This window comes from Patiria miniata, unplaced genomic scaffold, assembly GCF_015706575.1.
Source record: "Patiria miniata isolate m_02_andy unplaced genomic scaffold, ASM1570657v1 HiC_scaffold_3, whole genome shotgun sequence".
In the NCBI taxonomy this organism is placed as follows: domain Eukaryota; kingdom Metazoa; phylum Echinodermata; class Asteroidea; order Valvatida; family Asterinidae; genus Patiria; species Patiria miniata.
In genome coordinates this window covers 15,166,030-15,310,208 of record NW_024037069.1, presented here as the reverse complement: position 1 = coordinate 15,310,208, position 144,179 = coordinate 15,166,030, and the positions used below count along the sequence as shown (strand labels likewise).

At 41.9% G+C, this 144,179-nt stretch overlaps 11 protein-coding genes, 1 long non-coding RNA gene and 1 pseudogene across 19 annotated transcripts in view; 5 read left to right on the top strand and 8 right to left on the bottom strand.

Moving 5' to 3' along the window:
• The window catches only part of LOC119737796, a 13,949-nt gene extending 351 nt beyond the window's left edge, over positions 1–13,598 (bottom strand). Inside the window, exons 1-6 of the mRNA XM_038212410.1 lie at positions 13,478–13,598; positions 11,071–11,238; positions 9,612–9,847; positions 8,253–8,364; positions 6,851–7,029; positions 1–4,791 (exon numbers count right to left, since the gene is read on the bottom strand). The exon at positions 1–4,791 is cut by the window's left edge and continues 351 nt beyond it. Coding sequence (XP_038068338.1) covers positions 445–4,791; positions 6,851–7,029; positions 8,253–8,364; positions 9,612–9,847; positions 11,071–11,194 — 4,998 coding nt within the window. The 5' untranslated portion in view covers positions 11,195–11,238; positions 13,478–13,598 and the 3' untranslated portion in view covers positions 1–444. The remainder of the gene's footprint in view (positions 4,792–6,850; positions 7,030–8,252; positions 8,365–9,611; positions 9,848–11,070; positions 11,239–13,477) is intronic.
• Positions 13,599–15,588: 1,990 nt separating this feature from the next.
• LOC119738018 (interleukin-1 receptor-associated kinase 4-like) lies at positions 15,589–28,439 on the top strand. Of its 4 annotated transcripts, none has more exons than XM_038212731.1 (11): positions 15,589–15,674; positions 17,700–17,982; positions 18,845–18,993; positions 19,531–19,759; positions 20,594–20,721; positions 22,119–22,279; positions 23,111–23,178; positions 24,138–24,359; positions 25,232–25,418; positions 25,994–26,215; positions 28,376–28,439. In XM_038212731.1, exons 2-11 carry the CDS (start codon positions 17,798–17,800, stop codon positions 28,400–28,402), a joined length of 1,578 nt encoding a protein of 525 aa, XP_038068659.1. In that variant the 5' UTR covers positions 15,589–15,674; positions 17,700–17,797; the 3' UTR covers positions 28,403–28,439. The 4 variants fall into 4 exon arrangements, with proteins under 4 accessions (XP_038068659.1, XP_038068658.1, XP_038068661.1 ...); XM_038212730.1 differs by having other exon boundaries at positions 15,614–15,802; XM_038212733.1 differs by having other exon boundaries at positions 15,617–15,679.
• A 4,244-nt stretch (positions 28,440–32,683) lies between these two features.
• On the bottom strand, positions 32,684–81,229 carry LOC119737235 (6-phosphofructo-2-kinase/fructose-2,6-bisphosphatase 1-like). 5 transcript variants are annotated; one of them, XM_038211428.1, is made up of 17 exons: positions 80,845–81,229; positions 60,675–60,800; positions 57,973–58,069; positions 57,345–57,408; positions 56,028–56,102; positions 54,244–54,300; positions 52,691–52,812; positions 52,355–52,416; positions 51,656–51,729; positions 50,358–50,576; positions 49,303–49,379; positions 49,125–49,227; positions 48,406–48,447; positions 48,000–48,087; positions 46,775–46,837; positions 45,030–45,094; positions 32,684–33,444 (listed from the first exon to the last, which is right to left on the bottom strand). In XM_038211428.1, exons 1-17 carry the CDS (start codon positions 81,017–81,019, stop codon positions 33,271–33,273), a joined length of 1,683 nt encoding a protein of 560 aa, XP_038067356.1. In that variant the 5' UTR covers positions 81,020–81,229; the 3' UTR covers positions 32,684–33,270. The 5 variants fall into 5 exon arrangements, with proteins under 5 accessions (XP_038067356.1, XP_038067360.1, XP_038067359.1 ...); XM_038211432.1 differs by lacking the exon at positions 80,845–81,229 and adding an exon at positions 67,782–68,404; XM_038211431.1 differs by lacking the exon at positions 80,845–81,229 and adding an exon at positions 63,070–63,181.
• A 5,873-nt stretch (positions 81,230–87,102) lies between these two features.
• Positions 87,103–88,140, top strand: LOC119736500 (5-hydroxytryptamine receptor 1B-like). The gene has a single exon (XM_038210517.1). It carries the CDS (start codon positions 87,103–87,105, stop codon positions 88,138–88,140), a length of 1,038 nt encoding a protein of 345 aa, XP_038066445.1.
• A 1,741-nt stretch (positions 88,141–89,881) lies between these two features.
• Positions 89,882–91,088, top strand: LOC119736499 (gastrin/cholecystokinin type B receptor-like). The gene has a single exon (XM_038210516.1). It carries the CDS (start codon positions 89,882–89,884, stop codon positions 91,025–91,027), a length of 1,146 nt encoding a protein of 381 aa, XP_038066444.1. The 3' UTR covers positions 91,028–91,088.
• A 6,201-nt stretch (positions 91,089–97,289) lies between these two features.
• On the top strand, positions 97,290–97,946 carry LOC119736498. Its single transcript, XM_038210515.1, has one exon. It carries the CDS (start codon positions 97,290–97,292, stop codon positions 97,944–97,946), a length of 657 nt encoding a protein of 218 aa, XP_038066443.1.
• Positions 97,947–116,133: 18,187 nt separating this feature from the next.
• LOC119736497 lies at positions 116,134–116,682 on the bottom strand. Its single transcript, XM_038210514.1, has one exon. It carries the CDS (start codon positions 116,680–116,682, stop codon positions 116,134–116,136), a length of 549 nt encoding a protein of 182 aa, XP_038066442.1.
• A 2,098-nt stretch (positions 116,683–118,780) lies between these two features.
• On the bottom strand, positions 118,781–120,897 carry LOC119736951 (branched-chain-amino-acid aminotransferase-like protein 1). The gene is made up of 2 exons (XM_038210991.1): positions 120,593–120,897; positions 118,781–119,768 (listed from the first exon to the last, which is right to left on the bottom strand). The coding sequence occupies exon 2, from the start codon at positions 119,766–119,768 to the stop codon at positions 118,860–118,862; it is 909 nt and encodes a 302-aa protein (XP_038066919.1). The 5' UTR covers positions 120,593–120,897; the 3' UTR covers positions 118,781–118,859.
• Positions 120,898–121,248: 351 nt separating this feature from the next.
• LOC119736950 (branched-chain-amino-acid aminotransferase-like protein 2) lies at positions 121,249–123,688 on the bottom strand. The gene is made up of 2 exons (XM_038210990.1): positions 123,549–123,688; positions 121,249–123,186 (listed from the first exon to the last, which is right to left on the bottom strand). Exon 2 carries the CDS (start codon positions 123,184–123,186, stop codon positions 122,278–122,280), a length of 909 nt encoding a protein of 302 aa, XP_038066918.1. The 5' UTR covers positions 123,549–123,688; the 3' UTR covers positions 121,249–122,277.
• A 1,523-nt stretch (positions 123,689–125,211) lies between these two features.
• Positions 125,212–125,417, top strand: LOC119738430. Its single transcript, XR_005272451.1, has 2 exons — positions 125,212–125,306; positions 125,349–125,417. It is a non-coding gene; the product is annotated as an uncharacterized LOC119738430 (long non-coding RNA).
• Positions 125,418–126,768: 1,351 nt separating this feature from the next.
• On the bottom strand, positions 126,769–128,503 carry LOC119737090 (annotated as a pseudogene).
• A 2,813-nt stretch (positions 128,504–131,316) lies between these two features.
• On the bottom strand, positions 131,317–133,465 carry LOC119737069 (branched-chain-amino-acid aminotransferase-like protein 2). The gene is made up of 2 exons (XM_038211142.1): positions 133,322–133,465; positions 131,317–132,545 (listed from the first exon to the last, which is right to left on the bottom strand). The coding sequence occupies exon 2, from the start codon at positions 132,543–132,545 to the stop codon at positions 131,643–131,645; it is 903 nt and encodes a 300-aa protein (XP_038067070.1). The 5' UTR covers positions 133,322–133,465; the 3' UTR covers positions 131,317–131,642.
• A 1,777-nt stretch (positions 133,466–135,242) lies between these two features.
• Positions 135,243–139,662, bottom strand: LOC119738870 (branched-chain-amino-acid aminotransferase-like protein 1). The gene is made up of 2 exons (XM_038213845.1): positions 139,221–139,662; positions 135,243–136,829 (listed from the first exon to the last, which is right to left on the bottom strand). Exon 2 carries the CDS (start codon positions 136,827–136,829, stop codon positions 135,921–135,923), a length of 909 nt encoding a protein of 302 aa, XP_038069773.1. The 5' UTR covers positions 139,221–139,662; the 3' UTR covers positions 135,243–135,920.
• Between the last annotated feature and the right edge of the window lie 4,517 nt (positions 139,663–144,179).

Here is a 144,179-nt window from a genome sequence, read left to right as displayed (position 1 = left end):
TTTGTAATCCATTTTTTTGTTTAATTATTTGCAAGTTCTAGAAAGTTTCAAATCCCATCCTACACTACATGAGACAAAATGGAGTTGATCTAAAAAAAAATGTAATAAACTGCTCTTAAAGTTAAACATATTTCAAGAAGTAATTGTTATAGTTGCTATTATAAAATTGCATTTCTGGTGGATTTTTCTTTTAGCTCCAATACATGTAGATCTATTTCAGTTTAGCATCGCAATTTACACAAGATGGGTACATCTGGAATATTCCCAGCTGATATTTATACATGGAAAGCCAAATAAAATCTTTCCAAAACAGAGTCTTCCACTTTTTGTTCCATTCTGTATTGCTAAAAAATGTTGTATTGCTTAAAAAACACAAAGAGTTGACAAAGATGTTATTTGCCTCTGCAGAGCCTGGGGAACTATCACTAAACAACCTACCCAGCTTCATAATGTGGAGGAACGTTTCCTTTTGGAGGAGTAGGTACGTATCGGTGGTTTGGCTTCCCACGGTAGCTGGGGATTCTTGATCGCTGTATATCTGCCGCGGACACCAGGGGTTTGCTTAGGGGACGCCACCTTCGGGTGAATTGCTGAGGGAGACTTCTTGCTTGCAGGAGTGCTACTGTTGGTATGATGGCTGATGACAGTACCCGTACTGCCGCTGCTGCAGTTGTTGTTGAGATCAGCGATGCACTTGCCACAAGGGTTTAGCGACCTGCGCTTGGATCCCGGCTTTGCGAGACTTCCAGCTTTCTTCCCCGGAGCACTGCGGCAGCTGCGATTACTGTGTGGTTGCGATCGCGGTCTGGTCTGCACTGATTTGAAAGCACGAGGTGGCTTCTTTGGTGTTCTGCTGGTTGACGATTTTGCATTACTACTGTGGGCTGCCGCACTCCTCAAACTGTAGCCCATCTTGGTCCCTCTCTCCTCCCCCGACGTCTCACTGCTGGAGCCAGCGACAAAATAGTTGAGAGGGCGGTCGGTATCTCTGAGATTGTATCCATGCGAGGGAGGTGAGGTTGTTTCCTTCACCTTCCCTGTTGAATCAGACTTATTCTTTGCAGACGTTGTGCTGTCTTTCCTCTTCACCTTTGCTGCCAGTTTCGGGGCTTGCGTCTCATCTGTAACACTTGATCTTCCTGCTTCCTGCAGATTTTGTTTGTCCTCTTTTAGGGGCGAAGTAGAGCAGCTCACAGTTGCTTTCCTCTTGGCAGGGTCAGATTTATTCTCGGACATCTGTGTGTTCGGAGTCTCTCTCATCTCCCTAGATTCATCTATTTGAGTCTCTCTGATCTCCCTCGATTCATCTATTTGAGTTTCGCTCCTCTCCTTACATTTTCTAACCTCTTGATGTTGGCCACTTACTTTCTTGTGTGGCCAGGAATACGGCTCCGATGTTTTCCTCTTTCCGCTGACAGACCACCTGGAACTCACATCCTGGACCACCTCAAAGTCACTGCAGTCCGAGTCAGATTGGAATTCCTTGATCCTATCGTTACTGAAATAGGACTCCGATTCTAGAAGTTGATGATTGCTATTGTCTAATTTTCTTTGAGCCAGCAGTTTCACATCATTACTGCTGTCCGGGATACCATAATGACCGGCATTCCTCCATCCCGCAGCTTCAGTCGCGTACCGTTCCGTGTTTGAAATGGCCAACTGCCCATTCTGAAATGTAATCAATCCATCAGGTTTGTGTTCCGGTGACAGCTCCACCCCTGACAGCAAGTCTGCAGGAGCATGTAGAATCGTTGAGTGTATCACCTGGGTTGTGACATCTGGGTTCTCTGAGACACTCGCAGCATCACCGTCTCTGGATGTTTGGCTGCTTAGCTGCAGAGGCAACTTGTGGTCTTCTTTAGCCAAACTTCTCTCTGATGTAGATTCCACTGTGTCTGTGTTTCGCGCAGTCTCTCTATCTGCAGACGACCCAGTAATCTGTCTGTACTCTTGAACAGCAAAAGACAACAACGAATCCAGCAATCGAGTCCTGGACTCATTTTGAAATGGAGTTTCCTTAAAATCAGACTCTGTTCTTGTCGTCTTGTGAACAAGAGATGAGTTCATACTGTCGCTCTCAGCAGCAGACATTGACGTTGCCACATCATATTGGGGATTGAAATCGGTTGCGTTTTCAGATTCAAGGGCTGGTTTCTCTTCGCAAGTTAGATCAACCCTTTTCTCCGTTTTAATGTCCGGACTTATTGTCATAATGCTGCTTCTTGAAGGGCTCTCGTTTGTGAACAAGTCTTGCTGGACCTCATTATGCTGTTCTGATGCATCAAACTTTTGAGGACTGCTGTTTGTTTCTTTATCATTCCTGGAGTGATGAGGATGCAGCACTGCTTCCGTATTTGACCTAGGATGCTGAAGACTGTCACTGGATGTCGTGTCCAACATGAGTGTTTCCGTTCCACAAATTAAGTCGTTGTGCCTGATGTTCACAAAGTGACTGCTTGTCTCTGTTGTCCCTACTTTGGCCTTATGCTCCTGTTTGCCTGCTGGTGGTTTGTTTGATGATCCTTGACCAATTGCATGTTTCATCACTGGGAGAGGATTATCTGAAGGTTGGTTAGAGTCCTGTTGGTTGGTTGAGTTTCCTACAGGTAAACAGTCAGCAGCAATTTGTCGGTTGAAAGACAACTGGTTTAATGTGGCATTGTCTATGGGCTGTGGATCGGTTGACTTGGGGCTATCGGTGGAAGGTCTCAGTGTGGTTACTGCTCCGACAAACGACTGTTGGTTGAACACCGGTCGCTCAGTGGACTGTTCACTGGTTTGAGTTTGGTCAACTTTTGGCGACTGTCCGTCAATCAACTGCTGGTGGTAAGACTGCTGGCTGAATACATTCAGTTGTGTGTGCTGCTGTTTGCTCGACTTACCACGAGGTGTTTGTAGACTGCTTGTCGGAGGGCTGCTGCTTGTGACTTCTGGCGAGTCCTCCCACTCATCTTGACAAGGTCCACTATCAACAACACAGAGGTTTGCTCGGAGTCTGTTGATTGTGCTCTCTAAACTGCAGATCCCTCTTCCTGAGTCTGCTTCGGGATTTCTGATTTCCAGACTGTCAGGGTCCCTGAAGGTGGGAAGACTGGCTCCTGTGATGGAGGAGGAGACTGCTAGTTTGGGGGCCGCCGGCTTTTTCACGTCCTCGTCCTCGGAGAACCACAAACTCAGCTCATTCCAGCCCGATTCGTAGAGGGTTTGGTTTCCATCGCCGGATATCGCTTCGATGGCCGACCACTGCATACCCTCTTCTGTGACGGGATCAGGTGTCACATCAGATCCCACGATACTGCTTGCCTCTGATGGCTGTTTGATGTTCTGGAACCACCTATTGATGTCTTCGGCCAAGTCACTGGGGGGTTCCTCTTCTGTGCTGATGGAGCCGTTTATAGCCGGATTTAGTACTGGTAACTCAGGGTCGATCATATCATCTTTAAGGTCTGCTAGGAAGTTTTGATGTACTTCAAGGTTACTTCCTTCATCTGTTAACCTATCTTCCCTCTCTGGAGACTTTTCAAGGTTATTTTGCTCTTCCAAATAGGACAATTCAGTGTCTAGACTATCCAGGCACCTTTCGATTGTAGGGTCGATGTGTTCTTGGTTGTTGCCATGAAGAACTGCTTCATGTCTGCTCCTGTCAGAATTTTCTGAGCCTTCCTCAACTGGCGTGCCTGTTGTGAGTTGTATGCCATTAAGGCCCTGAGTCACCATGTTATGTTGATACTGATCCTTATCATTCCATTCCTCAACCACGTTCAAGGTTTTCTTTTGTTCCTCAGTGGTGCTCATTTCCTGGCTAACACAGAGTTCCTCGTTGGGTGTCTGTTTGTGCTGGTTGGAAGGAGGGAGGCTATATGCATGGTCCTCTTGCAGCGCTGTCAACAACGCGCCTGGGCTTTCCTCCTGAGTTGATTGGTGGGATTGGTTATTGTTGGCTTTGTCCTCTAAGAGATGGAAATGCCCCAACAGGGTATCTTTGAAGTTACACAGCACCACCGCACACGGATGTACTTCTTCCTGATCAGGTGGTGGCACATCAGAAGCGATGCCAAGCTCGGGGCTTTTCTGACTCTGCGTCTGAGATTCCTTCAGGTCTGGTTCTGCTTGTTGGTTACCCGCATCACTGGTGGTCAGCCAGTGGGGCTGCCAGGACATGTCAAGCGACATCATAGCGGACAGCCATCGCTGTTCCGATTCTGTGCGTAGTCTGGGAAGATCTTGGTCTTGTTCTTCCGAGGAACCTTCCTTGGCCTTTGTCTTTGTAGCAGATTTCATCGGTTCCATCCGCTCGCCTTCTTCCTCATTGACATTCGGAGAGATTTTCTTCACGTACACCTTCAGGGCCATCTCACGATTTGGCAGCTTGACCTGCACGTTCAGCACGCTGCTGTCCCGCAGGTACTTCAGGCACTTCCCACGCAGCTCCCGCCAGTCTACCAAGGGACAGATGGCGTCGGGGAGAAGGCTGTACATGCCGTGCACCAAGACGCAGTTTAGACAGGACGGCATGATGGGCACATCTGGGATCTGGACAGCGACAGACTTGTACACTCTGTCCACTTCAGCGAGCAGTTCCTTGGTGGGGGTGATCGTGAACGCTGTCAGGAGGCACAGCCGCCTCAGGCTCGTGTCTTCCGTCAAGACCTCTGAGAGAAAGCGGCAGAGGGCGGCATTGTTGGTGTCAATGCGACTGGCACTGACCAGGTTGCTCTGTGGGTCCTTGAGAGGCTCCTGGAGGGCCATCAAACACAGATTCAGGCAGATAACCAATGACTGCCTTCCAACCTAAAAATAAAAATAAAAAAATTGTCACTTCATAACGGTGGACTAGTGTAGATATACTGTAACATAAAAAAAGTAAGGGAGCTGTTAGAAAGGCCTTGGTTTCAATATTGAAACAGCAGCTAATTCACAGCAGAAAATAATAACGTGCTGGTGAAAGGCAAACTTTGCCCCCGCCCCCCAAAAAAAACTGAGTAAAACTGCACTGTGACATAGACATGTTCATGCCCAAGCATGAATGGAGATTATTTTATTATTTTAAGTAAATTCTGTCTTAGATGTAAGCATGCCCTTAGGTGTGCCTACTGCTTACATTCAACGTGAAATGGACAAAAATTTGTAAGCAGAAAACCGTCTGCCTAGCACTCCTAGCAGTTTCATGAAAATGGAGCCTAGTAGTAGTACATGTCGCGTACATGAGCAAGGTAAACCTAGCGCCAACATTTGTTATATTTTGTGGATATCACATGTGATTACTGACATTAGCTTGAGTGAAACACACTGCCTGGTTATCATTGTTATTAACCCTAACCTTCCCAAAACCTCCAAAATCCTCTTTGCAAAAAGGAGGATTTTGCAGGATGGAGGCTATATGGCAAAAATGTGTGGCTGATTCGGAGGATGCACTGTGTTATATATATTTATTCATCGCACAGTAAATAGTCGTCTGACATTCAGCAAAGAGTCGTCGGATCTTTACTCGAAAACTTTTTAAAACGTAAACAAAATGGCAGACGTATGATGCAGTTTTAAAGCTAAACAAGGTCCCGGTGGACTATTAGCTACTTCGACATTTTAACTGTAATTCGCTCTTTTCACACTCCGCCATTGGGCATGCAGAGCCTAGATCGCTGGCAACTTTACACAATAAAACTAGCCGGTTCAGTGATCTGAACCCCGACACGGGAATCACTGAACCGGCTATATTTATTGTGTAATGTTGCCAGATCAAGGCTTTGCATGCCCATGGCGTAAGTGTGAAAAGAGCGAATGTTTCCAGGCTTATTCATATTTACTTCTATGCATATTCCATTTACAACTTACAACACATTGTCTGGGTACTATAGTTTCATCTATTTAATTTTTATGTCATAAAACTGGCGAAGAAAAGACGCTTGTTAACTTGCGAAGTGTTTTTAAACCTTGTCAAGAAACTTACGACGCGTTCAACACATGGCAAGTTTTGTGAAATGGATGATATGACGCGTTGCAACTTGCGACGTGTTATGCATCGCAACTCGATTTGTGACGCGTCGCAGCTTTTCGTAAAATCAGGTGCTGGACTTACAGTGTCTGCCCACTGGTTCACGTGCACATGATGCAAAGCAGGTATGATTAAGTTTATCCTGAATGTTCATAAATCTGTATCATCTTCGCATGAGTGTCTTCAAATGTCTTTCCTAACACTTTTTGCAACTTTCACGGGGGATCATTTGTTCATGGAATCAATTTTCAGCCCAAACCCACGAAAACAGGCAGGGATAGTAAACCCTAATCCACTTATTCACCTTTTTGGAAATTTTAAATGTTTGACACTTGCAGGGGTGAGATTGGGGTGAAATGAAAAATTAACGAATATTATCAGCAGAGGATTTTGGGGACCAAAGGACCCCAACGCACAAACATATGGGCTGACCGAAGACCCTAAATATGTATTTGCCTAATACGTGGAGCATTGAATTTGTGGTCTTGTGGGTAATTCTGTTGGTTGTGGGTTCGAGTCCAGCCTGGGGTTATGGTGTGTGTGCCCTTGGGCAAGGCACTTTGTCACTCATTGCTACTCTCCACCCAGGAGTAAATGGGTACCTGTGAGGGCAGAGAAATGGGTACCTGTGAGGGCAGAGATGGTTATTGTGATCGATTTTAGCTGCTTTGCACCGAAATGGCTGCATCGAGCTGTACACTCTCCAGGGAGCTGAGATAGTATTTGGAGTGCTTCAATTGCCCAATGAGCAGGGTAATAATGATGCAGCGCCTTGAGCACCAATACTGGTGGATACCTGCACTTTATAAACACACATTGTATATAGTTTCACCGGGACAACTTTCATCACGTCCTCACCTCGGCATGGATGGACTTGACCAGGTTCAAGATGAATGTTGGTTCGTGGACGATCAGCTTGCCCACTTGCAGCACCTTGGTCTGGAAGGCCTCGTTGTTGCGGCCGCACTGGGCCCGCAGGAGGGACACCCAGAGGGTCGTGACCTTCCGCAGGTCACTCAGAGACACAGTCTTCTCACCTACCAAACAAAAACATACAGGTACAGATTGAATTCCACCTCCGAGTTACAAAACCTAATCACAGCGAATCAAACAACATGAGACCACTGTGAAACAAACTGCACATAGAACCAAAACTATCTGTGACTTATAATTGATATATATATTTTCTGGAAAGTCAGACACAAAAACTGCTAGAATGCAATTTGCTAGAACGAAGTTTGAATTTTCTGTGTGAATAACGATGAGTTTATTTACAAGGCCTCCACATTTCTGTTCGTGTGTTATCGCATGTAAACACCAATGGACGGGAGATTTAAGGTAATATACAACATTTGCTTTTGCTTTAATTTTCAGAAATGGATGGATTTTGGGGTTAGTATTTTGTAGCAAATATTGTTACACTGACTTGTTTAAAGTTTTGTGTTCTTAGATGCTGGAACCCCCCCCCAAAAAAAAAAACCCCCAGAGACTGGTTCCCTGACTAGCTGGCTTGCACCCGTTCATGGATGTGTAACCGATTGCAAACAAAATGTGGACATTTTTTTCCCAACGATGGGCAGCCGACCAGTCATTGGAAATTGAGACAAACATTCCACTTTTCTTGAAAAGACAGCACACCATGATTTCACAGGATGCTTGAGACTACTATTTACTTACAGTTAAGTATTAATTCATAATAATTTGGTAGTTGTGTTTTTTTATGTTTGTATATTACCTTCAACTGAGGATAGCCAACAAAAGAAGTCGACTACAAATTTTAAACAAGGGCTCTATGCAGCGAATGCTAGGTGGTGCACTGTTAGTAACTTACTCACACTGTCAGTTTTTATCGATTAAAGTCCTCTTTGCAAACTGGAGGATTTTGCAGGATTGACACTATATCGCAAAAGTGTGTGGCTGATTTCGGAGGATGCACTGTGTCAAGGTCTTAGGCCGGACCTTGTGTTGTATATGCTCAGCCGTGCATAAATTAATGCCTATACTTGAAATCTTTCGCACTGCTCCAGGATGTCACTGGCTCTACCTCAACATATTGACAGTGATTGCCGGAGGATTTTGCAGGATTGAGGCAGTGGTCACCCCTCCACGGACCACATTCAAGAAATAAAGGATGATTTTGCAGGATTGAGGCTGTATGCTATTTTTACATGGAGGCAGTTGGAGGATTTTGCAGGATTGAGGTTGCATCCTAGCCAAAAGGCCTAGGGGGTTAGGGTCAAAAACTATGGTGCTTACTTACACCATTCCTTGCACAGCAACATCTCTGCAGTAAGCAGGGCAGCCGACAGGTAATACTGACTAAGCGTCTTAGCCACAGGGTACAGCTGCTGCATAGAATCCAGATTCTTAACCTGAGGGGAAACAAAATCAGGCAACAAAACTGTCACCACTGGAAGAAAAAAATCAGGCAACAAAACTCACCACTGGCAAACTCCAGCACCCTCACCTGGGCTGCTGTGTCTGAGCTGGCCAAGCAACACGCCTTAGAGACTGAAGACCTGGGCACAATTTCACAGCGTTGCTAAGCACACGATTTTCTGCTAGCCTTCGTCTATTTCATGGAGACCGTAAGCATAAGCACAGCAAAGGACATGCTTACTTCAGAGGAAAAAGTTGCTTAACTTAGTGGCGTAACAATAGAAATTTCCATGCACGCGCGACCGTTAGCATGTCCACGCTGTGAAATAGTGCTGCTTAAGGTTAGCAAATTTTTCTGCTATGCTAAGCGCAACTTTTCTGCTAACTGTTAAGCAGGGCCGTGAAATCAGGCCCTAACCTCTTAACACACATGTACTAGAGGACAGGCAACGGCCTCGAGTTTCTAACATCTTATTGGTTGCTATGGTTGTGCTGCCTCCCCTTCGCAAGGTGTCCTCAAAAGGTAACCCACAAACAAAGGGATAAAATGAACAAGCTATGAACTTAATCACCATTCTTATGGTTGTATCATACACTAGGGGCTGTCAGTTTTCCATAGATATCTTGGATGCATTCCTCTTGTCCTGCATCACTAAGCTCCAATGTCTTGAAAATGGTACGCGAAAACTCTCTTGGGACAGTTTGGTGTAAAACATTACGAGCATGTCCAGACATAATAGGGCTAGCTCAATGATGGCCATCTCTGTAGGAGAACTGCAACTGCGTATTTTACGCAATCAAGCACGCATTGCGCAGTGTTGAAAATGCTCCAAACACGCGCGCTTGTTGCTCGAAATGTGTTCGAAATACGACGCAGCTGATGCGTGTTATGCAAGTTGACGCTCAAAATGCCGATGCACGTGGCTGGTCTGTAGGAAATGACGTCATTTGAAAGAGACCTATTAAAGTAGCCACTTTGTGATAAATTCTTAGTGATATGTTGTATCGTAAAATCAATTCTTTTCAAATTTTATTTGTATTGAGAAGTTCACAAAATGAGTTTTGTAATGACAAAACACTTCTAATTTCAGTTGATGGTATTTTTTTATAATGTTTAAGAAATACAGCTATTTTGAAGAGTTTAATCAACGTAAGGAAATCTCCGAGAACAATAACCAATTTGTCCCTTTTCCTGGTACAAATCCCTCATTTCTGTCTCAAGATTTTTAAACATTCTTACCTCAGTCCACATCATATCCAGCTTCTCCATATTTGTGAAAAGTATGAGAGCCGTCTCCAGGAACACGGTGTCTTTGCCGAGTTCCGGGTCACGATAGCACTCGCAACTCAGCGACAGGGCCTTCTCAAAGAGGCCCTCCTCCAGGAGGGCCTGTACGTACTGGAATAGATCCACATGATGGTCCTCTGTTGACGAAGAACTTGTGGCACACGTACCCGCAGCTGGAATTTCAGGTTCTACAGCATAAAATGGAAACAGAAATTAGTTTCCTTCTCAGTTGACAGACGATAATCTCCTTCAAAGTTTACAGATACCGCATGAGGTATCAATGACTGAGTCGTAACATTCCTACTGCCTCTCGCCCCTACATTCAAGCAAGTTCTTCTCACACCAAGTTGAAGACTTGACACATGCACTCCTTGTCATATTTGCATAATTGTCGACAGATTAATAATACGGTCAACCGGTCCCTCGACAAGCTTACTTTACCTTCATAATCCTCCTGAATCTTTTTGTGAATCTCTTACCCCCTTCAAATACCCATGTCTGCAGCTCAGCTGTCGTAAATATTTCCATTGAACAAAACTTGATTCTTGTGATAGTGCGCCCTCTAGCGATGACGCGTCATGCACATTCCATGCAGCGATATACAAATTTATTCGCACGTATTGAGCAGTCAGCTTTGCGAATGCTAAGTTCTTTTTCATGGTTTTCATGGCCTGAGTTTTATATTGTTTTGCACATCTGTTTTTGGAGCCATCTTACATAACATTGGGCGTGGGCCACACTAGATAGTTTTAGGGGAAGAGTATTGATTTTTTGACTGTCTGTGACTGTTCTAACAGCAGGAGGGTTAAAGGCATAACTGGTCATTTGCATTTATCCCAAACGTAACATACCAAATTATGATAAAAAAGCTTTACATGGATTAAGGATTGTACTGGTACTAAACGCCCTGTGAAATTATTCCGTCTGGCTTGCTGTCATTTAGAAGAAATCAAGAAATGTAGGTGATTTCCAACAATCAGTCAATTGACTGGCGACTGATTTTTGGAATAAAGAGTGCCAAGGACAAAATAGTTTTTCGTGAACAAAAGGCTGTGCGTGGTTTTTCACTGTTTTCTCAAAAGGTATAATATCCACTGAGCTGAAACTTCAACAGGTTGGGTTCAACATTCATACTTTGGATTTTGAGTGATGTTTTTTATTGGAAATGAACAAAATACATCATTAGCACATGACCTATATGCCTTTTTAATCAACAACCTGAAAGTGGAAAGATGTAGTAAATGCCTCTTAACAATATTTTGGGGCCATCTCTAAGAATAATAGGATAAGTTGTTTGCGGTAGAACCATATGTGGTAAATCTCTTTTGTGAGTAAAGTGTGGTTCTGAAAAAAAAACAAACTGGAGGGAACTCAAGAAACTCTAAGAATAAGCTAGGATGAAGATGCTTACCCAACTCCTGGACGTTACAAGAATCACAAGCTAGCGACAAGGCCTTCCCAGACAGACCATTCCCATGAAGCACCTCAACCCCGTGCTGGAACACACAAGAACTGCCTAGCTGTTGCTGCGACATTGTGAGAGGCCTTCACCATTACACATCTGGAGATGAACCATTATCTAAGGAAAATATTAGCACGGCATTACAAAACAATACATGCCAATGTCATTATGTATAGACTTGCTTGAGTTTTTTTTCTTCAAGAAAACACTGTCTTCAAAAGCCGACTACCTCAGTACCTGCATATCAAGTGACTGAAAATTTGCAATGGAGCCCTCACCGATAAATGGTAAATTTCACTTTTCATCCAGATCGTAAGTAAACCTAGTACCTCAATCTGAAACATCTATCTCTACTTGTATCTCACGTGGCGTATTCAATAATTCTGTGGATGTTTTGGGGGTGAAATCTGGTGTTTTTATTGGCAAAGGGTTGGCTTGCAGGTTATTCCCGACACCATGTCTAACAATCCACTTGGACCCTTCCATCGCCCGACCATGTCCAAATGTTAAAAAAAAGGCAATTCGTAGAGTCTTTGTTACTCGGACTAGCCATAGTCTATATAACATTTGAGCAGATTCGCTGATTAATTATGCAAGACATTGAAGACAACCGTATCTTGACCTCTAGATATTGACCAATCTGCGGGCGCTATCTAGGCCTATATCGGGTCTTCGGTCATTCACCGTTGTCGCGTCATAGACCATTGTAGACATGGATAAAAAAAAGTAGACACAGCAACAAAGGTTGTGGTTTCGCGATTTGTATATTAACTCCATGGTATTATGTTACGCGATACGCGCCCGGCTATTGTTGTATTACAAAACACTGCAATCGAATTGACCAATCACACATTTAGTCCTGATTAATGATTTGGGAATGAAATGACGTCAAGATTTAGTAAAGACAAAGTCGACTCCGATTGGCTGAGGCGCGAGATCGCATAAATCTGCATGCTCTGACATTATCAGACGTTATACAGGAGTTGTGGCTCCGTGGATAACCATGATAACGGGTATACTCAGAGTCAGACCATGGAGGAATAAAAACACTGTGTTTTTATTCCTCCATGGTCAGACGGTGTCAGGTCAACTCGCCCCCTGGCCGACTCGCCCCTTACCAACTCGCCCCCTGACCGACTCGCCCCCTGACCGACTCGCCCCTTACAAGCTCGCCTCCTTGCCGACTCGCCCCCTAGCTGACTCGCCCCCTCGCCTCCTAGCCGACTCGCCCCTTGACCGACTCGCCCCCTGACCGACTCGCCCCCTGGAAAATGATGCACCGTACGGGGACATCGTAAAAAAAAAATAAAGTCAGTGGAGGGGAATACAGAGGGTCCAGCAAATCAGCTTCGTTATCTGAGTTTTGGGATTGAACTATTACGATTGCGCAATTCACAATTTTGTTCTGAAAGTTCCATAACTAAGCCTCTTTTATAACTTTTTCAAAACCGTTCGGTATGTTTGATAACAACACCACTAAACCAAAAAATGAAAAACATTTTTTTGATTTTTCAAATATACATCATTTCTAAAAACATTTTTATGAAACGGAGGACCCAGAGTCGAGATTTACAAGTTATGTCATTGACAAACAGTGAACGCGGGTATACCTGCCGCGCGCGCCGGCACCCACCGGTACCTGCCGCGCGCCGGCAGTCACCGTGAACACTACGCGCACAGGCCCAACGGGCCCTATGCCACGGGCACTCCGCGAAAAATCACGCTGCGCTATATCGGTATTAAAAGCTGTGCTAAGGTGTTTCCAACCCAAATTCTTTATAAAGGATCAATAGTTTTTTGCATTGGTATCGGAAATCTTTCAAACTGGCGTTTGAATAATTTGGCTCCATTAAGTTTCACGTTGTGACCGGGCAATGTGCTCCACTGTCTTTATTTTTATTTCACGATGTCCCCGTACGGTGCTTAATTTTCAAGGGGGCGAGTCGGTCAGGGGGCGAGTCGGTCAGGGGGCGAGTCGGCTAGGACTAGAGGCGAGTTGGCGAAGGGGCGAGTCAGCTAGGGGGCGAGTCAGCCAGGGGGCGAGCTTGTAAGGGTCGAGTCGGTCAGGGGACGAGTCGGTCAGGGGGCGAGTCGGTAGGGGGCGAGTCGGTAAGGGGCGAGTCGGTAAGAGGCGAGTCGGTAAGAGGCGAGTCGGCCAGGGGGCGAGTTGACCTGCAATCGGTCAGACTACCCATGCATGACAAGGAAATCAACCATTGCCAACTCGATCAACTGCAAAACAAACTGAGCTGAGCAGCTGAGGCCAGCCATGCCAGCATCCCTCCTCCGTGCATTCATAAAACACACGAAAAAAACAACCAAAACTCAATTATCAAAACTAGGCTACAGGACCTACCTGATCAGGTAGCTCAAGGTAAAAAATGGGAGTAGCGCAATAGAGAAACAACACGTGAACGTTTGCGTTGAATTGTCACAACATAATTAATACGGCACGTATACTGTGTATGTATGTACGTACGTACACACGTTATGCACGTACGCAACCTCGTCCCCAGTGCTGACTATATTTCCAACAGAGCAGCTAGTAGTGGGCGAGTACTGCTCGAACATCCTGGACACGATGTTGACACGTACGCGCGAAGAAATGTTTAGGGGTGTAATGGTACCCTGCTACAACAGCTATGATTAAGTGCATAAAACGGAGGGGTGCCAGACTATTATGCTGTGTTGAAGTACGGAACGCGCGATGCGTAATTTTTTTTCCTAGGAGGGTTAGGGGCAATGTCATGAATAATTCAGTTTTTCCTTTGAATCATTGCAAGACTTAGGTTCTCGTTCTATTTTCCCCTTAATTTAAAATTATCTCAGTGATAAATTTGGAGAAGAAAAATAGCTGATGAAAATGAGCAGCGACGACGTGGATTCGAACCAGGGATCTTTGTATCCATAGCTCATCTCGCTATCCACTAGGCTACTGTGTGGTAGCTCGACGACAACCGTTCTTTAAAATGCTTTAATGTATTGTAACTAGTTGAGTAACTAACAACAATGCTGTTGATGTCATTGTCCGCTCTCATGGATAAACATGAATTATTCATGACATTGCCCCTAACCCTCCTAGGAATAAAAATTACGCGTCCGATATTATTTTGATATGCTTCTACTTCTACTTCTATGTAGCCTTTAGTCAAGTCCCACGCGCTTACCCGGACACGTGACGCACCCCGGATGCTGACACGTAAAAAGACTAGCACGAGCAGCGAAGCCGCGAGGGCCTTTACCATCTCGTGGAGAACGCTTATGTTTTTCTTTACATTTTGTCTACCCATTTGGTAGACATGCATAATGCATTACCCGTTGTGAATTGACCAATGAAAATGCAGAATTACTAACATAAATCAGCCGTCGTCTGGCGCCAGACAGCACGCGAGCCATATGGCGCGGGTGCTGTTGCTGGTAACCGCAAACCACCGTTAGATGATTGGTTTATATTGCTAGATTTATATTACGTGAATAAATGAATAAGTGATTAGTTCCACGAGATAGTAAAGGCCCTCGCGGCTTTGCCGCTCGCGCTAGTCTTTTTACGTGCCAGCATCCGGGATGCGTTACGTGTCCGGATGGTCCGGGTATAGGCGCGTGGGACTTGACTAAAGGCTAACTTCTATGCTGCTACTCGTTTAAAGCTATAGTCCATCATTTGTAATTAGTGCATTTTGTTCGTTTGAAGCAACAAAAGTGCTCAAAATCTAATGAAGGATACCGAACAACTAACCTGATGAAGTTTCAGCTCAGCTTCAGCTGTATATTCCGAGAAAAACAGCATTCTAGGATCTCAATTTAAAATCAAAAGTTGCTAAATCATGTTTCGAATTGTTTTGAATTGCAGCTTTAGGCGATGTTGCGCACTGATCCAACGAATTATAGCAATGCTTGTACGTGCTGCGCCGAATAACAAAACGAAAAATATAATTTAAATTTCCCTATGGTGCTTCTTAAGAAGCACCGTTGGAAATGCCTTCTTTCGTTGATTTCTTCAAAATGAGAGCTTGCCAGAAAGGATAATTTCGCAGGGAGTTTAGTCCCCTTACTATCTTTCAACCAGTATGTTTTTCAACAATAATTACGCCGGTTACTTTTTTGGATAGCTGCAAATGATGGACGCGGGCTTTAAAGCCTTTTCAGCAACTTAACGAGGACTGTGGTGTGCTGTCTCAAATGGTGGACACTTGTGCAGGGTGCTCTTCCTTGTGTCGCTTCCTTGTCAAACTGCCATTCAACTGAGAAAAAAAATGTGTTTAGTTCCATTCGGTCTCTTTGCCCCTTGAAGTTTTCACTTGAAGTTTAGAGATTAAAATATATAATTTTTCTACAAATATTATTGCTGTTTTTGTTTTAAATTGTCACCTTGCCCAATCATTTTGCACTGCCCAAGATAAGTGAGTGCTCCTTTAAAGCCTAATTAAACATTCAGCCAATGGGGGACCGCTTCAGTGACGTCAGGGTCAAGTGTTAAATGTCGATGTCGCAACACGCGCGCAAACAGGATGCATACAGGAAGTGGTTCAGGGAATCCCCAGCATGTGTGCAACGTACGGTAAAACAGGGTCAGAATCTCAGTGAAGTATGAACATGATGAACGAGTACTGAGTTGCTCTTCAAACTTACATCATTCGTGATGATCTAGTTAGAAGCTGACGCCGTGTGCTTTTCTTTTGAAGTTAGTGGTCGATCTCTGTTTCATGTTTTATGATTGCTTGACTTCGTGGGTTTTGTGTAGCTGGAGTTACAGCCCTAAATTTTATCATTGGGTTGTCATTTACCCAATGATAAAATTTAGGGCTGGGTAACTCCAGCTAGGTTTTGTGTGTGTAGACTTATCTAAGTAAGTTTGTACTGTAGCGTTGGAAGTTTAAAGCCATGCAATGCATGACAAAAATTGATTTATAAGCCAATGACTGCATGATGTGATGTCCGCAGAACTGAAAAAGGTGACCGTGTATAGTATTTAGGCCTACTTAAGAAGGCCTGCACCTCCTAGAAGTAATGTGGTTAATTCCACGTTTAATATTGCAGTTTTGATTTTCCAACAATATATATTGGGGGCCTAACGTAACGTAAATACTCCATAAACCAAGATGGATGGTATAAAGCACAACGGGTGCCTTCTAATTCTAGAACTTAGAAGTAGGATGGTATAGCCCCATAAATTCTGGACTTCCTCCATATTTATTAGAGCCGCACAGGGATGTATACTAAATTTTCTGGCCGGAAAGTTGCGTTGCCTGATTATGGAGTGTATATATTTGACCGAGAACCTGTCCCCAATTGCTTTTGCAGTTGTACCGGCATTGCAATCATGACTGAACATTTACTGTGACAAATCTTCATCCAGCACTCCATTCATGAAAATGTTGAAATGAATGGAGTAATCCTACATGGGTGCATACCTATGTTCCCCAATACCGATGTTCCCCAATACCGATGTTCCCCAATACCGATGTTCCCCAATACCGATGTTCCCCGAAATCCCTACCCTATAACCCTAACCCTAGCCCTAACCCTATCTTTAACCCTAATCCTAAGGATTTCGGGGAACATCGGTAGTGGGGAACATCGGTATTGGGGAACATCGGGTAGACCCCATCCTACGTGCCGTTCTTATTTTTGTTTTAATCAGGTAGACATTACATTGCGTCAGGCTCAAACCACATTTTGGATTCCCGACCAGACGCAAAGCCACAGCCGCAAGCCATAAAGCCATTACTTCCCGTTTAACCGGAAGTGCAATGAGAATTGAACGTAACTTGAAATCGGGAGAATTTTACTACAACCAAACAAATTATGGAAATGTTAATAGAGGTTGAGGGATGCCAAAAACAAAACACGGTATGACAATGTCATGCATCATCAGAAAGGGCGCCCCCTAGCGGCACATCAAAGAAAGTTGAACTTTTTAAAATTTAAGACCATTTGTTGAAATTTTACCAAATTGCCAATAGATACATTCTTTGGACAACTGCAAGGACTTTGCAAGGTTTTAGGATCATGACATCATCAAACCGGAAGTTATAAATGGGGAGAATTTGAAAAACGACAATTTTTTTTCAATTTTTTTTTTAAAATCAAATTCATCATTAAATTTGTATCCAGTGGATCAGGAAACCGCAAGTTATCAGGAAATTGTCCACGCATCCTTGTGTGGTTCGAGCTAAATACGAAGGAATTACAGTATTTGAAACGCACATTTATACAGCTAGTATGATGGTGTTTCGTTCACTTCAGAGAATTAGTTTTATAGAAAAATCAAAAGGAAACTCTCCTCATCACAGATTTTTTGTTGTTCAGACATGTTTAACCTCTTGCCTTTTTGGCATGACCAGTTTTGAAGTAAAAACAGTATCTTGACAGCACGATTTCATCATATATAAACTCACTGCATGGTCACTCATTGCGAGTATAGTGAAACGAAAACATGAAATTGGAGAAATGAAATTACCAAAACTCCAGAGAGAGACTCGCTAGATTGAGCCAGATTTCTCATGTATAGAGTTCGTCGCTTCGCGTGGTCCAACTGCAAACATCTCCTAAATTGTCAAAATTTCCTTTCCCCAAAGGTTCATCAGCACATACTGACTGAGGTAGATTCCAAGCCACTGGAAAATTTGAAAAGACTTTGTGAGAAATCGACGCCAGGCACTGAGTGATCATCGTCATGCCCCTCCGTGCGCCGGTCCAAGGTTCGACACTCCTGCGGCGCTTGCCGTATACCACCTTCGCCAATTTGGCCCGGCTGCTAGACCCACCGAGCAGCACGTACCATGACTGGAGAGGGCTCGCCAGTAGAATCACTCGCAGACCGGGCGATGACCAGCCCAGATATGGACCTCAGGAGATTGCGTAATTTTTTTTTTTGAATCTTCTTTCCTTAAACTTTTAGTTGTTGTCTGAAATTATTTACACATGAGAAAAAATACTGTATTTCTGTAGTTGTTACATCACATATGTAAATTGATTTTAGCATTCATGTCTTGGGAATTGAGTTAAGGACTTGACTCACAAGATCTCTTTTCTTTAAATGATAGCACGAAGGTTTCATTCATTTCACTCTGTGTTTGGTTCTGTACACGTGCGCCTTTTGATTTTTCCCTACTTGCTATTTATGTCAATTCATGAATAAAATTTTTAAAACCCTTCATTTTTGCAACATTAAAGGTGTTGACATTGCAGCTTCATGTAATGTCTGCCCATCTACAGTAATATAGACCCAAAAGGTGTCGGAAAGTAGTACCTGTTATTCACTGAGGCATTTTTGTTGTTAATCAAATCCAAACAAGAAATAATGGTATTATTATAAGCTATATGGACCATAAGCTCAGTACACAAACAAGAGAGGGCGCTGTTTTTAAAACCAATTTCAAGAGCAGAGGACGGGACACACCGCATGCGCGTACTGGTTCGCGCGCATATGGCGCAAAGTACGCACGACTTATCTTATTCTAAATGTGCCAAAGCCACAGCGTCGCGCAAGAGCATCAGGCGTCATGAGCAATGCTTTCAAATATCTCTCCCAGTGGTCTCCCCCAACTCGTTCTTGCACACGGAGCCCATGGACTGTTGTGTATATTAAGGTCCTTAGAAATAGAAATTGAACCCTTATGTTTGTCTGCAATAATTGTCTTCATTTATTGCACAGAGTCTGCTAAATATCACCTCTGCACTGTGAAATATCAGTTGTTATTTACATCTCTATTTTATGTAGGGTTTTTGATCTGGAGTATAGACGCCCAGGTGGTAGTCCTACCATGGTTCTCATCAACGACTGGGGAACAGTCAACGCTACGGTGCAGGATTTAGTGGGTCACCTGATTGACATGGGTCATCTTGCAGCCGCTGAAGCCGTCCTGCCTGGTAAAGACACGCCGACATAATTGTTTTTTTTTTTATATTTATTTTCTAGGAACAAAATCAGAGTTAGAGTCAAGTCAATCACAAGTCGTTAAAATCCACAAGTCATCAAATTCCACAGGTTATCAAAATTTACAAGTCATCAGGTATCTACAGTTAGGCTCAACTTGCGAACACTGAGTACACATTTTAAAATCATTATCTTTATTATTATTATTTATTTCTTGTATTGAAACAAAGGATTGCTCAAAAGTGCCTTGGGCACTGTAGCTCGCAAGCCTGAAGAAACCTGTAGAGAGAAGACAATGAGAAGAAATTACAGTTTCAGAGGTGGGAGGAAAACCCCAGAAGAATAGTCTGGGGAAAACCCACGGAATCAGGCAGGGGCTGAAAACCCAATCCACATATTGGCCCAGGCGGGATTCGAACCCGGGTCACAGCGGTGGAAGGCGAGGAAAGGACCCCTACACCAACCCGACTCCCCGATTTCACTCCAAACGTTAACATTGGTCTACTTGGAACAATTGAAACTCCTTACAGGCATAACAACGGATCCTAACCTCAATGTGTCCTCAACGACGATCAACCAAGATACCTACGAGAGTAGCTCAACTGGCGGGGTGAACGAAGCCTCCAATGCAAACCCGCACAGCAAGCGCAGTGACGCTAGCCTGGATTCCATCCAGGAAGCCAAGAATCTGGCCCAGCGAGCTTCTCAAGCTTCGGAGAATCCTGGAGACTCAGGAGTAGTTTCCTCATCCTCTGAAAGGTAAGGGTTTCTAGGCAACACCCCAACTGGCTAGGTGAGGTGTATCCAGACCTGGATAGTGTGGTCCGTCACAAATGCAGCACAAGTCCATTCACAGATATGGGCCTAATTTGATGGCGCTGCTAAGCACACAATTTTCTGCTAACAGAGCCTATCTGTCTATTTCATGGAGACTGTCAGTAAGTACAGCAAAAGGCACGCTTACCTCAGAGGAAAAAGTCGCTTAATTTAGTGACGTAACAATAGAAATCTCTATGCATGCGCAAAGATTAGCACATCCACGCCCTGAAATAGCGCTTAAGGCTGGCCAATTTTCTGCTATAGTTAGCAACGCCATAAAGTTTGGCCTGCATGGTCATAAGAAAAAGTGGGGTGAACAAAAACAAAGGACTGATTTTAATTTGACACTTTTCATATCGATTTGATTTGATTTAGTACCATTCATCATAATTATGATAATAATATTTCAAATTAACGGAAAAATAAACGTGATGAAAGGCGGAAGCTGGTAGAAAGCCGAAGCTTGAACTTGGCCAATCCCCCGTGAGTGAACAGTTTTAAGTTGGAATTTAACGAGAAAAGAATATTCAAACTTAAATAAAACAGCTGTAAGACTTACATATCTACGAAGTAGCTACATAAATAGATTGATTTAGGACTGGATTATTTGTGAAGACTTGTAATGATTTTAACTGTAACTTTTTGTGATTTAGAATAATTGTCCATCTGTAAAAATGTTTGTGTGCAGTTTCGAAATGCTCATCCTCTGTGACATTTATACAAGCTACCAGCAAATATGAACAGAATGTTAAATCTGTTTGGTTGCTAACCTAGCCCACATGCAGGGGACCAGGGAGAAGTGCATTGTGGGAGCAAAGCCGGTCAAGAAAGCAGTGATTCCGCCGTGTCGACATCTGCTCCCGTAGAGTCCAGCGACTTGCCAGATTTTGAGCCAGATAAAGGTAGGTTATGAGACAGACGCAACTCAGTTTCTAAAATAGCATTTTAGAAAAAATTGAATCCAGTTTGAAGCCAATGGATTTCCACTGTTTTTTAAAAGATGGACCATACAGATATCTTCACCAAGAAACAGAGATGTTTCTTTTTACACTTTTTACAGTGCTAGTTAAAAAGGATGTGTTTGGATGTAAAGATGTATTTCAAATAAAACATATAGCACGCAGAGTCCTATATTCCCTTTCAAGCTACTAATGACTGGAGGAAACATTTGGTTTGGTTTAAAAACAAGCAAACAAACCAAAAGAGTTCGTTCAACTTCTTTAGCCAGTAATGTTTCAAATGAAAATCACAGACTTTGGAAGATAAGTTGTTGTCAAGCTAAGACAAGACAAGTCAGTCACAGGTGGGATAACTATGGGCTCCATGCACAAGTACCCTCACAATGGTAAGGAAGGGAGTGTTGGGGAAGACCGTTTGGAGTGACATTCAAACGCATTGCTGACAATTCCGCCTGACGCTCACGCGAAGACGCTATGGCTTTGTGCACATTCAGAATAAAATAAGTTGTTGCATACTTTGTGCTATACGCGCCCGAACCAGTAAGCACACGCGGTGTGTCCCATCCTTGGGCTCTCAAAGTGGTCAAAATTAGCGCCCTCTCTTGTTGGTGCACGGAGCCAGTACAGATTACAAGTAACAGTAGATAAGTAATAGGAAAAAGGAAGACTTTTGTTGTAGTTAATTTTAATCACTTTGTCATAATAAAGGGAATATGCAACATTTGCTTTTGCTGTAATTTTCAGAAATGGATGGATTTGGGGGTCATTTTTTTATAGCAAAAATTGTCACACGTGTTTAAAGTTTTGAGTTCATAGATGCTAGGAAAAACCAAGAAAACAAAAATGCTGTTCTTGTAGTCTGGTTCCTTGACCCTACTTCAGACGAAACAGAGCAATTTATAGACTTAAGGGAATTATCAGGGAACCAGACTAGCTGGCTTGCAGCCGTTCACGGATGTGTAACTGATTTCAAACAGAATCTGGACGAACTAAATTTGGTAAATTGGGGGCAGTATTTGAAAAAAGTCAGTTTCTTGGCCAAGCATCATTGGAAATTGATACACAAATACCACTTTTTCTTGAAAATGACAGCACACCAGATGCCATGATTTCACAGATGTTTTTAATAGTCTGTCATTCATTTAACGGTCCAGTAAGGTATTTCGTGATAATTTGGAAGCTTTGTTTTTGGATGTTTGCAAATGTTGTATATTACCTTAAACTGACTTAAACTGGATGACTTAGGCCTATACATTGATTCGCGAAAGACTGGGAAGATATGACTACAGCTTTGGTTTTATAAAATGTCAAATCTCGATCCCCATTTTCTTGATCAACAGTAAAAGAGTTCTATTACAACCGCCTGAGTTTCATGACTGACTCATTCAACGATGTACCGTTGAGGCAGGGCGGTAACATGGTGGGTGAAGGTGGATTCGGAACCGTCTACCTCGGTCGATTCAGTGACGGCCATGAGTGCGCTGTGAAAAAGCTCAAACAGGTATTAAAGGCCAACTAAAAAATATAAACTAGTTTCTCGTCTGCATTTTTTGTAAGTAGGAGGATGCAGGCAATTTTTTTTCTACCAATGACAGATCCAAGATGACGGAGGGTATTTTTCAAAGCAGCCACTGCTTTTTCGGCTGATTTAATATTGGCTGATATTATCTCCCGAAACGCCGATGGCACATATGGAACACCATACTTTGTCAATATTCAGGATATACAGACAGACAGACAGACAGGAAAGACAGACCAACCACCAACTGACATGTAGACGCTCCTGCCAGAGCTTAAAAATCCATATAACAATATTATAGCCTTATTTTCTGAGAAAAAATGTACTCATCGTACATAATAGTTCATGCGGTACCCGCTGCTATGTACATCAGATTCGAACCAGCCAACCAATCCCGTTAGCTCGGTCGAGTGGTTAGACGTCTGCACTAGAAAGCAAGAGGTCGTGGGTTCGAGTCCCACCCCAGTGATTTTTTCCATCTTTCACTCGGGAGGTAACACACTGAGTATACAGTGTTTAAACATCGGTGAAGGGCAAAAACCTAATTTGATTTATATCACCCCGACGCAAAATTCCATCTTATAATAATAAAAATGTACTCATGGCAACTGAGGTATTATAACAATTCTCTCATTGATGTTGTTGGCCATAAAAACATGCTTTGAAGAAGTCAATCAGGTTTAATGAGACTGTAAACAAATTCTCTTGATTGACTTGACTTTTTCGCATAGGAGCGCAATCCCTTACCTATAGTGTGTGCCATTTGATCGCTGTTCCTTATAGTCCAGTGTCTTTTTCCTTCCATTTTGACAGAGTGTTTTCCAGTGTTCTGATATTGATGTGCTCAAGCAGTACCAGAATGAGCTGCAGATGCTGAAGAGGTTGGTGAAAGTTTGTTCATGTATTTAAGCATTCACAAGGGTATACAACCTCACATAGATATAGATCTTTCTCAAATGACGTCACTTTCTACAAATTGCCTCGTGCATCGGCATTTTGGGCGTCAAATTTTTGTGACGCGCATCGGCTGCGCCGTATTTCGATGAAATATTTAGCAACACGCACGCGTGTTTAGAACATTTTGCACACTGCACGCACATTCACCTGATGGTGTTGAACACGCAGTTGTAATTTTCCTACGAAGATGGCGTCCTATGAGAGAGATCTATACTGTCGCAAACGTCATAGAATTTTCCTTATGGAGCAGACAGACTTCTGAAGACTGATTGGTGGGGTCTGTTGTGCCTATTGTTACTAACTCTACCTGCTTGCTACCCCACAAGAAACCATGTGTGAGTTCAGATCAAAGATCTTACCTGATCTCTTTTGTTTTCATTGTTCTCAAGTCACAATCTGAATACTGAAATTGATAGAGGTTTGTCGAGAGGTTGGTGAAAATATTGCCTCTTTAAGTATGAACTATTCGGAAAGTTACTGTGATACCATTTCCTGATTTTTAATAATTGTTCTCAAGTTGCTTTCAAAATATCCAAATTGATGCATGGCTGCACCCATGAAAGTGGCTGATCAGGCCAGCATTTATCTCCGGTTTCCCCGGCATGATATAACTGAGAATATTTCTGTTCCCCCTGGAAGGGATGCCAGTCCATCGCAGGTTACTCCCCAGCTATTGCCGGTACACATTTATACTCCTGGGTGGAGAGAGGCAAGTGGGGATAAAGTAGCTTGCCCAAGGACACAATATGGCCAGCAAATGGATTCGAACCCCTCGACCCTCTGATCATGATGAGACATGAACCCTATAGACCACAATCATGATAGCTTCATCTATAATTTTCTAATTCCACAATTTTTCGGCAATTTGTTTCCGACCCCGCAGATTGAAGCATCCCAACCTTGTGGAGCTGTACGGCTTCAGCTTTGACGGTCCCACCCCGTGCCTCATCTTCAATTATCTCCACAACGGTTCCCTCCTGGCTGCCCTGGACAAAGACAGCTCCCTGCACCTACCCTGGGAATCCAGGGTCCTCATAGCCCAGGGGACGGCCCAAGGTCTGTCCTACCTGCACAGTAAAGATGTCGTGCACAGAGATGTCAAAAGGTACACTGATAACATAATATAATATTCCAGTCCTTACTGACAATCTGCATCTGACGTATATCTTCCATATTGCTTAAGAACATGGCATAAAACGGTTAACTTCTTAGGTTCTTGGCCTATGGGTTAGGTTCTCTAAATTCACTTAGAATATGTTTGAACTTGAACTGTTTTTCTCAAAAACTTCAAAACTTGACGTCGAGAAACATGTGGTTAAAGGTAGAGTATATCATGTGCAGCTATCCAAAAAGAAATTAGTGTTGAAAAGCATACTTGATTTAAAGATGGTGATGGCACTGAAATCCCTGGTGAAATTATTCTTTCTGGTATGCTGTCATTTAGACGCATCTTTGGAAATTTCAGTTAGTACCGGTAGTTCGTTTTTAATTCGGCAAAGCCATGAATGGGCGCGTAAGCGTTGACACAACGTACATGCGTGCATGGTTGCTGTTATTCGTCGGTTCAGTGCGTGACATCGTATAGCTGCAATCGGCTGAATGAGAACGTGTTCCGGACGCTGATTCGGGGCGCAATTCAAAGCATGGCCTGGCAACTTTTGAATTGAAATGGAGATCCTAGAATATTGTTTTGTCGGAGTATACAGCATTCACTGAGCTAAAACTTCATCAGGTTAGTTGTTAAACATCCTTCTTTAGATTTTGAGCACTTTTGTTGCTTAAAAAATGCACAAATGACAAATGATGTACTCTACCTTTAAGTGACTCCAGTTCATCGTGTTAAGGCACATCAGGTGAGCACAATTAGAAAGTATTGTGCAGCTTGTACCATATTGCTATGTACCTATACGCGCACACTCATTATCTCTGCTGCACTTTACATTCATATATTTAACCCACCCTCCTTTTGTTCCTCAGTGCCAACGTGCTCCTTGACGCAGACTTGACAGCGAAGGTGGCTGACTTTGGCCTGGTGCGGGCCATACCGGAGGGCAGCAGTAAGACCCACATAACCAGCATGATCATTGGCACCAGCATCTACATGCCTCCAGAGGCGCGGATCGGGGAAGTCTCTCCCAAAGGCGACAGCTTCAGCTTTGGCGTGGTAAGCTCTAGCGGTGTTAATCCTGCAAAATGAAGCCTTCTGAAAGTTCTTGCCAGTCAAAGAATCTACAGTGTTTTTGTTTTTGTTTAAGTCATTTCTTCAGAGACCTTGACCAGGGCCCTGTTTTATGGCTGGCTCTGTCTAAAGACGCATTTTTTGAAATTTCTGTTAGTAATTCGTTTATAATTCAGGGAAGCCATGAATGAGTACGCGCAAGCGTTGACACGATGCGCGCGGTTGCTATTATTCGTCAGTTCAGTGCTTGACATCGCGCAGCTGCAATCAACTGAATGAGAACGTGTCCAGGTCGCTGATTTCGGGTGCAATGCAAAACATGACTCTGCAGCTTTTGAATTGCAGTCGAGATCCTAGAATATTGTCTTCTGTAAATGTACAGCATTCACTAAGCTAAAACTTCATCAGGTTAGTTGTAAAGCACCCTTCTTTAGATTTTGGGCACTTTTGTTGCTTCAAACAAAAAAATGTACAAATGACAAATGATGTGCTCTAGCTTTTAAGGCTCTGATGAGTAAACAACTTAACATTTGTCCTTGACATTTCTTCTTATTCCTTAGGTCCTGCTGGAGCTGATTACAGGACTGGAACCTCTTGACCAGAGCCGGGAAGGCACCGACATCATCTCCTACGTGGAGGTCATCATCGATAAGTGTGGGGACATCTTGAGCATTGTGGACCCAAGGTTGACAAACGCGTACAGCGAAATGTCGGCCAACAAGATGTATGACATCGCAACTGACTGTTTGCTGAAGAAACTGAAGCGACCGCTCCTGGTCGATGTGAGTATGACGAAAGAGTCACGTGACTCAAGACTCACACTCAGAACTCAAGGTCTACTTGAGACGCAGCTGTTTTTAGACTTGGGTTCCAGTGTTGTACACAACCAAACTACACACAGCAAAAAATGAAAGTCCACTTTCAATGGAGGGGTCATTATTTTGAATCTGATCATCTTATGATGACGTCATTTATATAGACCTTTGGGGAATTTTGTTAGCTACATTTTGATAGCCCGTTTGCTACCAAAGAGTGTCCAAGATTGACAACAGTTTATGAAAAATGAAGCAGTTTAAGAAGTTGCAAATTTAAAGATTACACGAGGAGAAATTGCTAAGCGCAAACACACATGCCTGTAATTGGCCCCTATCGACTGCACAGTGCCTGAACAAAGCGCGGGTAATTCAATTTTGTGTGCTCCCATGCATGCAAGCACTGTGCGATAGATATTCCCTGCCATTTGTCTCGGGCAGTGTGACATTGTCACTCAGCAATTTCTACTCGCGTACTCTTTAAATTTGCAACTTTTCAAACTGCATCATATGTCATAAACCGTGGTCAGTGTTGAATAATTTACAAAATCAAAATCAAAATGTAGCTAACAACATTCCCCAAAGGTCTATATATAAAATGACCTTATCATACTATCAGATTTAGTTCCAAAGTTCCAAAGGTGCGACTTAAATACATGAACAATCTGACGTTTTTTAAAGATTGACTATTGCGGTCATTTGGAGCAACTCCAAAGTGTACTCAATGGAAGTCTATCATACAAACTTTGCCGGTCTGAAACCGAAATCTTCCTGGTCAACGCGGGCCCCTTCTAATACTATATTGGTTATCCCATGAGCACAAGTGGAACATGGAATAAAGAAGTGCCCCATCAGTGTCCCACAAGGCCAAAGGCCAAGTGGTATGTGGGGTAATAAAGCCCCACTACCTTTTTCATGTTCTACGAGCTAGAGTGGGATAACAAATTACTCTTCCAGCAAACATGATACACAGTATTGAAGTTGGAATGTGAACATTTTACGCGAACTTTTCAGCATTTATGCTAGTGCTATTGTAACGGCGACCTAAAGCGGCCAACCGTCAGTTGGGGGGATTAACTAATTAATCAAATATACATGGATGCTGATCACAAAATAACCGACAAAGGGACAAGTATATGCAATATCAGAAAATAGATATAATGAGAATTTAATTAGCGCTTCTTCGCTTACAAAATAATTAACCAGGGGAGAGCATGTAAATATGAATGATAGAATTTAAATAGTTACTGACAGAGCAGAGTTCAGATTGGCACCACTACGATACAACACCGTAGTCTACAACCAGGCCATGTAAAACTACTGGGGGCAAGGGGGGTAATATTGGAACATACTCACAAGACTATGCAGACCACTGAACCCTTTGGTGTAATGGTGGTGGTGGTGATGCAAATTAAAGAACACAGCGTCTTGCACAAAAACGAAGGCCAAACTAAACTAGGCTTCCACCTTCAGCCATACATGTACAGGAACTCAGAAAATATGGAACTAAAATGCACACCACCATCCACCACCATGCCCCAGTCGCAAGTCCACGCCCTATTGAGCTTTCAAAGGGGTTTTATAGTGCTGGGTAAAAATATGCATAAGAATTTCAAGATTAGGCATACTAATGCAGTGTGTCTTTCGTACTGGGAGATATTTGCATAAACACTAAGTACAGAGGTATGGGGGCAAGGAACTTATATCCCAGTATTGTGAGGGTAAACAATAAAGACTGCCATGAGAGCTCCATCTGTGGTTTGACTGCAACCCAAATACTATTCTATTGTGGTGTAAAGTAGGTAAAGACTTAAGTTGAACAAAGTAAGCTCTGAAATAGTTTTGTGGCATTAATCTGACTTGAGAACAGATGTAATACATGACTGCTATGGATTACTGTGGCCAAAGCGCTCTCTATTTAGTTTAAAGGTGCAATTGGGACCATAATAAAATCAAATTTTGTTACACTATTACACGTGCTGAAGTGGGAATGGCGCATGCATCTTGGAATAGCGCGATACGCAGAGTGCAGTGTGGACCGTGGTGCATGGGATAATGTATTACAGGTTGTTGCCATGGATCGACCATAATTTCATAATTTAAAGCTTGGAACCTTTTTTTGTTCTACAGGTTTTACCAAGATTGATGGAACTTTGAGATGCATGCACTGACGACTGATTCTGGATTTAAAAAACACAACTAACTGTTGGAGATACAACCAAGCTTGTGAAGATGTGACTTATCAAGATATATTTGTAAATACGAGAAAACTCTATCCTTTATTACCGTTAATGTTATATGTGATATTTTTTTGACGTTGTTTTATTTGAAGCTTTGCTTGCTTACTTAGAACTTATTCTTAATGCCAGGATGTAGCTAAAGGAAAAACAAATTGCAGGGTTCACAAATACATTGCTTAACCAAAGCAGAGAATGAATCTCGGAAAAAATGTTGCAACCTGACGCCACTTTTTTCTTCATATATCATCTCAATGAAGGTCATTCATTGCAAAAATGATGATAAGACACGAATCTGGGACTGAGAAACATTTCCAATTTTGTAAGGAAATACTTTTCTTACTTTTTGTAAGGAAAATTTTCTTGACTCTCCATAGACTTTGTACACAATCGTGGAAATGGCGTCAGGTTGCAACATTTTTTCCTGAATCTCTATTTAGACATGCCAAATGTAATGTTGATTTTTCTTGCTGTGAACACTGCTGTACTGTGAAGTGCAAATGGGTGAGCTAGCATTGCATTCACTGTGTGGACTTGTGAACAAAAGAGGTTGTGTAGGGTCTTGAGACACTGTGGACTTACGCAGGACCACACAGTGAAGTCCACGCTAAGACGCTGTGGCTTTGTGCCACATTTAGAATAAAATTTGTCGTGCGCATTTCAGCTATATGCATGTATGCAGCATGTCCTGTCGACGCAGCTGTCAAAAGTGGTAAAAAAAAGGGCCCTCTTCTGTTGGCGCACGGAGCCCATAGTTATGTGTTTGTATTTACCTAAAGGCATCCCATACAAAATCCATTTCTTTTCTTCTGTGTAGACCTTTATAAAATGAGACCATTATTGTAAGAGATCACAAATTCCAGATTTAAAGCCCAAGTCCATCATTTGCAGCTATCCAAAAAAGTAACCGGCGTAATTATTGTTGAAAAACATACTTGGTTGAAAGATAGTAAGGGAACTAAACTCCCTGTGAAATTATCCTTTCTGGCAAGCTCTCATTTTGAAGAAATCAACGAAAGAAGGCATTTCCAACGGTGCTTCTTAAGAAGCACCGTAGGAAAATTTAAATTAGTTGTTCGTTTTGTTATTCGGCGCAGCGCGCACAAGCATTGGAACGACGCACAGGCGCGCGCGGTTGCTATAATTCGTTGGATCAGTGCGCAACCTCGCGTAAAGCTGCAATTCAAAACAATTCGAAACATGATTTAGCAACTTTTGATTTTAAATTGAGATCCTAGAAACCTGTTTTTCTCGGAATATGAAGCTGAAGCTGAGCTGAAACTTCATCAAGTAAGTTGTTCAGTATCCTTCATTAGATTTTGAACACTTTAGTTGCTTCAAACGAACAAAATGCACTAATTACAAATGATGGACTATAGCTTTAAAAAAATATCATTTTTTAAATCCTGGTCCGGAAAAATCCGACCAAATCTCAACCCTGAACTAGTGAATAATAGAATTTGGACCAGCCCCCCCCCCCACCAATTAAAAAACAATTGTTGGATTGAGTCATAATTTGATTATGTCTTTACTTTGTATGACTGTAAATATGTACATACAAGTAGTCAGAGAATTGAAACATTTTGATTATCTTGTCTTTTTCCCGATTTTGCTTGGTGATCTTTTTCAAATGTAAGGCGTTAATATGCAAAGGCATGAATTATGGAGAGAAATTATTTGTAAAACATCAAAAAAGAAAAGAATTTAAAAATGTAAAAGTTTAGATTGATAGCTGCAACTCATGCTTTAAAACATTACAAAAGGCAAGTGCTGAAATAAGTTAAGATGCAAAAAATGATGGCATTTTGCCTGGTTTGAATTTTTGGACTTGGACTGGTTAGCGGGGAAAAAAATTCACACGATCCAATAATTTTTGTTTTTTTAAACACTCCATTTATTTAATCTTTCTGTGTTGCAATGTATAAAATATATAATATACAGCCAGATTAGTGATATTGCCAATAATAAACGTGTATCACAGTGACGAGAGCCAATATTTCAGAGTTGACTATGCAAATAAAAGCATTTCTATTGAAAATCAATGACTCGATCCTTGTATTTTTTTCCCCCCCAAAATTTCTTTGCCCGGGTCAGCGGAATCTGGTGACCAGAATTAGAAGCTGTTATTGCGGTGGTACCACGCTCACACGCATGCTGCACGCGCTCTTAAAGACGAGGCGTGTGCACATTTTGGTAACTCACTGGTCTAAGGAGCCTGTAGTATGTGCGTACAATCTGAGCGCGACTTGTGTGAACCTGGTGCCACCTCGGTAAATAGCTGTCACCTGGTCAGTCTATACATCCTTGATAAGATTCTGTGGTACACCGAACTACAGACATTCCAGGAATTAATTATTTCAAAAGCATCAGGTGATAGTTGCAGTTGAAGTTCCATGTAGTTCTTACGGCTGACCCAAGAGGTTGGTAGGGGTGGCTAAAAACAGAAGTTGAATTTTCACGACAAGGAGGGAAAAAATCCAACATTTCCTTAAGTTCCCTGAGCAGCAACAACACTCAATATTGCAAATCTGGATTTGTTGCTTCAAGCCTTTGACAGTTTTAGGCACTGGACGCAATGCCTCATGGACTTACAAATTGGAAAATCTCTTATTTGTTTGGAGACTAAAAGTGTTCTGAAACTTCACATTCATTTCATTAAAAAAACCTACAAATTAAGCCTTGTATTACTGGCTAATAATATGTATACAAAGATATGAGATGAAACTTTCCAGCAAACTTTCAAGAGATATTTAGCAAGTGGGGCAAGCCTGTAAAATCATTATATTTCCGTTTTGGAAACTACTCTTCATCTCCACATGGGTCGTTCTATAAATTTGGGGTCCACTTTTGTCCTGTCCCTGTTAAGTCCGACATCTATGGTTTTATAATTCTGATGGACTGCTTAATGCAGTCGTCCTCCAACAGTGATTATGAATAGCAAACTACCCACCCAATTTTAAAAAAAAATAGTTTGAAGTCATTCTAAATGATACTTGAATGGCAAATTACAAAGTACAACGGTAACAGGGACAGGAAAAAATGTCACATTTTATCGAATGACCCACAACATTCCTAACAAGTTGAAAACAAACCAACATTTTTCCGACTCTAAAATATCTTGAGTTTCTTCTACCATTTTGTTTTTGGTTTTCTTTTATCACACACACAGACATTTCAAATTGGAGCAAGCGATTTTTAAAAGAAAGTACTATTTTGTAACACATAATTGCAGTATTCAGTTCCAAGAGCATAGCTATTTCAAACTTAAAAACTCAAAATACACTTGGAACCAAAACAATTGTACAGCCCAAGCCAAAAACTTTTCCCTCCCCCCCCCCACAAAAAAAACAGTCAACTGAATTTGGTATGGAAATTACTGATTAGGCTTCTAAAATTCAAATCTCAAATAGGTTTATTTACGCAAACCAACCTATGCAATTTGTTCTCTTTCAGTGAGAACTGCTACTTGCAACTTCAGATAATTTTGTACAAAGTACTACGTGTATTTTATTGAAACCAACCACTGCCGCTATATTTAGGTATCAAAAATTAATAAATTAATTCTAATTAAAAAATATAAGGATTAGTGTTGTGCTTAAACACGTATTTCAGTGAACCGGTGGATTGCTAGGGAAAATGAAAGATATCTACATCACTCAAACCGATTCTAAAATATACAAAATTTCATATTTTTCTTTACATTTTATACACAGTGCATTGATGAAAACTGCCAAATAGTTAGTTTCCAGATTTTATTTTCTTTCTTCCTTTCCCCTCTTCTCCGTGACCATGACATGACATGGAATAACATACGCTAGTCTTTGGTCAAAGACTGGATTAGGTTTTGTATTCCCCTTATACAGCTGGCTCCTGACGCGGTAAAGCCACCGTGGCGGTAAAAGTCGCTTTCAACAAGATGAATAAAATCAAGTCTTGGGAACTCAAACAGCGCTACCCAGAAACTACAGAGTATACCTCACGCGCATGACTAGCATGTCCAGACTGGACTCGATTCATCTTGTCAATAGTGACCTCTATCGTAGCTTTAACATGCTCATCAAGGACCTTCTGTATTCGGGGACTAAAATACAAATCCAGTCTTGAAGCAAGACTAAGCACGCCAGGCCTGTCGCCAAGGGGGGGGGGGGGGCTGGTGGGGCCAGGCCCCTCTTGGCGAGCAATTGCCCCCCCCCCCCCCCCCCCACGGCCAAAGCCATACATGTGTATTTTTATGGTAGTGGGCCCCTCTAGTTGTTTTTTCTCCAGGTTCTCCGGTTATCCTCCCTCCGCAAAAAGCCACATTTTCAGTCCGCCACGCATCCTGCCTTTCTGCCTGTTTAAAATCTAAGAGTTCACTCAAACCAGAAAGGTCTACTTCAACACTACACTCAGTAGTGAGTAATCAGGGGAAAAAATGAGACAATAGTGAGTTTTGAGCATGCACGCAAAAAGTAGACCCGTTCCCCTAATTATGTCATAATTAATAATAAACTTAAAAAGAGCCAAGATTTTGTTGTGAGTTTTTGGTCTCCGTCCTACTGAACTAAAGACAACCATGTTAAGACTTTTAGGCTCAGTACATCTGCAAAGTTTCCATGTCAGTTTCAGGAACTTTGCAATAATCTGCATTATCTCAGGGATGTTAACATGACTAAACAATTTTTGTCCCAAGTGCAGCCAATGAAATATCTCATATTTTAAGTCACTCTGCGTTTAAAACTCTATATAGTTTGTGAAACTCTGTACGGCAGTGAGTACTGGCTCGTTACGGGTCAAAGGTCGGGCAATTTAACTGACGCCTCCAGCGATGGTGTTGTACTCTTTGACGTCACTATCCAAGGACGACCTGGCATCTTGGAAGACATCATCATTTTCGTCGATGCTCTCCGTTAGCTTCTCCTTGATGGGATAGGGAGGGGCTGTTGACAAGGCATCGTCGTCTGATCGCTCCGGGTCACAGTTCTGTAGAAACGAGGATTTTTGCAAGAAAACTGAATTATGTGATTTGTTATTATACTGAGTTCCATCATAAGTCAATCACTACTTAATGAAATGTCATCCAGTTTTAAAATCGAGTCACGAGTGCTGTTTAACCAGTTCGCGCCGGGATTATTTTGACATTGACCGGACCCAGACGCGGGGATTGTTTTTCACGAACCTCGATGCCAGACGGGTTCAGGCCGTCCTCTGCGGGTAGCACACCCTGATATTTCTGGCCTCGCTTATTGCGTGTTTATCTGTCATCTGTTCCGAATACCGCAAAACCTTTGCATGTATACACGTCATCCGACATGAACAGGTTAAATGAAAAGCAAACCGTCACTGTTTATTCCTCGTGACTTGTGACCGGACTCATGACATGACTTGCGAATTGTGATTGCCTGGATGACAACTCTTAAAACTTGGAAACATCTTTTCAATTAAATTTTTTTCATGGGAGTCACGAAGCTTACCGGTTAAACCTGGAGTTCACATTCTGTTTACAACTAAAGCTAGACACTGTTTTCTGTTGTATAAAATAAAGTGATATTTCAAATTGTTGTCCAGTGTCCAATTTGTTTTTTAGCCAACTCATGTCTGTTACGCTCCGCCATTCTAAGTTTTACGTAAGGTTGTGTTGGAGTCAGATGTTTTACAGCTACGGCTTCATTTTTTGTTGTTGAAACAAATATCCTCTGCTGAAGAAGAAGTCTGTGTGCTAATGTCTTTAGTCAACCAATAACATGGAAAACTTCCAGTTTATCTTAATTTCTGTAGCTGGTCTTTGTCACGTCTCACTTCTTGGGCAATGGCTCAATCCATTATGCACCCCCCCCCCCACTACTACGCCTGTGGGTAACCAACACGTGCACATCTCTAATGCCACACAATCCACAATGTATACAAAATCATATTCTCCAATGAATATGCTCAAATATTCAGTAAATTAGACACAAATACACCAGAGTGTTGGCGCACAGCATAACAACACTTGAGTGTCCCTTGTCAATAAGAGAAATGTTCTGCACTTTTACGGCTCAGCCTAGGATGTCCTTTCACACATGGAGTCCAAACTTTTGACACTTCTGACAGAAAAATAAAACAGCATGTCCGTACCATTAAACGTTTTGTTTAGCATAGAATACATTTAATATCAATTCTCGTCACAAATCTGATAACACAATGTGCCCAAGAAGAAATTTCAGCTCAATATCAACTTTACTTTGGTTTATCATGGAGGAAGGATTTATACAGCTGGGAAAATCTTGAAAATTTATGATGACCTGCTTGCCCTGTACATTCAGCAGTAAAACTTAAAAATTAAGTTATGTCCGAATCACTTGGCTGTGGCTAGAAATAACACATGAGTCTATGGGAAATGGCTGCAGGTTGCTGCAGCCGCTAGCCAGTGGCTTGCATAGGCGTGCTTGTTATTCCAAGACATAGCCATGTGATTCTGACACAGCTTTACCGATATAACCAACCAACCAATATAAGGCGACATCAGACTGATGCACAGTTCAATAGCATTCTTCAACAACTTTAACCCTAACCACCCCAACTCCATCAAAATCCATCCCCCCATTTTGGTGGATTTGGGGGGACTTGGTCCAGAAGGCCTGGCGTGACTAAATATTGATGGAGTATGATGGACTTGGGCCTTATGGCCTGAAGCAGTGCTAGGGGTATCCGATTGATTTTGCCTAGCTTCCTGTACTGCTATTGTGATAAAAGCCATGTGTAGCAAGTCCATGGATGTCAACCAGTGCGTCAGTGGTGGATTCCATTATGTCATGTACAGTTTTGTATTGGACGCACAGTGATTGATGGATTTTGATGGACTTGGTCCAGTTGCTAGTAAAAGACGCTAGGGAGTTAGGGTTAAGAACGGCTGTGACCCGAGGGTGCATGTGAGTGTGGTGCCACCTCACTAATTGATTTTGAATGCGGTCAACACCAGAGAAATCTTATAAAGACTCTTTACTAAATTACTACACTCTTAACCCAGCTGCAATTTGCATTCTCAGCATAAAAAGAAACACAAATAAATTAAAATTACATCATAATTTACACAGACAAATAATTCCTTGTCAACACAATGAAATAAATTTTCTCTTTTTTCCCTCAAAATCAAACCTGGTTTATGCATTAATACATTCGCACATGGTACTTATAAACAAAAAATTGGATAGTGGATACAATAATAAAATACAGGCATACAGAGTTGTTCCTGTATTTAAAATAATAATGTCTATAATTTCAAGAATCGCTGGAACACTCTGGCAGTGTAAACCATAACAATCAGCAGTTCAAGTTCAACTTTAGCCTAAAATAATTTGAACATGGAAAGTTGATCCCGCTCGAGAACCACAATTTCTAATTTATCCAACACTGTTAGGAATGTCTAGGAACTTGATAAACAGCATTATTAACACATCGTCAACGACACCATGAAGTAACACCCGAGTGGAATTGAGTGCAGGCTACGCACGCGTATTTTACAAAACCGAGTGATTTTTGTTTTCACTAAGTAACACCAAAGTACACTGTGTGCTCACTCGGTACATTTTCGTTTTCACAAAGTATCACCCATCTTTATTTCACCAGTTTAAAGGCTTTTATTAAATTTTTCTGTAATCCCACAAGAAAACAGATTAATAACATTCCTGTCAAACGTTTTAAAACATTTTTATACAAATTGTTTTTTTCGTAACAGTGTTGTAATATTGTGAAAACGAAAATCGTTCGTGCCAGTGTCCGATGTGCGCACACACTTGAGCATTACTTCGTGAAACAAAAATTTGTCATTAAGCGGTTTTCACGAAGTAACACTGGAGTGGACTTGGGTGTTATGTTGTGATGTCGGTGACGATATGTATGTCTTGGTCATTACATTCTTGTACCGTCTACAAAGAAAATAAATAAATGTTCAATAACAAAACATTTTTGTCTACACATGTATGCTTGATACAAACACCATGCTATGCAATATCAGTGACAATAAACTATAGCTCTTAAATAAATATAAAACTGCACTTAGAAATATGTGATTATGTGAAATATATTAGTAGGATCTAAAACAAAATTAAAGTATGCAAATCTCCCAGCTTCAAATCTCTTAAACTTTGGTATGTTCCACACAACAAAGCTTTCTCAGAAATAAAACACTGAAAACAAAAAAACTATTAAAACTATTAAAACTTTCACAAATGAATTATAAGTTGTCAGTCTAGAAATTAAAAAAAGCCATGCAGCAATGACTCATGTCTCAGATTTTAGTCTGGAGAATAAAAAAAAAAATCCAATTTCATAAACCAATCATGGAAGTTTTTGCTTATGCAAGATCCCAAATTTAAAACACAATTTGAGAACTACTTTGCACAAATGATGGGTTTCTTTCACCACCAATGTTGCTGAGCTAATGGTCTTATCTTTATTTTTGTCAACATTGTTTCAGATATTCGGGAGTTATTTTGGGCACTATGATAGGGTGTAGGAATTCAACCGAAATTTTACATTTTAGAATTGAAAGAGTTCACTTTAAAAAGGAGGATCCTCTTCGTCGGCTTGACAGAGGATAAGATAACTAAAAAGATCTGACGTTTATGACAACGACCATCTGAGGTAGTATGGTGTGTTTGGACCAAAAGAATGCAATTGTTTCGAAGAAATCGAGCGATATTTGGGTTAAATACAAAAATGACCATGCATTGTTGGTCCCTAAACGACAAATTTGTTGGTATATGAATGTCAACTAACCCAAATTGTTGTTATAAAACATTTGGATAAATAAACCAGCTTTTTACCTTTTGCGGAAGAAACTTGTGCAAATAATTCACATCTAATTGTCTCTGTAATAAATGTATAAGGAACTAATCCAAATTGTTGTTCTGAATGAAGATTTGTTATAAAACATTTGGATAAATGAACCAGCTTTTTACCTTTTTGAGGAAGAAACTTGTGCAAATAATTCACATCTAATTGTCTCTGTAAATGTATAAGGAACTATTAAAATAGTGACAACATTGGCCAAGATAAACTCTTTATATTTTCTTCTTAACTATAGATTCAAGACAGCTGTATAAAATGCAGTCTATGTAACAAAATTCTGAAAGACAGAATGTGAAGGCGTTTACTAACGAACAGTACAAAGTTCATGTGCATACTGCAATCTAAATGTGCAAAGTAATAAGTTGCAACGTCTATACCATGCATGGAAAATGGACTAATTTTACAAGCATTCCACACAGAAAAACAATGTTGAGTTTTTGGTCAGTTTGGGGGGAAACAAAGGAGTAGGCCTATTAATTATGCAAGCACATTGCAGTCAACATCTCAATGGATTTGGCGATCCAAATTTGAAGTCCAGAACTCATCCGGGTGGGTGTGGTTTAGTGGAGCCACCACATCAGGGCTGGTACATTTTAGTCAAAGTTCTCGAAAAACCAATGCATCATCATTTGGTGATTGTGATGCACATGTAGTTATCTATCCCGCTCTGTCATTTCAAAATGCTGCACATGCATCGCTGGAGCTCAGAAAGGCAATTGATCGGGCCAAGTTAAAACTGTTCAGGAGTTTTGGACGGGATTGTTACTAGAGATGGGTGCAGCCGGACGACTGGCTTCTCTACCATTGACCGCTCTCTCTTTACGGACGGCGGGTATGAACTACACAGGCAACGGGGAAGCAGCATGGAAGAAGCAGGACAAGGGACGGGGAACAGGATGGAGGAAGGGGGAAAAAAGAGAAAGAAAAAAGAAGGATTTAACACCGTTTTCCTTTCTGTTCAAGCAGGTAATTGTAACACAACTACTCTCGGTTAGTCTAGGCACAATTCAGGATGGCAAACAAGTACATCCACAACTTCACAGCACTGAGCAAAGGGAAGCATTCAATTGAGATGTTATGATTACACAATGACTATCGACAACAGAGGAACTTACTAAAATTCAACAGGAATCTGGATCCCATCCTTTAAAATAGGAGATCTGCAAATTAAACAGTTTGGGTGTTTTCAAGTCCACGTTTTTTGGAGAATGTGATCTGTGTTTTTTTTTAATTTCTCCTGGTATCAGTGTTGTAGTCTTGTCCTTTTTTCCAAATACCTTAGTATTCCAAAATAGTAAAGGCCATGCAATGTGATTTGTTTTTAATGCAGTCCTTGTAAATGCACCTTTGTGTCCAAAAATTTCAATCATTTTTGCATTTTCAAGGGTATTTTGGTGTCTTTTAGGTTTTTATGCTAACGCGAATTTCCATATTCATGAGCAAAAGTGTGATGTCATTTTCAGGCAGAAACCTCAATGTTACAGCTATTTTAGCACCAAAAGTTTCCAGAATTTGGGATATTTTGCAGTCGTGTAAATATTCTTTTCTGTGGTGATTCGTTGCGTCAGTACATGGCAGTAAGCCAATGAGCAAACTTTTCTCACAGATGTTTTCAATGAGCAAATTTTTGGGTTCACAATTTGAACAGAAAACCCCTAAACTGAACAGTGTCTTCCTGAAATGACATCACAGCAACAGCACTCTTAGTTGTCCAGAAAACCATGGAAAATGCTAAATGTTTAAAGAAGTGCACTTTTTAACACAAGAAACCCAAAAGACATGTCAAATAGTTTTCATAAAAAAGAGCAGAAATTTGCACAAAATATGTTGCTAAGAAAAAGGCATTTCGTGGACCCTTTAGTAAAAAACAGTAGGAATCCAGCCCAGGTACCAAGGAACCTCGTCACAGTGCTTTTCAATTAAATACAAATGTTTGGACACCAGTGTTGTGGTTGAGTCCATCTGAAGTCCACCCAAGTCCATCACAAATCCATCACAAGTCTTTCAGTCTCAATTCAAGTCTCAAGCTATTCCAATGAATGTAACAAAGGCATTCCTTTGTCATTGTTCACCCCCTGTTACTGTACTTGTGACTGGACTTGCAATTTACTAAAGAAAGGACTTGTGATGGACTCGACTACAACATTGTTGGACACACGCAAACAAATGTACGAACATTTGCAAAAGCATTCAGACTGGAGTTCAAGTTCTTTTTTTCTCTCAAATTTTCAGAGAATATTCTATTAGTTACCCCAGGAGCACAAATGGAACATGGAAAAATGTACATGTAGTGCATCTGTGTCCCATATGCCACATGGAACACAGATACTGTACAACATTTCCACGAGCACGCAAACGTGTGTTCACCATCGATCGTAGACGTCCTATTGTTGTCCCTCTTTTGTTTTTAGGAAGACTCCCATAGGTTTTGTACACGACCCCAATCGCGGACGTATGCTGGGAAATCGTGGACGATATTGTTCTCTATTTGTTCTCTGGTATTTTTTCGTCAACGGTTTGAAAAGATGAACATGCACACCCATACGTGTTCCACGAGCGTGACTGGGATAGCAAATACCGGTACATCTTCAAGCAAATTTGATGCACAGTAAAGATTGAATGCACACACTGTTCAAAAACTTTTCAACATTTATCCTATTACATGTGCATGCAGTTGGAATAGTGCGCATCTTATAATAGCAGGATACGCGGAGTGCGATATGGACTTTGGTATTGAGTGTAATTACACACTGTTGTTGCTTTGGGTTCAGTTTGCTCGAAGACAAAGATTCTCAATCACACTTTAACCCCATAGCATATAAAAGACCATGATTTTCTCGGATTTAATAACTACAATATTTCAGTCTACTTGTTGTACTCGGACTCGGACTCGACTACAATACTGTCAAGTACAGCCTATGTGTACAACAAAATGAATGAATGAATTTTCTAAAGCTCAAGGCGAAGTTAACTATGTGACTACATGCGATGATGCAATGGCACACACACATACCACTGAATACCAATGACATGTGCACAAACAGATGACTGAATTGCAGCAGGCAAAATGCATTGGGGGAAAAACCACTAGTTTCAAACCAATATCTGAAAGACTTCTATGTATTTGTCACCCTCACAATTAAGAATATTTCTTCATCTTGTCACATTATCTTTCTTTTCTAATACACTGTTCTTATAAGTTACAATTTCTGGACACTTTGGGAAAGAAATACAGTACTGACAGAAAAAAAAATGGAGATCTTCACTACCTCGTTATGGCAAGCTTATGGAAGTGACCATTTTATGTCAAAAGAGCTGGGGGGGGGGGGTTGAGGAGGGAGGGTTGGGGGTAAACTCCATTTCTGTATCCTTCAAAACTCCTCCAAAAATCTTCTAAACTCTCCTGAAGCCTCCAACAATTCCAGCAGCAATTACAAGTGCTGGTGGGTACTCAAATAATCCTCTAGTGCACTGAAGGCATGTACAGCGGTTTGGAGTGAAATTCTATGAAACACCTCTGTGCCAGTATCTACATGTACATGTAACCTTTGTCCATCTTTTCCCGATTCTTGGCCCAAATGACAGCCCGAGCCTGCGTCTAACAGCATTCTGAAGTGGCAAACATGTAAACTCTGCATCACAATGACGGCCTCAGAGACTTCCTACATGCACATGCACAGATCTCAAAGAGCTAGCTGATGAAGTGAATACCACACACACAACCTGCATGTACAACGAGGTCGTCATTTGAAACTCAACATTCAAGGCACTTTTGAAGCAAATCTTCCAGAATCCTCCGAAATCCTCCGCTGTGCAGGGATGAAATGGCACACTGCATGTACTAACTCTCAAGGGTCATCAAGCCCAATGCAACATATTCAACGGCTGGGCGCTACAATGTAGATCCTCAATGCTGCAAAATCCTCCAATGGATGAATTTCAATTGAGCATCGAAACCCAGGGCCTCAGTGCATTCTTTTGTGGAGAAGATATAACAAGAAAGCTTTGCTATCAGGCACCAGGAAGCTTGGTCTTCATGCCAAATTGATACACCTCTTGTGGATTTTGAAGAAGCCATGGAGGGTTTGGGTTAAAAGACCCATGCAACGTAATTTTTTTTTTAATGCAACCCTTGAAAATGCATCTTTGTGTCCCATTTAACCCTATTTTCAATTTTCGTTTTGCCATTTTCAAGGGTATTTTGGTGCCTTTTTGGTTTTCATGGCGCTACTGCGAATTTCCATATTCATGAGCAAAAAGTGTGATGTCATTTCAGGCAGAAACTTCAATGTTACAGCTATTTCAGCACCAAAGGTTGCCAGATTTTGGATATCTTGCTGTTGTAAGTTTTCTTTTCTTCGGTAGTTCATTGTGGTGTCAGTACATGGCCTTAAGCCAATGAGCAAACTTTTCTCACCAATGTTTTCAAAGAGCAAATCTTTGGGTTCACAATTTGAACAGAAAAACCCTAATCCTAACAGTGTCTTCCCGAAATGGCATCACAGCAACAGCGCCCTCAGTTGTCCGGAAAAGCATGGAAATTAACAAGTTTTAAGAAGTGAACTTTTCAATAGAATTAACCAAAAAGAGATGTCAAATAGTTTTCATACAATTAAGAGGAGAAGAAAGTCGCACAAAATGTATTCCTTAGACAAATTCACTCCATGGACCCTTAAATATGCAACTTTGTGGTTTTCCCAACATAAAATGTACATGTACAGCATAAATTATTTCACCTTCGGACATTAGCAACATCACCCATTGCTTACATATCCAAGTTGGATATATGGTGGCACGGGTGGCTTGTGCGTAAAGCGCTCGCCTCTCACCAAGGTGACCACGGTTCGAATCCTGGCCGCGGATCGCATGTGAGTAGAGTTGTGCGTTGGTTCTCTCCTGTGCCGAGAGGGTTTTTCTCCGGGCCCTCCGGTTTTCCTCCCTCCGGAAAAATCAAACACTTTCGATCTCAGGCTGTGCTCCGTGGTCTTATATGGGTCGATGTGGCCGGCAGCCAGAGGCGCCTTTACGTGCCAGCGGCCCGACTACGTTGTAGCCGCGTCCTTCGCAATTCAGCATACCAGCTGTGAGTAAGGATGATTAGCCTCCCAAATTATTAAACCTGGCTGTCACCTAAACACCGATGGTTGAGCGATTAGAGACATTTTCACAAGACAGTAGACGTAGACATTTTTGGGTTTGAGTCTTGCCTGTAAGGGTTTTCTGCTTCGTGCACAGCACCAATATAAGCAGAGGCTGAAATCTCTGTATCGTATGCATATTTCCAGATGCAGACATGCGGTTCCCGTTATGCTACAGTGGTGTTGTCTCTCAAATGTCAAATAATTAAAACTTATTTCACATCGTGTTACATTTCGCCGATTACAATGACATCATTATACAGATACATATGCTATTATCATACCAATAAATCATAAACATTACCTACACTGAGCTGAAATTTCTTGTGGGCAGTTTCAAAATGTGTTATTAAGGCTTGAACATATCTAAATAGTGCAGCGTCCATGTCAGATATAGTCATGTCAAGAATGTGTGCCGTATTTGCTTGCTTTAAACAAAGAAGCAGATGTTTGCTTTAAATACAATTCAAGAGCACTACAGGCACAGTGAGCCACAAAAATATTTCAGGAATACTGGTGTCAAAGAAAACATGGTTTACAAAATATTTTCATTTTCTTGTTGATGTTACTCTACGGAATGTCAGAGATGCTTGAGTGCCAAACTCTCCAGGCCAAATTTTGGGAACATTTTTTTAAAATCCAGTCAGGATTAGGCAGAGGGGGGAGGGAGGGAGCGCAGAAGCACAGAAATTATTGTCCTTAGGCAGCATGCTCTACAGTCATCAAGATCCATGTGCCATGGGATGGAGGGTTGGTGTTTCTCCACCGGGGGAAAAACTTGACCTCAAGAAAATGTAAGGGGAACTGCCAACTCCTGTCAGCACTTGAGACACTTTCATACACACACTGTACGCAAGTGTGTATTTGCCTGCAATCGGGGACCCCCTATTGTCCCTCTTTCGTTTGTACTCTAACTTTTCAGGAAGACCTCCCATATGTTTTGTACACGATCGCCAAATTGGGGACCTTCGGGAATTGGGGACCCTATTGTCCAACATCCCCTACTGAATGCAGAAACAAACTCACATACATGTACACACGAGTCATATAACCCAGGTTAATGCCTCCAAATGCTGCACCCGTGCCAAGTTATTTATTGTGTTCAATGGTCTACGATGAGTTGTTAAAACGTGACAGACAAGATGAGAGAAATCAGTTTCAGGGGTGGTTGCCTAAAATGGACAGATTTTGTTTTCCCCTAGAGCTTTAGAAAATTCTGTTCCTTCAGTAATGTGCACACTTGGGAGTCCATACATGTGCTTATGTTCGTCCTCGAATTGTCCACCGATGTTTAAAATAAAGTCCACGCACATTTTAAGGTGATTAAAAAAAAAATGATGTTCTCAGTTCAACCAGAGGGCATATTTTGAATTTGTGTCAAATACTCTGAGAATTTTCACTGCCTGGCAAACTTTGATTAAAAGAGGAAATCAAATTTTACGTAGTTTTTCTGGAAGCGCAGTGTGTCCAGCTTGATTTCTTTCAGACAACACTGTCTCTTTAAGAACTTCAGCATTCCCTTTCAAAGCATACGGTTTGAGCTCAAACATTTTGATACATATTTTGTTGCCTCAAAAAAAATGGGCAATTCCAGCGTTATGAAAAGAAGGGTAATGTCTGTGAGTGAGCCAATTAACCATGATATCTCATTTATTATTGCTATCCGGTAATCTCCTTGACCATTACTAGATGACGGATGTATAAGATTTGAAAAAATGCATTTTCAGGTTTATTCACTGAGCTCTTAAAGAGGTTGTGGAATTCTCGAAAACATTTCCGTCATTTTTCGGGTACATGTATATGTAGCCTAAGGTGTGATGAAATAAAAACGACTATTGTGTCTGTCATGAAATGAGTACAAAAGGTACTTTTGAGAGCTGTTTTTCAGGTCCTGTTTCGACCAGAACGTGCAATTTGTGTAAAAGTCGTCGTTGGGGGCAGCAAACAAAACATAGTAAATCGTGACGTAATCAACAGGACTCGTTCATACTACGCTGCATCGGGAGTCCTGTTTATTACGTCACGATTTACTGTGTTTTGTTTGCTGCCCCCAACAACGACTTTTACACAAATTGCATGTTCGGGTCGCAACAGGACCTGAAAAACAGCTCTCAAAAGTACCTTTTGTACTCATTTCATGAGACACAATAGCTGGTTTTTATTTCATCACACCTTAGGCTACTTATACCCGAAAAATGACGGAAATGTCTTCGAGCATCCCACAACCTCTTTAAAAGCTGTCACAGACATGACATAACGCTGAAATTGCCCAAATGACATCACCAAAAGAGGCATGTGTATTCAAATCATGCACTGTGCTCTCAAAGCTCAAACTCCACAAAACTGATTTCCCCCCCCCACCCCTCCCCTTCCCAGATTGTACGCACATGTGCATAGATCCCGTTTTTGACGGTTCACACAGTACTAACTAATTTAATGCAAATAAAAGTGATCCAGAACAGTGGATTTGTGAAGAATTAAATATGCAACCATTTTCGGTTAGTCAGAAAGTTATTCAGAAATTGGGCGTGGACTATGAGAGAACTTTAAAGGGAGAATTTTAAATATAAGCTTAGAATATTTCACAGTTGGACTTACCGCAGGCTTTGTTCGATGTGTGTCTACAGCCTCCACATTTAGAGAGATCGTTTCCACTCTACAACCTAAAAAAAAATATTAAAATTTGGATGACAAAAAATGTGACGTACAGCGTGTCTCCAAACAAAATGTTGCAGTCAAACAACTTTTTTCTGAGGAAACTAAATTGTTGGTTTTTTTACCATGAGATGATAGAGTGTTTCTTTACCCTGGACAGGATCTTTGTTCTGTGTAATTTGGACCTTTTGTTTAAAAGTTACGGCAAAGCTTGTAAAGACGGTCAAAATCTGCTTGGGCCACTTTCCAGATTATCCGGTATCTAATGAGAGGCATTCACACACCTTTTTGGTATATGTGAAAGCCTTTCATTAGATACCAGATAATCTGAAAAGTGGCCCAACTTGGAATTCAAGGGATGAAGACCATTGTGTAGAGTATTTACTACACCTTCCGACTCTATAAGTTTTTATTGACACACGCTGTATACTCAAGATTTCTTCAAAGTAAAAGAAGTAACAATAAAACTGAAACTAAAAAATTCCAAAGTTTTTGAAAAGCTGTAAAGTGGATGGTTCCCAGTATCTAACAATAATAATAATAACGTGCTCATATAGCTCTTTATACCAAAAGTCACAAAGCACTTTACAATTATTACCCCTCCGTCAGGCCATGAGACCATTTTTTTTCTGCAGCAGCTCGAGATCAGAGCATTCTGGTCTCTACATTCACAGGTGCCCATGTCTACTCCTCGCTGGAGACAGACAATTGTAGTAAAGCGTCTTGCCCAAGAACACAAGCGCGATGCTCCCCGCCAGGTTTTCTTCCGTGTATTTATCTTGTGTGTTTGGACTGAAGTGAAAAAATCTTCATACTAAACTGCCTTGTAATAGACTTTATGCGATAAGGCGGAGTTAGAGGGCAATGGTTTTGTATCGCTTGGACTGGCACGAGTAAATGTCTTGTGCATTCACTGTTACCACATTAACCCTGGGGTATTGTGGCTAGAAAACCCTGCTGAACGCAGCAACATGCAACCCTTGTCAAAATGGCATGCATGTTCAGTGCAGCAAGATCCATCAGGTCAAAAATCACAAGGTTAAACTGCCTCAGAGTCTGCGGTCACCATATGCAGCTATACCCAGCATGATATGTGACACAGGGGTACCCCCCTCTCCCCCCCCTCTCCCTATACCCTATACACACCCTAGACTATAGTCACCTAACACATCCCCCAAGATATCTCAAAAGAATTCCTGAGATTCTGGTAACACAATGACCAACACAAAAGAGGGAAGGGGGGTCCCCTCTGTCACATTTCATGCTACATATGAATGCAGCAGGGTACAACTGTGGCATTGTTCAATGGGACTAGCTCTCATTGTTTCAGATTTGGCAGTTTATGCGCTGGTGTCGATGGCTCAACGCAACACGGTATGGACTTTTACACCTAGTTTGCACTGTGTTGCATCTGGCAGGGTTAGGGTTAATATATAACAAAGAATTCGCTCTGAGATACCTTTAACGCATAAGGTCTATAGACCTTTATCATGCTGCCACCATTTTAGTCATGTCCCCTGTATCCAATAACAGTACTGAATGATAATGCTTTTTGTTCAAAAAAAAAGGAACCAGACTATTTTTCCTTCCAGCCTCGCTTTGATTACGTTGATTTGAATGGGAAAAAATCAAGATGGCCGCAACATAATAATGGTCTGTTGGGTGAAAGCAAGCACTCTCGATCTTACCATAGGCCACTGGTGTGAGTTTGATGACTGTATGTAGAGGACACTTCAGGTATGGAAGCTCTTCTATTTCAGGAAACAAAATAAAAAAGATAATGGTTTGGCATTTAAAAAGTTGAAGGTTCCTCGATATCTGTGCATAGTATAGCTGTGAATAAATGACTAGCATTTTGCTACTCCTAGAGGGGCTAGCCTACAGGGTGGTCCAAACAAAACTTTTTCGGAAGCAGATTTCTCAAAATTGGGGAGAAATGCTGAATTGTTTTTAAAAGATATTCTTATAAAACAATAAGATATTGGTGGTATATGGTGAAAACGGCGTTGAAACTAAAAGCCTAAATTGTGACCTGTTCTGTCAAAATTGGACTTTTCTGGGCAAAAGGTCAAAAATTAGATTTTTGCATATTGTTAAAACATGTTCTTTTTCTTTTTAAAAGGTGGTTTAATTTTGAAATCGGTCATTCCTGGGCAGAGTTATGCTATTTTGAAGTTCATTGTGTCGAAAAGTAGAAAACAGAGAAAATGGCCACGAACGTCACAAAACAGTAATTTCTTTAACTGATATACCTTAACAAATCATCAAAAATACTATATTTAGAGTTCAAATTGGGGTTTCAAACTTAATAGTATATTTTAGACATGTTCAGGATTACAAATATGCAAAAATTTGAAAATCGAAAAAAATCACCCCCCACAGCATTTTTTGGCCCTATCTTAATTTCAACCTCTGCCTAGAAGCGTCTGCTTTTGACAGAACAGGTCACAACAATTTTGAGAAATGGCGGCCATTTACAGAAAAAAACCAGTTTGCCCACACGCACGTATGAGATACGGTCATTTTTTATTGCAGGTCTTTGTGCATGCAGTGCTATTGATTTGACCATGTCTCATAGACTTGCGTGTGGACGAGGTTGCTAGGAAGTCAGGAGGTGGTTGCAGCAAAGCAACTAAGATACTGATAATATTCACACTGCATAAACACTAAAAAGCACCATAGCCAGTCAGTCAATGGACACAACTCGGATCCATGGCACAAGACGCACATACGCCAAACTGGCAAAAACCTCTCCCTTCTTGGACACTGTAAAATTCCCTGGGTTTTCCCTGATTTTTGGTCTTTTTCCCAATTCCCTGAGTTTTCCCCGAATGGAAAAATGGAAACTCATTTTCAAGGTTTTCCCTGCTTTCCAGAGTGACTGGGAACCCTGTTAGATATGATGAGACCTACCTGAACTCTTGTCTAGGAAGTACGCCAACAGACAGCGCATCACGCCCTGGTGGCATATGACCAGGATGTTCTTCTGTCTCTCCAGTTCCTATTCAGCACACAGGAAAAAAAATGGTTCGCTTTGAATTTTTTCCCTACAAATTTCAATTCATTTATTCAATGTTCATAGACAGTCCAGGTTCTGTTTTTACTTCTAACATCACCAAACTCCAGTCATTTTTAAAATGCAGGTAATTTTGATTATTAACTCAGAAACAAACAGTGACTGTGCACCACCTTAAACAATTTGAAAATCCAATGCAAACTGTAGAAAAAGGGACAACTTGCTCATTCGTGACTTCGATACACGCTCTTGATTTTAAATTTTACAGCATTTTTTTGTAAACCAAATAAAACTTAAACTTACCATGATAACTGGCTCTAATCTTGTCACCAAGTCCTGGTATGACTGGGGAAGACACACAAAAATCAAATAATCATGTAAATTAGAGGGTAAGATTATTTTGTATTAATGTTAAAATGTCTTTCTTCCCATACCGTTGCGACATATGGGGTAGGTCTTACACCCTATAGTATACCTGTAGTAATTTTTGTCCTCACTGCCTATATCATGGTTCCATTTTGGGTACCTATAGTGGTATTTGTTTTCCCATATTATGGTTTTATTTTGGGTTCTTCTTACCTCTTTCATAGGGTACCAACTGTGGTCTTTGTTCTCCCCCATATCATGGCCAAATCAATGGTGCTTTTTACCTCCTCCATAGGTTACCTACAACGGTATGTCCTCCATCCCCCTATTATAGCCCCATTTATGGTGCACTCCACTTATTCTCCACTGTTATTTTCTATTATTTATCCTCCCTCCCCATACTATAGCCAAATCTATGGTACTTCCTACCTCTCCTATAGGGTTACCTGTAGTGGTACTTGTCCTCCCTACCCCATATCATGGCCCAATCTATGGTGCTTCTTACTTCTTCCATAGGGTACCTATAGCGGTACATGTCTTCCCTACCTTGTATAATGGCCCAATCTATGGTGCTTCTTACCTCTCCCATAGGGTACCTATAGTAGTACTTGTCCTCTCTACCCATGTATCATGGTCCAATCCATGGTCCTTCTTACCTCTCCCATAGGGTACCTATAGTGGTACTTATCCTCCCTACCCCATATCATGGCCCGATCTATGGTGCTTCTTACTTCTCCCATAGGGTACCTATAGTGGTACTTATCCTCCCTACCCCAAATCATGGCCTGATCTATGGTGCTTCTTACCTCTCCCATAGGGTACCTATAGTGGTACTTGTCCTGGTCTCGTAGTGCAAACTCTTCCGGGTACTTCTCCTGAATTTCATCGTATGTCATTCCATCACACACTCCCTGCCAACGGTATACACAATACAGAAACCATAAGTTTTTGACATTACTCGAACTCCCTAAAACATGTCCAACATACATGTATGAATAAAAATGCAGGTAATAACTGGGGTGAATCCAAAGAAAAAAGTTAACTTAATTTTGACTTTTAGTCAAAGATATGGAGACTCTTTTAATCTGCCATTTTTAAAAGTGCAAATGGGAATCAAAATGTAAAAAAAAAAAGGTGATTAAAACAAAAAGTGTTTCCACGATTTGACCCTAATTAGAGCCTGCATTCCGATTTATCACTTGTTAAATAGCTTTTTAGGTATTTGAGTAATGGCAACAATTTATAATCAGAAGGGAAAAAAAAAACTAACGGGATTTGCCTGTTTTATTATGTTGGTGTCCTAAGTGCGAGTTCGGGCAAGGACCATTGGTCGACTACAGGTTGATTGTGACGTAACTTACACCTGCGCACTAATAGCAACGCACAAACACCTCTAGTCAAACGATGGTCAAAAGTCCTGGCTCCCCGCTGTGCTTTATGATACAACAGCTATTGGTAACCAGCGATGCAATCGTGCCCCAGGCTCCGGTAGAAATAGTCAACTAGAGTAGTCCAACCATCCTTCATTCGAGCGAAGTTAGTCAAACTATGGTTAACTATAGTTCACACCCGAACTTGCTCTGTGCAGAACATTTCCCACCCAATTCACCCGGCATAACATCAACAATCTACAGCAAGCAGGGAAACACTGCTGACTTTGAACGCCCCCCCCCCCCATAGCATGATTTGCTTTGTATAGGCACGAAAACACTGCTAACATGACACCCCCCCCCCCCCCACCAAGCTTTACCACGTGCTGGTTTGTGTCCCATGCCAAATATACTGCATCCAGTTCACCCAGCCTACCGGCAACCATCTTTAATACACAAGTTGCTACAGGCATCCCCCAACTTTACCGTGAGTTGGTTTGTGTCCTATGCTAGACCTACCCCGTCCAATTCATCCAGTGCTTTCCACTGCTCGATCGGTGCCTCAATCGTAGACGCCGTCTGGTAGGTCCGCTTCAACCTGCTAGTCCAGACCTTGAGGTTGGACAGCTGCTGCTCCGACATGTACTTGGCCAGGGCCTTGCCGTATAGAAACCCCCTCTCTGACAGGTCCGAGTCTCCGCCTATCCTCCCTTGCAGGTTGAGTTGGCTCTCGCCATGCTGCGTGTGGAAAATGATTCAATGTGATTCAAGACGAATAAAGTGTGCAGTAAAAAAAAAATAAAAAAATAAAAAACTCCAAGGATGAAATCAAGTCGTTACAAGTTATCACTAGTTATCCAGTCTGGAGTAACAAGCTACATGTATTCATATAAACTGTGACAAAGACATTCCTTGGTCATAGTTCATCCCCTCTTATACTTGTGATCTGACTTGTAACCAACTCAACTTTAGTGTTTTCAATGTTCAATGCCGTTTAATAACTGTAGATTGCTGTGATGTGGGATATGCCGAGGGGTGCCTAGCACCCGAGGACGAATGCGCCCCTCGGGTGTTAAAAACGGCATATCCCACATCACAGCAGTCATTAATTGTTTCGTTATTTCGTGCCAACAAGTCAAAAAAGATAAATGCTTGTAACTTACTTTGCAAGAAATCAATTAAATCAGTGCGATGTAACCCTTGATAACTGCAGGCTTTCCAGCCGGACATATGAGACTGGGCGGTTGCGTATTGTAGGAGTTCTCAGTTTCGAGCGCGCGTGCAGGTTCTACACGCGCACGTGCAATGCACATTGTATACGAGGTTAACAACTGTATATGGATTTTTACAGACTGGACACGTGGCCGTTCTCGACCAATGAAATTACACAATGTAACAATACGAGATAGTTAATTAACCCTATCCATCCCCAACCCTTCAAAATCCAACTGCATGTTCTGTTGGTATCTGTTGGAGTGAGTACTTCACTAGATTATGCTTTACATGGGGTCAGGCATACCACCATAATCAGAGTCCAACAGTTTGGGTGTTGAGTTTACCATTATGGTGTTGGAATTTGCAAGAGTGGGGAAGGTTCCTAGTAAATCACTCAAAGGGGTTAGGGTTAAAAGTCAACTGGCCAGCTTATTCAAGCAAACATTGCACAACTAGGTGTGATTTTACAACCCGGACGATCAGTCAACAGAAAACAAATTTCAAATCAATTCTCTTTGCTCCTGCAAAATTCAATTCTTGTCTTGTCAATCTTTCACATAATTTCCTAAACATTTTAATAGTTGCCCTTCTCACACACTCACCCTTGTCAGGTAAATGGTCCTGGGCATGACGTGAATATTCATGAGGTAGTACACAACACGACTCTGAAGATGACCTGCACAATTGGGAATACGGGATGTTCAAAATGAAAGATGAATGTCAGTATTCAACTGCATATCAGTATTTAATCTCCTCTTTCGGAGCAGCTAATGCCATTTCAAATTAATTCTAGATGTCTATTTTGGAATATTTGAATTCTTGTCAACTGTTACCATTCTATTTATTTTGGTGGGAACACTAGTACTTTAGTGGTGTATACTGGTACTGATGTAGGAAAGCTACACCCCAGAATATACAACATTTGAGTTCTAATATGAGTTTTTCTAACCTATGGTTGTCATCAAGTACACTTAATTGCAATGGACTACGTGTCTCAGAACTAAAAATAATGAGATTAAAGGCGCAAGTATTATTGAGGGTACGGTGGGACTGGTCTAAATATATAATAATTTTTGTCAAAAAAGTAAGAGTAAATATTCAAATTAGGTTTGCCCTTCACCGACGTTTTCACTCAGTGTACACATACTTTGTATTTCCCGAGTGAAAGTTGGAAAAAATCACTCGAGTCGTCGGTGAAGGGCACCATCGGTGAAGGGCAAAACCTAATTTGAATAATATCACCCTTGCGCAAAAATTCCATCTTATAACAGTAAGAGTAAATAGACAAAAGCAATACTGACCTCTGACCCTGTTGACTAAGAAACGTTCGCCAACATTGATGATCTTGATGAATGACACATCCCTATGTGAGGAAAATTAAACAGTTCCATGAGATTTTACATTGAAGTTCAGATAATAAGAACAAACTGAAGACTGGCGACAGACATACGCAACATGTTAATTTATTTCCTGAAAATTTTAGACAAAAAGGTGTCTTCACCTCCGATAAAAAAAATGAATCAAAATTGTTGCCATTGCCTCCTCCCCCCCCCCCCCCCCCCCCCGATCCGCCAATGGACAACTTGTGATGATTTGATTGTAACTCCGTCATTTTCAGTGGAGATTCTCAGACTGACCTGTCTAGTGTCTCGTCCAGAGGTTCATAAGAATTCTTATAGTGATCTATCCGCTTGATAAAATCCGCCATTGCTTCCTCCTTGTCGTTGTCTTTGTAGTCAGGACTGCCGAGCTTGACTTCCTGCAAGGGAGATCAGATAAAAAGGACAAATGGTCTTACGTAAGTAGATCTTGTCTGAGGCTGTGGAAAAGTGTGCAAGTAGGCCAGCCATTTTAAATGATAATGATGAAATCTTGGAAAGTTTCAGGAGGTGCTGAGATACATGTAAGATTTTGTAGGATGGAGACACCATACAAAATGTGGGATCGAAATTTGACTTTTTACACACATTTGGCATTTCTTTACATATCTTAGCCACTTCTAAGCTATGACACTGAAAAAATGTTTGTTTGTTTTTTAACTAGAGTTTCATTCCAAAATAGTAAATTTGAAATAAATATTTATCATTGTCTCACATGCCACAGTGCAAACCAGATAATAGAATGGAAATATCCAACACACCTAAAATTTTAATTTAAAGAATAGACAGTCCATAATCAAACATTAGGATATTCAACAGGAAAAAAAAAGATACTCGTAGAAAGGCCAATTCATACTTCACGCGAATGCAAAGCAAATATGACATCACAAAAAAAAAAATTGATGCGAAATTTGCCCAAGTTGTGTTCAATAATTGAGATTTCGCAGTGCAAATACTTGCCGTGACGTCACAAATTTGCATTCGCGTTCACTCTCGCGTTAAAGGGAATATACATCATTGGCTTTTGCTGTAATTTTCAGAAATGAACTATTTGAGGGGTTACTATAATAGATCAAACATTGTTTCACTGACATGTTTGAAGTATTGTGTTCGAAAATGCTGGAAAAACAAGAAACACACAAACGGTGGAGTAGTCTGGTTCCCTGACTCCACTAAAGATAAAATGGACCAATTTATGGATGCCGAAAAATTGTAAGGTAAGGGAACCAGTCTAGCTGGCCTGCACCCATTCATGAACATGTAACCAATAGCAAATAAAATTTGGAGTGAAAATATGGTGAATTTTGAGCAGTAGTTGAAAAATAGTTAGGTTTTTCCAACGGTGGTCGGCCGGCCACCGTTGGAAATTTATACAAAAATACCATTTTCTTGAAAATGACTTCACACCAGGTGCCATAATTTTACAGGGTGCTTTAGACTGTCATTTACCAACATCCTAGTGAGGTATTTTGTTAAAACTTGGAGTTGTATTTTTCGATGTTTGCAAATGTTGTATATTCCCTTTAAGTATGAAGTGGCCTCATTACATCAAAATCTTCAGGGAGATAATAAAAATATTTAACCCAGCAGAGAGAAATGAGATGTTTATCTCCGTTTTATAGATTGGCAGTTCAGTACAAAAAGTTTGAAGATAACGTTTGCATGCACTGCTCCAAAAATCAGTAGTTCGCTGATAATGGAATAATCTTGTATTGTGCAGCAAGGCCATGCTTGTTTTTGAGGGTATCACCTGTCCAAATTGAAGGCTTCTTTTTTTGGGGGGGGGGGGCAATGTCACGATGGATACATACCTCTATGTTGGACTGTACAACGTTAGGATCTTCACATATTGACTCCACAAAGAAGACCTGAAAAAAGTTAAATTGATAAATGAAGGAAATGAAAGACAAGTACCCCCAAAAAAGTTTTCAACAATATGTACAATTTTTGAGTTTAAAACTTCAGAACTTGACAAATGTAGATGAAATTTTGTAAACAATGATTCACTTTGAAAAACTCCATGTACCACTAAAAATAAGGGGGAATACATCGATTTGCACACAACTGTTGGAAACAGCAATTTTGATAGTACACTATTTCTTTAAAAATAAATCCTTCCTTACTACTGGTGCCCAACATAGTCCGTGTCGAGTCTAACTTTACTCACACTCAATCATGGTTATCATGGAGATGCATATTTTTTTGTGTCGTAATGGCGCATTGCAATGCATTTTCCCAAATCTCTATAAATCATTGGTAAGAAAATGCTTATTTTTTATAAACTTAGTGGTTAGGAAAAAGAAATAAAACCTCTGCCATTGATTTCTTAAAGGGAATAGCCATTAATTTCTTAAAGGGAATATACAACATTTGCATTTGCCGTAATTTTCAGAAATGGATGGATTTGGGGGGGGGGGGGTTAGGATTTTATAGCAAATATTGTTACACTGACTTGCTTGAAGTTTTGTGTTCGTAGATGCTGGAAAAACCAAGAAAACCAATCCTGTTCCTATGGTCAGGTCCCTGACCCCACTTCAGATGAAACGGAGCAATTTGTAGACGTCGGTGAATTGTGTTTGTAAGGTCAGGGAACCAGTCTAGCTGGCTTGTACCCGTTCATAGGTGTGTAATCCATTGCAAACAAAATGCGGACTAACTAAATTTGGTAAATTGGGGGAAGTATTGGGGAAAAAAAGCCAGTTTTTTCCAATGCTGGTCGGCCGACCAGCGTTCGAAATTGATACATAAATACCACTTTTCTTGAAAACGACAGCACACCGGTGCCATGATATAGAGGATGCTTTAGACTATCATTCATTAACAGTCCAGTAAGGTATTTCATAATCATTTGGTAGTTTGTTTTTTTGATGTTTGCAAATGTTGATATTCCCTTTAACTGCAGGCTGCTCTAAGTCAGAGCTGTAACGAGTCACTGATTTTTGTGACTCGAGTCGAGTCGAGTCATTTTAAAGAAGTGACTCAAGTCGAGTCAAGTCATTTTAAAGAAGTGACTCGAGTCGAGTCAAGTCATTAGGTCAAAAGGTCGAGTCGAGTCGAGTCGAGTCAAATATTTAGCTCGAGTCAATTTGAGTCACGAATATTTGAAGACTATATACCAACATTTATAAAAGGAGGCCATAAGTTTAGCCAGCGTTCGAATCCAAGAGCTTTATAAGAAATCGCCCAAAGCCAATGATGAAACTGCGAATTAGAAAATGTGTTTAACAATCTGGTTCCTGGATAGTATTTTGTGCGTTCTAGAACGATGAGGTGGGAGTCTGTGACACATTGTGTATTTATACATGACTGCTATTCGCAAAGCGAAGTGAGCATAATGTTGCACCGTAAGTCATTGCAAATACTTTTCGCAAAGTTGTGCTCTTATTTTTGGGACTCGAGTCTTATTAGCCTTCGCTCGAGTCGAGTCTTCTGATGAGGGACTCGAGTCGAGTCATTTGCTCGCAGTGACTCAAGTCGAGTCGAGTCATTTACCCTTAGGGAGTCGAGTCGAGTCACCAAAAATTGTGACTCGAGTCGGACTCGAGTCAAGTCATTGACTCGAGTCATTACAACTCTGCTCTAAGTCAATACTAACCTGGTAGCATCGTTGGTTGCAGAATTCCATGATCAGTTTCCTTCTTTCTCTGGTTGTGTTTGTTGCATCAAATACCTAATCAATGGAACAGTGAAAATCTCAATCAGTGGAAGAAGTACGGTCTAGAAAACAGATCAATGATTTTGGTATTCTTAATTATTTAGCTACTTTTAAGCATCTGCTCGGAATGTAGTCTTAAACAATGAGTCATTACTTTAGATCACCCACGAGTGCAAAACTTTGCAACAAGAGAAGTTACTTTGATAGCTTTGTGGCGCTATAATGAATTTAATGAAAGACACATTTGGGCAATTTGAGCATTACGAAAGGAAGTGTAATGTCCGTAACGGAGCCAATTAACCATGGATATCTAATTAATCGTTTAGAGAAATGATCCAAAACTCCTAGTCTGTAATCTCCTTGACCATTACTACATGTAGATAATGGATGAAAAAGATTAGAAAAATATGTTTTCAGGTTTATTCACTGAGCTCTTAAAAGCTCTGTTACGGACATTACATAGCACTGGAATTACCTGTTTAACCTTTATATTTCTCTTGTATGCTGATATCACAAGCGTATATGTAGGCACATAAAGTTACAAATAAATAATATATATCTTGTCAACGTCAAGTGCCATGTAAATAATATTTCAGTTTGGCCATGAAGAACAAAACTAAAAGCATTCACTCTCCTAACATTAACCTTCAGATCATATTTCTTGTAGGCACTGTGACAGTAAAATTCATCAACAGACAAAAACAAGTGGCTGGTAGGCACAGCTGGCTTATCAATCTCTCACAGTCAAGGCATAGCTAAATCAGGTTTCATAACAATCACCGCCAGTCAATCCTGCTTTACGAAGGCAGGGAGCACTCAACTAATAAAAACAGTCACTTGATTTATTTTGACTTCTGGGCTGGCCTTGTTCAAATTGCCAGCCAGAGAGGGAGGAGGGTTAACCCTGACCACCCCAACTCCATCAAAATCCATCCCCCCATTTTGGTGGATTTTGGGGGACTTGGTCCAGAAGGCCTGGCGTGTCTAAATATTGATGGAGTATGATGGACTTAGGCCTAATGGCCTGAAGCAGTGCTGGGGGTATCCAATTGATTTTGCCTAGCTTCCTGTACTGCTATTGTAATAAAAGCCATGTGTAGCAAGTCCATGAATGTCAACCAGTGCGTCAGTGGTGGATTTCATCATGTCATGTACAGTTTTGTATAAGAAGCACAGTGATTGATGGATTTTGATGGACTTGGTCCAGTTCCTAATAAAAGACACTAGGGAGTTTATAGGGTTAATACAACAACTTACAGCAACTTCACCGTCTGTTTCAAACCATCTGGCCATGTCGTTTAGAGCCATCATAGCACATTGTCTGAAAGGAAAACATCATTCAGATTTAAATAAGCATCTCAACAACAGGAAAACATGCATGCGACTAACCCAAGCAAATACTATCCAAACATCAGGTCTGTAGGATGGCTGGCCAATAGACATTTTTATTGGTGCAATTTTAATGCTTTTTTTTTTAAATTTACATTTCACAAACAATAACTAGAAAAATAAAATTTACAGTAAACTTCTGGCAGCTTGTGGTGCTGAAATAGCTGCAACATTGAGGTTTCCGCCTGATACGATATCAAACTTTTGCTCCATCTTATAAAACTTTTGCTCATACATGTAAACATGGAAATTTGCATTAGCGTAAAAACAACAAGGCACTAAAATGTCCTTGAAAACGAAAAACAAAAATTTAAAATAAGGTTAAATGGGACACATGTAAAAACTTATATTGCATGGGCCTTTTAAACATGTAAACATCACATCCTTAGTTTGTAGGCATTAAAGACAGATGGGTGATCGTTGCTCAGCAATTATTTTCATGAATCAATCAAAGACAGAAGGTACTACAGAATGATTTGCGGAGTGGTGAGCTTACTGTCTGATTAGTTGAGCCTCTTTGTTGTCGGGTCTGAAGAAGTCGTGGTTGCTGGGTTTCCCCACAGCTTGACGCCGATACTCTCCAACATTGAAAACTGATGAAGAAAGAAAGAAAAGAGAAAAAAATGATAAATGTAAAGAATTGAGAAAAAGAAATGTGCACAACATTCATTGTACTGACATTCATTTTGTAATGACATAACAGGAGCCAAAACTACAAACAATACAAATATATCTTCCATTAGACATTGTTGCAGTTAAACATGTTTCAGTTGACAATTTTACCCTAGTTCGCATATTATCAGTGGCATAGCAATTTCTCCCCCCCCCCCGACCCAAAGAATGGGGGGGGGGGGAGAAGGGAGAGGGTTAGCCACACATACTGATCAACACTACTCTCTGCACACTGCTCGCTTAAGTTAACTGCGTGTGGCGGACTGTAAGCGGACGTGGTTGAAACCATCAACACGGCTGTCCAGCATATTGAAATTTTGCAGAACTTTTTTTCGTAATATCCCCCCCCCCCAAAAGAAAACTTTCTCGCTACGCTACTGCACATGATACATGCCGCCTGAAACGCCTAAAAACTATAAGAACTAGGTTTTGGAAGTACCAGCCTTGGCCTTTTTTTCAAGAATATTCACTTCGACCCGTCAATTATTTAGGGTTCTTTAATCACAAACAACTCCTACATTTCTAAATGCCAATAAATGCTGCAACTTGATGACAACTGCCAAATTTAAGCCAGACTTGCAGCCTCGCAGGTGTGTACCTGGATATACTGCCTCTGGGAATCAGGAAGCAATCCATGTCAGGAGAACAACCTCATCTTCTGCTTTGAAGATGAGGGGGATAAAAAATCTCCGACGAAATTCACCCCAAAAAAATCCACTGGGGATATATTAAACTTAATGTACACTGTAAAATTGATGTTCTATTTATCATTACGTATCTGTTTATTTTTTGTCCTTTACATTGTAAGCTTTACTTATAATGCGTCTTCTGATATTTTGCTATCATTCTTAGGTCTGATGAAGGCAAGTGACAGGCCTACTTCCTGAAACGTCACAAATTAAAATTCTGCCAAGCAAGTCGCACTGTACTCGTTCTGGTGTCGCCCTCTTTTTTTTCTGTACATAAATGCACCTAGCCACTTGGTGAGCATCAGGCAGGGCTTGCAATATCCACTGGTCCACTGAACTGAGTCCAGTGATTCAAGTGCCAGACTAGTGGTTTCCTGACAAACAAGTCCGGTAGTCTCGTGATCTTTTCGTCTTAACTGATCTTTTGTTTTTTCCATCAGACTTTCAATTTGAATTCCCAAGTCAAAGCAGTCGCCAGACACTGATACTTCTCGATCATGCCAGATGCCCTTTACAAACACTGACCGCTTTTTCACTATTCTGTTAAATAAAAAACTAGCCACTCGGGGTGATCTGTTGAGATTTCCGGAGGCGAAGCTGAGGCAAAAACAGAGCACTCCAAAGATCACCAAGGGAGGCTAGATTTCCTGTACAGTATTCTTATATGAAGTGATATTCCATTAACCCTCCTACCGGTATGCAAACATACATATTTTGTGCAAAGTTGTCCTTGCAGTCAGAATCAATCAAGAGATTGTTTTCAACAGTTAAGAATGCCCAGCCCACATAAAGAAGGATTGACTGGCTGGGACTACTTAAGTAACTTGATACAACTATGCTTTGACTCCGGGTGAGTGATAAAACAGCTGTGATGGCTTGCCTGCTTTGTCTGTTGACCCAGTTTGACTAGTCACAGTGGTTGTTTGACATATGATCTGACTGCTGGTGACTAGCCTTTGTTAAAATTATAGCAGGGGAAGTGGAAGTGAATTTTGACTGTCTATGACTGTTTGAATCAGAAGGAGGGTTTAAATAAAACAAAACCCAAGACAATTGTGTGTAATTCTGTTTCAGTTTAAAAAAAAATAATAATTCAGCCAAATTGAAGTTCCAAACAAGTCTGCAGACTTCAGCCCGTGGAAATGTTTGTATGAAACTCTGCAGCACATGTATCATGTCACTCAGAAAAACATACGCAGACCTGCTGCTGTTACCTTCAATGAAAATTGCAGGCGAACAAAGACTACGACTTTGCTTTTTCCTGCAGGCTGGAGGATTTGAGTTTTCAGAAAAGTTCCTTGTAAACAATTTTTTTTTAAAACCCTAGTGAGTAAGAGATAATGCCTTTGTCACTGTACTGCACCCTAAACAAAAACCACCCTTGTGAAGAACACCGTATTTCAAGATTTTGGATGGTTCTGTACAGTTCCTACGAAAAAATTCCATCGATGACACTTAGGCCCCCCCAAAAGTCTCCGGTTTCTGGTATGCGCGCGCGTCGCCGTAGCCATGCGCGTCGGCAAAATGAAAAAGTTTTTTTTTTCAATGAAAGATGATGTCTCAAAACAGCCAAACTCACTGGTTTGACTGGAATCCTGCTGCTGCACAATTTTAATGTGTTTTTAGATTGGGTCATGGTCGAGAATAAGCTTTATGTGGCCTCTCTGGACTCCCATATATTTGCACTAAGTTTAGTCGGGCACCATTTGCAGTCATCAGCCGACATTTGAAGCAAAAAAATCAGGTAAAAAAAAAAAAAAAAGCTGCGTCACCGCACCACTTTTTGGGCAAGCCCCATACCAGAAACCGGAGACTTTTTTTTTTTGGCCTTACATACCTTTAGTTGTCACACCGATCCAGTTGAGGTAGCGGGTGAGTTTTTTGGCGATGTAGGTCTTCCCTCGAGCAGGGAGGCCCACCATCACAATCACTGCATGAGGATTGGATATGTTGGGACACGATGCTGTATCAAAGGTTAGAAAAAAAGGAGGGAAAACAGAAATGTGAAACTTTAACAAAGCCATTTAACCACTTTGCGCCGGGTAGCACACTCTGATATTTCCGGCCTCGCTCACTGCGAGCAGGTTCCAAACAGATATTTCGGGCCTCGCTCGTTGCGTGTTTATGCGTCATCCGTTTCGAATACCGCAAAACCTTTGCATTTAAACGCGTCATGACGTGTACTGGTGAAAAGTTAGATACATTCCTGAAAGGGTCTGAATTGATACGATTGAATTGAAACTTGGAAAGGTCCGAGTTGATGCGTTTGTGTAACAGAAGACTATTCATAAAATGCTTCAAAGCTACAATGTAAACCCCAACCCACCTACATCCTCCGACATTGTCCGAAAACCTCCAGGTGATTTTGGAGGATTTTGGAGGATAGAGGCTGAATGGCGAAAAAAGTGTCGGTTGATTTTGGAGGATGCACTGTGTCTTGTTCATTGGCTGTATACTCAGCATTGTACAGCCGTGTGTAATTAAGCCCTGCACTATGCTTGATATCATCCGCACTACAAGCACATGAATGTGATTTGAACCATTAAAGGGAATATACATCATTTGCTTTTGCTGTAATTTTCAGAAATGGATGGAATTGAGGGGTTGGAAATATATAGCAAATATAGTTACACTGACTTTTTTTAGGTTTTCGGTTCGAAAATGCTATAAAAACCAAGAAAAACAATCATTTTCCTGTAGTCTGGTTCCCTGACTCCATATAAGAAGAAACAGAGCAGTTTACCTACATTGGGGAATTGTAAGGTCAGGGAACCAGTCTAGCTGGCTTGTACCCGTTCATAGGTGTGTAATCAATTGCAAACAAGTGCGATGGTCAATTGGGGCCAGTATTTGAAAAAAGCCAGTTTTTTTCCAACGCTGGTCGGCCGAGCAGCGTTGGAAATTGATACAAAAACACCACTTTTCTTGAAAATGACAGTATACCAGGTGCCATGATTTTACAGGATGCTTTACACTGTCATTCACTAACAGTCCAGCAAGGTATTTCAAAATGATTTGGTAGTTTTATTTTTTGATGTTTGCAAATGTTGTATTTTCCCTTTAAGCAGTGCTATGAAATTGGGCCCCGAGATCAGATGGTTCAAATAACGTATGCAAGTAGTTCACATTATTGATTTTAAGGAACTTAACATAAGCCTAGAGCATGTTGTATATTTGTGCATATTTTTTATGAGGGACCTCAATCCTCTACATGTAAATTAACTGCACATGTATGCCCAGCACACACGTACGGTACAGGTGGTTAAAAAAAAAGGACACCCACGTTTGACACAATTTGCACCTACTGAATGAACTTATTTTAAATATTTTTTTCACATACGTGTACATGTAGTAGTAAAGTATAGGCCTTTAACCATGCATGGTGAAAAAAAAACTTAGTAAAAGTTGCAAAAATAGTGATATTATGCTAATTTGAATACAAGTCACCAAAATCAGTCTTGTCCACGGGTTATTCTATGTAAATTGTACGTTTTCGTAGTTCATAAAAATTTAAAAAACCTTCCCACCAAAATATATTTTGCCCTGGTAACTTTTATTGAAGGTGTCCAATTGTTCATGTCAGTGTTAAGATCATCTACTCAATGAGCTGTCGGCTTAAGTTCATTGTTGTATAACATTACATAACATAACAATCAAATGTCATGCCCTTTCAAATAAAGCTCCGATAGCTGAGCTCAGTCAAGCGAAGGGAATGTATACCAGTACCTCCGTGGATAAATTTTTTTCGCACATGAAATGTTCAAATTAGCACAGCTCAACGACAAAATGTGCATGCAACAATTTTTTTCGTCACATTTGCTTAAAGGCCAGCACTTTAATAGCTACTAGTCGACACTTAAAAATAATTTTTAAAAAAAGGTGAAAATTGCTGTCAAATGTGGGAGTCCTTTTTTTTTAACCACCCTGTATAGCGTGCATGAAAATGTGTAGACACCAATTAAAGATTTTAATAAAAAAACAACCAAAAACGTACTTTGGTGCATTGACTCCAATACTTGATATATATGAATTTTAAAACGCAATTGCACATCAATAGTCGATGTTCAGTAGCATGGCTGACAGTGACAGAGAACGTTGAACATACCAGTACACCTGTCAAAAATAGCACAGGTTGCGCAGAAGATTCAAATAAAAAAATTAAAAGTTTAAATGACATCAGACAGTGCCCACCGTCACTTCATTAAATTTGATTGATTTTAGAGTTGGCCTACCGTATGATTTGATCGAGGAGATTACGAGCAGCGATGTAGGGCCCCTGGCTAAGGCACTACCAGTACATCCATGATCCAGATCAACACCATTATACATGCTGGACTACAGTTCTTGCCAAAATTCAAGTACACACAGCACCACACACACAATTCAACTGAATAAAGTGAACCGGCTGAGCGCATGTACATGTACGTGCAATATCAAACCAATGTGTCCAGAGTCTTCCACTCCACTCTGGAGTCCTTCTGTTATCAAAGCAACACAACAAACGTGTGTACGGTACGTGACTGTCGGCATGTACATGTACATACCTTGTAACAAGAATGCAGGCCAAAAGTACACAAGTTCGTCCACACACCCATACATACGTGTACATGTATTCCTGCATACAGGGCGTTTCAAAAAAAAGGAAACCCAACTTCAAAGAATGAGTATGGACAGACGATATGTTTACTGGCTATAAAACTGGTATCATCTGAAAGGGTAATCTCTATGCTTTTCAATGATACCGTGTTTAGGTTTTCTGAGTCATGCATCACTGAGCATCATTGTCTTGAAAACTAGATGCAAAAATGCAGTTGGTTCACTTTCATAAAAAAACAAACTTGGCACGGTGGAAGGGGGGGGGGGGGGTGGGGGAGCTGAGGAAAACCCATAGAATCAGGTAGGGACTGAAATCCCAATACACATATGTTGACCTTGGCTGGATTCAAACCCAGGCCACAGCGGTGGAAGGCAAGGAAAGAACTGCTACCCCGACCTGACTCCGCAAAGTTGATGTCTATCGAGGAATTTGTGCTGCATGGTAAACTTCCCCGTACACACCTGGAAATGTATGTACCATGTATACTGTTTCCTGATGGGTAAATGTACTATTTTGCTAACATGCTTAAGTAAACTGTAGAAACATGTTCAGGTTATTACCTCCCCCAAGGAGGTGATGTTTTCACCGGCGTTGGTTTGTGTGTTGGTCGGTTGGTTAGAGTGTTTGTCTGTGAACAGGATAACTCAAAAAGTTCTTGATAGATTTTCATGGAAATTTTTTTAGGGGTAGTCCTTGACCAAGTCCCGGTACGAATCGATTAAATATTGGAAGTGATCCAGAACTGGTGGGGGGGGGGGGGGGGGGGGGGGGGGAAGGAGGGTACCCTGTCCGTACCCCCTGGATCCGCTACTGGAGTCCAGGAGTGTACAAAGTAACAATGTAGCTGAATAGGGTATAATTAGAATGATCATGGATTTATAGGCCTGCTGGTCGGTACATTGTATAGCGACCAGTAGCGTAGTCCTTGACCAAGTACGAATTGATTAGATTTTGGAAGTGATCCGGAAGGGGGGGGGGGCGCCCTGTCCATCCGTACCCCCTGGATCCGCCACTGGAGTCCAGGAACGTACAAAGTAACAAAATGTAGATGAATAGGATTTAAATCTAAATGATCATGAATTTATACTGGTCGGTACTTTGTAAAGAGACTAGTAGGCGCTGAGCAAAGCTCAGCCAATTGTATTTTCTACAGAAAAAAAACAGAAATGCAAATGTCAGAACTTCAACGCCGCAGGGGATCTTTTTTTTAAACAACAGATTTTTAAAGATTTGATGATCCATTAAAGGCCAATGCATTGCGGTGAAGCATCAGTCTAGGTGTTCCATAGACCATGCAGGATTAACAAACAAAAAAAACCTGCACAAGTTCAGTTCAGGACCCACATGTGATTACAGTTGCTGGGGCAACTCAACAGGAATCTCGACAAAGGTTTACTTTTTCACCAATTTTTAAAAAGGGCAAAAGTCAGTCCTTTACATGTATGTTCTTTGATAAGCAAAGACAGTACACTTTGTTCAAATAGACATGAACATGTACATGTGTACAATGCAAGAGGAATTTTAACCACTTAAACTTAGTGCCACTCCCTTTCCCCAAATAAAGTACCTGTAGGTAAAATGTATTATGCTTGCAGTCCCCTCCCCCTCAAAAAACCCCAAAACCCCCCCGAAAAAGCAAGCGCATTCTGTGAATGAGATCATACTTGTGACTTTAAATTTGTCCCAAAGTTCTGAATAAATAGGATAGACTATTACACAGCAATTTGTTAACTTTCCAGGGGGTATTGCCTAAACACCCCCCCCCCTGCTCTCAGCCATTGAATAAGACCTTCTTTTGAAATAAAGTTTTAATCAACATCTACACGTACCAGCAGTACCTTGTAGTCCAAGGAGACGAATAAAACTGTTATAATTATCACTGATAACCAAGCTGTGGTCCACGAATGGGCACTTTTTCATAGACCCTCCCCAAACCAGACGTCAAAATTTGAAACTTCAAGAGAATGAATCTGATTTTATGAAATTGGTGTCAAAACATGTGCAAGACATTTACAAAAAAAAATATTCCATTCCCACAACCTTTCTGCTCCCCTTCCCCCCCCCCCCCCAAAAAAAACAATCCCTCTCTGCCAGAGATTAATTAACCCTAACCCCCTAGGCCCTTGTTGCTTACAACCATCCTCAATCCTCCAAAATCCTCCAAAATTTTGCAACTCCGCCTAAATTTTTCAAAATTGTCAGACAGTCCTGCCTCAAATTCGGCATTCATCCTCAATCCTCCAAAATCCTCCTCATCCCAAAACTTTGCACTCGTGTTTAAATGAAGGATAACCAACGCCAAATCCTTCAAAATCATCAGACAGTCCTGCCTCAAAATGCATTCATCCTCAATCCTCCAAAATTCTCTTGTGCTTCAATCACCATTCATCCTCAATCTTCCAAAATCCTCATGTGCTTCAATCACCATTCATCCTCAATCCTTCAGAATCCTCATTTGATTCAATCACCATTCATCCTCAATCCTCTAGAATCCTCCAAAACCGCCAGGAGGATTTTGGAGGAGTGAGGTGGGTTAGGGATATATATATATATTAAGCACAGCCTAGGTTTGGAATGAGGAAATACATACATGTACATGTCCACAACTTTCATGTATTCAGTAACAGGTACGGCCAGGCTGGACCTTGGTCCTTCCTGCAGTGCAGGTACACGCATTACAAATAAACTCTGTACATCCTGGTACTGTTTACTGTTTTCATAAGCAGTGTATCCGTTCAGCAAGCAATTAGTAAAGGAAAGGTGTCAACGATTTGACCTTCATCAAAACAAGTTGGACAAAAAATGAAGATAAATGTTAAATGCACTTTACACCCATTCAAATGTAGTTTGTCAGACACGGCAATAATATTTGTGTACACAATTTAAAATACTAGTTTACATGCAATGTTTACAAAGACCATGTTGAAAGTCATAGGCAAATACAAGCAAGATCTTTACATTCTTCTGTTTGCTTAAGTGCTATATCCTCAAGGCAAAGTAAGCAACCTAATGCTCATGTATCTGTACAATGTATGTGACTTTACAAAAACAATTTTGATTTTTTTTTCACTTTTCAAAAGAATAACTTTTCAACTCGGACTTATCATATAGCTCCATGGTCTTATGATGTTGTATGCCTCTGTCAATGCATGGAGCTATAGCTCCATGGTCAATGCAACAAATATGTGCACATAGTGGCACATACTCAAATTTGTACAATAAGGCCCACATGTACATATGTGTTCATACTGGGACCCAGAGTGCACACTCTTCAACGCAGCTGACAAAATTCTCCAAATTTTTCATGAGGCATAGACAAGGTCGTCAGTATTTCACCAGCCAAGTTTGAGGTCTCAAATTCAAATTTTCAAAGGAGACTTAACATTTTGCACCAGAGAGTGATGCCAAGTGATTTCAATTTGAAGCCTGGGATGGTACCGTCGCACTTATTTGAGAAGATTGACCTTTCAGTAGTCTGGCGGTATACATGTGGCTTGGATAGGCATGAGTAAATGTCTTTGTGCATTCATTGTTTTTTATTTATTTATTGATTTTATTTCTTATTTTAACTGGGAAGCCCATTCAGTGGAATCCACTGATCTCCCATGGGTCCCAGTAAAGAGAAGACATTGTGAAGAAATTACAGTTTTAGAGGTGGGAGGAAAAACCCAGAAGAGTATTCTGGGGAAAACCCACGGAATCTGGTAGGGACTGAAAACCCAATCCACATATATTGGCCCAGGCAGGATTCGAACCCGGGTCACAGCGGTGGAAGGCGAGGAAAGTACCGCTACACCAACCTGGCTCCCCTCCATTGTTCCTGAAAAGAACACCCTCTGAGATCCATTCAAGCAGCCTACCAGAAAAATACAGAACTCATCATCTATAGGATTAATTATGTGTTCTCTTATGAAGTACATGTACATGTACTTGTACTTGTACATATATACATGTACTTGTACATGTACTGTGCTGTAAAAAAAACCCAGATATTGTACAGCCATAGTAAAGTACGTATACTTATGTACGTATACTTATGTACATACCGTACTTACCGGTATGTACAAATGTACATGTACTCATATTCACATCCATTCCATGATACAACACAATATTAGTTGGGTGATTTACAGTTTAAGTGTACACTGTATAGGCCCTATACATTTACATTCTGTTTGACAGCCCAGAAAAAAAAGCCTGAAGTCTGCAGAGTTTAAATGCTATATGGTTCATGTAATACACGGTACATTTGCAAACTACATGTATGGCAAATATAATTCAAAAGCCAAGCTCCTCCATGGCTTACCAAACATTTCAAACTCCACACAATGTTTACATTTCACTCACCACTGATGCCATTGGAGTTGATGACTACTGGCTTCACAACACGGGACCAAGGATACCCCGACATTCCTTAACAACAACAGTCTCTTACTGCTATTCACTAATTCAAAAGTTTCTTGGCAATGGTATAAACTCCTCAACCACTGCAGTGAGCTATACCACCTCACTGTAATATCCCACAGCTTATAATCTGGGTTGCCTGATGATGGATAGAACAAGCAGGCTGACAATTCCAACAGGCCGGCCAGCTTTTGAGTCTAAGCGTTAGACCCACATAGGATGAGATGCCACGAGAGAGCCAACACACGCACTGTCGTACTGTACACGTCCTACTTCATCCAAACTCCAGTGGTCAATATGTTTGTTAAATTTTTTTTGCTATTGACACAAGGTCTCCTCGACAATAGAGAATTATTTCACCAACAAAAACATATTGAGTAAATCTCACAAGTCATCCGGCAAGGATCCCAAGCTAGTCATATTCACTCTCCTGTGAGTTGTGGGTTGTTGAATGAAGTGTGTTCTTTCACAGTTACCGTGCATGCGTGTAAGCTCAGCCAAATCCTGCATTCTCATGCTAAATTGCACCTTTTCATTGACAGTACTTCCACTACATGTGCCTTTCTACAGGAACTACGTATGCGGACAGTTCCACTACTGATAAGGGGGGATTAAACCTTGATAATTCACAACACTGCATATCAATGCACCTGCAAGGCTATGCTCCACTTTGTTGATCTACCTTGAAATAGTGACTTCAACCATGGGGGTACATGTAGGAATCAACCGTGACCTGGCCATGGATCTTTTGAGTGGGCCAAAAATGAAGGACAAAAGTCTTTCATATCCGTATTTCAAGTTCTACAATGACCCTTGATGGTCATGCATGAAGCATTCATGACCTATTTCCTCACTTTGTTTGCCAGATGTTGAATACCGGTATATGCATCATGTTGGACAAAAACTGGCCATGAACCTCAATCCAAATAATGGCACACCTACATACGTAAACCATAAGGATAAAAAAAACCTCTGTAAACATACATGTACATGTACTGTAGAGACTTGTAGTAGGCCCCCCTACTGTACCGGTTCAGCATCAAAGTTTGAAACTGGCGGACCAATGTGCTTCATGAATATTCAGCAAAGTTCTTAGAAAGCTATTTTGCTTTTGGCATATGTAGCAGAATGAAGGTCAAATGTTGAAATTTAAAAAAAAAACTTATGGTGAGCATAATGCAAAACAGGATGCCAACACAAACTCTTTGTAATTCCACAACTGGGACAAATACTATCAAAGGCACATGAAGGGGGCTCCTTTTCAGACCATGCTGTGTGTGTTTCAGCGGGAACGTACCGGTACTGCATGATGTAGAACACTGTGATAAAGACAGGCCATACAATACCACTTCTGCCGACCTTGTTCCAGTGCTTACTTTATAACCAACCTCGTAGGAAACTTTCTTCCTGTATCCTGATTCGATACTGCAATTGGCTAGTAATGGATTTATATCGTGTACTTGGTGTTGTTAATTTCCAACATGCATTACATGTACATGTTTTCACTATCATTGTAATTATAAAGTCCATGCCTTCTCAAAAATACTCCTTTCCTTTTAAATTTGCTCACATTAATATGAAATGTGATACTACATATTGGCGGGATTGTAACATTTTAACTTTGAAAACAATCGTGTTTTCGTAACTCAAGGCGCGACAATTGATTCTGTTTTTACCCCAGATGCCCCATACCCAAAAAAAGTAATGCACAGGCAGGCACCAGACTATTCGTCATTTGCATATACGTGTTCAAAAATTTTGCACACGCATATGATCCAATACCAGGGTGAGAGAGCAGGCAATGGTGGGTGCGTACTGTTCAACACCCTGGGGATGAGGTTGCAATTCTGCCATCTAACAACACCATGGATTAGCGATTGCAGTTAAAGGGCTGCATGATATGAATCTTGGGAACATACCGGTATTTGTTGCAAATTTAAAATCCTCTTAGTCTTAACGGGTACATGTATGAAAACTATTTGACATCCCTGTTTGGTTAATTTTGTTGAAAAATCCCCTTTTTTTTACATTTAAACTTTTCCATGCTTTTCCTGACAAATGAGGGCACTGTTGCTGTGATGTCATTTCAGTAAGACACTGTTCACCTTAGGGGTTTTTTGTTCAAATTGCCAACCCAAAAATGTGCTCATTGAAAACGTTTGCGAGAAAACTTTGCTCAATGGCTTACTCACTGTCATGTAAGCCGAATCACCAAAAATAAGAACATTTACGACAGCAAAATATCCAAATTTCTGACAAATTTTGGTGCTGAAATAGCTGTGACATTGAGGATTCTGCCTGAAATGACATCACACTTTTGCTCTTGAATATGGAAATTTGCATTTGTTAGCATAAAAACAAAAAAGGTACCAAAATGTCCTGCAAAGCTTGCCTGGTCTACAGCACTGAGCACAGCGGGGAAAAGTAAAGTGTACATCTTTTTCCCCCAAAATTGGCAATAATTATGTTATGCTTACAAATAATGGCATCTTTCAAAATAACCCTGAAAAATTATAACACTCTTATATGGACATGTACCGGTATACTGTACTACTAGGTACTCGCAACAAGTCTTGTATAATTGAAGCTTTGAAAAGATCAGAATGGACTCTCTGTATTGGAATGCCTGATCATTTCACAGCAAGCAGCACTACTGTCAGTGTGATCATTGTGAACCACGGGACTTTTCTTTGTTCCATTCCAATTTGTTTTAACGCAGTCCCTGCAAATGTGTCCCATTTAACCTTATTTTCAATGTTTATTTGGTGCATTTTTTGCTAAATGCAAATTCATGAGCAAAAGTGTGAGGTCATTTCGGGCAGAAATCTCAATGTTACAGCTATTTCAGCACCACAAGTTGCCAGAATTTTGGATTTTTTGCTGTTAAACATTTACTTTTCCCTGGTAAGAATTTTTCTCACAAATGTTTTCAATGAGCAATTTTTTTGGGTTCACAATTTGAACACAAAACCCCTACACTGAACAGTTGAACAGTGTCTTCATGAAATGACACCACAGCAACTGCGCCCTCATTTGTATGGAAAAAGAGTGGAAAACATTTTTAAAGAAGTCCACCTTTCAATAAAATTAACCAAAAAAGGATGCCAAATAGTTTTCATACACTAAAGAAGAGTAGAAAGTTGCACAAAATATGTTCCCAAGTAAAATTCATGTCGTGGGCCCTAACTACGATCTGTGATTTACATGATAAAGCACAGAGATGGGAAACACAATCATGTACTGTATACATGTACACGTACATGTACGTACACATGTACGTATACATGTACATGTACAAGGACTTTACCAGCCAGCAACTCTACAGAACTTCCTTTTGTTGTATTTCATTTGCATACACCTTGGTAAAATGGTAATCGCAAACACAAAAGTCAAACTGACTGACGGTATGTCTGACTCACAGCCCACACTGACTGTGACTAAGAAATGACCGTGGTCAATAGAGGGGGTAATCACTTCTGATGGGATGTCGACATGTCTGAATCTATTTGTACGTGTACCAGCATAAATTGTGAAATGTATAAAACAAACATACAGTACTGTATGTACTTTGTACACAGGCCAGGACACAATACCGGTACATGTGAGGCGTTCTGGTAAAATGAGACAGAACTGGGCACAGGTCGAAATGAGGGTTTGCAGGTATTATTAGGAAAGAAGAACATTTGATTTACATCACCCCGACACAAAATTCCATCTTATGGGTATGTCCCTTCGTTACACTTCAATTGGACATTCTGTTGACAAGCTGTGGCTGATTAAAGTTTGCACTTATCAACATGTCTAGAAAGTATCATATTGGGAAAAAGGCCTGTAAAGTTTCAAGTTTGGTGTTCCTGAAAATGAAAGATGCCAATTGCTTTCCTTAAAAACACTGTTATTCCACAATACACTTTCTTTAAAACATGTGTAACATTACAAATATATCAATAAATATGAAAATGGAAATTGCCTTTTTCTCTACTAAATACGGCCTGCGGCTAGTTCAATCTCATTTTACCAGAACGCCTCATTACAAAAAAAAAGACTTTATGTACGCAAATAGTTACATGTACGTGTGAACCTCATTCATATTAGAAATCTAGCATTCATTAAAAAAAGTTACTGAACTATCCAAAAGCTCAATTTTGAAAATTAAATTTCCCCTCTTTTATCCTGATTGAAATCATCAATCTAATGAGAAAGGCAGGTCATTCGAAAAATTGCTATAGTATTATAACACCTTTAATTGTTAGATGAGTGATCAATGAAAACAATTAACCAAAACTTCAAATGAACCAAAAATTCCAAACTTCCCCCCCCCCGGTAAGTGTGCATTTGTGTAGTATGTACTGTATCTCTGTATGTATTACTCATAATGTACAATGTATAACATGTATAATGTATACTTGTCGCAGCAAATGTTTTTGTTCCTGAGCCGACCACAATTTCAGCAAGTATTAGTCACTGACCAGATGGTTCTGAATAATTCAAGCTTTTACATGTAGGTGGCTATACAGTAGGATCAGGAGGGATTGTAATCACATGATATCCCTGATGAGTGAATCCACAAGCAGTTGTGTTTTCCTGTCTCAGTTCTCCATTTATGTTTTTGGGGGTTTTCCGGATTTTTGTGTCATTCTGTAACATTTATTTCAATGCTGTCATTCATTACAATATACCGTACATGTACAATCATGTATAAATTACACCCTTACTACCACTCACATTAGCAATGTGTGTCTGCTAATAGGGTAATATGCCATGAAGCATGTACAATGTATGTCTTTATTTGGTGGGCAATGCACTCTCTTATCTTGCATGCATGTTCTGCTTTCCAACCAACCATGAACCAACTCACCATCCAGTTTGTTAGGCCAAAAAAAAAAAGTCTCCGGTTTCTGGTATGGAGCTTGCCCAAAATGTGGTGCGGCGACGCGGCTTTTAAATTTTTTTTTTACCTGATTTTTTTGCTTTAAATGTCGGCTGATGACTGCAAATGGTGCCTGACTAAACTTAGTGCAAATATATGGGAGTCCAGAGAGGCCACATAAAGCTTATTCTCGACCATAACCCAATCTAAAAACACGTTAAAATTGTGCAGCAGCCTGATTCCAGTCAAACCAGTGAGTTTGGCGCTTTTGAGACATCATCTTTCATTGAAAAAAAAACTTTTTCATTTTGCCGACGCACATGGCTACGGCGACGCGCGCATACCAGAAACCGGAGACTTTTTTTTTCGGCCTTATGTAATGTACCATACATGTGACATCTTCTAACAGACTGGAGCATACCAGTACAAGTACATGTATATATACAAGGCGAGACATACATTGTACAAAGAATGTGTGTGCATTACATACATGTACACTGCAAAGGGTGAAATTTTCAGATTTTACAGACCATTTTCCATATTGCATGTCGTGATGTGTCAGCTCAAAAGTAAATAGTGCCAAGTAACATTTTTTTTTCCGCCTGATTTTCGCATCTAATTTTAACCTAGTGACTGAACATTTCCATTAAATGTAATTTATGGGCGTTTCCATGAATACACTAAAGCCTACTTTCCAATTATGCATGCATGAACTATCATGACTATACCCTACATTATCTACGCAGTTACCGACAGTTACATGATGGGATGCATTTTTTATTGAAATGCCCCCCCCCCCCCCCATCAGAAATGTGGACTAACATGACTAAGCTGTTGATTTATCAATTTGGCTGCCATGTTTTGTATTTATATAACGCCGGGAAACGGAAGACCCAATAGACATATAGAAGGCGCCCACTGAATGGTCAGGTCCTCAGGTCAAGACGCAGTGTTGTTTTGCATAAGTATTCACCGAATCTGCTCGTATAAATATCAATATCATCATGATCATAGACCTTTGCTGTGCAAACTTGCAAAGGTAGAGCCATGGGGGAGGTCGAAAACTACATGACCATGTTACACTCAACAGTTAACCGCTAATGTCATGAATGTACTAAGTATAAACCCACATGTCCACTTACTTGGTTCCGATATAGGCATTTTGGTATTCCACGTGGACGATAACAAAGCACAGTCTTGACAACTACATGCAGTGACCTGTTCACAATGAAGAATCCAACAGTTTTGTCCACACGTCAGTGTTCACTCTGTACATCCAGTGATTTTGAAGTGCTGTCCATGCAAGGTGATGCAGGTTAATTTATTATTTAATATCCCTGATCTGCACCACTGAAGATTCCAGAAAATCAAACTGCTTGCAATCCACGTGTAGCATGGAGGAAGGAACACAAACCCTATGACCACTGTAATTTTCCAACCAATAAAGCCACACAATGCTGGCAACAAGTACTAGTATTTCTATTGCACAGGAAGGTCAATTGTGCATTGTGCAAGTGCTGACAACACAGAACATGTCATACAATTCAGCACGTGCTCGAAGCATGAACAAAACATGCTCTGGCTCAGCGAACAGCAGGATCTACATGCAAGTACCAGTAAGCTTCATTCAGATCCATGTACATGTAGGCCAAATGTTTCAGGAAAATGTACTACACCTAAACTGTAGTAACTCCAGCTTTCTCTCTTGCTCTGTCACCACATGGAGGTAGAATAAGATGGAATGTATGCTCTGGTTTGGCCGTTTGTGTCACTCAGCCTTGTATAGCTTCATGCTGACTGTGTGTGGGTACTGCATTATGCATGCTGACTCTCTGGTCCATTATATCAGGTGATGTCAAAGTGCGTTGACCATCTGTCAATTGCACAATTGCATAATGCCATGTGCTCTGCTAGTGTACAAAAAAAACTGTGGTTGGCCTGTACCTGGGAATCTTAGGTAGGATTTCTAGTAAGGTCAAGAAAAAAATATTGTTTCCTATATTGTCCCACCCAACCTAGAAAATCATACATAGCTTAAAGATGTTCCATTCGATATTATAAATTTATTTTTTTTAAATTACAAACCACTTTTTGTGGACATCGTCCTGTACCGTTATCTGCAGCGCAGCGAAACCTATAAACAGCACAGCAAATGCAGAATGAATATTATAGTTGATTCACATGTTTACTATTACAAATGCATGCCAAAAATATTAATCGACCATTATCAAGCATCCTCTTTTTTTGGCTTTTTATCAATTGAGCCCCCCAAAAATTACAAAATTTATCCATTTACCCATGGAGAAATTTCTCCATGATTTACCCAACCTAGTTTTTTCAATTTACATGTAAAATGGGGTAGCACAACATTTTTTTCACTTGGCCCTAATCATCTAGGGCTACCTAGGAACTTCACTATGGGTGGGCAAATGCTCAAAGATGTTTGGGTTAATGATTACATGTATGGTGAGATTTGAGGATTAAATGACAGTTATATGCAGGACTACACAAGCCTGAGAGATGGTAAGATTATAAATCCAACTAGATTGCACAAGTTTATTGATAATGAAATGTATGTACACAACAAAGCAGAGCTGGCCGAACCCTAAAAAAAACTAGTTCAATTTATACACTTTATATTCTTTTCAATGATGCCGTGCATACAGCAAGTTAAAGAGGATACTTTGTTTGTTACAACACGGACCATTTATTTATTAATTTATTTATTTCTTATTTTATCAGTGGGTGATCTCCCATGTCCCAGCTCACACAAAACTACTATTAAAATACAATTAAAATATTAAGAGTACAATGTAAGAATGTTAAAAGAATTCATTTAAATAAATTTAAACAAAAGAAGAATTACACAGATAAACAGACATTACAGTGCAATCAATTTACAAAACATCACTGCAAGATGACATCCCCCGCCCCTTTTATTTTTCTTCTTTTCTCTGAAGACAAACAATGGGTGGTATTTAAGTAGTACATTTTAAAGGTACTCAACCTGCGCTTTACAACATATTCAATTTTTTTTTCCCTAAAGGAGAAATAAAATCTTTAGAAGTCTGTATTTTTTTCCCCAGAAACACTTTTGTGGGGGTTTTAATGTTATGATTTTTTTGGGTATTATGTGTGACACACCGGTACTTTTTTTCATAACTTTAAATTAATTTTGTAATGATGTACATTTGCAAAACAATTGTGACGCCTGGATATTCCTTTTTTAACTTCAATTTTAAAGGGAAAATACAACATTTGCAAACATCAAAAAATAAAACTACCAAATCATTTTGAAATACCTTGCTGGACTGTTAGTGAATGACAGTGTAAAGCATCCTGTAAAATCATGGCACCTGGTATACTGTCATTTTCAAGAAAACTGGTATTTTTGTATCAATTTCCAACGCCGTGGTCGGCCAAAAAACTGGCTTTTTTTCAAATACTTGCCCCAATTGACCATCGCACTTGTTTGCAATCGATTACACACCTAGGAACGGGTACAAGCCAGCTAGACTGGTTCCCTGACCTTACAATTCCCCGATGTATGTAAACTGCTTCTTATATGGAGTCAGGGAACCAGACTACAGGAAAATGATTGTTTTTCTTGGTTTTTATAGCATTTTCGAACCCAAAACCTCAAAAAAGTCAGTGTAACTATATTTGCTATATATTTCCAACCCCCCCCCCCATTCCATCCATTTCTGAAAATTACAGCAAAAGCAAATGATGTATATTATTCCCTTTAAATAATCTGTTGACTATTTATTTCTTCCTGCCAATCACCCTCGGTGCCTTTGTGAATATCATAAGTGTACATTGCCCATGTTGATTCTATGATATATTGGTATGTGTCATGTTCTTATCAGTGTTGTAATTATTTGTTTTGTGATATATTTTCATGTTATTAATACTAATAGTTTTTATACTGTCTTAATTTTTGTACAAAATTTATATCAATCGGAATTTTTTTTATTGTAAGAAGAAATGCAATTTAGCCCTCGGCTGCAAGGCTTCTTTTTAATTGATACGAAATAAACAATTAATAACAAAAATTTACTTGAGTCGTTTCAGAGCCGTCACAGTCGTTGGTCTGCCAAATTGAAAAACCGCCATTGTCCTTAATATTCTTATTCTCGTGCCTTCCTAACTAAACAGTGCATGCAGTGCAGTGTGCACGTAGTATACCATACATTTTCAGTATGTTTACATATGTGTTATAAGATGGAATTTTTGCACCGGGGTGATACAAATCAAAGTAGGTTTTGCCCTTCACCGACGTTTAAACACTGTATACTCAAGGCCTTTTCACACTGTCCAAAATCTCCGGGTTGGAACCGGTTCCAACCCCGAGATTTTTTTCAACCCTTTTCCCACTTCTAACATTTCAACCCGGTTCCGACCCGGGTAGCGTGCTCTAGCCGGATCGAAATCAACCCTGGGAGGGACCAGGGTTGAAAATCTCAACCCGGATCGAAATTGCATTTTTCGGCCTGAACCGTGTCAAAAATGACAGTGTGAACCGCCCGGGGTTGAGTCACTCACGGCCGATCCGTGTTGAGTTGAGGCCGACATTTTACCGAAAATCTGACACGCCGTGCATAATATTTCCCTCCACCACTATCGCCGTCACAACACGGATCATGAAACAATTGCTCCCTAATTATCATCCAATAATGTATTGGTGTATGGAGCATCCTTTATCGAGTCTGGGCTTGTATTAGGTCTGCAAAATGTACCCCAAAAAAGTACATTTCTAATGTTAAATAGAACGAATCGTCTAACGAAAAGACCGGAGCCATTTTGGAAATATTGCACACAGCTGCGCTGGTGTCGTACAAAAATCGGACTCCCAAATCGGATTCCTTTACTCTCTTATTATTGGCCAAACCCTTTCACGTGACAGGTCCTTCTCCTAATAGGCATGCGCAATACTACCAATGAGTCCGTATTTCACAGAGTAGTAAATTCACGCTGAACACCGGCCTGTCCGTAAGAGCCTCGTGCGCGCAGCAGCCGCGTGCGTCGCAATGCATTATGGGATTGAGAAAATCATCGCAGCGCCCTGTGCCGAATGCGATCCGTGTCGAGAATTTGTAGTGTGAATACACGTGGGCCGTAGCCGGATTGAACGTTACACGGTTCACGTAGCGGCCGTTCCCGTAAAGGACAGTGTGAACGTCGCGTCTCTCCGATCCGTGTCGAAAAATACTCGGGCTGAACCGGGTTGGATCCGGGTAGGTTTCAACACGATTCGAAACGGAGATAGTGTGAAAAGGCCTTCAGTGTGCCAACCGATCCCGTTAGCTTGGTGGTCGAGTGGTAAGACATCTGCACTAGAAAGCAGGAGGTCGTGGGTTCGAGTCCCACCCGAGTGATTTTTTCCAACTTTCACTCGGGAGGTAACACACTGAGTATACAGTGTTTAAACGTCCGTGAAGGGCAAAACCTTATTTGAAATATAATGCGTACTCAAAACTATCTATTTAGATTTCTTATAGTGGTTCAGATTTACAATAAAAGCTCAAGTATACACTCAGAAGAATTAAAATCAAGTATCCAATATGTATACATATGATGACATGTCATCAGTCCTATAGACAGATCTATGCACACCATGACCTCACTGAGGTCAAACGTCAAATCTTGCATACTGTCGGGAAAACGGCTGTGCATACCCTCTATAGGCCAGCATTACAATTGCTAGTGATAGGGGTGTTTTTATTATTCAATATTCATTTTTGTCACAATATTCTACTGTTGGTGTTGCACAGCTGTGCCAGCAGAACTAACAAAAAAAAGTTCTAAGCACAATGATAATGTATTAAGAGTCGTGCATTCGAGGGACCAGCATTTTTATATTTTAATCTTGGAGGGCAAAATATCTGAAAATGTACATGACACCAATAAACCCAATTCTTGGACATTTTGGCAGTCAAAGTATATACTTTAAAAGAAAATATTGTTATTGAAAACATTTAGTTTTGACAAATGATGATCTAAATGGCAATATAGAACAAACACAAAAGCACACTCAAAAGCACATCCTATAGGCAGTAGTGCACAGCTGATAAATAAGTCATATTGATCACTCAATATGCCAGGATACTGCCATTTGACTATTAATTAATATTCATAAATACCTCACACAGTTTAGCCATTCCTATTGGTCGAGAGCCCGTCACGTGGCCGGTCTTAAACGGATGATAAAGGCATGGCTAGCTGGTCTTAAACACTTTTTTAGTGTCGCAATAAAATGTAGACCCCTAAAAATCCAGTGCCTCTTACCGTTTCATTGGTTGAACGTTCACAATCCTCACGTAGGCATGCGCAGCACTACCAGCGAGTCAGAATTTTATAGTTCTAAATTCAAAACGCAACGCGCCAGGTGCGTTCTGCGCGACATCGCTCAGAACATGCCACGCGCGCGTCAATCTCCATAAAAGGGCTGTTTGCATCTTACTCGCCAGCTGAACACTCCATTATTTTGCTAGAGGGATGTTTCAAAAAGCATGAAGTGAACTTGTTGAACAAATCGGTATTTTTTGAACGAATTATTTGATATTTTTTACCAAAAAGGTATTTATGAATGGGAATAAATATGTGCTCAGTCGGTATTTATCACTCTGTTTAAGACCACTTAGAGTCTGGGTGCTGATAATTACCCTCGCCTCCGGCTCGGGTAATTATCAGCACCCAGACTCTAAGTGGTCTTAAACAGAGTGATAAAAACCTCCAGAGCACACATTTATTCCCTTAATAATTGAAGGATGATCTTTACAGCACCTGGATAAATTAACTTTTTATATTTTCTTTCTTTTTCAGTGACAAAAAAAATTCAGTGCACATGTGTATCCGTAGCATAATTTACAGTATAGCCTTCATGTACACATGTACGTACATGTAGGTACATGTGCATGTATTGCATAAGACCCAGTACAAAGTATCAATAGTTCTCCAAACATCAGACTTTTTTACTCAATTCACAGGGTAAAAAGGAATAATAGATGTCGTATCTAGGTTCTATTTATAGATATCCATGACGAGACCTGATAGAAAGTGCCCTCTGAATGGTCAGAATGTCAAGGTCAAGACGTAGTCTTCTTTGTATAATTGATCACCAAATCATCAGCTCACATTATAAAAGACCCTTGCTCTATAAAGACTAAATTGATACTGGGTGCAGATGCCAAGCAACTCGAAGATCATTACAAAATGTATGTATACTTGACCTTTCAACAAAGTTTTATCTCTTACTGCAGCATGAAATGGAACATTGCTGAACAATTGAGTCATAATAACCTTTTGTATGATGGCCCTAAATCCATGATAATTACACACCCACATAATACTACTACTAGGCAAAATTTTAAATAACAAATTCATGATGATGATGATAAGGAAAAACAAATAAAAAGCTTTAGTGAATGCATTGCTAGTCAATATTTTACCATGATTAATTTTGGTCTAGTATTAGGCCCCCCCAAAAAAATAGTCGGTCTCTGGTCAGACCGAAGTTCCGGAATTGATGCGGCGACGCGTTTTCTTTTTTTTTGGTGGTGGTTTTTTTTTTTCAAGCTTGTATTGTATAGACAAGGTGGGTACTATTTTGCTTTTTTGTGTCCTCATTATACATTGGTGTCCTCCATAATTTGCCTTGGGGCTTGGTGCCCTTTATCATTTGCCTTGGTGCAATTTCCCCATTCCTTGGTGCTCCTTGGTACACAAATTTGAGGAGGCAGAGCAATAGAGGGCGCTGTTGTGTTAATTTATAAAAGAAAAAAGTTGACGCGCATGATTAAAATGGACGCGCGCGCTGACCAGAGACCGAGTATTTTTTATTTTGGCCTTACTACTACTGACCAATTATTATTCGAATTATTTATTAGCACACAAGGTGAAACTGATCCGTCAGTATAAATAAATGGCCAATGAGTTCTCAGAACTTCCAAGTTCTAGCGGTACTTTTTATTCACTGTTTACTAAAATAAAGCAAAATAACAATTATTTGATATTTTAAAAACATTTTTTTTTGTATATAAAATAATAAATAGCCTACGCCAATACTAAACGTGAATCTTTTTATTCCTCCATTATGAGCATAATTTTTTGAACCAAAATTAATTTTGCACTGACCTCCCGCCAGCCTGGATATGACGTTTCTGCCAGCATGATGGCCGGTATGCGACTCCGATCTCTGACGGTACAGCTTCCATTTGTCGTAGGACGCTGTCCCCGTAGACGCACGGCGGAATCGAGCCTCCCTTTCGCTTGACGAAGTCCCTGCCGGTCTTTTCCCCTCCTGATTCATGTCCGTCTATCTGACCGTCTCAAATGTGTGGCTAAAACCCTCATGCATAGATCACTGATGGCTGCTGATGTTCTACGATCGCAAAGGTTGGGTTTAGTAACATAATCATGTGCAATGCAGGCAAGGCAGAGCAAGGAATTTTCACGAAGAGATTGTTTTGACGACAACAAACGACACCTAAGTCGCGATGATCGTACGTACGTGCATCAACATAATCCGCTGGGGGTCACACAGCAAGTTCATGTGCACGTACAGTTCATGATCAAGACCATTAATACGCGCCGATATATGTGAAGAATCCAGGTACTTGACAAAGCCAACATTTTTAATACATTTAACAAAAGTTGTTACATGCAGAAATACGAAAGCCCATTAGCACCACTGCAAGTTTAAATGTTAGTATAAATTTGATCGTTATTGTACGGATTATTAATTCGTTTTTTTTACGGATTATTAATTCATTATTACGGATTGTTAATTCATTATTACGGATTATTAATTCGCCATTACGGATTATTAATTCGTTATTACGGATTATTAAATTCGTTATTACGGATTATTAATTCGTTATTACGGATTATTAATTCGTTATTAGGGATTATTTAATTCGTTATTACAGATTATTAAGTTCGTTATTACGAAATAAATCTGGTACTCACATGTGGAGAGCAGTGATCTATGAAGCCCGGGAAGGGACAGGGTGGAATTTTTTTTGGGTGTTTGCTAATTCGTTCACACGAATTACTAATTCGTTCGCCATGCGGCAAATTTTACATTTAGGCCTAATCAAATTTTGAGAACAAGATCAAAACAAGTATCATTAGCTTGGAACTTGTAGATTATGGGGAAAAAATTAAAAGTGATTTTAGATCAGACTAATTAACTTAAAAAGCGGCGCAAAAGCGCAGAGGGGGCGTGGCCTTTACCCCCACCTTTTTTGCTCATACACGGTAGAGGAGAAAATAAAACAAGCTTGTATTGGTGCCTTGGCACTTGTGAAATATGAAAATATGACTAAAGGGTGATTTTACGTCAGAATACCGTAATTATCTTAAGAGCGGCGCGAAATACGGAGGGGGCGGGAGCGCACCCCCGCACCCCCCTCCCCCCCCCCCCCCCCCCCCCCCATGTAAATTGTTTCCTAGCCTATATCGTCGCAATGCACTTTAAAAATCCCGCCAAGTTTCTCTGACAGTTGTTCGGTTGTCCTGTGGTTATTTTGACACCAAGTTTACGTAAATAGGGCATACCTTCTTCGCAAAATGTCCATTTACCAAAACAGGTCGATTTAACTGTTCCCATCACATTGACCTTGTTTAATGTACATCTAATCTAATCTCCATTTCTTTTTGTTCCGTTGGCAGCCGCAACAATGATACGGCTGCATCAGTTTATTTTGGTGATTCTACTTACACATCCTTACTTAAAATACATTTTCTTAAGCATATAAGTGAATTAATATTTTATTATGAGGACATGGTAACGATCCAAATGGCTAGTACTATTATACCTCAAAACTGCGCGCATTTATACCTTGTCTCCAGATTTCATCAAGTAGTCTTGCCAAACCTCAGTATCGATGAGCTTCAAATTCACCAAGTTGCTTACTGGCACAGCTACCGTACTAAAACCTTACAGAAAATCATGTGAACAATGATAACATTGTGATATTTAGCTCAGCAAACAAAAACGGGGGGAAATGAGCTGGCACAGCCCGTAAACTGGACTTAACGTGAGAGACTTGAAAAAGTTCAAGGAAATCCCCCTCCCCCCCCCCCCCAATGTTTTTTCTTGAACTTTCTCTAGTCTCCCAGGTAGGGAACCCTTCACTTATTAGTCCAATTAAAAGACACCTCGTTTTCCCCGTGTTTGTTTGCTGGACTAAATATCACAACGTTATAATTGTTCACATGATTTTCCATAAGGTTTTAATAGGGTAACTGTGCCTGTTTTCCAAAATAGGGGGCGCTCTTGAAAACGGGTCATTTTCAGGGTGCATTGTAAGGGTTTTGGGGCTTGGTTTTCATATTCCTCGTTCACATCAGAACTTTCTATACCATTTTGGGGAAATGGTTACTGAAAACAAATTATCCTAAATTTTAAGGCCAGTTATGTTTTCATCTCGAGGGGGCACATTTATGCTCGAGGGGGCACAATAATTTTATGTCCGCAAAAGGGGCACTTGGGTAAATCTGAGGGGGGGGGGGGAGTGCCCCCCAGCCCCCCCCCCCCCCCGGTTCTGCTGCCCCTGTGGATGCCAGCTATTACCACAAATGTCTTGAAGTTATTTTCTACATAACTTTTCCACATTTGGCTGGCCTACTATAAGGAGAGTAAGGTTTTTATAATCGAATGTGATTTACAGTTCAAGTTGTTCTGTTCTGCTTTTAAGTTTACAGGGAAATTACAGTTGGACATGTTTTATGCAAGGCGACCATTTCGGACAAGTTTTTTTTTAGCCTCAGACTGGGCACTTGCTTGTACAACAATATGCAGTGCATACCCAACTACCTAAATAAAACAAATCAAAACACCATCTACATTACTAAAGAAAAACAAGTGCGATTGCACAATGTGCTCTGGCCGTCTTGCATGAAAGTCTTGCATGAAATGATACAAATTATTACTCACTTCGTCGTGATTGTCAATTGACAGCCCCTACCCTAATTTGTTTATGGGAAGAAATGAGACCCCCCCCCAACCATCAATTACTACCTTTTACCTTTGACTACACGCAAACGCCTCCATATGATCGGACACAAAAAATAGCCCCCCCCCCCCCCAAAAAAAAATTCCCTACCTACCTACCCTATTTTCGAATGCCATGTAATCGGACGCAGAACTATATTTGTTTTGGCGTCACCCCCTATAGGCCACGGAGACTCGTAAACCGGAGACAGGGCCAGAGGCAGGGGTGATGTACATGTATAGTCACAGGAGTGTGGAAGCCCCAAGTTCCTAGCGCATTACATACCAGGTGACTGTTCCTTTTACCACATTTTTCTCATAAACAGCTCCACGAATTGTTACAAACAATTTTTGTCAAGACTTTTAATGTATTTTGTTTGCTTTTTTGGACAGTTACAATTGGTACTAACGGTTTTGTGGGTAAGTTAGGGTTTTTTTGGGTAATTTTTTTTTCGTTTTTTGGAGGGTGGGGGACCGACCGACAGACCGACCGACCGACACCAAAGTGACTTGTAGAAGCTCTGTTGCCAGAGCTTGAAAATGAAGTCGGTTACATGAACTACACGTTTCAAGTAAGAACATCAGCTACACGTTCAAAATCGGAACCTCAAATACACGAGTGATTTGGAACGTGTAGTTGATGTATTTTATTCGAATTATTATTGTCCTTTATTTTTATTTGGAACGAGCAGTTGATGTTTTTATTTGGAACATGATGAAGTTGGTGCTATAGACCGCTTGCAGATGCGTTCGATAATCGACGCGCGAAGGCGCACGACGCCATGTTGTGGGACAGGCGTATATCTATCCATGCACATTTTGTCCCATAACATTGCGTCGTGCACATTGGCGCGTCAATTATCGATCGCGTCTGCAAGCGGTCTATTGAACTTGTAGCCCCTCTAGCGCCCTCTATCGACAAATGTCGCACTGCATGCCCATCACGAAGGGCTAATTTTTGCTCGCTCGTCGTGGTACGAGCGAACGGCTAATTAATCCAGGGGTACGCATAGGCGTAGCCAGCGGGGGGGGGGGGGGGGGGGGGGGGGGGGGGGGGGGGGGGTATTCACCCCCCCCCAATATTTTGTAAAGACTGCCTTTTTCCATTCAAATGTCCTTCTTTCAACGGGCTTATCCCCAAAGTATTTGTAAAGAGTGCCCTTTTTGTACGAAGTGCCTTTTTTTCTTAACAATTGTCCTTTTAAGAAAAGAAGTGGTGCCTGCTTTTCAGAATTTTGCACATGTATCGCCCTGAGAAGCACCATATATTGGCCCTTTGTGTGCATAATCGTCGGTTTTGAACAGCGCCCCCTTCGATAGATGGCACGGGGGGGGGGGGGGCGAGGTGGGGTGGGGTGGGTTTGGAACCATCTATCGATGGGGGCGCTGTTCAAAACCGACAATTATGCACACAAATTAAGGGCCAATATACGGTGCTTTTCAGGGCGATGTATGTTCAAAATTCTGAAAAAGGCACCAAAAAACCGTGACGGCAGATGCCACAAAATAGGACACCAATTCTTTTTTGAAAAGGGCACTTGTTCAGAAAAAAGGGCACTTCGTCAAAAAAGGGCACTCTTCACAAATTATTGGGGGGGGGGGTAAATACCCCCTTACCCCCCGCTGGCTACGCCTATGTTTGTCCCCATTTTTTTTTTTTTATCACGCGACCTACAAAAAAAAAGAATATAATGTGCTTTCATGGTTAGTTTATCTTTTTAGCTCAGCACGTAGCTCCCCTTGACCCCACACGGTGAGTTTTTCGCCTCGCGAGGCGAAAGAAATCAAACAGGCGAGATATTTGCCTCACGGCCTCGCGAGGCAGAAAACTCAGCAAGACTTTACCGCACACAGGGAAACTTTGTGAGCTAGGTGCTGAGCAAACGGCCTCGAATGACTTTTTGCTCAGCACGTATAGCTCTCTTGTGCGGTGGCCGTGGGCTTTTAGCTGGGCAAAAATATTTGACGTTAATCTTCAGTGATCAAAGTTTGAGATTGACTTTTCCGATCGCCTTTGTTAGTTCTTGTCATTTCAGTTCGTTTAGCTGCTGTGCCTTTTGTATTGCAAGGACGGGCTCCCAAACACTTCATTTGAGCCTCCTAAACAACCTAAATACTTATCGTAAAATGGATTCAAATTCCAAAGTTGCTCAAGTCTATTATATTGCTTGGAAGCATGTCCCGTTTAAATGAATTTACAACCCATTAAAAAAACAACGGCCTTCATTAGACCTTTTAAAAGCGCGTGAGTGAAAAGAAATTCGGTAGTTACAGCAAGGTACAGTTATTGTAATTTCCCATGTAATGTAATTTAACATCGCTTTTCAGCCATTTTTCCCCTGGCGAATTGTTGCCATGGCCTTCAAGTTCAAACCCCTGGCTTTTATCTTAACCATCATACCCGTTGCTGTATTAAAGGGAAGATACAACATTTGCAAACATCCAAAAATGAAATGATCAAATTATCTCGAAATACCTTACTGGATTGTTAAGGAAGGACAGTCTGAAGCATCCTGTAAACTCGTGGCTCCTGGTGTGCTGACATTTTCAAGAAAAACTGTATTTTTCCAACGCTGGTCGGCCGACCAGCGTTGGAGAAAACTTTTTAATATTTAGTTATTCCGCATTTTCTTTGCAGTTGATTACACACCTACACACCTACAAGCCAGCTAGACCGATTCTCTGAACTTACAATTCCCCAAAGTCTATAAATTGCTCCGTTTCATCTTAAGTGGAGTCAGGGAATCAGACTTCAAGAACATGATTGGTTTTCTTGGTTTTCCCAGCATCTACAACCCCAAAACGTGAAACAAGTCAGTTTAACAATATTTGCTATAACATTCTAATCATCCAAATCCATTTATTTCTGAAAATTGCAGCAAAAGCAAATGTTGTACATTCCCATTAAACTAGTGCGCGGATATAGCGCAGAAGACTGTCTATTCGAGTCGGTTATGATTTGGTTGAAGTGAACAGTTTCTGACATCATGACAGCGGCCTGACAAACATGCTGGCCCGTGCGCAGTTGATGCTCGCTAAATAAACCTCCGGGGAGGAGCTACAGCTTTTAGGCCTACATGATGCACAGTGAATTTACGTGGAGGTAATTACATTGTAAATGTCAAAAGCCGCTTCGTGACATGATAGTGTTCCAGGTATGAACAAGACGTGTATAAAACACCAATGCAGCGGCTCGACGTACCACCGTGTTAGGCACGTTTTTCATCCCGGCGCTACCGGATTTAAGAGTATACAACTTCAGTGTAAGGGGTCGTCGAGACACACGAAAAATGGAGACTTTTGCACCTATTAGCAACGGTACTGATACGATTTCGACTGATGCGGAGAATGATTCCGTAACTTCGTTGATATTTCAGGTGGTATGTACGTTCGCCATGACTGTTTTGGGTGTTCCCGGTAACTGCCTCATCTTACGTGTGTACCACGCCAAGCGTCGCCAGACGACCACTCACATCTTCATCATGGCGCTGGCCTGGGCCGATATCTTGGCATGCTTACTGTCCATACTCACGGCGGCTTCGCAGGTCATGATGCTGGCCGGGACACCGATTCCTCGAGCTGTGGACAACGCGATCGTCTACATCAAAGCCGTTCCGCTTACCGTTTCGCTTTTTATCACGGTCATGATCGCCATCGATCGTTACGACTGCACGTGCCGATCTCTTCGACGCGTCCTAAACCAGAGGCGGGCCAAGATGGCAGTACTATGTTCCCTGGTCTTCTCCGTCTTATTTAGCATCCCCTTTGTCCTGGGCTATGTCTATCCCTACAACGTGGTGATCCAGAAAACGGGGATTGCAACCCAGTACCTAAGTTTCGTCATGGCGGTCAGCTCAGTGACATTTTGTTATGGCAACGTGTACTGGAAAATCCGCCAACACGTTCGAGTTGGAGTAACCGAAAGTACGGCCACAAAGGCGCCTCCTTCGAACAGTACCAGCGAAACCATGTCCGCAGCGATTGTTCTCCGGACACAGACGGTAAATGTAGCCGACCGTAGTCTGCTTGGAGAGAGCAGCGGTGGAGCAGCCTCATCATCTGCACCGGCACTTGACGCCTGGCAACCCCGAGAGACCGCGGACGCAGCAGACACGCCTCGTCGAGTACCACCAGGGCGTCAATTGAAAGGGGGACGCAGCTTGAACGCCAACCTGCAGCGGAAGACCACAAGAATGCTCTTCATCACCAGTGTGGTGTTCCTGCTGACCTGGCTGCCATATTGGATCTATTTGGCAGTCTATATGGCGGCTCTGTCGGGCGCACAGATAGACCCCGCGGTTTTCAATGTGTTCCTTTATCTCATATACACAGTGTATGTCAATAACGTCGTTAACCCGTTCATTTACGGCCTCGCTAACAGCCGATTCCGGAAAGATTGTCTGGACGTAATTCGCAAGCTGAAACGGTGTTGAGTTTTGCTTAACTTTGAGGATTGTATTTATTATCTGCAAGGTAATGTACAACAATGTAACTGAATTACTTTCAAATGTTAGTTATTGTCGAACATCTAATAAGCCCCCCCCCAATCATCAGATATCAACACATTACATACATTGGCCTAAAACATGACGCCGAGATTGCATACCAGAGGCACATGTGCTTGGCATTCACGCCTGGCTATATTGGGTTATAATTTATGTTAAATTCAACCCAAAGTTGAAGTCATACAAGACCAAATTAAATTTGGTCTTGAATGACCACACGTTTTGGTTGAATTGAGCAGAAATTCTAACCCAAACAATTATTGGTTATAGAACAACCCACGTTTGGGTAGTTGCAGTGTTCACCCTTTCTTTTGTAAAATTAACCCAGGCAATTTTTCAGTGAACCATTAATTCTTTTTAAAACAAAATTGTTTAATTATTTTAAGTTGATTTAATATATTAATAAATAATTTGTGTACCAACAACGTTAATCAGTTGTATCTGTTTTAATTTAATTTATTAAATATGTTTGTTGAGAACACCGACAAGATTGCCTCAGGATAATGTTTCACATGCATGTGCACATTGCTGTTTATGACATTCTGGTGGGAAACAATCACCTAAAAATTCTACTGCGGACTAATGAAAAGGCCCGCGGGCTATAGGCTGGTTCACTAGTCCGGCTGGCTAGTCGCTAGGTCTGGTCAAGGCCTGCCTTCATTCGACTTTTTAAAAGCGCGTGAGTGTACAGAAAATAGGTTTACAGCACGGCACAGTTCTTATCAATTCCGATTTACATCGCTGTTCCGTATTTCCCCTGACGAACTGCTGGCATGGCCTTCAAACCCCTGCTTTTCTTGTTACTATCAGACCCATTTCTGTATCAGACTAGTACGGGAGTTTAGCGCAGTTAAGACAAGGACGTCAATCGCTTCTCAAAAGTGCGTGTATAAGCGTGTGTGTGTAGGTGGGCCTTGATGAGCTCTAATGCGATTGCGAAGTGCGAATCCCTGACGGCGTAGGGTCCGGCAGGCCCCGAAAATTGTGTAGATTCTAGACGCTCTGTCGTGCAACCTGAGGCAATTTCTGACCACTTAAACCAATGTTTATGAGCGAAAGATCATCTCTTAAACATCATTTTCAAGTTTGAGTCATTTAATCAGCCACTCTGAGCTCTATAGTCATCATAGTAGACTACATGTTTTATCTTCAGGCCGACAAATTATTGTAGGGGGGCAAACGATATGATATCCCTCCCCGTCCCCCACTGACTGACGCTCATGATATAAGATGACTGGTTGGTTGTAGCTTTGTTGAAGTGAAGATTTTCAATTAAATCTTACATGAATGACAGCGGACTGTACAGACATCGCACGTGCACAGTTGGCTCTCGTAAAATGAAATAAACTTCGCGCTGGCAACGTTTACGTGATGTGCATTAAAACCACTCAGAAAGAATCAAATGGCGACCCAATTATTGATTGAATTTGCGTGAATTTGTGTGAAGGAAATTACGTGTAAATGTCAAAAGCCATTCCGTGACAGCGCTTAATTTGCAGCAAAATGTCTTTCAGGTACGAATAAGGCGTGTATAAAACACCTAACTAGGCGGGTCGTCCACTAATTAGGCACGTGAATCCGCGCTGTTTCCATCGCTGAAGTATTAAGAGACAACAGATTTAAGGGTGTATATAAACCTTTTACGGGAGTTGCCGAGACAAACGTAAAAATGAAGACTCTTGCACCTTATAGCAACGGTACTGATACGATTGATGCGGAGAATGATTCCGTGGACAATGGTGATACTTTCATGATATTTGAGGTGGTGTGTACGTTCGCCATGACTGTTTTGGGTGTTCCCGGTAACTGCCTCATCTTACGTGTGTATCACTCCAAGCGTCGCCGGACGACCACCCACATCTTCATCATGGCGCTTGCCTGGGCCGATCTCTTGTCATGCTTAGTGTCCACACTCACGGCGGCTTCGCAGGTCATGATGCTGGCCGGGACACCGATGCCTGAAGCTTTGAATAACGCGATCGTGTACATCAGAGCCGTTCCGCTTACCGTTTCGCTTTTTATCACGGTCATGATCGCCATCGATCGTTACGACTGCACGTGCCGATCTCTTCGACGCGTCCTAAACCAGAGACGGGCCAAGATGGCAGTACTATGTTCCCTGGTCTTCTCCGTCTTAATTAGCATCCCTTTTTTCCTGGGTTATGTCTATCCCAACAGCTTGGTTATCAAGAAAACGAGGATTGTAACCCAATACCTAAGTTTCTTCATGGCGGTCAGCTCAGTGACATTTTGTTATGGCAACGTGTACTGGAAAATCCGCCAACACGTTCGAGTTGGAGTAACCGAAAGTACGGCCACAAAGGCGCCTCCTTCGAACAGTACCAGCGAAACCATGTCCGCAGCGATTGTTCTCCGGACACAGACGGTAAATGTAGCCGACCGTAGTCTGCTTGGAGAGAGCAGCGGTGGAGCGGCCTCATCGGCACCGGCACTTGACGCCTGGCAACCCCGAGAGACCGCGGAAGCAGCAGACACGCCTCGTCGAGTACCACCAGGGCGTCAATTGGAAGGGGGACGCAGCTTGAACGCCAACCTGCAGCGTAAGACCACAAGAATGCTCTTCATCACCAGTGTGGTGTTCCTGCTGACCTGGCTGCCGTATTGGATCTATTTGGCAGTCTATATGGCGGCTCTGTCGGGCGCACAGATAGACCCCGCGGTATTCAATGTGTTCCTTTATCTCATATACACAGTGTACGTCAATAACGTCGTTAACCCGTTCATTTACGGCCTCGCTAACAGCCGATTCCGGAAAGATTGTCTGGACGTAATTCGCAAGCTGAAACGGTGTTGAGTTTTGCTTAACTTTGAGGATTGTATTTATTATCTGCAAGGTAATGTAGAACAGTGTAACTGAATTACTGTCAAATTTTAGTTATTGTCGAACATCTAATAAGCCCCCCCCCCCATCATCAGATATCAACACATTACTTATACATTGGCCTAAAACATGACGCCGAGAAAAACCCTGTGTTCAACAGATTGCATACCAGAGGCACGCTTAAAGGGAAAATACAACATTTGCAAACATCAAAAAATAAAACTACCATATCATTTTGAAATACCTTGCTGGACTGTTAGGGAATGACAGTGTAAAGCATCCTGTAAAATCATGACACCTGGTATACTGTCATTTTCAAGAAAAGTGGTATTTTTGTATCAATTTCCAACGCTGATCGGCCGATCAGCGTTGGAAACAACTGGCTTTTTTTCCAAATACTGGCCCCAATTGACCATCGCACTTGTTTGCAATCGATTACAAACCTATGAACGGGTACGAGCCAGCTAGACTGGTTCCCTGACCTTACAATTCCCCAATGTATGTAAACTGCTCTGTTTCTTCTTATGTGGAGTCAGGGAACCAGACTACAGGAAAATGATCGTTTTTCTTGGTTTTTATAGCATTTTCAAACCCAAAACCTCAAAAAAGTCAGTGTAACTATATTTGCTATATATTTCCAACCCCTTAATTCCATCCATTTCTGAAAATTACAGCAAAAGCAAATGATGTATATTCCCTTTAACGCCGAACATGGTACATGTGCTTGGCGTTCACGCCTGGCTACATAACAAGAGTAAATAAAGGGCTGTCTGTCTGTCTGTCTGTCTGTCGGTGGGGCTGCTTGTCTTTCTGTCTGTCTGTCCCCAAAATTGACCAAAATACGGTTTTCCATATGTGCCATCGCGGGGTTGCATTTTTCGCCAGCGCTCATTATGCTTTGTGCAATCGCACTTTGTTATGCTTTCATGTACCTTTACAAAATGCAGTGCCAGTGTTTTATCGTTCTTCTTAATACGCAAGCCATAACATAGTCTGGTTCCCTACGGTCCCCATTGTCCATTGGACTTCAAATATGGGGACAGTTAGCTAGCGTTGAATCTTGCATACATATGCAACTGATATGCATGACGTGTACAGGTCTGAATCCCGCCTTTGGAATTAAAATCACAACGGTAACGTTTGCCCGAGCGTGAGTGAGCTATGGATGAGATCCCTGGTTCGAATCCACATCGTCGCTGCTCATTTTCACCGACTGTTTTTCTTCTCTGAATTTATCGTTGAGATAATTTTATTTCAAGGGAAAACAAGAGAACAAGAACCTAAGGTGTCTCGCAACGATTCAAAGGAAAACTTAATTATGCATGACTTTGGAGCACCCCGCCTACGAAAAAAAATATCGCGTACGGCGCTCGTTGAAGAACCAATGCCTACGGACTTTGTAAATTGGACTCGATTTTAACATCAGAAAAATGTCTAGAAAACATCAGTGGAGAAAGAAGATTTCTGCGACTTCATTAACACAGACTAGCTTGAGAATGGAACAGAAATGAAAACGTGATGTGAAAACATCTATTCTTAGACTAATACCATTAATTCTTTTTAAAAAAATAATTATTTAATTTTGTTTAAGTTGATTTAATATATTAATAAATAATTTGTTAAACAACAACGTTAATCAGTTTGTATCTGTTTTAATTCAATTTATTAGATATTATGTTTGTTGAGAACACCGACAAGATTGCCCCAGGATAATGTTTCACATGCATGTGCTTATTGCTGTTTATGACATTCTGGTGCAAAAAAAAAAAGAAAACACCTACAAATTCTACTGCGGACTGGTGAAAAGGCCCACGGGCTAGATAAGAGGCTGGTTCGCTAGTCCGCCTGGCTAGTGGCTAGGTCGAACCCTGCCTTCATTCGACTTTTTAAAAACGCGTGGGTGTAAAGAAAACACGTTTACATCACGGTACAGTCCTTGTCATTTCCGATTAGAAGGGCGACGCAGCTTGAACGCCAACCTGCAGCGTAAGACCACGAGAATGCTCTTCATCACCCCCAATGTGGTGTTCCTGCTGACCTGGCTGCCGTATTGGATCTATTTGGCAGTCTATATGGCGGCTCTCTCGGGCGCACAAATAGACCCCGCTGTATTCGTAGTGTTCCGTTATCTCATAGTACTCGTACTCGGTACTCGGACTCAAGAACTACTCGAGTACTTTTTTGGAGTACTCGTTCTCGTACTCTTTACTTGAATGTCAAAGTACTCGTACTCGAAATGACGGTACTCGTACTCGGGCAGCAAAGTACTCGTACTCGACATGTCAAAATTGTACTCGATCATTAAAGTACTCGTACTCGAATAGCAGTACTCGGGGAAAAAATGTTATAGCTTCACTACCGTGGCCTTATTTGATCGATTCCTTCGGTTGGAAATTGTTGATTGGTAGTTGAGAATCGAGATTTCCTGATTTTCCTCTGTGCAAGTCCGGACAAACACATTTAACAGCTAGCCGTGAGTGGGTCTGTATATCGGTCTGACTGGGCCTGGGCCAATTACGCACAATAACCATTTGCCGTATGGCCGTATTTGGAAATGCGAGTACTCGTACTCGGAAGTACTCGTACTCGTACTCGTACGTACAGTACTCGTACTCGGAGACCCGTTCTTGTACTCGGAGGTACAAATACTTGTGCTCGTACTCGTACTCGGCAACCTAAGAACTCGGCAGTACTCGGTACTCGGAAAAACGTACTCGACTACAACACTGCTAAGCCAAAGAATTCCCCAAAACACTTACAACTGCGCTAATCAGATACCAACACATTACACATTCATAAATTGGCCTAAACATGACGTAAAGATTGCCTCAGGATAATGTTTATATTGTAAAGTTATACATGCAAGTGCAAATTGCCGTTTATGACATTCTGGTGCAAAAAAAGAAATTCTACTGCGGACTAGTGAAAAGGCTCGGACTAGTAAAAAGGGCTAGATAAGAGGCTGGTTCAATAGTCCGGCTGGCTTGTGGCTAGGTCTGGTCGAAGCCTGCCTTCATTCGACTTTTTAAAAACGCGTGGGTGTAAAGGAAACACGTTTTATACATCACGGTACAGTTCTGGTCATTTCCGATTGACATCGCTGTTCCGTATTTCCCCTGACAAACTGTTGGCATGACCTTCAAACCCCTGCTTTTTAGTTTACCATCAGACCCATTTCTGGATTAAACTAGTGCGGGAAGATTGCGGTCTTTCCGAGTCGGTTGTAGTTTCGTTGAAGTGAACATTTTCAATTAAAGCTTACATGAATGACAGCGGATGACAAACATCGCAAGTGCACAGTTGGTTCTCGTAAAATAAAGAGGAGGATAAGTAATCTTCGCGCTGGCAGCTTTTTAAAAAGATGCCATTCCTCTTAAAGGGTGAGTTGACGGTGGCTCCACATCTGATTTTTTTTCTCAGGAATATTTGTTTGTAAAGTTAAATGTATTTATGAAAGGTGGGCACAATTTTTTTTCATGATGCGCATAACGAGTCCCCCATTATAGCATTGGCTGCCACACCCCTAGGAGGGAGATTTAGATATGGCCGGTCCACATAACATTCTCCGCATGAATATAAACGTCTGTGCAGAGTTTCACGCTTTTATGGAAAATTTCACATTCCCCCCCCCATATCCGCTGAACTATTCCACTCACCCGACGCTTTATTATTTTGTTCGATTCCCAAGACTTGACATTTCAAGTCGTTTAGTTGCTGTGCCGTTTATTGCAAGGACGGGGGCCCAAACACTGCCTTAAGCCGTCACAGTGAAAGGACTTCAAATTTCAATTTTTTTTTCAAGTCATATTGCGTTGAATCATTCCCCATTCATATTACAACGACCTTCTTCGGGGTTCGATCTTATTAGTCGTAGCACGCTAGCCAAAAGCGCGTAAAAACAGCGGCGGGCTAGTCCGTCAAAATCGTTATTAGTAGAACGCCTGGCGAGTCAATATTATTAAAAAAAGGCATGGTTATTGTTAGCGTATCCGCGGATTTCCGCGATTATTAATAAGCCGGACTTTGAAAAAAAAACCATCATAATCTGATACTGACGCGCATTCGCTTGTTTTATGCCGTTGCATCGCCGAATCTTGCGCCGAGATCGCTAGCGTATAAATAAAAGGAAGAACATGGACTGGCACTGCGTTTTGTAAACGATATTAAAAGCATTAAAAAGTACAGGACACAGACTGCGCACGTATTCTCCAGCATATCGTCTGGCCTTTTTTTATGATGAAGCGTGTCGCCAAATGGCGCGCTCTATTTACTCTGGAAATTAGCCAGGTATGAATGCAGTACCGCACGTACGGCGCTCGTTGAAGAACCATTGCCTATACGGACTTTGTAAATTGGACTCGATTTTAACATCAGAAAAATGACTAGAAAAATCGGTTGAGAAAGAAGATTTCTGCGACTTATTTCACATAGGCTAGTTCGAGAATGGCACCGAAATGAAAACGTGATCTTTTCTAATACTATTAAAAATAATTAATTAAAATATAATTATTCAATTTTTGAACTTTATTTAAGTTATTAATAAATATTTTAATTACTTTATTAACAACGTTAATCAGTTTGTATCTGTTTTAATTCACTTGATTAGAAATGTTTGTGGAGAACACCGACAAGATTGTCTCAGGATAAAGTTATACAATGTGCACATTGTTGTTTATGACATTCTGGTGCAAAAAACAAACAAACAAACAAACCAAAAACAGAAAACATCTACAAATTTTACTGCGGACTAGCGAAAAGGCCCACGGGCTAGATAAGAGGCTGGTTTGCTAGTCCGCCTGACTAGTGGCTAGGTCAAACCCTGCCTTCATTCGACTTTTTAAAAACGCGAGGGTGAAAAGAAAATGGGTTTACAGCGCGGTACATTTCTTGTCATTTCCGATTGACATCGCTGTTCCGTATTTCCCTGACAAACTGCCTTGGCCTTCAAACCCCTGCTTTTCTTGTTACCATCACACCCATTTCTGGATTAAACTAGTGCGGGAAGATTATGGTCTTTCCGAGTCGGTTGCAGTTTCGTTGAAGTGAACATTTTCAATTAAAGCTTACATGAGTGACAGCGGACGACAAACATCGCAAGTGCACAGTTGGTTTTCGCATAAAAAAGAGGAGGATAAGTAATCTTCGTGCTGGCAGCTTTTTAAAAAGGATGCCATTCCTCTTAAAGGGTGAGTTGACGGTGGCTTTTTTTTCAGGAATATTTGTATGTGAAGTTTAATGTATTTATGAAAGGTGGGCACAATTTTTTTTCACGATGCGCATAATGAGTCCCACATTATAGCAATGACTGCCACACCCCTAGGAGGGAGATTTAGATATGGCCGGTCCAAATAACATTCTCCGCATGAATATAAACGTCTGTGCAAAGTTTCATGCTTTTATGGAAGATTTCACATTCCCCCCCCCCACATATCCGCTGAATTATTCCACTCACCCGACGCTTGATTTGTTCGATTCCCAAGACTTGACATTTCAAGTCGTTTAGTTGCTGTGCCGTTTATTGCAAGGACGGGGGCCCAAACATTGCCTTAAGCCTTCACAGTGAAAGGACTTCAAATTTCAAAATTTCTCAAGTCATATTGCGTTGAATAAAGAAAGGTTTGCGGAAACACCATGTACGAATAATTTCTCAACTTTCCCAGCAGATCACCGACACGGAAGAGGATCTCCGCTCCACCTTGGAACCCGTCCACTTTGACAGGATTTGTTCTCTCACAACTTCTTCTAGCCAGTTTGCGTTCTCCACCACTCGTAAGAAACAACTTAGGAAATTCTACTCAGACCCTCCAGTTCGATCTGTCCCAGGCTCTTTGGTCAACCGAAGATTCTCAAACCTGAGATCCCTCTGCGCCCCATAGTTGCCTCTCGAGGTTCCCCCACCTACAACACAGCCCAACACTTAGCCAAAATCCTCAGACCCTTGGTGGGTCGCACACCACACCATGGGTCCAACTCTTCCCAGTTTGTCAGCATCACCAGAAACCTCACTGTCCAACCCACTGACTTGCTGGTCAGTTTTGACGTCGTCTCACTCTTCACCAATGTTCCCACAGGCGAGGCCTGCAAACTAGCTAAGGAAAGACTTGAACATGATACCACTCTTGCTGAACGCACAGACCTATCCCCCGACCAAATTCATGATCTGTTACTAACATGTATTTTTTCCAGTTGTTTTCAGTGGCAAGGCAAGTTCTACGAGCAAACGGCTGGGACCTCCATGGGTTTTCTTTTATCCTCGGTCCTAGCCGACGTCTTCATGGAGGAGTTCGAGTCTTTCTCCCTCCTCACAGCGGATCTCCGGCCGAGCCTGTGGCTACGCTACGTTGATGACACCTTCGTAGTGTGGCCCCATGGCCCAGACACACTCCAAGACTTCCTCCAGTACCTCAACAAGCAACACACCAGCATCAGCTTCACCATGGAACAAGAACAGTACGGCACCATTCCTTTCCTGGACGTCAAGATCTCCAGGAATCCGGATGGCACCCTGGGACATAGCGTCTACAGGAAACCAACCCACACCGACCGCTATCTCCACCAGCGGTCGTTTCATCACCCATGCATCAAGTCATCGGTCAACCGCACCCAAGTACAGAGAGCTTTTGAGGTCTGCGACCAAGACTACCTCAAGCGAGAACTCAAGCACATCCAGACGTCACAACGGAACGGCTACAAACCCAACTGCATCAAGATCAGCAAACCTGACCAACGGGTCTCCTATACCCAAGGTCCTTCCACTGTATCTCCCTCAGTCACTCTTCCTTACATAGGTCCAGCTTCTCATCATCTGCAACGCATCCACCGACAAGCCGGCGTCAAAGTGTACCACTCATTTGGCAACAAGCTCCAATGCAGTCTACCGCATTCCATGTGAATGCGGCAAAGTCTACATCGGCGAAACCGGTCGGAACCTTCCCACTAGGCTCAAGGAACACAGAGCACATGGACGGCGAGGGGACTTTGACAAATCGGCCATTGTCAAACATTCCCACATCAACGACCACAAAGTTGATTGGGATGCGGCCGAACTCATCGCACCGATCCAGTTCTGGCATCTAAGACGCATAGGCCTACGGGAAGCCATCGAGATCCGCAAGCACAACACAGTTCCGCAAGACATCGGGTTTCACCTCCGCGACATCTGGCTCCCACTTCTCCAGACTGATGGGTCTCCTATACCATAGGTCCTCAGCTACCACCTTAGACTGATGGGTCTCCTATACCCTAGGTCCTCAGCCACCACCTTAGACTGATGGGTCTCCCATACCCTAGGTCCTCCCTCTACTGACACTGCAACCCTACTGTTCTACTTCAGTGGGCACCAAGCTTGCTCTAGGATCCCGGCTTCTTGGCATCCTCACAGGATGCAACTCCACACTTCATTGATTTCGCCTTTTGCTACTTAAGTATTCTCTTTCTTAGAGTTTAGGCACTCTCCTGAAGACGGTCAGAGCATACTGACCGGAACGTCGAGTTTATACCTCTGGTTCTTTTCAGAACCATTCTCTTAGTTGAGAAATTATTCGTACATGGTGTTTCCGCAAACCTTTCTTTATTTAGTATCTCCACCATGCAAAGCCTCAAATCTTACATATTGCGTTGAATCATTCCCCATTCATAATACAACGACCTTCTTCGGGGCTCGATCTTATTAGTCGTAGCACGCTAGCCAAAAGCGAGTAAAAACAGCGGCGGGCTAGTACGTTAAAATCGTTATTAGTAGAACGCCTGGCGAGTCAATATTATTAAAATAAGGCATGGTTATTGTTAGCGAATCCGCGGGTTTCCGCGATTATTAATAAGCCGGACTTTGAAAAAAAATAACCACAATAATCTGATACTGACGCGCATTCGCTTGTTTCATGCCGTTGCATCGCCGAATCTTGCGCCGAGATCGCTAGCGTATAAATAAAAGGAAGAACATGGACTGGCACTGCGTTTTGTAAAGGTACATATTAAAAGCATTAAAAAGTACAGGACACAGACTGCGCACGTATTCTCCAGCATATCGTCTGGCCTTTTTTTTTTTATGAATAAGCGTGTCGCCAAATGGTGCGCTCTATTTACTCTGGAAATTAGCCAGGCATGAATGCAGTACCGCACGTACGGCGCTCGTTGAAGAACCATTGCCTAGGGACTTTGTAAATTGGACTCGATTTTTACATCAGACAAATGTCAAGAAAACATCAGTGGAGAAAGAAGATTCTGCGGCTTATTTCACATAGACTAGCTTGAGAATGGCAGAAAACATCTATTATAATACCATTAATTTTTGTTAAATAATGATAATTATTTTTTTTAAGTTGATTTAATATATTAAAATAATTTGTTTACCAACAACGTTATTCAGTTTTTATCTGTTTTGTTTTTATCTGTTTTGATTCAATTTATTAGATATGTTTGTTGAGAACACCGACAAGATTGCCTCAGGATAAAGTTATACATGCATGTGCACATTGCTGTTTAGGACATTCTGGTGAAAAAAAGAAAAAAAGAAAACACCTACAAATTCTAATGCTGACAAGCGATAAGGTCCACGGGCTAGATAAGAGGCTGGTTCACTAGTCCGGCTGTCTAGTGGCTAGGTCGAACCCTGCCTTCATTCGACTTTTTAAAAACGCGTGGGTGTAAAGGAAACACGTTTACAGCACGGTACAGTTCTTGTCATTTCCGATTGACATCGCTGTTCCGTAATTTCCCTGACAAACTGTTGGCATGACCTTCAAACCCCCTGCTTTTTAGTTTGCCATCAGACCCATTTCTGTATTAAACTAGTGCGGGAAGATTACGGTCTTTCCGAGTCGGTTGGTACATAGTTTTGTTGAAGTGAACATTTTCAATTAAAGCTTACATGAATGACAGCGGACAAACATCGCATTTGCACAGTTGGTTCTCGTAAAATAAAGAGGAGGATAAGTAATCTTTGCGCTGGCAGCTTTTACGTGATGTGCATTAAGTACAAAAACACTCAGAAAGGATCAAATGGCGACACAATTCTTTAACTGAATTTGCGTGAATTTGCAGGGAGGAAATTACGTGTAAATGTCAAAAGCCGCTCCGTGACGGCGCTTAATTTGCTGCAAATTTACTTCCAGTACGAATAAGGCGCGTATGAAACACAAAACTAGGCGGGTCGACCACTAATTAGGCACGTGAATCCGCGCTGTTTCCAGTGCTGAAGCAAAAGACAACAGATTAAGGGTATATATATTTTCTGCGGGAGTCGCGGAGACACACATAGAAATGGAGACTCTTGCACCTAATAGCAACGGTACTGATACGATTGATGCGGAGAATGATTCCGTGGACAATGGTGATACTTTCATGATATTTGAGGTGGTGTGCAAGTTCGCCATGATTTTTTTGGGTGTTCCCGGTAACTGCCTCATCTTACGTGTGTATCACACCAAGCGTCGCCGGACGACCACCCACATCTTCATCATGGCGCTGGCCTGGGCCGATCTCTTGGCATGCTTACTGTCAATACTCACGGCGGCTTCGCGGATCATGATGCTGGCCAGGACACCGATGCCTGGAGAGGTGAACAACGCGATCGTCTACATCAAAGCCGTTCCGCTTACCGTTTCGCTTTTTATCACGGTCATGATCGCCATCGATCGTTACGACTGCACGTGCCGATCTCTTCGACGCGTCCTAAACCAGAGGCGGGCCAAGATGGCAGTACTTTGTTCCCTGGTCTTCTCCGTCTTAATTAGCATCCCTTTTTTCTTGGGCTATATATATCCCAACAGCTTGGTGATCAAGAAAACGGGGGTTGCAACCCAATACCTAACTTTCTTCATGGCGGTCAGCTCAGTGACATTTTGTTATGGCAACGTGTACTGGAAAATCAGCCAACACGTTCGAGTTGGAGTGAGCGACAACGGCACCAAAATCGGTTCGAGAAATGCGGCCACAAAGGCGCCTCCTTCGAACAGTACCAGCGAAACCATGTCCGCAGCGATTGTTCTCCGGACACAGACGGTAAATGTAGCCGACCGTAGTCCGCTAGGAGAGAGCAGCGGTGGAGCGGCCCCATCAACGGCACCGGCACTTGACGCCTGGCAACCCCGAGAGACCGCGGACGCAGCAGACACGCCTCGTCGAGTACCACCAGGGCGTCAATTGGAAGGGGGACGCAGCTTGAACGCCAACCTGCAGCGTAAGACCACGAGAATGCTCTTCATCACCAGTGTGGTGTTCCTGCTGACCTGGCTGCCGTATTGGATCTATTTGGCAGTATATATGGCGGCTCTGTCGGGCGCACAGATAGACCCCGCGGTATACGAAGTGTTCAGTTACCTCAGGTACACAGTGTATGTCAATAACGTCGTTAACCCGTTCATTTACGGCCTCGCTAACAGCCGATTCCGAAAAGATTGTCTGGACGTAATTCGCAAGCTGAAACGTTGTTGAGTTTTGTCTAACTTTGAGGATTGTATTATATTATCCGCATGGTAATGTAGAGCAGTGTATGTGAATGACTTTCAAATTTCAATTTTTGTCGAACATTTACTGAGACAAAAAATCCCCCAACACATAAAACTGCGCTTATCATATATCAACAAATACGTTCACAAATTGGCCTAGATTATCACGCAGCAAAACCCCGCATTCTACCAATTGCATTTACCTGATGCACACTTAACGCCTAAAATGGCTTTATATACTTGGCATTACGTCTGGTATCAAATGTAACAATTGTAAGCTTCGATTTTATAACTTCAAAATTCATTTTACTGAAAACAAGTACTGCAGGCATTTTGCCAGTAAAAAAAAACCAACAACGCAATTTTACATTCGGAAACACCAAGCAATTGCGAATTATAGTCATAGCGTCAACGAAATAATATCCATTTAAGCAACGTGATCAGATTCGATTATTCAGATAAAATGGCAGATTCTTTAGGTCCTGGAACCAGACGAGTACCGCGCACCCTTCCCAATGCGCCCATGCACCAAAATTATTGGGGGAAAATGTGAATATACTATTAAAACACAACTATTTCGTACCTTAATTCCGTCCAAGCATTAACAAACAACAATTACTGCTGCTTGTAATATAGCGTCACGCTTCATTTCAATGGGGAACAATGACTTGTATATTTTTGCCATTCAATTTGACGACAAACGGAGCATAGCACAAATAAAGTTTTTTTATGTCTTAAATTTGAATTGGGTTGGAATACCAAAGAAGTGTGGCTCGCGACAAGATTGAACTGCCCAGAGATCGTAACTTAATTGTCGATTGATTGAAGACGCGACCGACCTCATTTGGGCAGAAACGCAGGAGTCACGGCTGAACTTCGCACACTGAGCACGAAAGCCCAAAGACTACGAATTCAGTTGTAGGTTGGTATGGCACACGAATGAATAGCTGCACGTATTTTTGTGGAGATTATTTTCAGCCGAATAGATATCTTTGTCACAACCGAAAACATTGAATCTGTTTGACCAATTTCACAAATGGATGGCTCATGGCTTGCAAACATTAACCAGGCAAGCACAACAGCGCTGCTTGTGTTCAGTGTGTCAGTTACTGTCCTGGGTGTACCCGGTAACTGCCTCATCCTCGGAGTTTACTGGAGAAAATCACGCAAGTCTAGCACCAATATCCTCATCATGGCACTCTCTATAGCAGATTTAATTGTCTGCCTGCTTCGTCCGTACGACGTAGCACGATTTTCGCTGCGTCTCGTCGCCTTCACTGACGTAACACAACTCACATTCTTCGGTTATTTCAAATGTCTCGACTACACGAGTCTAGCAATTTCTATCATTATCACGGGTGTAATCGCTCTGGATCGCTACGACTGTGTTTGTCGGCCAACCCGCCGCGTGTTCAACTCCAGTCGCACCTTGAAAGCCCTGTTCTTCTCCATCATTTTCGCTGTTGCAGTAAACGTACCACTGTGCTTAACGGAGACCGTGGGAGCTTGGACGCCACTCCTCGTGCTTTCTAACGTTTTGCAGATGATTTGGTACGTTGTCGCGCTAGCGATGATATCAGTGTGCTACATAAAGGTGTTCTTGACGATACACAGACATCAAATTCAAATTGATGCGAGATCTACAAGAACCGACCGGCGAATGCCCAGGAGACCGCAATCTCGCCTGATCATTGCATCAGTGTCACGCGCTGTGGACGAGCAAGCGGACCCAGGCGTCGATCTGCCTCGTAATGAGTCCAACAGAAGCCACGGAGGGTCTGGAAGCACCGGCCGGCAAAGTGAAACGTTCCAGAGTAGAGGAACGCTCACATCAACCCTATCCAAGGCCATCTCCGAGGTCGGTGGCGCAACGAACGCCAACCGTCCTGTTGCTGGACCTGCCCAATCCAGAACTGATGACAAATCAACGAAATTTAGAACTTCCCGATCAGTTTGGGCGCCAACCGCCGAACGTAGGCTCCGTGTCCGGGCACCACCACCACTTCAGCGGCGTACAACCCTCATGCTTTTCGTCACCAGCCTGGTATTCGTCCTCTCCTGGCTGCCGTGTGGGGTCATGCTCATTCAAAGAACCATCACTGGTGCAAACTCGGCTACTCTGGAGACTCTCTCGTACCTGTTGTATCTGAACAACGCCATCAATCCCTGCATCTACGGCGTGGCTAACAGACGATTTCGACACGACTGTCGAGATGTCTTCCGCATGATACGGCAGAGATGCAAATTAAGGAAAACTTAAAGGTACTGTAGCCTAATAATTATGGTTTCAAGGATTGTTTTAGTTCGCAACGACGTGGGTCATGAAAAAATAAGATTTTTGATGTTATCAGTGTTCGGTGTTCCCCAATCCTTGATTAAAACATTTAAATAAGACTAACTCTATTGTGTTTGGAACTAACACGTCGATCACGCCGTATGCCCAAATTGTCTTTTGATCTTCTGCTATGCCTACACGAACTGCATAAAGTTGGGTCCGCTTGGGAGTTTGGTATAAATGATGGAAATGCTATTGTACAGAGTGTCAATGGTACCTTGTCTTGTCTGTACCTGTACCCCGATGTACCTGCCCTTATGCACAATCGTTACCAATATTATTTTGACCATGCACAAAGTATTGTGCACCAACGCGGTTTGGCAATGTCACCAAATGTCAACCATATTGGAGGGAGTTAATTTTTGCTATAATTTCTGGGCATAAATCTGACAACGTTTCCTTTGTTTTGTATGAGAACAAAATGAATTTGTGTAAGTATTTAGGCATCCCATTGATGAATATTATATGACCTTATAGTCACGTCCCAATCTGTAAGTGACGTAAATAAAACGAACACCTTTTTCCAGCCGTTATATTGCAGGTTGCTAAAGAACTTACGTTAATGGGCCAATGCAATGAACTTTTTTGAAATGCAATCCTTTAGAATGCACCTTGTATTTTCAATTTTCGTTTTGCCATTTTCAAGGGTATTCTGGTGCTTTTGGGTTTTTTTATGCTAATGTAAATATCCATATTCATGAGCAAATGTGTGGTGTCGTTTCAGGCTGAAACATCAATGTTACAGCTATTATTCTATTTCAGTAGAATTTTGAATATTTTACTGTTGTACATTTTCTTTGCTTTGGTGATTTGTTGTTGTGTCAGCACATGGAAGGAAGCTAATGAGGAAATGTTTCTCATAAATGATTTCAATGAACACATTTTTGGGCTCACTATTTAAACAGAAAACCCATAAACTGAACAGTGTCTTCCTGAAATGACATCACAGCAACAGTTGTCCGGAAAAACATGAACATGATTTAATGTTTAAAGAAGTGCACTTTTCAATAAAATTGGCCCCCCAAAAAGGAATTTCAATTAGTTTTCGTCCATTTAGGAGGAGTATAAGTTGCACAAAATGTGTTAGGCCCCTTTTACACAGGGCTGCGACCTTTGTACTACCTATGAGCGACCAAAAAATGGTCAGGACGCTCAATGGTTGCCTAAATCCTAGCCTTTCGCCAAGGCCATCGTGGCTTAACATGCCGGCATTAGACAAAGCGGTTATCTGCTCTTACGTTTTCCTTACTTGCCCTTCTTTCACAAATGGAAGCGACTAGGCAAAATCCGCGTTGTGATTGGTTAACCTTTCAGCACTCTTCTTATTTGCATAAAGACTATGAATACATGTAATTCAACAAAATCAAGTTCGAATAGGCCTCGTGGCTTCGCCACTCGTGCGTGCTGACTTAATCTTTGCTCCAGTCGCTTCGGGTTTCGCAGCTCTGTCGCTCTAAGCCACGATGGCCTTGGCAAAAGGCTACCTAAACCCAGAAAATCCTGTTTCTATGTAACTGCTCCAGCGATCCTTGTGCCCCCTTAAAATCCACCAACACTGCAATTGTCGGGCGTTTTCATGTCGAGCTACGAGCGACCTGTGCGTCCACTGAGCCACTTGCCTGCCTCCCCTGTGCTTCTCCTGTGCAACCTACGGACATGGTGGCACAGCGGTCGCCACAGTCATCATTCAATGCACGCTATACGTCGGCCAAAGGAGGCACAAGGGAAGCACAAGGGAGGCAGAAGCATCACCCAGATTGACAGTAAAATTTGCAACAGAACGGATCTATTAGGTGGCGACCATTGGCCGACCATTGTGCATCCATTCTGCAACTACGGCAATGCTCGTGCCTCCCTTCTGCCTCATTTGAGCCACCTTTGAGCAACCAACCTCCTCGGCGACCTTTGTGCGACTGTTTTGAACATGTTCAAAAATTTACGGCGACCATGTCGTCCATGGCGATGTCTGAACATCCTGTGTACCACCTTTGAACGACCTAGGCAACCATTCGGCCTCCTTTGAGCCTCCAACGGCGACCTGGCCAGTTTTATGGTCGCACAAGGGAGGCCCAAAGGTCGCAGCACTGTGTAGAGGGGGTCTTAGAAACGGCCGACATGTCATCGTGAACTTTTATCGAGACATTTGATTTGCTCTTTGTCTTTTTGTAAAAAAACCCCAATTGCTCCACTTTTTAGATTGAGGTATACGTGCGCTCGATCAAATTGCTAAGTTTATTGGAGCAAACGCATTAGTTTGCTCCAATAAACTTAGCAATTTGATTTTATTCAAGCAAGACATTAATCAATTTGTATAGCCAACTCCTTGGATGCCACATTCATCCAATCACATTGTTTGTACAAAATGGACGTGCTTCATGGCAGCCAAAACGAAAACTGCCCCGATTATAAATTGAAGCACATTGAAGCTCCACATTCACGTTGCCAAATTAATTCAACAAAATCATTGCACGCGGCGCGCTGCTCGAAATTTTTAGGGCACTTTCTTAGTTAATTAGACATGGCTTGAATACAGCACAACAAGCCTGTTTAACAATAAATGGGTTGATATTTGGTTTGAAATGTTTTCGTCTCCAATCTCAAGCTTCGATAATTGATGATTCTCATGCACACTCACAACTGCCCGTCTAACCATACAAGTTGTGTAGGCCTACAGAATTTATATCGGTAATTTAGTGAGCCCCAGTTTAATCATGTAGCAAGGTTTGGTTTGAAATTTAGAAGTCGCCAGAACTTGGCAGTGGACGCCAAGACACATACATTGCAGAGAAGTCCAGGACCACACGTGCATTCCTAAGCAGCGATGCACCAGGCTCCATTCTGCCGCGAAAATCTTACGTGAAGGAGCTTAGGCCTATGCTTAAATAACTACAATAGGTGATTCGAATTAGTTATTTTTTGTGTTTTCGGGGTTGTCCCGTTGATAGCACAATGGATGAATCGTTTTTGGAAAACATCACTTCAGACGTTCCCAACGCAGAGACATCACATGACAGGACACAAACTGCGGCTCTGCTGATTTTCTACACCTGCGTCGTGGTCGTGGGCATACCCGGCAACTGCCTCATCATCCGAGTGTTTTGGGGAAAACCCCTCAAGTCAAGCACCTATGTCCTCATCATGGGACTAGCCACTGCCGATCTTGTAGTATGCTTGCTCAAGATTTCGGACATCGCGTTGCTGTCGCTCAGCCTGGGCGGAGTAAGCGTGGAACATCTCACCGTTTCTTTCACCGGTGCTGTGTATACGGCCAATACGGCGTCCGTTACGATAACTGCGGTAATCGCGCTGGATCGCTACGACTGCGTGTGCCGTCCCCACCGGCGTCTCTTGACCGCCTGTCTGGCAAAGAAAGCCCTGCTGGCATGTGTCGCTGCCTCGGTGGTGACCAACATACCGTTGTACATACAACTGGCACTAAACGACGGATCCTCGGTGCCCCTCCGGGCAGCTGTGTACGCGTTTCACTTGACACTGTACGCTATCGCACTTGGGATGATAGCAGTTTGTTACGCTAAAGTGTTCTTTACGATTCGCAAACACGTCAGACTCGGTGCGCTGGCTAGAGGCCGTTCCGCTAAAGCGAGAACCGTTGGTGCCGCAGTGTTTACCGTGTCGTCGACCATGGTGGTGGGAGAAACGCCGGGTGCATCAAGTTGTCAGTTCCAACCAAGCCTCGTTCCGAATGTGACGATCCCATCAGATTTGGCTGACGATACAGACAACATTATCAGGGGCAAATCTCATCTCATTTCAGTACCACGTAGGAACGACAAGGCTGGAACCACATCGACGTCACCACAAGCTTGGCCGGCCCTGGATCGCAGACGCAGGCAATCCACTGTCCCGGCACTGCAACGTAGAACCACCATCATGCTGTTCATCACTAGTGTGGTCTTCATACTGGCATGGCTGCCGTACATGATCAAGGTTTTCTTGGACATCTTCGGTGAAAGATCACCCTTTCTGGACACTTTCTCGGAAATTCTACACCTAAATAGCGCCATCAATCCTTTCATATACGGACTGGCAAACAGACGATTCCGGAAAGATTGCAGAGACGTGTTCCATAGGAGGAGATGACTAAGAATGCATGCTGAGATCTCGCCAGGCAGATAATCGATTTCTGTTTTTTGTCACATGTGAAACTGTTTATTTCCCGCTGCCTACATTCAATGCCAGAATCGATGATGGAGGGACTACGAACCAGCTGAACGTGTAATGTGCGATATGGCACTTACATGCGGGGACGGTTCTGCATCCTGTACTCAAACATGCGTACGTACGTCGGCTTTTTACACATTGTATATGAGACCTTCTACCAGATTTGGACGGTAACAACACAATTCCTTGAAAGTTTCGCAGCAAATTAAACCTGGTTCTTAATCTCATCCTTGATAAAAACTCAACTCCTTGATAAAAACTCGAAGCTATATTTGCAGCTGACATCCCTCACTATAACAACCCGGTAGGTAGAGCCATGGGCGTCGCGAGAGGGGGGGGGGGGGCGCTTGCCCCCCCCCCCCCCCCCAACCTGGAAAAGAAAACAAGAGACGAGGTGCGAAGTCATATTGCTGTTACTTTATTAATGCCCATTTAACAACATAATTATGGGCGTCCACGAGGGTGTCGATAGGGGTGGGGTGGGCAAAAATGATAATTAAGAATATACTATAGAGAAAGTACCAGGCTTTTGGGAAACAAGTTCGTTGCCCCCCCCTCCTCAAGAATGTTTTTTTTTGGCGATGCCCATGGGTAGAGCCAAGAGAAACAGACATAACCAGTGCTAGCTCCCCTGCGTTTTGCCGCACTCAAGCCATACCAAAACAGTTTCTTTCCAAGGACCATTGCAGACTTGGTAAAACATTTAAAAGAGACTGACTCTATTGTGTTTGGAATTAACACATCGATCAGCCGTATGTCCAACTTGTCTGTTGATCTTCTGCTAGGTAGCCTACACGAACTGCATACAGTTGGGTCCGCTTGGGACTTTGGTATAAATGATGGAAATGCTATTGTACAGAGTGTCAATAGTACCTTGTCTTGTCTGGTACCTGTACCCCGATGTACTTGCCCTTATGCACAATTATTACCAATAGTATTTTGACCATGCACAAAGTATTTTGCACCAACGCGGTTTGGCAATGTCACCAAATGTCAGCCGTATTGGAGGGAGTTAATTTTTTGCCATAATTTCTCGGCATAAATCTGACAACGTTTCCTTTGTTTTGTATGAGAACAAAATTAACTTGTGTAAGTATTTAGGCATCCCATTGATGAATATTATATGACCTTATAGTCAGGTCCCAATCTGTAAGTGACTTAAATAAAACGAACACCTTTTTTCCAGCCGTTACATTGTAGGTTGCTTAAAAGAACTTATTTTAATGGGCAAATGCAATGAACTTTTTTGAAATGCAATCCTTTAGAATACACCTTGTGTCCCGTTTAACCTCCTTTTCAATTTTCGTTTTGCCATTTTCAAGGGTATTCTGGTGCCTTTTGGGGTTTTTATGCTTATGTAAATATCCATATTCATGAGCAAATGTGTGGTGTCGTTTCAGGCCGAAACATCAAGGTTACAGCTATGATTCTATTTCAGTAGAATTTTGAATGTTTTACTGTTGTAAATTTTCTTTGCTTTGGTGATTTGTTGTTGTGTCAGCACATGGCAGGAAGCTAATGAGGAAATGTTTCTCATAAATGATTTCAATGAACACATTTTTGGGTTCATTATTTGAACAGAAAACCCCTAAACTGAAAAGTGTCTTCCTGAAATGACATCAGTCCCATCACAACAACAGTTGTCCGGAAAAACATGAAAATGTTTTAATGTTTAAAGAAGTGCACTTTTCAATAAAATTGGCCCCCCAAAAGGAATTTCAATTAGTTTTCGTCCATTTAGGAGGAGTATAAGTTGCACAAAATGTGTTAGGCCCCTTTTACACAGGGCTGCGACCTTTGTACTACCTATGAGCGACCAAAAAATGGTCAGGACGCTCAATGGTCGCCTAAATCCTAGCCTTTCGCCAAGGCCATCGTGGCTTAATATGCCGGCATTAGACAAAGCGGTTATTTGCTCTTACGTTTTCCTTACTTGCCCTTCTTTCACAAATGGAAGCGACTAGGCAAAATCCGCGTTGTGATTGGTTAACCTTTCAGCACTCTTCTTATTTGCATAAAGACTATGAATACATGTAATTCAACAAAATCAAGTTCGAAAAGGCCTCGTGGCTTCGCCACTCGTGCGTGCTGACTTAATCCTTGCTCCAGTCGCTTCGGGATTTCGCAGCTCTGTCGCTCTAAGCCACGATGGCCTTGGTAAAAGGCTACCTAAACCCAGAAAATCCTGTTTCTATGTAACTGCTCCAGCGATCCTTTTGCCCCCTTGAACCACCAAAACTGCAATTGTCGGGCGTTTTCATGTCGAGCTACGAGCGACCTGTGCGTCCACTGAGCCACTTGCCTGCCTCCCCTGTGCTTCTCCTGTGCAACCTACGGACATGGTGGCTCAAGGGTTGCCGTGGTTGCCGAATGGAGGCACAGCGGTCGCCACAGTCATCGTTCAATGCACACTATACGTCGGCCAAAGGAGGCACAAGGGAAGCACAAGGGAGGCAGAAGCATCACCCAGATTGACAGTAAAATTTGCAACAGAACGGATCTATTAGGTGGCGACCATTGGCCGACCATTGTGCATCCATTCTGCAACTACGGCAATGCTTGTGCCTCCCTTCTGCCTCATTTGAGCCACCTTTGAGCAACCAACCTCCTCGGTGACCTTTGTGCGACTGTTTTGAACATGTTCAAAAATTTACGGCGACCATGGCGTCCATGGCGGTGTTTGAACATCCTGTGTACCACCTTTGAACGACCTGGGCAACCATTCGGCCTCCTTTGAGCCTCCAACGGCGACCTGGCCAGTTTTATGGTCACACAAGGGAGGCCCAAAGGTCGCAGCACTGTGTAAAGGGGGTCTTAGAAACGGCCGACATGTCATCGTGAACTTTTATCGAGACATTTGATTTGCTCTTTGTCTTTTGTAAACAAAACCCCAATCGCTCCACTTTTTAGATTGAGGTATACGTGCGCACGATCACATCGCCAAGTTTATTGGAGCAACTAATGCGTTTTTTTTTTATTCAAGCAAGACATTAATCAATTTTTATAGCCAACTCCTTGGATGCCACATTCATCCAATCACGTTGTTTGTACAACATGGACGTGCTTCATGGCAGCCAAAACGAAAACTGCCCCGATTATAAATTGAAGCACATTGAAGCTCCACATTCACGTTGCCAAATTAATTCAACAAAATCATAGCACGCGGCGCGCTGCTCGAATTTTTAGGGCACTTTCTTAGTTAATTAGACATGGCTTGAATACAGCACAACAAGCCTGTTTAACAATAAATGGGTTAATATTTGGTTTGAAATGTTTTCGTCTCCAATCTCAAGCTTCGATAATTGATGATTCTCATGCACACTCACAACTGCCCGTCTAACCATACAAGTTGTGTAGGCCTACAGAATTTATATCGGTAATTTAGTGAGCCCCAGTTTAATCATGGAGCAAGGAATGGTTTGAAATTTAGAAGTCGCCAGAACTTGGCAGTGGATGTCAAGACACATACATTGCAGAGATGTCCAGGACCACACGTGCATTCCTAAGCAGCGATGCACCAGGCTCTATTCTGCGAAGATCTTACGTGAAGGAGCTTAGGCCTATGCTTAAATAACTACATTAGGTGATTCGAATTAGTTATTTTTTGTGTTTTCGGGGTTGTCCCGTTGATAGCACAATGGATGAATCATTTTTGGAAAACATCACTTCAGACGTTCCCAACGCAGAGACAGGACATGAAACTGCGGCTCTGCTGATTTTCTACACCTGCGTCGTGGTCGTGGGCATACCCGGTAACTGCCTTATCATCCGAGTGTTTTTGGGGAAACCCCTCAAGTCAAGCACCTATGTCCTCATCATGGGACTAGCCACTGCCGATCTTGTAGTATGCTTGCTCAAGATTTGGGACATCGCGTTGCTGTCGCTCAGCCTGGGCGGAGTAAGCGTGGAACATCTCACCGTTTCTTTCATCGGTGCTGTGTATACAACCAATACGGTGTCCGTTACGATAACTGCGGTAATCGCACTGGACCGCTACGACTGCGTGTGCCGTCCCCACCGGCGTCTTTTGACCGCCTGCCGGGCCAAGAAAGCCCTGCTGGCCTGTGTCGCTGTTTCGGTGGTGACCAACATACCGTTGTACCTACAACTGGCACTAAACGACAGATCCTCGGTGCCCCTCCGGGCAGCTGTGTACGCGTTTCACTTGACACTGTACGCTATCGCACTTGGGATGATCGCATTTTGCTACGCTAAAGTGTTCTTTACGATTCGCAAACACGTCAGACTCGGTGTGCTGGCTGGAGGCCGTTCCGCTAAAGCGAGAACCGTTGGCGCCGCAGTGTTCACCGTGTCGTCGACCATGGTGGTGGGAGAAACGCCGGGTGCATCAAGTTGTCAGTTCCAACCAAGCCTCGTCCGGAATGTGACGATCTTATCAGATTTGGCTGACGATACAGACGACATTATCAGGGGCAAATCTCATCTCATGTCGGTACCACCTAGGAACGACAAGGCTGGAACCACATCGACGTCACCACAAGCTTGGCCGGCCCTGGATCGAAGACGCAGGCAATCCACTGTCCCGGCACTGCAACGTAGAACCACCATCATGCTGTTCATCACCAGTGTGGTCTTCATACTGGCATGGCTGCCGTACTGGATCAAGGTTTTCTTTGACATCTTCGGTGAAAGCTCACCCTTTCTGGACATTTTCTTGAAAATTCTATACCTGAATAGTGCCATCAATCCTTTCATATACGGGCTGGCAAACAGACGATTCCGGAAAGATTGCAGAGACGTGTTTCATAGGAGGAGATGAATAAGAATGCATGCTGAGATCTCGGCAGGCAGATAATCGATTTCTGTTTTTTGTCACATGTGAAACTGTTTATTTCCCGCTGCCTACATTCAATGCCAGAATCGATGATGGAGGGACTACGAACCAGCTGAACGCGTAATGTGCGATATGGCACTTACATGCGGGAACGGTTCTGCATCCTGTACTCCAACATGCGTACGTACGTCGGCTTTTTACACATTGTATATGAGACTTTCTACCAGATTTGGACGGTAACAACACAATTCCTTGAAAGTTTCGCAGCAAATTAAACCTGGTTCTTAATCTCATCCTTGATAAAAACTCAACGCCTTGATAAAAACTCGAAGCTATATTTGCAGTTGACATCCCTCACTATAACAACCCGGTAGGTAGAGCCATGGGCGTCGCGAGAGCCCCCCCCCCCTCCCCCAACCTGGAAAAGAAAACAAAAGACGAGGTGCGAAGTCATATTGCTGTTACTTTATTAATGCCCATTTAACAACATAATTATGGGCGTCCACGAGGGTGTCGATAGGGGTGGGGTGGGCAAAAATTATAAATTAAGAATATGCTACAGAGAAAGTACCAGGCTTTTGGGAAACAAGTTCGTTGCCCCCCCCTCCTCAAGAATGTTTTTTTTTGGCGATGCCCATGGGTAGAGCCAAGAGAAACAGACATAACCAGTGCTAGCTCCCCTGCGTTTTGCTGCACTCAAGCCATAGCAAAACAGTTTCTTTCCAAGGACCATTGCAGACTGGAATGAACTTCCCAATGAACTTGTCAAACAAACATCACCAGTTCAATTCAAGACAGCCTTAGGCAACTCTATTCAACCTTAGTTTTTGTTTAGTTCACGCCTGCAGGGTATACTTGCAGAAATGTAAACTAGACAATGATGCCTAGAGAGGCGATCACCCTCATGAGTTTCTGCAGATTCTGAGATACCTTCTACCTCTGGTTCCACTTCCATTAATTATTCAAAAGGGAGGCCTGCGCACGCTGTTGTGTGACATTGCACCGTGGTGATGAGGTTGTCTATTTTTGTTTTGCCAGCGTTCACCATGGCAAGAGTACGAGTGTGATGAAATCAATGATGAACATCACGAACTGCTCCGAAAAGGTACAACACGAACTGAACCGCACGTCATTGAAACACATATGACTTAAGAATTGTAACCTATAAGAGCATATGTCAGGCAACAGCCACGTATACGAATGGATGATACAACTATGTAAGTTGAACTGACATCACTGTACAACGAGCATGTATATTTACTGCAAAAAAAAGAACCAAATGCTATACTATTTAGTATTTTAACCCACAAGAACATAAGCACGTGCTGAAAAGGCCAGGAATAATTACCAAAAGGTTTTGAGTCGTCCAGCTGCTGCACAGAATATTTATAATAGGAACCCGCTGCTGCGCATGCTGAAGACTATTTGCTGGAGGAATTAAAGTATCCAATTAGTTTACTTACTGGATGGTTAATAATGGACGTCTGTTCCCCCTTCTGTACATGAACTATCATTGTGAGAAGTTACAACTGTGTAGGTGGTGACACGGCGTAATGCATAGCCGGACAGAGGGAGATGTGCCTGTTATTAGCATAGATCATAAAGTGCAGAAAGTATATACACTATGTACAATAATATTATCACCTATCCACACAAATAAGCGCAGATGCGCTAACGATATGCGCTAACGATCACTGTTTTGCGCTCAGTCAAATTTACTTCATGCTGTACATTTTGAGATTCGGGAGTCTGCAGCACCAAGCCGGGAACTTATAATATATGTAAACCTCCGGTCGTAAAGGGTGTTGACGTCAAAAGTCACGTGTAGTCGTCAATCCCCCACCCCTACGATCTGACGAAAATAAATTAAATGTCGTTAGTGACAACTTGGGGCTTAAGCCTCCAACCCCAAGATTGATGATCTGAGGACGGCACTCTAGATCTTACGACTCACCAAGCCTTGAATGTTTCATATATATTTATAATTTCAACACCATTCTACACAATAAACAATCAAATCATCCTGATTTTGGTATTTGTGCATGGAGCAGCAACCGGGTATGGTGAGACATTGTTTTAATTACAAGGGGTCAATAATTTGAAACTTAAAGACTTGAAAGAATTTAAAGAACTATCATACATATATAAAGGCGTAAGAGCCTTTCATTCGGGGTACATTTGAGTAATCAATTAATTAAACAGAATTATATTACGTTGGTGACAACCTGGGAGAAAAGATGTCGTTTGTGACAACTCAAACGAACGTCCAACCCCGACATTGATATCTGAGAACGACACTCTACCGACTGGGCTACCGGATTAAACTTATCAAGCCGGCGATTTATAACATATATAAACCTCGAGTTGGAAAGGGTGGTGACGTCAAAAGTCACGTGTCGTCGTTAGTCCTCTATCCCACGCCCTCCAAAAAAAGTAAATGTCGTTGGTGACAACCTGGGGCCCGAACCTGCAGCCCCGAGATCGATGATCTAAGATCGGCACTCTACCAACTGGGCTATCGGCTCGCACTTATCAATCTGGGAATTTATAATATATGTAATCCTCAGATTGCAAGGGTGGTGACGTAAAAAGTCACGTGCAGTCGTCAATCACCCACCCCCTCCGCTCTGACGAAAAATAAAAAAAAAATTGTCGTTTTGGACAACCTCGGGCTCGAACCTCCATCCCCGAGATTTATGATCTGAGAACGCCTTTCTACCGACTGCGATACCGGCTTGCACTTACGAAGCCGGGAATTTATAATATATATAATTCTAGTTGTTGCAAAGGGTGGTGACGTCAAAACTCAAAAGTCACGTGTCGTCGTTATTCCACCACCCCATCGCTCTGACGAATAAAAAATAAATGTCGTTTGTGACAACCTGGGGCTCGAACCCTTAACCCTAAGATTAATGATAAGAGAACGCCACTCTATCGACTGGGCCACCGGCTCGCACTTAGCAAGTCGGGAATTTATAATATTAATTAAGCCTCCGGTTGCAAAGATGACATGTTGTTCATCATATACATTTCTGTGCAGCCTGAACACATGTGAGAGTTTTGAGTAATATTTAAAAGAATTTTGAAGTACATGTATGGGGATTGATCATGGTCTCTTTGGGGAACGTGTTTACGTAGTTGCACCCAAGTAAGTAAATTAACAATGCACTCACGTGCGTTTTGTAGATGTACCCTATCGTGGCGCGGCCCTCAACGTGGCAGACTTTGATTTTTGCCTCTACCTCCCTATAGAGCAAAAATTTCACCTCAAATTTTACAGAAAGTGAAACTAGTTTTATCAAGCTCTAAACATTTCCATTCATACATCTTGAGTTTGCGTACTCGCTTTTTGTAATAACAGCCGTGGGATGGTCCAGAGCTCAGTGACTGCACTCCCTGCTTCCAAATTCAGTATCTTCTCCTCGAAGGGTAGCCCGATGAGATCGAAGAGTGCTGACAGGATACCCTTGGGATCTTGGAGAAGGTCATCCGCGTCGATGATGATCACCTCTTGACCAAGCTCCTTCGTCACGTACTCGAACAACTCGTGTATCTCTCGGAAGCCATAACCTTTCAGGAAAATCTTTGTTGGAAAGTCTGTAAGGCTGAATTCACCTGGAGACACCTTTGCCATTCCCTGGAACAGCCTCTTCCAAGACGAGAAGACCTTGAGAGGATGACAGATCAGGAACACGTGCCGGTAGCCCTTCGGGAGGAACTCCATCTGATCTGACATGGCGTAGGCCATGTCTTTACAGAAGATGAACTTCTTTCCGACGTGGGCTTTCTCAAGCTGCTCCTTGACCCATTGGTAGTTGCATTCAGATATATCCTTCTCCTTCGTCACGTATTCCAATAACTTGTGCATCTCTCGGAAGCCATAACCTTTGGGGAAAAGGCTTATTGGAAAGTCTGTAAGGCTGAACAAAACTCGTGGATCGTTAATAACTAGAACATAAACGTCCACACAACTGTACCCTGAAATTTGTTGTTTTTGTGTAATTACCGCGCGAGGGACTTTCGGGGTACAGAACTTTAGTCCTCAAAAATAAAGAGCGAATCTTTCTAGCAATAAATCACTTTTGAGTCCACATACACGTTATAGTTATGAAATATGCTTTATTTTCCACCTGACAATAATTCAGGTGTTTCTTTTTGTGCGTGATGGGCGCAACTGCAGACAAACATTAAAAAAATGAATAATAAGATCTTTTGGATGAGTTGAGCAGCTTCTCCGAGTCGACTCCTTACTAGATAAGGCCACGTTGAGATCTTATCATGCTGCATGTTTGAAAGGATTGATTCTACAAAAAATGAAATAAAAAATATGCACCCGTGTCGCGCGCCAATGACTTATATTATCATCATGCCGACTTCCAATTTATCTGTGTCGAGTTTGAAAGTATTTGAACTCAAAACATAGAAATTATGGCCAAAATACTATTCATAAATACCTTGGAGAGTTGATGGTTTCTGATTGGTCGAAACTCGATCACGTGGCCGGACATTAACGGTGATAATGACCGGCTTCAAAGAACAAGCGAATAAATGGCCCCTGAACCAGCATTGATCCAGCCCCATGGAAGGCGATGATTGGCCAAATTTGCGCGTACGCAACACAGTTGCTATGGGTGCGCGCGCGTAAGGAAGTTTTGAAATGACATCGTACAGCGGCAGTGCACTATACTGAGGATGTTACGACGAAAGCGTAGATCTACGATTTATTTCTGTAAATACTTCGCCCATCGACATATTTACCTTTCCTAAACCAAGCATCTTTGTAATTCTGGACACAAGGAATGTGTAAACGAAATTTCAGCTTCCTCCATAAGGTGAACATATGAAAACATTGTTGTAATTTGTTTGGCTACGGCAGCAGAAGTCGTACGCGTACGCAATGAAGACGTTGTAATATTGTCCAGCGCAGCCTGGGCCCGGCTGTGGTGTATATAAGAACGCTTATTGAAGAGACAGGGTACCACGCATAAGCTAAAATATGGCCCATGAACATGAACACAAAAAAGTCTGGAAATATCGCCGAAAGAAAGTCACAAAATTGGAGCATTTTAACTGTTTATTTCGTTACTTCGTCTCGGTCCATTAACAGCGGTCACCCCACACCCGGTCATTATCACGCAGTGAAGACCGGCTCCTCACACTGTTATTCCCTTATTTTTACCCAAAATGGGCAAAAAATGAGAGAGAAAATGTCACGGTCATAAAGTTAATGTACAATTTGGCCCAATGCGAACAACCAGATTCAGATTCATTTTACTAATCGAATTAGTAAAGTTGACCTTATTGCAAGTTGACAACAGAAAGTTAACATGAACCTCAATTTTTAGATCTGATGCAGATTTCGACGGGGTCCGCCCATACGTCCGACGCCTCATAGGTCCGACGCCTAATAAGTCCGACGCCTCATACGCCCGACGCCACATAGCTCCAACGCCTCATAGCTCCAACGCCTCATAGCTCCGACGCCTCGTACGCTTCGTTTTTCCGACGTCAGACTTATGAGGCGTCAGACCTATAAGGCGGAAGAAATAAATTGTATACGACGCCTGATCGACATAAGTCCGACGCCTGATCGACATTTCGGACTTATGAAGCGTCGGACTTATGTGGCGTCGGATGTATGATACGGCCTCATTTTGACCAGTGGCCTGCGGTATGTGTGTGCAGATGCATGCTGGTGTGCGCTTTGAGCGTCGCGTGTACAGCCTTGATATCGTTTGTCAATGGATGACGTTGAACAACGGGTGATAACCTCTGTCGTCATATATACAAATACAAGAACAAGTATCTCAGAAATATTAAACAAAAAGCTATGTACATTGTACATATCTTAAACATTCAACTATAAGGTCAACAGGGCCCTCGGATACCGTGGGAGGTGGGACGAGCAAATTGGCGGGACAGAACACAAGTCTGACTCTGACACTATTTTTCTCGAACAGCTCATGGCGGCCTCTTTGCCGACAGTTACACGATTGTACAGATAAGAACGACAGCATAAATCCTTAGACCGAGGCTTGAAACACATTATGCTGACAGGTGCTGGGCGTACAATTTCTCGTAGTACGGCATGGATGCGTCTACCAAAGGGAGGATGTCGGGAGAAACAGATGTGCGATCGGGTAAAGCCCCAGGTTTCAGGAAGCACGTACTATCCAGCGCGTTCTGGTAGTAACCCCCGAGCTGGTTCCCTTGTAATAAAAACCGTGGGATGGTCCAGAGCTCAGTGACTGCATTCCCTGCTTCCCAATGTAGTATCTTCTCCTCGAAGGGTAGCCCGATGAGCTTGAAGAGCGCCGACAGGATACCCTTGGGATCTTGGAGAAGGTCATCCGCGTCGATGATGATCGCCTCTTGATCAAACTCCATCTTCACGTACTCGAACAACTCGTGCATCTCTCGGAAGCCATAACCTTTCGGGAACAATATTGTAGGAAAGTCTGTAAGGCTGAATTTATCTGGAGACAAGTTTGTTAAACTCTGGTACAGTCTCTTCCAAGATGAAAGGACCTTGAGAGGATGGCGGATGAGGAACAAATGACGGTAACCCTTCGGGAGGAACTCCATATTATCTGTAATGGTGTAGGCCATGTCTTTACAAAAGATGAACTTCTTTCCGACGTGGGCTTTCTCAAGCTGCTCCTTGACCCATTGGTAATTGCATTCAGATGCATCAATCCCAGCCGATATCCCCGCCACGTCAGATATGTCTTTCACCGCAGCACCCATCGCCTCTTCAAGTTCAGCATTTCGATACTTCTCAAGCTGTCGCACAGGATCAAGAACATACGCATTGATATAGTTTTCGAAGAAAACCTTTGAGTTGTCAACGAAGCTCAGACATTTGGCCAGGACAGTTGAGATGGAGCGAGGAACAGTCCATATCATGAGTCGGACCTGCTGCTCAGACGAGGGAGACTTGTCAGGGTTTGCCATCTGAAAACACAAACAAGTTTTTGCCAGTGCAGTGTTTAAAAGGGGCTTAGTTTCAAGACTGTTCGAACAGGTGGCGTACTGGATTTTTATAAAGGAGCAGCTCATACTTGAACCTATTTTTCAGAGTGAGAGGGATTCTCATTTGAAAAAAATCGTTAGGTTATATCATGTAGTTTTATAAACTTTGGAAAAATCGTCCGAAGAGGCATTGGAGATATAGCATGAATAATTTCGGGTACGAACGAAACGGTTAAAGCGAAACAATCAGATTTTGTTTACCTTTTTCAGATTAAAAACAAATATTTTGTTTGGTACATTTTATTAATAATATCTAGCAGAGAATTTTGGTTTCCGGTTCTATCCAATACCCCTGAACAACCTTCACGACGAAGTGAGCATAAGATACGTTTGACGCAATGGTCGAGTTCGGGCGGTCTGTTCTTGACTCGGATATATTGTTCGTGCAAAACCCTGACGGATAGGTGGTGTGTGATCCTGTTCCGAATGCAGTGCTCGTGGGTCGTGTTCCCGCCGTTCGAGTGCGTATACCGTGTCAAGAACAGACCGCCCAAACTCGGCCAATGCTATCTGTACTATAAACAAGCACTAGACTAATTATGCCTAGATCTATGCCTGTTTAAGAACAGAAAATAATTTGTATGGCTTTTCCGTATTATGATTGTTTTTCATGTTTTTATGATTTTTGCCGATGTGCACTATGAACAAGAACAACGATGATAGAAAATGAAGAAACCAACTGAAGAGGAGTTTGTTACTTTTGAGGCAGATAGTTAGTACCGAAGTGGAAGTAAACATGCTCCTACCTTGATCTCCAAGCCGTTGAATAAGCAAGCTGACTTGGGAATAGACCCGATCAAGTTGAAGCAAGAATAGAAAATGAATACCACACTGTCATGTGAACTTATATATTGTCGTTACTGATAGCTGTTTGGACTCTGGCATTTCGCTCAAGAGCAAACACTACACGAAGCTACAGAACACAAGATGTCAAAACAGATAACCCTTGGACCTTTTTCCCACTAATTTTTACCGTCAGCCACCTACAACCAAACACTACCCATCATTCACAAATGTCTTCGTTTGGGCCAAAAAATAATAAGTCGGTCTCTGGTCAGCGCGCACGTCGATTTTAATCATGAGCGTCAATCTTTTTTTCCCCAAATGTTCCGCGGTAGCTCCAACAGCGCCCTATATTGCCGCACCTCCTCAGTTTTTTTTTTTTACCAAAGAGCACCAAGGAATGGGAAATTGCACCAAGGCAAATGATCGAGAGCACCAAGGCAAATTATGGAGGATACCAATGTACATGTACAAGAGGACACCAACAAAGCAAAAAAACCCACCTTGTCTGTAAAAATCCAAGCTTGAAGCAAAAAAAAAAAAAAAAAAAAAGCCGCGTCCCCGCGTCCATTCCGGAACTTTGGTCTGACCAGAGACCGAATATATATATTTTTTTGGCCTTAGACAACCTATATTTGTACTGAAACGAATCAAAGCTCAGAACGTGACCAAATATTTAATCACGGGTGGTACGATAACAAAGTTCAAGCTATTGACCTCAATCAAGGAGAAAAAAACTGCTTCACCATCATCAGTGACTGTTGCAAAATTCAATGTTTCGATTTGGAACAACAGGCCCTGTACCATGTCGAGCCGTGTCTTTACAATTGACGAACGTGTCCTAAATGACATTGGCGGATAAAAAAGCTTATACAAAAATTGTGTGATTATCAATACTTTTGAATTGTTTCAACACACCTGCTCAACTCCTAAAGTGGAGTTGTATAATTTTCTGACATCTTTCGCACTGTAGTGGAGTCCCCTAACGTGGCGCACTTCGACGTTTCCCTCGACTTTCCCCATGCAAAAAACCTCTTTGTTGGAAAATTCATTCAATTAAATATTGGTACAATTACCTTAATAATGCTTGCTGTTGAACCTTTGTGAACAATTTCAGCGTCATGAAATTTAGTCTTCAGTGTCATGACATTTAGTCTGAAATTCAAAAACGATGGCATCTGGAAATTGGGCACAAATTCGACCGAGTTTTCCCAAACGTGGCGCACCCACTTGAACAAATCCCTGAAAATCCAACGTTAACATTTACGAATTGCGTTAAAGTTGATAAATTCAGGTAAATCGTTGTAATCTCCACTCGCGTACCCAACTACAAGTTTGTTAGAAAATTAGTTTCTTATTTTTGGGCGCATTTAAAAGGGGTTCATTTGTACGCAACAAAATAAAATTGGAAAATCACGGTCCAAAATAGACTTTCTCTGGAACTTTGTAGCAAGTACGTAAACTCAATATTTGTGAACGGGAATGTTTAGATTGATACTAAAATGAATAATATGAAAGAATGGGACCCAACCTAGATGTTTCTTTTGCACGGGTCGCGTTCTAAGTCCTGACCCTAGGTCACTGACCAGATACAAAATTCATCCAATGAGAGTCCAAATAAATTCGAGGTCACACATCGGAAAAGGTCCTATGCTGATAGGCGCTGGGCGTGCATTGTCTCGTAGTACGGCATGGAGGCGTCTACCAAACGGAGGATGTCGGGAGAAACAGATGAGCGATCGGGTAAAGCCCCAGGTTTCAGGAAGCACGTACTATCCAGCGCATTCTGGTAGTAACCCCCGAGATGGTTCCCTTGTAATAACAGCCGTGGGATGGTCCAGAGCTCAGTGACGGCACTCCCTGATTCCCAAGTTAGTATCTTCTCCTCGAAGGGCAGCCCGATGAGATTGAAGAGTGCTGACAGGATACCCTTGGGATCTTGGAGAAGTTCATCCGCGTCGATGATGATCGCCTCTTGACCAAGCTGCTTCTTCACGTACTCGAACAACTCATGCATCTCTCGGAAGCCATAACCTTTCGGGAAAATCCTTGCAGGAAAGTCTGTAAGGCTGAATTCATCTGGAGACATCTTTGCCACTCCCTGGAACAGCTTCTTCCAAGACGAGAAGACCTTGAGAGGATGACGGATCAGGAACAAATGACGGTAACCTTTCGGGAGGAACTCCATCTGGTCTGTCACAGTGAAGGCCATGTCTTTACAGAAGATGAACTTCTTTCCGACGTGGGCTTTCTCAAGTTGCTCCTTGACCCACTGGGCATTGCATTGAGATGCATCAAACCCAGCTGATAACCCTGCAACTTCAGAAATCTCTTTCATCACAGCAACCATCGCCTCTTCGAGTTCAGCATTTTGGTACTTTTCAAGCTGTCTCATGGGGTCAAGAACATAGGCAGTGACATAGTTTTCGAAGAAAACCTTCGAGTTGTCAACGAAGCTCAGACATTTGGCCAGGACAGTTGAGATGGAGCGAGGAACAGTCCATATCATGAGTCGGACCTGCTGCTCAGACGAGGGAGGCTTGTCAGGGTTTGCCATCTGAAAACACACACACAAAAATCACCAGTGTAGTTTGTGCCTAAAAGGGGTTTTAAGGTAAACAGGGGACGTACTGTATGGACCTTTGTAAAATCATCCGAAAAGTAAAAAAAAAAAATCGGAAAAAATAGCATGAACGATTTCGGGTATGAACCTTTTTCATATCAAAACAAACAGTTGTTTGGTAAATTGTATTACTTATAACCTCCAGAACAAAGTAAGCATGATATACGTTTGACGCAATGTTACATTTACTAAACAAGAACAAGCATGATATAAAATGAGGACACCAACTCAAAAGGATTCCATTATCCTTTTGAGGCAGACAGTTTGTACCGAAGTGGAAGCAAACATTTTCCTACCTTGATCTCCGAGCCGTTGAATAAGCAAGCTGACTTGAGAATGGACTCGATATGAAGCAAGATATAGAAATGAATATCACACCGTCATGTGAATTTGGATACTGTATAGCTTTTAGGACTTTGGCATGTCGTTCAAAGGCAAAAACAACACGAAGCTACAGAACACAATATGTCAAAACAGATAACCCTGAGACCTATTCCACTTTGACCGTCAACCACCGTAGAAAACCAAACACTTCGCATGGTTTAGACAATCTGATTGTACCGAAACGATACCTTCACTAAACGTGATCAGATAATATCACAGTTGGTAGGATGACAAAGCACAAACTAATTATTATGGAAAAAAACTGCTTTCACCATCATCAGCGACTGTTGCAAAATTCAATTTTTGATTTGGAATAATAGGCCCTGTACCATGTCGAGCCGTGTCTTTACAATTTGCTGACGTGTCCTCAATGACTTTTGCTGATAAAAAGCTAATACAAAAAAGTGTGTGATTATCAAGACTTGTGCATTGATTGCAGCACATCTGTTTAACTCCTAAGGCCAAAAAAAAAAGTCTCCGGTTTCTGGTATGCGCGCGCGTCGCCGTAGCCATGCGCGTCGGCAAAATGAAAAAGTTTTTTTCAAGGAAAGATGATGTCTCAAAACCGCCAAACTCACTGGCTTGACTGAAATCATGCTGCTGCACAATTTTAACGTGTTTTTAGATTGGGTTATGGTCGAGAATAAGCTTTATGTGGCCTCTCTGGACTCCCATATATTTGCACTAAGTTTAGTCGGGCACCATTTGCAGTCATCAGCCGACATTTGAAGCAAAAAAAAATCAGGTAAAAGAAAAAAAAAAGCCGCGTCGCCGCACCACTTTTTGGGCAAGCTCCATACCAGAAACCGGAGACTTTTTTTTTGCCTTAGAAGAAAAACGAAGGACGCTCACAGGGGGAACGGAATGATAGAAACGCATCAAAGGGAACGAAACGAACTCCAGTGATGTGCACTGAATGAGACACAATAGCATGAATCTGGCAAAGGGACAGAGACAGTGAGCATACAGGATGGATATTTATTCAGATTAATTGGTAAAAACACCTATCTCCCAAAAATACAACTATCCAATTAAAAGTAGTATACCAAATTTGATTAAAAACCGTCCAACAGAGTAAAAATACATTAACAACAATAATTCCCTTAATTACAATAATTCCCTGAATAATATGACAAATCTGTGCGACAATTACATGTAGTCGTGTATATTATAATTATTTTGAGTTGCATTATAACAGTGTGTTAATTATCTCAAATTTCTGAAAGATTAACGAAATACAAAGTCAATTGCAAGACTGAGTAGGAAAATATATACTAGAAAAACTGCATATTAGTTATATTTCTACAGAAATTCTATTAATAGAGGATAGTCGTTGTGTTTTCCAAGCTTTTGATAGCATTTTTGAATACAACCGTTGAATGTCAATGAATCGAAAAATAAAAGTTTTGAATTTATGGGACGGAGCAGCGTTTTGTGCATTTTTACTTTGACGTAGGCCATGATGACATTTCATGCCAGATTGACTTATTCCTTAAACTTGAGCAGCCTTCGTATTTCTTAGACCTCATGGGTAGACTTTATGCGTATAGCGGCCATCTTATAGAGCATCCTTCGTTATTTTAATTCAGTAACAATGAGTGCTTAAAAGGTTTATTTCTGGTATGTCACAGCAAGACAAATGTATTGCCTTGATGACTGCTACCTATAAGGTCCATATGCGCCTCTTTTGAAAAATTGTGGGCAAGAGAGAGCGCTTTTTTCAGTGGGTGACCTCTCTTGTGTATTCACCCCGCAAATGTATTATATTATGTTATTCATTTTTTAAAAATTATTTCATTGAAAATAAAACATGACAAAAAATAAAAAGCCCCGCTTCCTCCTTTTTTTTCAAACACCCGGACGAAAAATATGTTTTTTTTTTTTATTCGGCCTAAGGAGCCAGCCGACAGTTTGCTTGTATGAGGCTTCATCCTAAGGCCAAAAAAAAGTCTCCGGTTTCTGGTATGCGCGCGCGTCGCCGTTGCCGTGCACGTCAATGAAAGATGATGTCTCAAAACCGCCAAACTCACTGGTTTGACTGGAATCATGCTGCTGCACAATTTTTTAGTGTTTTTAGATTGGGTTTTGGTCGAGAATAAGCTTTATGTGGCCTCTCTGGACTCCCATATATTTGCACTAAGTTTAGTCGGGCACCATTTGCAGTCATCAGCCGACATTGGAAGCAAAAAAAATCAGGTAAATAAAAAAAAACGCGTCGCTGCACCACTTTTAGGGCAAGCTCCATACCAGAAACTGGAGACTTTTTTGGGGGGGGGGGGGGGCGTAAAGTGGAAGTGTATAGTTTCTGACATCTTTGGCACTATCATTCGTGTAAGGTCACATCTCATGCACTGGTGGGATTTAAGTGTACAAATGAATTAGTTCATCGAAGCACTGTGAAATTCCTTTACACGACCCTTAAATTTGATCAAAGGGTCGGTTACCTTTTCTCACAATATCTAACTTGATATTATACGTATAATATAGTGCAGCAAGATTAAATGTAATACAATAATGTCCATACCTCGGTGCTTTTATACGCTTGTTTTCAGGTTAGCTTAGCTTCTTCAAAGCTACGGTTTTAATAAAGTTGGAATAAATGCGCACAATTAATAAATAAAAGTTTTTGAAAACATAAAATGGATCAAAATCCAGATTTGGAAGTTTGCAATTTGCGAATCTCTTCCTTGCAGTGATACTTTTCCATTGCATTTCTTTTTGACACAAATATCGAAACTACAAGGGTGCACGCCTGTAAATAGGCCAAACATCCGTCCGCCGAACTCATGAATAAAAGTTATACCCTCAAAATATTCTATATTAGAGAGTTTTGAGGGCCATTAAAATTGGGGAATTGAAGAGATATGGTAATGAACCTCTGGCCCGGACTTGGGGCTTCCAATTCTGAGCATTTTGGATGCTATTGGGCTCGAAAGTGGCGCTATTTTGCCATGTTGTGAAGGGATCGCTTTTCAAGGTGGCTACTTTTCCGCTTTGGGGAAACTATGGGGTCGTCTTCTTTGGGTGAGAATATCTCAAAAAGTCAATGGTCAACCCGCCAAAAATGAAAAGAAAATGAAAGATGACACATTGATCATCATTTTTCTGTGCAGCTTGAATACCTGTGAGAGTTTTGAGTATTTGTAAGAATTTTGAAGTATGCGCATTAAGCACTAGTGTCTATGGGATTTTTTTTTGCAGGTTTGCACCCACAAGACACACGGGCAGACAAACGTGTCTGCTGCCACCAATAGTTTAAAACTGTAAATTCATGGTCTAATAGTTGAACACAATAAAATGCGCGGAGCAAACGCCTAAAATACTACGGTCACACTGATTGGACGTCTGTATCCTTGCAGCGAAAACAGTTCTCGGTAACACAAACGCAATACTCAAACGTGTGTACTGTATAGTAGGGTGCGCCAGATAATTTGCTTGAATTGCCTACCTAGGTTGCTAAAAAAAGAGAGAATATTCACGCCTGAGTGGGTTTGCGACTTAGGCCATGTCGTGAATATTGGCGTCAATATTGGCGCAAATATTTATGTGCGATGTCCCTTTAAAGCCATACTAAGGTCACTCAGTCCTGGGATTACTTCTTTGGGTTTTATGTTGACGCACTTGGAGTTGAAATGGCCTGTTGACCAAAAAAAAAAAACCCTTTAATTTTGGGCAGAATTCAGCTAAGTTTGACCATGTCTGTCACTGGATTTCCGTCAGTATAAAATGCAAAGTTTATGAGTTTGAACAAGAGTGATATATAGCCTCTGTCATCACAAACCCATAGACCGATCTCTCAATACAGTGGAAAGGTCTTATGGTAATAGGCGCTGGGCGTGCATTGCCTCGTAGTACGGCATGGAGGCGTCTACCAAACGGAGGATGTCGGGAGAAAGAGATGAGCGATCGGGTAAAGCCCCAGGTTTCAGGAAGCACGTACTATCCAGTGCGTTCTGGTAGTAACCCCCCAGTTGGTTCCCTTGTAAGAATTGCTTTGGGATGGTCCAGAGCTCAGTGACTGCACTCCCTGCTTCCCAATTCAGTATCTTCTTCTCGAAGGGTAGCCCGATGAGCTTGAAGAGCGCCGACAGGATACCCTTGGGATCTTGGAGAAGTTCATCCGCGTCGATGATGATCACCTCTTGACCAAGCTTCTTCTTCACGTACTCGAACAACTCGTGTATCTCTCGGAATCCATAACCTTTCGGGAAAATCCTTGTTGGAAAGTCTGTAAGGCTGAATTCATCTGGAGACATCTTTGCCACTCCCTGGAACAGCTTCTTCCAAGACGGGAAGACCTTGAGAGGATGACGGATCAGGAACACGTGCCGGTAGCCCTTTGGGAGGAACTCCATCTGATCTGACATGGCGTAGGCCATGTCTTTACTGAAGATGAACTTCTTTCCGACGTGGGCTTTCTCAAGTTGCTCCTTGACCCACTTGGCATTGCATTGAGATGCATCAAACCCAGCTGATAACCCTGCAACCTCAGAAATCTCTTTCATCACAGCAACCATCATTTGGCCAGGACAGTTGAGGTGGAGCGAGGAACAGTCCATATCATGAGTCGGACCTGCTGTTCAGACGAGGGAGACTTGTCAGGGTTTGCCATCTGAAAACTCACACACACAAATCACCAGTGTAGTTTGTGGTTAAAAGGGGTTTTTAAGGTAAACAGGGCACGTACTGTATGGACCTATGTAAAATCATCCGAAAAGTAAAAAAAAAAACATCGGAGAAAATAGCATGAACAATTTCGGGTATGAACCTTTTTTTTTCATATCAAAACAAACAGTTGTTTGGTAAATTTTATAACTTGTAACCTCCAGAACAAAGTAAGCATGATATACGTTTGACGCAATGTTACATTTACTAAACAAGAACAAGCATGATATAAAATGAGGACACCGACTCAAAAGGATTCCATTATCCTTTTGAGGCAGACAGTTTGTACCGAGGTGGAAGCAAACATTTTCCTACCTTGATCTCCGAGCCGTTGAATAAGCAAGCTGACTTGACAATGGACTCGATATGAAGCAAGACATAGAAATGAGTATCACACCGTCATGTGAATTTGGATACTGTGTAGCTTTTAGGACTTTGGCATGTCGTTCAAAAGCAAAAACAACACGAAGCTACAGAACACAAGATGTCAAAACAGATAACCCTGAGACCTATTCCACTTTGACCGTCAACCACCGTAGAAAACCAAACACTACGCATGATTTAGACAATCTGATTGTACCGAAACGATATCTTCACTGAACGTGATCAGATAATATCACGGATGGTATGATGACAAAGCGCAAACTAATTATCATGGAAAAAACTGCTTTCACCATCATCAGCGACTGTTGCAAAATTCAATTTTTGATTTGGAATAATAGGCCCTGTAGGCCTACCATGTCGAGCAGTGTCTTTACAATTTGCTGACGTGTCCTAAATGACTATTGCTGATAAAAAGCTAATACAAAAAATTGTGTGATTATCAAGACTTGTGAATTGATTGCAGCACATCTGTTTAACTCCTAAGGCCAAAAAAAAAAGTCTCCGGTTTCTGGTATGCGCGCGCGTCGCCGTTGCCGGCCATGCGCATCGGCAAAATGAAAACGATTTTTTTTTCAATGAAAGACGATATCTCAAAACCGCCAAACTCACTGGTTTGACTGGAATCATGCTGCTGCACAATTTTAAGGTGTTTTTAGATTGGGTTATGGTCGAGAATAAGCTTTATATGTGGCCTCTCTGGACTCCCATATATTTGCAATAAGTTTAGTCGGGCACCATTTGCAGTCATCAGCCGACATTTGAAGCAAAAAAATCAGGAAAAAAAAAAAAAAAAAGCCGCGTAGCCGCACCACTTTTTGGGCAAGCTCCATACCAGAAACCGGAGACTTTTTTTTTTGTGGCCTTAGAAGACAAACGAAGGACGCTCACAGGGGGAACGGAATGATAGAAACGCGTTAAAGGGAATGAAACGAACTCCAGTGATGTGCACTGAATGAGACACAATAGCATGAATCTGGCAAAGGGACAGAGACAATGAGCATACAGGATGGAATAATACTTTATTTATTCAGATTAATTGGTAAAAACACCTGTGTCCCAAAAATACAAGTATCCAATTAAAAGTAGTATGCCAAATTTGATTAAAAACCGTCCAACAGAGTAAAAATACATTATCAACAATAATTCCCTTAATTACAATAATTCCCTGAATAATATGACAAATCTGTGCGACAATTACATGTAGTCGTGTATATTATAATTATTTTGAGTTGCATTATAACAGTGTGTTTATTATCTCAAAGTTCTGAAAGATTAACGAAATACAAAGTCAATTGCAAGACTGAGTAGGAAAATATATACTAGAAAAACTGCATAGTTATATTTCTACAGAAATTCTATTGATAGAGGATAGTCGTTGTGTTTTCCAAGCTTTTGAAAGCATTTTTGAATACAACCGTTGAATGTCAATGAATCGAAAAATAAAAGTTTTGAATTTATGGGACGGAGCAGCGTTTTGTGCATTTTCACTTTGGCGTAGGCCATGATGACATTTCATGCCAGATTGACTTATTCCTTAAACTTGAGCAGCCTTCGTATTTCTTAGACCTCATGGGTAGACTTTATGCGTATAGCGGCCATCTTATAGGGCATCCTTCGTTATTTTAATTCAGTAACAATGAGTGCTTAAAAGGTTTATTTCTGGTATGTCACAGCAAGACAAATGTATTGCCTTGATAACTGCTACCTTTAAGGTCCATATACGCCTCTTTTGAAATATTGTGGGCAAGAGAGAGCGCCTTTTTCTCAGTGGGTGACTTCTCTTGTATATTCACCCCGCAAATGTAATATATTATGTTATTCATTTTTTAAAAATTATTTCATCGAAAATAAAACATGACAAAAAATAAAAAGCCCCGCTTCCTCCTTTTTTTCCAAACACCCGGACGAGAAACATGTTTTTTTTATTCGGCCTAAGGAGCGAGCCGACAGGTTGCTTGTATGAGGCTGCATCCTAAGGCCAAAAAAAAAAGTCTCCGGTTTCTGGTATGCGCGCGCGTCGCCGTTGCCATGCGCGTCGGCAAAATTAAAACTAGGGGTCGTCTTCTCAGTTTGGGTGAGAATATCTCAAAAAGTCAATGGTCATTCCGCCAAAAATGAAAAGAAAATGAAAGATGACACATTGATCATCATTTTTCTGAGCAGCTGAAATACTTGTGAGAGTTTTGAGTATTTGTAAGAATTTATAAGTATGCGCATTTAGCACAAGTGTCTATGGGATTTTTTTGCAGGTTTGCACCCACAAGACACACGGGCAGACAAACGTGTCTGCTGCCACCAATAGTTTAAAACTGTAAATTCATGGTCTAATAATTGAACACAATAAAATGCGCGGAGCAAACGCCTAAAATACTACGGTCACACTGATTGGACGTCTGTATCCTTGCACAAACACAAACGCAATACTCAAACGTGTGTACTGTATAGTAGGGTGCGCCAGATTATTTGCTTGAAATGCCTACCTAGGTTGCTAAAAAAAGAGAGAATATTCACGTCTGAGTGGGTTTGCGACTTAGGCCATGCCGTGAATATTGGCGTCAATATTGGCGTCAATATTTGCGACTTGGGTCCATGTCGTGAATATTGGCGTCAATATTGGCGCAAATATTTGCGACATGGAGGCCATGTCGTGAATATTGGCATCAATATTGGCGTCAATATTTATGTGCGATGTCCCTTTAAAGCCATACAAAGGTCACTCAGTCCTGGGATTACTTCTCTGGGTTTTATGTTGACGCACTTGGAGTTGAAATGGCCTGTTGACCAAAAAAAAAAACCCTTTAATTTTGGGCAGAATTCAGCTAAGTTTGACCATGTCTGTCACTGGATTTCCGTCAGTATAAAATGCAAAGTTTATGAGTTTGAACAAGAGTGATACATGTATATAGCCTCTGTCATCACAAACCCATAGACCGATCTCTCAATACAGTGGAAAGGTCTTATGGTAATAGGCGCTGGGCGTGCATTGCCTCGTAGTACGGCATGGAGGCGTCTACCAAACGGAGGATGTCGGGAGAAAGAGATGAGCGCTCGGGTAAAGCCCCAGGTTTCAGGAAGCACGTACTATCCAGTGCGTTCTGGTAGTAACCCCCCAGTTGGTTCCCTTGTAAGAATTGCTTTGGGATGGTCCAGAGCTCAGTGACTGCACTCCCTGCTTCCCAATTCAGTATCTTCTTCTCGAAGGGTAGCCCGATGAGCTTGAAGAGCGCCGACAGGATACCCTTGGGATCTTGGAGAAGTTCATCCGCGTCGATGATGATCACCTCTTGACCAAGCTTCTTCTTCACGTACTCGAACAACTCGTGTATCTCTCGGAATCCATAACCTTTCGGGAAAATCCTTGTTGGAAAGTCTGTAAGGCTGAATTCACCTGGAGACACCTTTGCCATTCCCTGGAACAGCTTCTTCCAAGACGGGAAGACCTTGAGAGGATGACGGATCAGGAACACGTGCCGGTAGCCCTTTGGGAGGAACTCCATCTGATCTGACATGGCGTAGGCCATGTCTTTACAGAAGATGAACTTCTTTCCGACGTGGGCTTTCTCAAGCTGCTCCTTGACCCATTGGTAGTTGCATTCAGATATATCAAACCCAGCCGATATCTCCGCTGCCTCAGAAAAGGCTTTCTCCACAGCACCCATCGCCCTTTCGAGTACGGCATTTTCATACTCGTCAGGTCCTAGAGCGGGATCAAGAACATAAGCACTGACATAGTTTTCGAAGAAAACTTTTGAGTTGTCAACAAAGCTCAGGCATTTGGCCAGGACAGTTGAGATGGAGCGAGGAACAGTCCATATCATGAGTCGGACCTGCTGCTCAGACGTATGGTTATTGTTTTCCATCTGCAAGTAAAAAAGAAGAAGACTTTTAAGACAAGCGAGAGTGGGATGGTTATTGGACCATTGTAAGCAAATTAGGTGTCGGACCCTTAGGCCAAAAAAATAGTCTCCGGTTTCTGGTATGGAGCTTGCCCAAAAAGTGGTGCGGCGACGCGGATTTTTTTTTTTTTTACCTGATTTTTTTTGCTTCAAATGTCGGCTGATGACTGCAAATGGTGCCCGACTAAACTTAGTGCAAATGTATGGGAGTCCAGAGAGGCCACATAAAGCTTATTTTCGACCATAACCCAATCTAAAAACACCTTAAAATTGTGCAGCAGCAGGATTCCAGTCAAACCAGTGAGTTTGGCGGTTTTGAGACATCATCTTTCATTGAAAAAAACCCTTTTTCATTTTGCCGAAGCGCATGGCTACGGCGACGCGCGCGCATACCAGAAACCGGAGACTTTTTTGGGGCCTTAAGTAAGGGGTTTTCTCATTTAAGTTTGCTTCAATACACACACACAGCCACAAGGATACAAAAGAAAGAGTGAACTGAGAGAGAACAAATAGAAATAAGAGGTGAACATTTTATTTGGAAATAATCAAATTTTTGAGAAACCATTCTTCGGGAAGCGAGGAAAACTTCCAAAAATTTTACGCAGTATTCTTGTTTGTGAAAGATATACAACTGCGTTTGACGCAATGTTTATCTGTCTTAGAAAGCATTCCAGTGACAAAATAATGTGTTCTAGCTTTCAAATTACATAAAGGAAGTATTGACGTAAACATTTTCTTACCTTATTCACAAAGCCGTCGAGTATCCAAGCTCAGTTGGCAAATCAGCCCACTTGAGGTCTGTCAGTCACCGCGAACTAATCTATTTTAATGTGAACACTGCTCTGGCCATTGACACAACTGTTTCACAACACAAAATGTTAATACCTTTTCCATTTACAAAATGTATGATCAAACCGATCATCTATCAAACAGAAATCTTCAAAGATTGTGAACAAATATTGAATCTTTGAAGGAACGATAACAAGGCGATTGGCCTTTGAACCCAATAGACCATTATCATGTTGTAGCCATTTGATTTTTTCCCATTCAAATCCATGTAGGCTGGAGGGAAAACAGTCTGGTTCCTTTTTGCACAAAATACATTATCATTCAGTACTGTTATTAGATACAGGGAACATGACTTAAATGGTGGAAGCATGATATAGGTCTATAATCGGTAGTTTATCATCATTAAGCCTATTAACTTTTGCAAACTCATCATTCGATTTGGGATAAAGTTGGTCCGACCATTTTGTTAAGCCGTATCTTGCGTATCTTTGCGTACATGTTCTCAATGGCGTCTGAGTAATATGGGGCGGGATTAAGTGTTCCGTAGGCCCTATAGGCACCAGTGTTCAGTAGGACCTATGGGGGAGGGGGTAGGGGGATGGGGGTATAGACCCCATGCACTTTTCCATGGGGTGGGGGCTCCCACTCTTGGCAGGTTTCAGAATAGTGTGGACCTACTCTATTACAGGTCCTATATCTGGGTAATCAGACGTTCTCTATTCTACTATCTCTGGAAATAACAGGATCAAAATAGGACAAGATAAGTTTGCTGTAGCACCATGTGAATAAATATCTTTGTGAGTATGTGTGGTTCTGAAAAGAACCGGAGGGACTCAACGTTTCGAATAGTATGCTCTGCCTGTCGTCAAAATAATAATCATGATCACGAGAAACAGTTTTGGGTGGAGGGGGAGTGGGTAGTGTGTAACATTCACCGAAAAGGAGAACATAGAAAATGGCGCCCCCTATCTACGAATGAGGGCCAGGGCACAGAAAATAAACAGAAAAGGACGCCCTATCAACGAATGAGGCCCCCCCCCGTTTCCCCCCCCCCCCGATTTTGCCACGGGCGGCCGGCTGGCTGGCACTAGCAGTGCTTGCCCTCTCCCCCTACTTTCAGAGCAGTTCCGCCGCTGCTGACCCATATCAAAGTGCCGCCGGTCCACATAACAAATATCACGCAAAAGGACTTGTCACATGGTCCCCATAACCATTTGCGCACCCGGGGGGGGGGGGGGCCCTCAGGGGTCTTGCCCCCCCCCCAAAGAGGTTGCCATGTTGTTGCCTTTTTTTGAGTCAATTTCTTTTTGTCCCACAATTTGACCGTGGTGATAATGGCCTATTTTTGAGTAGTATAATAGGTGTGTAGGTGGCGCCACCAACGACAAAATAGTCCCCCCCCAAAAAAAAAACACCCCAATTTTTTTCGGCGGCCAAAAAAGTTGGGCAACATTTTATGAAAAATTCAAATTTCTAAAATAATAATTGTGAGCCCCGACCCCAAAGCCAAATCCCGGGTGCGCCACTGCCCATACTAACGGAACAACCTAACAAGACTATGAAGTTTCGTCAGGCTCCTAAAAATGTTCGTGGGCCCCGAATTGTTCGTAGGCCGTGGCCGTAAAGGCACAGTGCCTCGGTCCTCATCCGGCCCGAGGAGGGTTCGCTTTGAAGTAATAATCAGTCAGGCAGTATAATTACGATATCAATTCACTACTAAGGCGCACTTTTGAGAGAATGCGCCCAAACGTGGTCTCGAAACTTGTCTGTAGTGGTCGGCCCTGCTAGTCGGGAGGGGGGGGGGGGAGATCCGTCCAAGGAGGATGGGGGGCTCACTCAATCAACACGGCAATCATTGGACTTCGGACACCCTTCCTGATTTGCTCTTAAAACAATGATTAAGTTTATTAGACGATCAAGTCCAGGCAAATCACATAGAACAAGGAAACCACAAAACCCCCGACGTCTTAAAGTTTGCCCCAAAGTACCAGAAAGATCAGATAGCTAGGCTGGCGCTATTTCACAAGGAGCCGACACAGCAAATAAGCCACGCTTCGGAGCTGCAGGAGTCAAGCATGGGAACTATCCGAAAACGTGCAAGACTTTGCAAGTGCAATGAATACAAAATAATAATGTATACAATGTAAGCCACTTCCGGCTGACGGGTGTGTTGTCGAAAGAAAAGAAGTTTTCTGATGTAATGGAGAAGGTCATCCGCTCAGCTGATGATATCGCGTCTTGGAACAGAACTTTGGTCCTCAAAAATATAGAGCAAATCTTTTCTAGCACTATATAGATCACTTTTGAGTCCCCATGCACGTTTAGTTTCACGTTTAGTTTCATATGAAACATGCGTTATTTTCCGCCCGACATTAAAATTAGGTGTATCTTTTTTTGTGCGTTGTGGGCGAAACTGCAGACCAAAATTAAAGTGTATAAAAGCTTTATCCGTTTATATGTTGAATTTAAAAAAATCGCATTGAAAATGCGCTCGAAGAAAAAAGAAAACATGTTGAAGAGCATGGATAGAGCAAAAATGTCGGGAAAGTTTTATGCTGACAATCGCTGGGCGTACATTTTCTCGTACAGCGGCATGGAGGCGTCTACCACACGGAGGATGTCGGGAGAAACAGATGAGCGATCGGGTAAAGCCCCAGGTTTCAGGAAGCACGTACTATCCAGTGCATTCTTGTAGAAACCTCCAAGCTGGTCTCCTCTTAATAACAGCCGTGGGATGGTCCAGCGCTCAGTAACTGCATTCCCTGCTTCCCAGTGTAGTATCTTCTCCTCGAAGGGCAGCCCGATGAGCTTGAAGAGCGCCGACAGGATACCCTTGGGATCTTGGAGAAGGTCATCCGCGTCGATGATGATCGCCTCTTGCCCAAGCTCCTTCGTCACGTACTCGAACAACTCGTGTATCTCTCGGAAGCCATGACCTTTCGTGAAAATTCTCGTAGGAAAGTCTGTAAGGCTGAATTCATCCGGAGGCAGCTTTGCCATTCTCTGGAGCATCTTCTTCCAAGATGGGAAGACCTTGAGAGGATGACGGATGAGGAACAAATGACGGTAACCCTTCGGGAGGAACTCCATCTGATCTGATATGGCGTACGCCATGTCTTTACAGAAGATGAACTTCTTTTCGACGTGGGCTTTCTCGAGCTGCTCCTTGACCCATTGGTAGTTGCATTCAGATGCCTCAAACCCAGCCGATATCCCCGCCACTTCAGATGCGTTTTTAAAAGCAGCACCCATCGCCTCTTCGAGTTCAGCATTTTGGTATTTGCCAAGCTGTCGCGTGGGGTCAAGAAGTGAGGCAGCGACATAGTTTTCGAAGAAAACTTTTGAGTTGTCGACGCAGCTCAGACATTTGGCCAGGACAGTTGAGGTGGAGCGAGGAACAGTCCATATCATGAGTCGGACCTGCTGCTCAGACGAGGGAGGCTTGTCAAGGTTTGCCATCTGAAAAAATAAACCAACAAATATTTTTCTTGTACCAGTAAGCCTATACAGTGCATTTTAAAAATGCTTTTGGGACGCACTGGACCTTTGTAAAGGAGTAATTCATGTTTCGTATCTCATTTTTTGAAGTGAGAGAAATTATCATTTAAAATGTGCAGCATGCCAAAAAAAAAAAAATCATTATATCATTTGGTTTTAAAAACTTTTGAAAAATCAAACGAAAAAGTATCGGAGAAATAGCATGAGCAGTTGCAGGGTTGGAGGGTTTCGGCGAAACACTCAGTTTTTGTTAATCTGTTCATCATGAGATAAAAAAAAATCATGAGATAAGAAAAATCGCAAATTCTTGGGAAGTGTTAATCTAGACGGTTTTTTTTTACTAATAAACAGAGGTTTTCGGTTGCTGGTTCTAGCACACTGTAAGCAAAACCTGTAAAAAACATTGTCCGTTTTCCTTACTTTTTACGGCTTATTATAGTTGTTGCTCGAACCATCCACCCTCCCCCCCCCCCCCAAATAAAAATCCGTGCTACGTAAATGTCCCGTAAAATTTGGTGCCCTGACGCATGCTGGGATTCACAGTGCTTTTGTAAGGCCAAAAAAAAAAGTCGGTCTCTGGTCAGACCACAGTTCCGGAATTGATGTGGCGACGCGGTTTGTTTTTTGGTTTTTTTTTTAAAGCTTGGATTGTACAGACAAGGTGGGTTCTATTTTTTGCTTTTTTGTGTTCTCATATACATTGGTGTCCTCCATAATTTGCCTTTGTGCCCTCCATCATTTGCTTTGGTGCAATTTCCCCATTCCTTGGTACAAAAATTTGAGGAGGTGCGGCAATAGAGGGCGCTGGACGGTAGCTACCGCGGACAATTTGAAGAAAGGTTGACGCACATGATTAAAATCGACACGCGCGCTGACCAGAGACCGACAATTTTCTCTTTGGCCTAAACCATCTTTAAAAAAAGAAGAAAAAGCTGTGATTCGTTTACAATGTACAAACATAATGCCGTATGATGCATATATTATGCATGCATAGCGCGCCCCAAATACCCGCAACTTTATTTTTATAAAAATGGCGGCGGAAACACGTACCGCCATTATTTTTATACCATTTTAACGCTTGCAGTATCTTAAATTACTCCTGCCGTGCACGGCGAGTATTGGTTTGATAATCATGTAGTATTCGTTTTCAAATAAAGGCATGTCGAAAACAAATACACTGATTACAAGGGAAATCAATGATGTGTGGTACATCAGATGCGAACTCGAGCCAACAAGTTGATGAAATAAGGAAAAAAACAGTTAATTTATATTGAAAACCACATTGGACGTGAAACAAAGAACAATATTGTGAATTAATTTAAGGTGTGGCCTACGTGTATCGAAAAGAAAAATAAGGCAACGAGATCGTCACATCATGAACATGATGAAGTATTTCCACATTACAAAAAAAATGACGGTGATTGATTTTCCTTGAAATCGGTTGAGTTTGTTTTTGACATGCCTTTGCTTGAACACAAATTATTTCGAAACCCTTTTGAAAATCAAACCAATACTTACCAGGGATAAAGTTAGGATTCCAAGCTTTAAAATGATATAAAACTAATGGCAGTACGTGCTTCCACAGCGACGCTATAGAGCATCGCATGAAAATGTTGCGGGTATTTGGGGACGCGCTGTACAAATCTGATCGTAATGCTGTTAAAGCTGTAATGATTCGATATTGCCATAATATAAGGAAAGGACATTGCATATAATAATATTTGGAGAGCCATGCAGCTAATCATGCGGTGTTGACCAGCAATAGGTCGACCCCTTTCTGTGGGCTCAGTAAAAAAGTTGTAAATGAAACTTAAATAACAACTTGCAGATGCAAGTAACGTTGCAACTTAAAGATAATTTCACACAATTTTTTGTACGATATGAAAACCATCATGTGTGTAAAGACAAGCTGCAAAAAGTAAGCATGCCCCACTCACAGCTGCCCTAGGAACCTATCCCCCTTCCCCGCCATATCCTGCACCCACCCGGCCCCGACCGCACCCCACTTTGTATCCCTTTACTTTACGGCAAGTTACCGTTGAATTTACGGGAAATCCGTGTTGAAATTACGGTCACCGTCATTTTTAGGAAACCAGTTGCTGACCGTAATTTTAAGTTTTTTGTTGGCAACCTGGCCGTTTGACAGTGAATTTAATTACCGACAAATTACGGACAACTTTTCTGTACAGTGTACCCGGCCTTCACCGAAAGCTCCCAAACAACCTTCCCGACAAAGTGAGCACAATGTAGGGGGCCTACTGACGGATAGAAAATGAGGAAACCAACTCAAGAGGACGTTGGTACTTTTGAGGCAGAAAGTGTGTACCAAAGTTAAAATAATCCTTTTCCTACCTTGATCTCCGAAGCAAGCTGCGTCGGTAATAGACTCGATTTGAAGCAGGAATTAAAATGAATATCACACGGTTATGTGAACTTATCTATTGCAGTTACTACTTGTACTCTAGCATTTCGTTCAAGAGCAAAAACAACCCAAAGCTAAAGAACACAAGATGTCAAAACCGACAACCAGTTTCCCACTTCGGACCGTCAGCCACCTCAGGCAACCAAACATACACTACGTATCATTCACAGATGTCAGCGTTTTATACGCAACCCGAGTTTTACTCAACGAAATCTGCACAGAACGTGACCAGACATTTATTCACAGTAGTACCACGACAAAGCGTCAAGCTATTGAACCAAATAAATGGGGAAAACTGCTTCATGCGGTGACCTCTGACTGCGTGAAATGCATTGATCGATTTAGCCTTTGCCAATGCTGGTTAGAGTCCAATTTTCGAAGGTTGTCGGAGAATAATGTACGTGCAGGTCCAACCTCGTCTCCGGGGTGTCGAGCAGTACGCGCCCACCACTACCTGCTCTCTCACCCTGGTATTGGATCATTTGCATGTGCAAGATTTTTGAACACGTATGCAAATTAGGAATAGTCTAGTGCCTGCCTTTGCGTTTGTTTTTGTATGCGGTGTCTGGGGTAAAAACAGAATCAATTCGTCGCAGCGCGAGCATGGCGTGAGTGGCGCGAGTAACGAAAACACGATTTAATTTTAATTAAACTGTAACGATCTTAAACGAGACAACTTCGCTCGTACCCCCGCCCTGCAAACAGGACGCTGGGATACTCTGATGAATTCACGCTCTGATTGGTTGGATTTTGCGTGACCAGTGACCTGTGCGTCATCGAGGTCATGACTCTGCAAGGTTTGAAACGGCCGTTAAGACTGATTCATTACTCTTTTATTCCAGTTTAGAGATGTTTTTTTCTCGTTGAAAAGCGTAATAATGTAGGAAATTCTGTAAAACTTATCTGTGTTGTAAATTTACAATTCACGTCACTCGCTCAGGCTCCGTTTCGAATGACGAACGGTCGGATTGCATTATGTCCACATGGTCCGCGCTGAATCAGAAATCATATCCGGTATGGAATGTGCGCAATTCTATGGGAAGTTTTCGGATAGCATTTGCGCACATTGTCTAACTGCGGTCTTAAACAGCTGCAGCCAGATGCTTTATACATAGGTCATAGGCCATTTCCTTCACAAGATTCTGTGAAGCTCATCAGAGTATCCCAGCGTCCTGTTTGCAGGGCGGGGGGTACGAGCGAACGAGACAACGTGCAGTATCACATGTCATATTAATATTAACAAATTGGAAAGGAAATGAATATTTTCGAGAATGCGTGGACGAATGATCGCGAAAACACGTACTGCACGTTATGAATAACAACACCAAGTACACGATATAAATCCATTTCTAGCCAATTGCGGTATCGAATCAGGATACAGGAAGAAAGCTTCCTATCCAGGGCTTACTATTGGAAACGAGGTTGGAAATAAAGTAAGCACTGGGGACGAGGTTGCATGCAGGTCCTACTCAACATGTATTGGAGAATGTATAGCCACACTTTTCAAACTACATGTCCATGTAAAATATGAACCTCCACCACCAATCATTGGCGGATCCAGAACACAATTTTGTGGGGGAAGGGGGAGGGGCACAACAATTTTGGACCCCCGAAAAAGTGGGCGGATCCAGACTGCCATTTGCCGGGGGGCCTAGAATTGTAATGAAGGGTCCAGGACCTGCGAGCGCGCAGCGCGAAGCCCTTTACGGCGTGGGGTCCGTGGCCCGCGTAAGGGCCCCGGAAAAATTTGGATTTTAGATGCTCTGTGGTGCAATCTGAGGCGATTCCTGGCCACTTCCACCGTTTAGAAAACGTTTTAAACATCGAAAATTCCATTTAAATTTGTTATTTTTTTGGTTCTTTATAAAGTTTGTTATACTCAAAGTTGAGAACCATGTTCCATCTCCGTATTTTTTCACAATTTTCTATTTTGGAAAGAGATTTAGGCCACTTGTAGTCCGAGCCTCAGCCATTCGCTGCTGAAGGTACAAATAAGGTGGGGGCACCGCTAGGGTGAAATTATAGCATAGAGGGAATTTGGCCGGAGGACTAATGCGAGCGCGGAGCGCGAAGCACTTACGGCTTGGGGTCCGGGGCCCGCTTAAGGGTCCCGGGAAATTTTGGATCGTAGATGCTCTGTGGCGTGATCTGAGGCGTTTCCTGGCCACTTTCCCCTGATTTTTTTAGCAGAAGTTTTTAAAATTATGAGGGGATATTTTGTTTCATTTGTTTCTAATACATATAGGCCTATATACTCTTGCTTTTATAAAGTGTCTTCTGTATTCAAAGCTTAAAGCAGGGAACAGACACAACCCAGACTCAAATCCCGGCGCCCCTTTGCCTCAAGTGGAAAGGATCTATTGTCAACTATCCAACCCACTGAATCAAAGGCCCACTGGATGGCCAGGATGTGGACACAGAAGTGGCAGTCATCCCCTAACCATCTGCATAGATACATTCCTGTACCATCCAGAAGTTGCCCAGGATCTGATCTCCCACGACAGGCATGGGTTAAACTAAACAGGCTCCGCACCGGAGTCGGGCGTTTCAATGCTGACATGGTGGGGCCTATCCCAGAGCCCAGCTTGCGAATGTGGAGCGGAGCAGCAGACTGCTGACCACATCATCTCCGAGTGCCCCCTCTATCGCCCCCCAAATGAGTACCAAGGCCTGATCGATGTTGATGTTGATGCAGCAACCCGAGAGTGGCTTCTCAGCAAGCACCCAGAGATCTAACTACCTCGTTGTTTTGGTTTTCACACGCAAGAAGAAGAAAGCTTAAAGTTGAGAACATGCACATAATTTGTAATTGTTCCGCACTCGGTTACATAACTGACATGAATTTGAATATTTCATTACAGCGGATCCATATTTAGGGAGCGTGACAAACTGGCATGAAACCGTATTAGAAAAAATATTTTAATAGAATCTGAAGTGGCCATTGTTTGATTTTGTTTAGTCACCAAGCCCGGAGCGTGAAAACGGTTTGACCTTCATACGCATTGTACGTGGCAGTTGTCCGCGTGCAGTCTCATGGACGTATGACGCGCTAAACAATACGCGAAATGAGACTCCACTACAGTTTGTTTTACCTTGGTTTTATCCGCGTATCGTGCAGCCATCATAACCTGCGCATATAAGTCTTAGTAGGTGCGTGAAAATTGCCACACCTTTTGAATGATTGTTCTTCCTCAAACTCAAAACGCGTGACCCGTCGGATAACCGTCCGTTTTTCACCGATAGTATACATTTTAAAATATTTGCCGGGGGGCGTGCGCCCCCTGCGCCCTCCGCTGGATCCGCCAATGGGTCAAACTGGGAAAGTTTAGGTTTATTCGATTCTTTATTCCAAGTAGTTGAACAAAGACAGCGGGCAATTCCCGAAAGGTCGTCCCCTTTCCTCCATCAACACAATGAAGGAAAATGTTCTGCATATGAGTTATATATAAAAAATAATGCTCGGTCTGTATAACAGGCAGAGTTTCGCACGTACCAATAATACAGAAAAAAATAAAGAAAAAAAAGGGAAAAAAGGGAGAAAATAAATCAATACCTGTGCCATATTGTCACTGAGAAGGTATAGCTTTGTTCTGGAAAGGAGACAAAAGGACAAAACAAAAACGGAGTGTATTTATTTATTCATTTATTTATTCCATTATTCATAAATTTATATGTTTACTCACTTATGCATTTATTGATTCATTAATTTAAGTAGTAGCTCCTCTTCCTTTATAAGGCCAACAAAAAAAGTCTCCGGTTTCTGGTATGGAGCTTGCCCAAAAAGTGGTGCGGCGACGCGGCTTTTTTTTTTTACCTGATTTTTTTTCTTCAAATGTCGGCTGATGACTGCAAATGGTGCCCGACTAAACTTAGTGCAAATATATGGGAGTCCAGAGAGGCCACATAAAGCTTATTCTCGACCATAACCCAATCTAAAAACACGTTAAAATTGTGCAGCAGCAGGATTCCAGTCAAACCAGTGAGTTTGGCGGTTTTGAGACATCATCTTTCATTGAAAAAAATACTTGTTCATTTTGCCGACACGCATGGCTACGGCGACGCGCGCGCATACCAGAAACCGGAGACTTTTTTTTTTGGCCTAATGGACATTTCTTCGTTTGTCACGGGTTTTAACGATATCTTTATGATGTAGACTTCCTTCAAGTGAGTCAAACGACATCCAAAATTATGTGGGTGATAACAGAGTCTAAATCATTAATGCGCATCAACATCTACCCTGAAAGGCATATTATGATTTGTCTAGAAAAACGTGGACTTGTATGGATGTTGGTTTGTAAATGGGTAATTCCATGAAAATTTTACGAAATGCCAAATTTTCAAGATTGGTTTAGCTGCAAATCTCCAGTTGTTTTCAACTATGCACCAGGTTCGCACTCGCTGATCAACTTACAAATCATGAATGCAGAATGAACTAAAATTGGCCTATGTTCGCGCGGGCTTGCGCTTCCATGTGATGGGCGCGCGTTGCGAGTTAGCCCACGTCACGTACGTATACATATCCATGTACGTGCAAACGCGGAATGCATACTTACCATATCAATATTGACGATTGTTTTTTAATACACTTTGAAACTTATTCAATAAATTCCCCGAATTCGCCCGTTTCATACTTGGTATTTATTAGTTTTTTTCTTTTTAATTTGTTCCGTGGAAATTAAAAAAAAAAATCTCTCTCCCTTTCTTTATTTTCTTATTTTGGCACTCTCTTTTCCCTCCATATTTTTACATGGCAAAGGGGGGTGTTTAACAGCCAAAACACCCCCCTGCGTACGCGCCTGCTTGGCGTCTATATAAAGAAAGGCCAGTTTCAATTTTTGATTGACCTCAAACTTCAATCAATAATGATAGATCGATTAAATGAAGCGTTT

Bases quoted from the DNA above. Each gene is read 5' to 3' on its own strand.
- LOC119736499 (XM_038210516.1), top strand. From the start codon at position 89,882: ATGAAGACTCTTGCACCTTATAGCAACGGTACTGATACGATTGATGCG.
- LOC119736950 (XM_038210990.1), bottom strand. From the start codon at position 123,186: ATGGCAAACCCTGACAAGCCTCCCTCGTCTGAGCAGCAGGTCCGACTC.
- LOC119736497 (XM_038210514.1), bottom strand. From the start codon at position 116,682: ATGCACAAGTTATTGGAATACGTGACGAAGGAGAAGGATATATCTGAA.
- LOC119736951 (XM_038210991.1), bottom strand. From the start codon at position 119,768: ATGGCAAACCCTGACAAGTCTCCCTCGTCTGAGCAGCAGGTCCGACTC.
- LOC119737235 (XM_038211428.1), bottom strand. From the start codon at position 81,019: ATGAATCAGGAGGGGAAAAGACCGGCAGGGACTTCGTCAAGCGAAAGG. The intron at 50,577-51,655 runs GTGAGTGTGTGA...TTCCACACGCAG, and splicing joins GGACCATTTACCTGACAAGG to CATGGCGAGAGCCAACTCAA. The intron at 48,088-48,405 runs GTAAGTTTAAGT...TGTGCTGAATAG, and splicing joins GATTAGAGCCAGTTATCATG to GAACTGGAGAGACAGAAGAA.
- LOC119736500 (XM_038210517.1), top strand. From the start codon at position 87,103: ATGACTGTTTTGGGTGTTCCCGGTAACTGCCTCATCTTACGTGTGTAC.
- LOC119738870 (XM_038213845.1), bottom strand. From the start codon at position 136,829: ATGGCAAACCTTGACAAGCCTCCCTCGTCTGAGCAGCAGGTCCGACTC.
- LOC119736498 (XM_038210515.1), top strand. From the start codon at position 97,290: ATGGGTTTTCTTTTATCCTCGGTCCTAGCCGACGTCTTCATGGAGGAG.
- LOC119737069 (XM_038211142.1), bottom strand. From the start codon at position 132,545: ATGGAAAACAATAACCATACGTCTGAGCAGCAGGTCCGACTCATGATA.
- LOC119738018 (XM_038212731.1), top strand. From the start codon at position 17,798: ATGCCCCTCCGTGCGCCGGTCCAAGGTTCGACACTCCTGCGGCGCTTG. The intron at 20,722-22,118 runs GTAGGTTATGAG...CTTGATCAACAG, and splicing joins AGATTTTGAGCCAGATAAAG to TAAAAGAGTTCTATTACAAC. The intron at 22,280-23,110 runs GTATTAAAGGCC...CCATTTTGACAG, and splicing joins CTGTGAAAAAGCTCAAACAG to AGTGTTTTCCAGTGTTCTGA.